The sequence below is a fragment of the Neofelis nebulosa genome, chromosome 7 (assembly GCF_028018385.1).
Source record: "Neofelis nebulosa isolate mNeoNeb1 chromosome 7, mNeoNeb1.pri, whole genome shotgun sequence".
In the NCBI taxonomy this organism is placed as follows: domain Eukaryota; kingdom Metazoa; phylum Chordata; class Mammalia; order Carnivora; family Felidae; genus Neofelis; species Neofelis nebulosa.
The window spans coordinates 149,673,321-149,817,499 of record NC_080788.1 but is presented as its reverse complement, the minus strand read 5'-3'; the positions used below and the strand labels follow the sequence as shown (position 1 = coordinate 149,817,499).

The window sequence follows — 144,179 nt, the reverse complement described above, 5'->3', positions numbered from 1 at the left end:
GTATGGAAAGAGCCCAAATGTTAATCAATGGATGAATAGATAAAGAAGATGTGGTATATATATACAATAGAGTGTTACTCGACAATCAAAAAGAATGAAATCCTGCCATTTGCAACTACGTGGATGGAACTGGAGGGTATTATGCTAAGTGAAATTAGTCAGCCAGAGAAAGACAAATATCAGATGACTTCACTCATATGAGGACTTTAAGAGAAAAAAACAGATGAACATAAGGGAAGGGAAACAAAAATAATATAAAAACAGGGAGGGGGACAAAACAGAAGAGACTCATAAACATGGAGAGCAAACTGAGGGTTACTAGAGGGGTTGTAGGAGGGGGGGATGGGCTAAATGAGTAAGGGGAATTAAGGAATCTACTCCTTAAACCATTGTTACACTATAGGCTAACCAATTTTGATGTAAATTTTAAAAAAGAAAAAAGAAAATTAAAAAACAAAAAGAAAAAAAATTCCTCTTGGAGGGTAGCCTGCCATTTGTTCAAAGAAAACTTAGACATGGTCCCACTACATTTATATGTGGCAAATTTAACTGGTCCTATACTTATGAGATCAAAAGCCCTCTTATATGTTCTACAAGACTATATATTCTTTCTTACAACTGCAACTCCAGATTTTAATTACAAATACACTATTTTCATAGGAAACAAAAATGGTTGACCCCTGTTTCCCTGCTAGAAACGTATCACATTTACATGTAGCCTTTATTTATGTTGCCAAACAAAAGGCACAACCCTGGTTAATGGTCCAATTAAATTGACTTTTGCAAGGCGGGGGGGGGGGGCACATTGTAACAACCTGTCTCTGCATTAAAAGAGAGAAAAAGCACCAAGGGATGTCTGGGCATTTTATTGACTGCTATTTTGGCCATTACATTGATGGCAGCAACAGGTGCCATGACAGATGCCTCTCTAACCATCCCTTTACAGAAGAAACACCAAGTAAATGAATATATACAAAACACAAAATGAGATTTAGAAGAGCAAGTGAGGATTGATCAACTAATCCTTCCCCAACTTCAGACATTAGAAGCCAATGTTGCCTGGCTAGGAAAATGTCACCAGACTTTGTGGACCCAATCACAACTCATATGTGACTCAGGATTCACTACTAATTGTGTCAACCCCAGTCTTTATGAGTCTCGGGAACAATATACTGTTACCTCAATCAAGCATCTAATTCATCCCGTAAGTATCTCTATGGATAACTTTAAAATGAAGTTACAAAAACAATTCCGACAGTTTCAACAAGAAAAGCAAAAAGCAACGATTGACACTCTCAATGACATTTCTGAATGGACCAGCGGGGGGGCGGGGGGGGAACTAGTACTCTGGGTTCAATCTTCTTTCTTGGCTTAGTATTATTACAATGTTATTGATGATCTTGTTTTTCATTTCAGTCTTCAAAATGATAATTTCCCTCTGTTCCTCTACAAAATCACCTAAGGTGTTCTTTACCAAAACGCAGATACTCTCCATTTCCACCATGACCTTTGTTTCTACAACTTGAAAAACAAAAGTGGGGAGAGGTGCACTTATTTCTAGAGAGTGTATTGTAAGTCATGGAGGGTGAATGGGGCAATAGCAGAAATGTCAGCAATGTTATGGTCTCAAGGCCTTAGAATGCAATAGCGTTATGAGATACAGAGACCTGTGATGCCCCAAAGGACAGTAAAGATATAGCGCCTGATGGAGTTCCCTGACATTCCTTGAAACCACACACACACTTCCTTCATGCCTTCACGTAGCCACTAGACATATGTCTGTCTGAAGTACTAAGATCCTTTGTGTTCTCTTACTGCTTTGATATTCTTTGATTCTTCTACCTAATGAAATATGAAATAAAGGCTATGTGCAGTCTGCTGCTGCTGCTTTCTCACAGAGACAGCCCTGCACGTCTGTCCAATCTTGTGTCTGAGAACTTTTTCTTCACTACACAGCCACAAGTGGGAATAGATCCAGGGCCCAGCCCAGGTCTTCAGTAAGACACACACCATTCATCTCAGTGGGTGCGCTGTCAGGCACAATGGTGCAAGGTCCTGTGTACTGGATGGAGGAGGCGACACTCCTGCAATCGCCCAAATCCTCTCAGGCCCTGCAGTACTTCTCAACATTGAGGGCACCCAGGAGGCCTCTCCATGCACAGCATCAAGCTCTAGTGAGGACTTATTTCAACCAAACGAGAAATGGATGCATCTCCTCTCCTGTGGCTTTTTACATGCAGCATTTTTGTTCTGGAAACATGAACAAATGAGACACGTCAGGTACATGTAGTTCATCTGCACAGTGAAACAGGGACTGACCTCCAGAAGGGACACCCCATCACAGAGATGCTTCACTAACACTCAAGGACAGGGATCTGAACCAACAAGTGTGTATTCCAGGTCCCCTGGAAAAACTAAAGGAACGTTGTGGCACTAACCAAAAGGGCAAATATGGGATCCACACTGCTAATATCAACTACCGTGTGTAGGTTGTATTGGAGAGTAGATATGCAGCAGGCTGTGAGGTACTTGTGACTGTATGAGCAGATATATTCAGACCTGACTTTCAACCACAGGAACCTACAGGAGATAAGAGGCTACCCCCAAAGTCCCCAGAGTCTCTGGATTCACCATGAGTGTGGACTGCATCAGTGCATTTGAGACTCCCTGGAAAGGACCCCCTAGTGGGTTCATAAACCTGTGATTTGGGTCTCTCTTCAGAGTGCAGGTTTCACAAATCCAGATCACTATTTGACAGACACTAGCACAGCCTATGGTGTCACTGGAAGAGCCTCTGAAGGCATACCACAGACAATGTGGTGTCAGGAAAATTTCTATTTTTCCCTTCTGGATTATTTATCTGGTTTAATAATTAGGTTGCCATAAGACAAACTATCAGAGAAACACAACTTTAATTGTGTATGTATAAGAGACCCCTACAAATATGAACAAAAAGAAGTCAGCAAAGCGAAGAGCTCCTTAAGTTTTACAAAATAAACAAAATATTTATGAAGATGGTCAATACAATGATGGGTGGTTAGTGTTACTACAATAGTGAAGAACTAAAGTTTGTCTGCACAGCATTCTGGGGCCTAAATTCCTTTTTCTAGTGCTAAGGACAGTTCTCTCCTCCTAGTACAAAAAGGGTGTATTTCACATGGGAGATTTATATTCTGTTTAGGGAACAAAGGATGGTCAGTGTGTCTCTGCACTGGCTGTTTCCCAAGCATCTTTTATTCCAGTGGAATATTTGGGGTGGCATATTCTGCTCCCCTCCACCATGTAATGCTGGAGTAGAGACACTGGAATAAATGTCCCGTGAGTCTTGACAGGAAACTCCCTGCAGGGCCTTTCAGTACTACCCAGCACCAGGCTGATACCCCAGGTGAGTAGGTGCACAAGGGGTGGGGAAGGCTCTCCTGTCAGAAGCCAGTGTTTCCTTTTCCAGACACCAATCTAAAATATGAGTAGATGAGGGATGCTAAAGGGTGTTTAAATATCCTGTTCCATCAGAGCACTTAATGAACTCAGGCAATAAGAAGACACTTGAAGACGCTGCTAGTCCAGGGCTTTTAGATATCTTCATCTAAGAGATGGAAGCCAGGATGCATTTATTACCCCATTTTGTGCAGCAGTTTGGAGACACGCTTCTCCAGGAATAAGACGTTCAGATATCAGAGCCAACAACAGGTTCAGGTGCTCTCTGCCTCATTCAATACTGGTCCAGAATGGGGAGAATTTTCTGTAAGGTCTTATCATTCAGTGGCAGGAGCTCAGTCTGCACACAGTTCAGGAACCTGGCCAAGGACCCATGTCCTCAAACAAGGATTAGACTGGTGCTCTCTGAGTCCCAATGTACACGGTCTCTGGGACTGTCTCCAGATGGTTCTGGTCCTGTGTATGAAATACTCTGTCTCATGACTATGCAAATAGTCCTCAGAGCACTAGGTTAAGTATGGGTGTGTCTGTGCCCTGAGAGCATCACTGTAAAATGCCATCCTCTACCGGAGACCCTGAGACACATCCCCTCACAATGGACTGGAGCTGGAGAATCCTCTACCTGGTGGCAGTGGCTACAGTTAAGGGTCAGCCAAGTCCCTGGACACAGGAGAGGACCAGGACCAGTCAACATTGATTTCATCCACTCTTGTCCCCTCTCTACAGGTGTGCACTCCCAGGTTTTGCTGGTGCAGTCTGGGGCTGAAGTGAGAAAGCCTGGGGCATCAGTGAAGATCTTCTGCAAAGCATCTGGACACAGCTTCACTGATTACTATATGCACTGGGTGCGACAGGCTCCTGCACAAGGGCTTGAGTGGATGGGAAGCATTGACCCTGAAGATGGTTCTACAAGCTATGCACAGAAGTTCCAGGGCACACTCACCCTGACAGCAGACACATCCACAAACACAGCCTACATGGAGCTGAGCAGTCTGAGGTCTGCAGACACGGCCATGTATTACTGTGCAAGGACACAGTGAGGGGTTGTCAGTGTGAGCCCAGACACAAACCGCCCTGTAGAAGAAGATCAGGACCACCAGGGTGTGCACACTATGCACCATTCTGTTTGTGGTCCCAGGAGAAGGTGTAGATAGAGGTTGCTGGAAGGTTTTTTGTCATGGCCTGGGGCTTCCTCTCCATATATCATTTTCCCCCAGCAAGCCTCTCTGGACACATGATTCTGTGATTACATAGTTTTGTCTGGTTTACAAGTTTGTTTGACTAAGAAAACTATACTTACATGAACAAGAGATAGAGTCTCTTACAATTGCTTACCCTTGTACCAAATATCAATGGTTTACACATATCCTGAAGCACATCAACTGAACATTTACAGGAGTCCCAGGTGTGCTCACGTTGCAGCTGGGACCACAGGATCCCATAGCTCCACGTTATCCTCACCATGCTCTTGTCCCAGTCAAACACCATGACACTTCATTCATGTCACTTTGCTTCTCAGGACTTTATATGTGTTACAACTTTCTTCAAATACTTGAAACTACAAGAGAAAAAGCATCTACATGTATCAGTCAGGATAATCCTGAGGAACAGAACACACAGCACATTGGCTTACATGACTAAATAGGCTGAGATGTCCCATGATATACTATCACATTCTGGATACCCAGTAAAGTCAGTGGTGTAGTTCTCATCTGACTCCAAACTAGTGTCAAGTCTGAGAACATGGGGACCTGATGGTTTAACTTTCATTCCAAGGGCAAGAGGAAGCCAATGTTACAGCTCAAGCAGGCACACAAGAAGTAAAAATGAGAGAATTTGCTTCACTTTTATTTTTATTCTATTCATAACCTTAATGGATTGGGTGATGCCCACTTACGAAGACACCATGGATGCAAATATCAGTCTCTTCTTCAAACAACATCACAGACAACCACAGAAACAATGTTTAATCTAGACACCCATGAACCGGTAAAGATGACACATAAAGTTAATCAGGACAAGTCAACCTCCTGTAAACATGGGAATCCACATGCATCTCTTAAATAACACTGATTCTGCATATAAAGAAAATACCAGAGTCATAATTTCACCTTAGATGATACAAGTGTCTTGCATACAACCATAAATACACTATCCCCTTCTCCAGAAGAGGACGTGAAGCTCATGTGTGGTGTTTGTTCTTCTCCCAAGTAACCCATAACTAAAATAAAATGATGCAAAATTAAGAATTCTTGCATACAATCATATAAAGTAAGTATATCTTAGGTTACTTGGCAAAGAAAACATAGAGGGGAAAAAAAGACAACACAAACATAGTCACAGCTACCGTCCTCATTTCTGTAACCATACAAGAATGAAAACTTGTATTTATAACTACCTTCTTCCTCTACCAAGTATGTATTCTCTTTGCTGTCATCAAGGACCTCAAGTTGATACAGTCCATTACCTGGATGGATGACCAACACCTTCATTCCTGAAGGATCATAACTTGGCCTCATCTTTACAAGCTATTGTCACTTAGTGAGGTAATCATGTTTTCAGAAGGAAATTTCTGTACTCTATAAAGCCAACTGGCTCAGGGTGGTGTAGAACATGGTAATACTGGTGATTTCCACCTAAAGTGGTGCCTGAAAAATCACACAGAACGATGTGGGAACCATGCTCAAGTTTTTTATTACCCTGTCAACTAATTGCAGGACGCTCCCTATGAAGCCATATGGGCAGATTTAGAGAGAGAAGACAGTGTAGAAGGACTGGGGACCACGGGCACTTGAGGAACTACTTCATGTAACTTTCTTGTGTTTTCAGGATCTCTTCAGACTCTGTCACTTCTTCCAGTTGATGATGGAGTGTGACTATGAATACTTCAGATTATGGCTCAGTTAATCTAATAACATCCCCCCTTAAATATAGACAGTTCAGGATGCCTGGTAACCTAGTGACTGAAGCTTAAACCTATAGTTTCCAGGATCAGGCCAACTATTTCTTAAAAGTCATGATCTGCAGTGAATGATAAGGACTTACTGAAAAATGTTTAGGTCCAACACTGATAATTACCTCTATGGGCCTACCAGAGCTCTTAAAAAAGCATGTGAATCACAAATAAGAGAGGTGAATAGGAATGTGCTGAGCATCACCTCCCCTACACCCTCCAAGTCCATAATGGTGGCTGTAATCTATGCAGTTCCTCCAGGAATATGGTTAAATAGTGAACGTACTAGTCTCATTAAAGAGGCAAATGTTCTATGTAAATATATTTATCCTGATGAAAATAGCATGGCACGTCTTTCTATAATGTGTAATTTAAAAATACTGACAATACCAAATGTCCAGCAAGATGTAGGACATCTATAATTCTCATTCATTTCCAGCTGAAATTTCACCTGGGGAAAAATATACATACTTAGACGATATGATAGTAGAGCCTGAAAAGTCCCAGGGTCTGTCCTCTACAAGCTGGAGCCACAGGAAACATGGTGGAGCAAATTTTTAGGAGTCTGACAGGCTGAGGACCAAAAGAACACATGATGTATTACTCAGTCCAAGAAAAAGAGAAAATAAGATGAGATGACCAGCTCAAGCAATGAGGCGTAAAAAAAGGAGAGGGGGTTAATTCCTCCTTCCTCTGCCTTTTCAGGCTCTCAGTGACTTGGATGCTGCTCACCTTCATTGGGGATGGAAGTCTGCTTCACTAAGTCCTTGGATCCCAATGGCAATCTCAACTATGAAATCTCTACTCCTATGGAGAGCCATGGCTTTGGTGCAAAGCAAGTAGACCTCAGCTGTGTCTGTGAGTGCACGTGCCTCTGTACCTGGGAGAAATTGGGTTTCTCTGTCAACTCAGGTTTCTGATGAGTACAAAAAAATGTGTCTCATTTTTTAATAACCTCCATATTTTCTGCTTACAAAGATAGTTTGATAAAATCCTTATGCTTTATATGTTCAAGCTCAGACTTGAAGTCTGGTATTTTATTTCAGAATGTTCTCAATTATTTCCCCCCTTATTCTGATCCAATGGACCTATGTACTCAATTGTTATTTTAGTGTGCAACATCCATTGATATTATATAATTATCATATTATTTTGCAGCAAGTGAGGGTTGGCATTTGAAATCCTACCCACAATCTCGTTTGCAAGTGGCTTAGAGAGGAAAGTACAGGCAATGGGACACGGAATTCAAACTGGGAGTCTGGGATACTCCCGAGACAAGAGCTGCATGAACATTTTTAACACCGCTCTATGTCTCAGTGCAGTGGACATGGGTGCATTTTCAATAGTGTTGATGCACATGATCTCTTCAAGGATGGAAACTGCTGAATCTGGAGACAGAAGTCCTGTGCTCATTTTGCAGGGTCATATGGACTGATCTGAGTAAAGCAAATATCGAAGTTGATCAGAAGTGCAACTTAAAATTGAATTCCTCCATCTGGGCATTTTCTCTAAGTCTGTGCCTTCACCTGTGTGTTAGAAAATTCTGCTTTGTTTCCTGCTCCTGAAAGTAATGGCTTTTTGAGGAAGAGTTAATAAAGTGTCCAGGGCTGGTGCTTCAGGGGGTGTCTCAGGGTGTTAAATTTTCGCTGTTCTTTCCTTCAGACCAGTTATCATCAGAGGCTCTCCTTGCCTACAGAAAGCAGTGTTTTGTTCTTAGCCAGAATGTGGTGTGACTTCACTAGGTGTTCTCTGCTCTTTCTTGTTAAATTAGACTGACACCACCTCTACCAGATCTGAAGCCCTGCACACTCTCTTGTCAGGAGATGTGCTGTGGGCAGGTGTACAGCCACTCTGGAAAATAGTACGGAAATACCTCAAAAGCTCAAATTAAAACTGCACTGGATTTAGCTGTCACATTGCTGAACATTTAAAAAAGAATGGAAAAATGATAATTCAAAGGTATTAATGGATTCCGATGAGTATAGCAACATGATATACAATAGCAAAAATAACCCATATATATGATGGAAGGGAATATTACTTAGGCTTAAAAAAGAATGAAATCTTTCCATTTACAATGGTGTGGGTGGAACTGAAGAGCTTTATACTAAGTGAAACAAGTTGTTCAGGAAAAGACAAACACCATATGATTTCACTCATTGTGGAATTCCAGAAAGAAAACAAATGAGCAGAGCGAGTACAAAAAGACAGAGAGACCATGAAACAGACTCATAACTATAGAGGACAAGCTTATGGTTACCAGAGGGAAGGTGGATGAGGAATTAAAGAAATAGGTGATGGGGATTAAGGAGTCCACTTGTGATGAACACCAGGTGTTGTATGGGAGCGTTGAATCACTGTTTCATACAACTAAAACTAATATTACATTTTATCTTAAATAACTGGAATGTAAATTTAAAAATTTTAAAAAGGACTGCAAAGGGGCGCCTGGGTGGCTTGGTCGGTTAAGCGTCCGACTTCGGTTCAGGTCATGATCTCACGGTCCGTGAGTTCGAGCCCCGCGTCGGGATCTGGGCTGACAGCTCAGAGCCTGGAGCCTGTTTCAGATTCTGTGTCTCCCTCTCTCTCTGCCCCTCCCCTGTTCATGCTCTGTCTCTGTCTCAAAAATAAATAAACGTTTTAAAAAATTTAAAAAAAAAAGGACTGCAAGCTTAAACCACTTTCATTGTCTTAAACTACACAGCGTCACAGTGAAAGATTTTTCTAGTTTAAAATTCTTTTTTACTGTTTATCTATTTTTTGACAGGGAGAGAGAGAGAGTTCAAATAGGGGAGGGGCCGAGAGAGAGAGGGACACAGAGCATCGGAAGCATGCTCCAGACTCCAAGCTGCCAGCACAGAGCACAATGTGGGGCTTGAACCCACGAATCGTGTGGTCATGTCCTGAGCTGAAGTCAGACATTTAACTGACTGAGCCACTCAGGCACCCCAGAAGATTTTTCTATTAAATAAAGCTGATATCATTCAGGGATTTACTAATTACCACTTCCATGAAACCGGATAGTTACTAAACTATCAATAATGGAAATTATTTGCCTTGTAGTCTATAAGGTGACTGAGAATGTGAAATATAACAAATCCTTAGATTTTTAAGGTTTTTACAGCTTGTTTTGTATGGTTTGGGAGTAGATTGCCCATTTTTAAATTCTCCTTTTCCACTATTTATTTGCTTTATCTTAAGTTTTGCTGAACTGGCCTTTTCTTTATTTTCTATGTGAGGGGAAAAAGAATATAAAATTGTAATCATTAAAATATTATCTTTATCACAACTCAAATTAATTAAATCAGTAACACCAAGAAACTCATGAAAAGTTCAGATGGTATCCTATGAGGAGCAGAGCTAAGGTACGTTCCTGAGGCACTGAGCCAGTGTGCCTCAGAGCACACTGTGCTTTCTCTTCAAAACATTTATATGCTATATGTCATGTGGTGTGCTTTTATGTAAAATAAAATAATAAAAATGGGCATTTTCAAAAACTGATTGAGAAAATCTACCATTATATATTTGTAAACATTTTTAATATGTTGCTATAATTTAAGTAGAAATGGAGAAATTGGCAGAAGAGATAACATAGCAGAGTAATAGGAGGACTCTGTGCTTGCCTCATTTCTCAACACAGCCAGATAAATATCAACACTTTGTAAACACTGAGAAAATATATCTGAGGACTGGAAAAACAAACTGCACCACTAGAGGGAGTACAGAGGCCACACCACAGAAGGGAGGAATTTCAGGAGAAAAGAATAGCAGGTGCTTGGAGGGGAGGGAGCTCTGATCATGGAAAGAGAGAGAGAGAGTGAGAGAGAGAGAGAGAAGCACCCAGGGGATGGCTCAAGATAAACACTTATCCAATACTTCTGACTAGGAAAACGAGAGGGCCTGATTATTGTGATTTTTACAAACAGCTGATCGCAAAGACTGAAGACCTAGAAGTCCATGCCATTGCTGGGTGGAGCCTGGTGGGCATAGCAGTGCTCCTGTGGAGAAGGAGGGCAGAGGCCCATAGCGGACACTGTTGTCTGAGGATCCCCTGTGTTGCATGGGGAGAGAGAGTTCCCTTCTTGAAGTACATTTGGGAGAGGGGGCATTGCCTCTCATGGAACAAAAGAGCTGGCACCATTACACTTCCCTGTTCGTGAGTATAGAAGCCCCCGCTGATGGCAGCTAATCTGGATGCTGGCCTTTGCTGCCATGCAAGAGTTCATGCAACTGCCCTTCTGGGACAAACCAGCACCAGCCACAGCACAGCAAGGCCCTGCCCCACAGGATCAGCTTGGTGCCACCTCACTGAGTCCCTACAGTTTAAAGTTATGAAGCCCAGCTGGTGAACCCGAGATAAAACACAGGAGCACTGTCACACAAGTCGGGCACATGGCCAGGACTCAAAAAGTGTGAAGACAGGATTCTGAAAAAAGACTGGGACACACCAGGGAAGATTGTTCGGTGCTCAGGGTCAGCTTCCCGCAGAGGTGGTAGGAACTCCCACTTCAGGGATGAGAGTGTGGGGAGATGCAATTATTTGCCCCCAAAATCAGCATAGACAGACTTCAGTGAGAAGCAAAACAACCCCCGGTGAAGGCTTGAGGTGCTTATACCAAGTTCTAACGCCCTTGCACTTTCCAAGTGCTTCATTACTAAGGAAAGAGTGCAGCATCAGGCTCCTCCCCCACAGTACAACCCCTGCAGGCACCAATTTCACTGCCTATATGAGGCAACACAGCCTCATCTCTAGGGGAAATAGGATCCAGCCTCTTTCACCCAGCAGTCCAAAATGGAACTAGTAAAACCTCACCACACACTGCACAAGGTCCTAACACTCCCCACTTCAGGGAAGTAGAAACTCTGCAGAGGACTGACATAAGGGACAGAGCAGCAAAAACGCAAGAACACAGTGCACACAGCACTCACCACAAACCCTTCCTGAAGTGCCAGCCTCCATACAGCATATGAACTCTTCTTAATATAGCCATTACTCTCAGAAGCAGAAAACATAACAGGTTTTCTTTTTTTTTTTTTTTTTTTAACATTTTTTTTATTTATTTTTGGGACAGAGAGAGACAGAGCATGAACGGGGGAGGGGCAGAGAGAGAGGGAGACACAGAATCGGAAACAGGCTCCAGGCTCCGAGCCATCGGCCCAGAGCCTGACGCGGGGCTCGAACTCACGGACCGCGAGATCGTGACCTGGCTGAAGTCGGACGCTTAACCAACTGCGCCACCCAGGCGCCCCAATTTTTTTTTTTTTTTTAACATTTTTTATTTATTTTTGGGACAGAGAGAGACAGAGCATGAACGGGGGAGGGGCAGAGAGAGAGGGAGACACAGAATCGGAACATAACAGGTTTTCTAAAACACAGAAGAAGACAGAGACCTAGACAATATGACAATACGGAGGAATTCATCCCCAAAGAGAGAACAAGAAAGGATCATATCCAGGGATCTAATCAAAACAGATATAAGGAATAGGCCTGAAACCAAACTTAAAACAACAATAATAAGGATAATGGATGGGCTTGAGAACAGCATTAAGGATATGCATACCACAGAAATAAAAGACATAAAAACTGGTCAACGGTGAAATTTAAAAATTCTATGAAAGAGACATGATGCTTACTGCACATAATAATGGGTGGAAGCAGCAGAGGAATGACTAAGTGATATAGAAGATAAAATTATGGAAAATAAGGAATCAGAAAAGAGAGGGTAAACTAACTTCTTGGGTTATGGATGTAGACTTAGAGAACTCAGCCACTCTGTACAGTGTAGTAAAACTCCTTTCATAGGAGTCCCAAAAGAAGAGAGGGAAAAAGGGACAGAAGGTTTATTTGTGCAAATTGTAGCTGAAAGTTGCCCTAACCCAAGGAAGGAAATGAGCATCCAAATCCAGAAGGCACAGAGAACTCCTAACAAAATCAACAAAAGCAAGCCATTACCAAGATAAATCATAGAAAAATGACATAATATAAAGATAAAGGAAAAATCCTAAAAGCAGCAAGAGAAAAGAAATCCCTAAGAAGGGAAGGCAAATAAGGTTAGTTCCCTTCACAGAAACTTACCAAGAGAGAAGGGAGTGTCATCATACATTCAATGTGCTGAATGGGAAAAAATAGGCAAGCAAGAATACTTTATCCAGGACGTTTGTCATTGAGAAGAAGGAGAGATAAAGAGCTTCCCAGACAAACAAAATCTAAAGGAGTCTGTGACCCCTAATCCAACCCTGCAAGAAATACTAAAGGAAACTCTTTGAGTGGGAAAGAAAGACCAAAAGCAAAAAACACTAGAAAGGAACAGAGAAAATCTCCAGAAAAAAAAAATTACTTTACAGAAACATTGTGATAACACAATTACACTAATATCACATCTTTCAGTAATCACTGTGAATGTAAATGAACTAAAAAGTCCAGTCAAAAGACACAGGGTATCAGAATGGATTAAAAAAACAAGATCCAGGTATATTCTGCCTGTAAAAGACTCCTTTGAGACATAAAGATACCTGTTGATTGAAAGTGAGGGGTTGCAGAACAATTTTTCATGCTACTGGACATAAAAAGAAAGCTGTAGTACCATATTCATATCAGGCAGCCTAGATTTAAAATACAAAGACTGCAAAAAGAGATGAAGAAGGGCATTATATCCTAAAGTGGTCTATCCAACAAGAAGCACTAACAAGTGTAAATATTTATGACCACACATTGGGGCACTGAGATATGTAAAGCAATTAATGACATAAAAAAACTCATTGATAATAATACACTAGTAGTAGGGGACTTTCACACCCCACTTACAACAATGAACAGATCGTGTAAGAAGAAAATCAAGAAGGAAACAATGGCTTTGAATGACACAGGTGCAGATGGACTTAACAGATATATTCAAAACATTCCATCTTAAAGCAGCAGGATACATTCTTGTCGAGTGCGCATGGAACATTCTCCAGAATAGATCACAACTGGGTCATAAATCAGCCCCTACAAGTACAAAAAGATTGAGACTATGGCATGCATATTTTCAGCTCAGAACACTATGAAACTTGGAGTCGACCACAAGGAAAAATTTGGAAACACCACTAATAGTTGGAGTAAAAGACCATAGTACTGGAGAATAAAGCGGTTAACCAGGAAACTAAAGAAGAAATAAAAATACATGGAAGCAAATGAAAATGTTAGCGTTGACGGTCCAAATCCTGTGGGATGCAGCAAAAGCAGATTTAAGATGGAAGTATATAGCAGTACAGGCCTAACACGATAAAAATAAAATTTTAAACACACAACCACTTTACACCTAAAGAAGCTAGAAAAGGAAGAGCAAATGAAGCCTAAAGTCAGACAAGGAGAGTAAACAATCATAGAGTACCTATAAATGGCATAGAGAGAAACAAAAACAGTAGAACAGATCAATGAAACTTTTCGGTTGCTTTCTGAAAGAATGAATAAAATTGAAGTTCCTGGGCCAGATAATTCAAACAGAAAAGAAAAAGGACCCAAAGAGACAAAATCATGAATTTCATGGGACAGATCACAACCAACACCAGAAATACAATCAATTATAAGAGAATATTATGAAAAACCATATAGCAACCAATTAGGCCGTCTGGAAGAAATGAATAAATTCCTAGAAACATGTAAACTACCAAAATTTCAACAGGAAGAATTAGAAAAGGAGAATTACACACCAATTGCCCAGGTGAACATGGATGCAAAAAATATCAACAACATACTTACAACTTGACTCCAACAGTACATTAAAAGAATCATTTACCAGGATGAAGTCGGATTTATTCCTGGGGTGCAAAGATGGATCAATATTAACAATCAATCAAAGTTATACACCATATCAATAATAGGATAAGACCCAAATGATCCTTTCAATAAATGCAGAGAAGTATTTGATAAACTACACTATCTTTTCTTGATAACAACCATCAAGCAAGTAAAGATAGATGGAAAATTCTTCAACAACATAAAGGCCATATACAAAACACGCACTGTTAACATCATCCTCAATGGGGAAACACTGAATGCTCTCCACATATGGTCAGGAACATGACAGGGATATCCACTGTCACTAATTTTGTTCAACGTAGTACTAGAAGGCTTAGCCTCTGCAATCAAACAATGAAAAGAAATAAAAGGCATAGACATTTGAAATGAATAAGTCAAACTTTCACTCTTTGTAGATTACATGATGCTCTATGGGGAAAATCCAAAAGATTCCACTAAAAGACTTCTAGGGCTGATAAAAAATTCAGAAAAGTTGTAGGATACAAAGACACATCAAGTAACTGGCACTATTTCCATACACCAAAAATGAAGCAGAAAAGAGAGTCATTAAGGAATCAGTCCCATTTACAATTGCACCAAAAATCATAACATACCTAGGCATAAACCTAACCAAAGATGTTAAAGATCTGTATGCTAAAACTATAGAAAGCATATGAAGCAAATTACACAAGACACAAAGGAAGAGCATTCCATGGTCATGGATTGGGAAACAAATATTGTTCAAATATCAGTACTACCCAAAGCAATCTACACATTCAATGTGATCCTTACCAAAATAACACCTGCATTCTTCACAGAGAAAGAACAAAGAATTTTAAAATTTGTATAAAATCAGAAAACTCCAAATAGGCAGAGCAATGTTGAAAAAGAAATCCAAAGCTGGAGGCATCACAATTCTAGACTTCAAGCTGTATTACGACGCTGTAATCATCAAGAAAGTATGGTACTGGCACAAAAATAGACATATACATGAATGGAACAGAATAGAGAACCAGATTTTCTGAACAGTCTGTTCAGCAAATGGTGCTGGGAAAACTGGATAGTAACATGAGGAAGGTTGAATCTGGAACACTTGCCTACAACAAACACAAAAATATATTCAAAATGGATGAAAAACCTAAATGTAAGACCAAAAAGCATCAACATCTATAAGAGAAAACAGGCAGAAACCTCTTTGACCTCTACCTCGGCAACTTCTTAATAGACATGCCTCTAGAGGCAAGGAAAACAAAAGCAAAAAATGAACTATTGGGACCTCATCAAGATAAAAAGCTTCTGCACAGCGAAGGAAACAATCAACAACACTAAGTGGCAACTGACAGAGGAGTGAATATATTTTAAAATGACATATGCGGTAAAATTTAGTATCCAAAATCTATAAGAACTTGACAAACCCAGAAGAACAAATATCCAGTGAATGGTCAAAAGACATGAGTAGACACTTTTCCAAAGAAAACATCTGGATGGCTAAGAGACACATGAAAAGATGCTCAACATCACTCATCATTGGGGAAATACAATTCAAAACCATGATAAGATACCACCTCACACCTGTCAGAATGACTAAAATTAACAATTCAGGAAACAACAGATATTGGCAAGGATGTGGAGAAAGAGGAATCCTCCTATACTCTTGGTGGGAATGCAAAGTGGTTTGAACACACTGGAGAAGAGTTTAAAAATTTAAAATAGAATTACCTTATGTCCCACAAATCTCTCTACAAGGTATATACACAACGGATACAAAAATTCGGATTCAAATGGCTAAACGGGTGATGGCGATTATGTAAGTCACTTGTTGTGATGCGCACTGGGTGTTTTTTTTTTTCAATATATGAAATTTATTGTCAAATTCGTTTCCATACAACACCCAGTGCTCATCCCAAAAGGTGCCCTCCTCAATACCCATCACCCACCCTAACCTCCCTCCCACACCCCATCAACCCTCAGTTTGTTCTCAGTTTTTAAGAGTCTCTTATGCATTGGCTCTCTCCCACTCTAACTTCTATTTTTTCCTTCCACTCCCCCATGGGTTTCTGTTAAGTTTCTCAGGATCCACATAAGAGTGAAAACATATGTATCTGTCTTTCTCTGTATGGCTTATTTCACTTAGCATAAAGCTCTCCAGTCCCATCCATGTTGCTACAAAGGGCCATATTTCATTCTTTCTCATTGCCACGTAGTACTCCATTGTGTATATAAACCACAATTTCTTTATCCATTCATCAGTTGATGGACATTTAGGCTCTTTCCCTAATTTGGCTATTGTTGAAAGTGCTGCTATAAACATTGGGGTACAAGTGCCCCTATGCATCAGTACTCCTGTACCCCTTGGGTAAATTCCTAGCAGTGCTACTGCTGGGTCATAGGGTAGGTCTATTTTTATTTTTTGAGGAACCTCCACACTGTTTTCCAGAGCGGCTGCACCAATTTGCATTCCCACCAACAGTGCAAGAGGGTTCCCGTTTCTCCACATCCTCTTCAGCATCTATAGTCTCCTGATTTGTTCATTTTGGCCACTCTGACTGGCGTGAGGTGATATCTGAGTGTGGTTTTGATTTGTATTTCCCTGATGAGGAGCGATGTTGAGGATCTTTTCATGCGCCTGTTGGCCATCCGGATGTCTTCTTAGAGAAGTGTCTATTCATGTTTTCTGCCCATTTCTTCACTGGGTTATCTGTTTTTCAGGTGTGGAGTTTGGTGAGCTCTTTATAGATTTTGGTTACTAGCCCTTTGTCCGATATGTCATTTGCAAATATCTTTTCCCATTCCGTTGGTTGCCTTTTAGTTTTGTTGGTTGTTTCCTTTGCTGTGCAGAAGCTTTTTATCTTCATAAGGTCCCAGTAGTTCATTTTTGCTTTTAATTCCCTTGCCTTTGGGGATGTGTCGAGTAAGAAACTGCTACGGCTGAGGTAAGAGAGGTCTTTTCCTGTTTTCTCCTCTAGGGTTTTAATGGTTTCCTGTCTCACATTCAGGTCCTTTATCCATTTTGAGTTTACTTTTGTGAATGGTGTGAGAAAGTGGTCTAGTTTCAATCTTCTGTATGTTGCTGTCCAGGTCTCCCAGCACCATTTGTTAAAGAGACTGTCTTTTTTCCATTGGATGTTCTTTCCTGCTTTGTCAAAGATTAGTTGGGCATATGTTTCTGGGTCTAGTACTGGGGTTTCTCTTCTATTCCATTGGTCTATGTGTCTGTTTTTGTGCCAATACCATGCTGTCTTGATGATTACAGCTTTGTAGTAGAGGCTAAAGTCTGGGATTGTGATGCCTCCCGCTTTGGTCTTCTTCTTCAAAATTACTTTGGCTATTCGGGGCCTTTTGTGGTTCCATACAAATTTTAGGATTGCTTGTTCTAGTTTCGAGAAGAATGCTGATGCAATTTTGATTGGGATTGCATTGAATGTGTAGATTGCTTTGGGTAGTATTGACATTTTGACAATATTTATTCCTCCAATCCATGAGCACAGAATGCTTTTCCATTTCTTTATATCTTCTTCAATTTCCTTCATAAGCTTTCTATAGTTTTCAGCATACATATCTTTTACATCTTTGGTTAGTTTTATCCATAGGTATTTTATGTTTCTTGGCGCAATTGTGAATGGGATCAGTTTCTTTATTTGTCTTTCTGTTGCTTCATTATTAGTGTATAAGAATGCAACAGACTTCTGTACATTGATTTTCTATCCTGCAACTTTGCTAAATTCAAGTATCAGTTCTAGCAGACTTCTGGTGGAGTCTATCGGATTTTCCATGTATAATATCATGTGTTCTGCAAAAGTGAAAGCTTAACTTCATCTTTGCCAATTTTGATGCCTTTGATTTCCTTTTGTCGTCTGATTGCTGATCCTAGAACTTCCAACACTATGTTAAACAACAGCAGTGAGCGTGTGCATACCTGTCGTGTTCCTGGTCTCAGGGGAAAAGCTCTCCATTGAGGATAATGTTAGCTGTGGGCATTTCATAAATGGCTTTTATGATCTTTAAGTATGTTCCTTCTATCCCGACTTTCTCGAGGGTTTTTATTAAGAAAGGGTGCTTCATTTTGTCAAAGGCCTTTTCTGCATCGATTGACAGGATCATATGGTTCTTATCTTTACTTTTATTAATGTGATGTATCACATTGATTGATTTGCGAATGTTGACCCAGCCCTGCAGCCCAGGAATGAATCCCACTTGATCATGGTGAATAATTCTTTTTATATGCTGTTGAATTTGATTTGCTAGTATCTTATTGAGAATTTTTGCATCCATGTTCATCAGGGATATTGGCCTGTAGTTCTCTTGTTTTACTGGGTCTCTGGTTTAGGAATCAAAGTAATACTGGCTTCATAGAATGAGTCTGGAAGTTTTCCTTCCCTTTCTATTTTTTGGAATAACTTGAGAAGGATAGGTATTATCTCTGCTTTAAACGTCTGGTAGAACTCCCCTGGGAAGCCATCGGGTCCTGGACTCTTCTTTGTTGGGAGATTTTTGATGACTGATTCCATTTCTTCGCTGGTTATGGGTCTGTTCAAGCTTTCTATTTCCTCCTGATTGAGTTTTGGAAGCGTTTGTGGCTGTTTAGGGATTTGTCCATTTCTTTCAGGTTGTCCAGTTTGTTGGCATATAATTTTTCATAGAATTCCCTGATAGTTGCTTGTATCTCTGAGGGATTGGTTGTAATAATTCCATTTTCATTCATGATGTTATCTATTTGGGTCCTCTCCTTTTTCTTTTTGAGAAGCCTGGCTAGAGGTTTATCAATTTTTTTTATTTTTTCAAAAAACCAACTCTTGGTTTCGTTGATCGGCTCTACAGTTTTTTTAGATTCTATATTGTTTATTTCTGCTCTGATCTTTATTATTTCTCTTCTGCTGGGTCTAGGCTGTATTTTCTGTTCTGCTTCTATTTCCTTTATGTGTGCTGTTAGATTTTGTATTGGGGAGTTTTCTTGTTTCTTGAGATAGGCCTGGATTGCAATGTATTTTCCTCTCAGGACTGCCTTCGCTGCATCCCTAAGCGTTTGGATTGTTGTATTTTCATTTTCATTTGTTTCTATATATATATATATATATATATATATATATATATATATATATATATATATATATATATATATATATATCTTCTCTAATTGCCTGGATGACCCATTCATTCTTTAGTAGGGTTTTCTTTAACCTCCATGCTTTTGGAGGTTTTTCAGACTTTTTCCTGTGGTTGATTTCAAGCTTCATAGCATTGTGGTCTGAAAGTATGCATGGTATGATTTCAATTCTTGTATACTTATGAAGGGCTGTTTTGTGACCCAGTATGTGATCTATCTTGGAGAAGGTTCCATGTTCACTCAAGAAGAAAGAATATTCTGTTGATTTGGGATGCAGAGTTCTAAATATATCTGTCAAGTCTATAGTATCCAATGTATCATTCAGGGCCCTTATTTCTTTATTGACCATGTGTCTAGATGATCTATCCATTTCTGCAAGTGGAGTGTTAAAGTTCCCTGCATTTACCACATTCTTATCAATAAGGTTGCTTATGTTTGTGAGTAATTGTTTTATATATTTGGGGGCTCCTGTATTTGGTGCATAGACATTTATAATTGTTAGCTCTTCCTGATGGATAGACCCTCTGCTTATTATATAATGCCCTTCTTCATCTCTTGTTACAGCCTTTAATTTAAAGTCTAGATTGTCTGATATAAGTATGGCTGCTCCAGCTTTCTTTTGACTTCCATTGGCATGATAAATTGTTCTCCATCCCCTCACTCTCAATCTGAAGGTATCTTCAGGTCTAAAATGAATCTCTTGTAGACAGAAAATAGATGGGTGTTGTTTTTTTTTTATCTATTCTGATACCCTATGTCTTCTGGTTGGCACATTTAGTCCATTTACTTTCAGTGTTATTATAGAAAGATATGGGTTTAGAGTCATTGTGATGTCCATAGGTTTCATGCTTGTAGTGATGTCTCTGGTACTTTGTCTCACAGGATCCCCCTCAGGATCTCTTGTAGGGCTGGTTTAGTGGTGACGAATTCCTTCAGTTTTTGTTTGTTTGGGAAGACTTTTATCTCTCCTTCTATTCTAAATGACAGACTTGCTGGATAAAGGATTCTCGGCTGCATATTTTTTCTGTTCATCACATGGAAAATCTTCTGCCATTCCTTTCTGGCCTGCCAAGTTTTAGTGGAGAGATCGGTCATGAGTCTTATAGGTCTCCCTTTATATGTTAGAGCACGTTTATCCCTAGCTGCTTTCAGAATTTTCTCTTTATCTTTGTATGTTGCCAGTTTCACTATGACATGTCATGCAGAAGATCGATTCAAGTTACGTCTGAAGGGAGTTCTCTGTGCCTCTTGGATGTCAATGCCTTTTTCCTTCCCCAGATCAGGGAAGTTCTCAGCTATTATTTCTTCAAGTACACCTTCAGCACCTTTACCTCTCTTTTCCTCCTCTGGAATACCAATTATGTGTATATTATTTCTCATTAGTGCATCACTTAGTTCTCTAATTTTCCCCTCATACTCCTGGATTTTTTTATCACTCTTTTTCTCAGCTTCTTCTTTTTCCATAATTTTATCTTCTAGTTCACCTATTCTCTCCTCTGCCTCTTCAATTTGAGCTGTAGTTGACTCCATTTTATTTTGCATCTCGTTGATAGCAATTTTTAGCTCCTCCTGGGTGTTCCTTAGTCCCTTGATCTCGGTAGCAAGAGATTCTCTGCTGTCCTTTATACTGTTTCCAAGCCCAGTGATTAATTTTATGACTACTATTCTAAATTCACTTTCTTTTATATTGTTTAAATCATTTTTGATCAGTTTGGTAGCTGTTGTTATTTCCTGGACATTTTTCTGAGGGGAATTCACGTTTCGTCATTTTGGATAGTCCCTGGAGTGGTGCAGGGATGCTGGGCACTTCCCGTGTGCTGTCTTGAATAACTCGCATTGGTGGGCGGGGCTGCAGTCAGACCTGATGTCTGCCTACAGCCCACCGCTGGGGCCACAGTCAGACTGGTGTGTGCCTTCTCTTCCCCTCTCCTAGGGGCGGGATTCACTGTGGGGTGGCGTGGCCCGTCTGGGCTACTTGCACACTGCCAGGCTTGTGGTGCCTGGGATCTGGTATATTAGCTGGGGTGGATCAGCAAGGTACACAGGGGTGGGAGGGGCAGGATCAGCTCACTTTTCCTTCAGAGATCCACTTTGGGAGGGGCCCTGAGGCACCAGGAGGGAGTCAGACTCACTGGAGGGACAGATGCTCAGAAGCACAGCATTGGGCTTTTGCGCGGTACAAGCAAGTTCCCTGGCAGGAACTAGTTCCCTTTGGGATTTTGGCTGGGGGATGGGCGAGGGAGATGGCGCTGGCGAGCGCCTTTGTTCCCCGCCAAGCTGAGCTCTGTGGTCTGGGGCTCAACAACTCTCCCTCCCGTTGTCCTCCAGCCCTCCTGTTCTCCGAGCATAGCTGTTAGCTTATAACCTGCCAGATGTCAAGTCCTGCTTGCTGTCGGAACACACTCCCTCTGGCCCCTCTGCTTTTGCAAGCCAAACTCGGGGGCTCTGCTTGGCTGGCAGGTGGCTTGTCCACCCCGGCTCCCTCCCGCCAGTCCGTGGAGCGCGCACCACCTCTCTGCCCTTCCTACCCTCTTCCGTGGGACTCTCTTTTGCGCTTGGCTCTGGAGACTCCGTTCTGCTAGTCTTCTGGAGGTTTTCTTGGTTATTTAGGCAGGTGTAGGTGGAATCTAAGTGATCAGAAGGATGCGCAGTGAGCCCAGCGTCCTCCTATGCAGCCATCTTCCCAGGATCCCGCACTGGGTGTTAATGTATGTGATGAATCACTAAAATTTATTCCTGAAACTAAAACTACACTACATGTTAACTAACAAAGATGTAAATAAATACAATCTTCAGACATTAAAACACAGGGGGAGAAAAAGGAAAGGGACAAATTTTGTTACACATGGTCATAAATAATGGGATCTAGGGCAGTGAGTCTAACTACTTGCATTTACCCATTTTATCCCTAACTGGTAGTGGACATTAATTAACAAACATACTCAGGATTCCCAATGTTGGTGCCACGTGAGTTGGAATTCAAACCCCAGCTGCCCTTCCCAGCTCCTCTGTGACCACATCTCATGGGCAGTCTGTCTAGACAGCTGGCATCTATGTATTGCCTGTGTGTAGACATCCTTGCTTCTGGAGCAGGCCTGTACACCCAGGTCTGTTGGGTACTTAAGAAGCACAGACTAGTGTCAGCTGGCATTCCTTGTACTTCCCATTCCTCACTAGGGAACAAGCTCAGCCTTGAGGATGCATAGTTACCATGTGCTGTTCCACTGGTCTACACCACCTGACACCACCCATGTATTCAAGTACTTGCTTCTGAAGGGAATTTTCAAACATATGACAATTTCACTAGTGATTTACACCAAAAAATAATTGGAACCAAGTGTGGGCACAATATCGGATTTTAGCAGCATGATAAGGGGAACTTTGCTTTCATTCTTAGAAGACAGAGAAGAGGTTTATACCAGAGACAAGGTCACAAGGATGGATCCTCCGAGAACCAGCAGAGGACCATTGCCTTACTGAGAGAGGGTACATTTCACATACAATAGAAGCTGTGAATGTATAACATCTGGAAGGAGTGACCTCAGAGGGTGGAGGGGCCATAGGGGTGGACGGAACTTCTCTTTACCCTCAGGTGAGGGACATCCCGAGTCATGTCACTTGTCCACAATACTGTCAGCTTAGGGTGGCTATGGTTCTGGTCTTACATCCCAGAGCCCAGTTTGTAGGGCTGCCTCCGACCTCCACTGGCTAGTGTCCAACATCGTCCAATCAAGGCTGCAGAAAACAGGATGCATGTCAGCCCCAGAAGACCTCTCTTAATGGCATTGACTCCTTTATGTGTCTATCCTTGCTGTTATCTGTCTTTCTTCATGTTTCATTCCTTACTGTTTCTCTTCACATCACAGCATTTTGGGGACATCCATGCATATCCACCTGGGTTCAGTTAGACACTCAGATCCAGAGGGAGACTTGAACTTCATGCAAGAAAGTGTCTGTGCCTGGTGATGAGGGGTTTCATCCTACAATTCTCAAGGTATTCCCTCCCACAGATGTGCTGTCTTCAGGACGCACTCACTCATCTTCAGTTCTGAGATGGACATTTTGTGACTGCCCATCTGTGTCCTGAACTGCATCCCCAGACTCATACACATGGCAGTAATAGCAATGTCTCAAAATTAATCTCATGTGACAAGTCCCTTTGGCCACATAAGTTATTCTACACAGGTTCAAGAATGACATAGACGAACACAGTCCACACTGATATGAGGGAAAGTTCACCTCCATCCCACGTGACACTCACATTACCACACCCCCAAATCCTCCAATATGTCAAATCATCAAATATTAAGTCAAATCCAAAACGTGCCTAAATTTCACTACATCAAAAAACCCAAATCTAACCATGTAGCTTGGGTAGGGTGAGACCGTGGTACCTTCCATCCTGGGGTGAAACCCTCTCCATCAGCCGACCTGCATTTGTAGAAAACCATTTTTGTTCTTCTGAATGCTTCTGCATGGTAACCATAACATAACAGGTACTGACATTCCTATGCCAGAAGACATACAGTGTAATTTAGAAGCGCATCACCAACAAGAAACAATTTGATTATCAATCTGGGGAAACCTGTTAGGTTCAAAGACAGAATGCTCTGAATCTCAGACTCCAACTTGTCTCTGGGATTGACACTTCCTTTTTTCTTAAAGGTGGTGCATGTCTAAAGCTGAGCACATTTATCCCAGTTTCATGAAAGTAGAATTTCTGAGCCCAAAAATCTTTCTTTTGTTCTCTCGATTATCAAATGAAAAGTTCTTCTGACTCTTGCCAGCTGATAAGGATGACTATTCAAGATTGTTGCTCACCAATGATTAAAGGAAATATAACTGTATATTTATAGGCAAGGAGCAGAGTGAGGGGTTCAAAGATGGGAAATATGTAGGAGGAGACATCCTGTGAACAGAAGGGTCTGCAGTGCTCATGATGGAAGGGTCTCACCCTTGCATGTTGCATAAATGGGGAGGGAAAGAAAGGAGTCACTGTATCTCTCCAGGGGTCTCTGAAACAACAGGAGCACGGGGACCACTAGGGGGCAATCACAACCACCAGGGGGAACTCAGAAACCAGGGAGCTCATGATCCAGGACAAGAGATTGGTTGAAGGCTGGTCTCCTCTCGAGGGTTTTCATCCAGGCTCTGCACACTGCTTCTGAAATGAACACAGCAAAGAGTTTGTAAAAGCTGTGGAAACACACAAGTGTCCTCCCTGTTTGGAATAAACCATGATAACGGGAATACACAAACTTTCCCAGGGTCAGGCACTGGGATAAATATATCCTTGATCATTCTCACATTAACAAGAGTTTAGAAGAATAATAATCTCCATTTCATAGATTAAGAAATATTTTTAATTAACATCACCCTTCCTGATCTCAGATGTTTTGCCTTCAACATATTTTAATACAATTCAACCACTTTACCTTTATTGAGGCTTTCTTTTTTTAATGTTCATTAATTTTTAAGAGGGAGAGAGAGTATGAGTGGGGGAGGGGAAGAGAGAGAGGAGACACAGAATCAGAATATGAAGTAGTCTCCAGGCTCTGAGCTGTCAGCACAGAGCCTGACACAAGGCTCAAACTCATAAATGATGAGATTATGACCTGAGTCAAAATCGGACACTTAACCAACTGAGCCACCCAGAGGCCCATTATTGAGGGTTTCCATTGATGTCCACATAGAGTTCATGTGTAAATGACCCCTTGTGTTTGTAGAAAACCCCTGGCATCTCCATAAGCTCTGTGAGTCTCTGTCGAGGCTTCTCACTCTCTCTAATTTCTGTGACAGAATAGAAATGGCTTCCACCCATCACTCTCCTGGGACTTCTAGAAGGTCAGGAACCTGCAAACATCACTGGAAAGTCCAGCCTTGTCCTGCACGTGGTTAAGGAGGCAGGTGGGTCCCCCTATGGGGAGCCCAGGTCCAGATACTGGGACTACTCTCACCTCATACATGCTCTTGGACACTCACATACTCCGTCTCTGCTGCAGTGTATCTGTTAACCTGCACAATGGTGGTATACTGATTCTTACCTCAAGTGTTTGGGTGCATATGTGAAAGTAAGGATTATCATGGGTACTTATAATCACTGCATCAAAATCACAAATTAATAAATCACAATGTCCTGAAAGATTGTGGCATCAAACACTGCCCCATCCCTTACACCTGCCAAGGGTCACTGGCTTCTTGAGGATTCTATTGCAAAATTTACTATATTGTCAAAGGACATCTGTATGCTGATTAAACCCTCCCATCCCTGAAACTGTAGCTGGGAGAAGAGTCCCAGCCCCTAAGTGTTCACATTCAGTGATCAGAAAAGAACACAGGCATCTCACCATGGAGTTTGGGTTCACTTTGGTTTTCCTTGGTTCTATTTTAAACAGTAATTCATTATGAACAAGAAACACTGACTATGTTAGTGCATATGAGAGAAACAGTGGATGTGTGACATTTTCCTGACTTGTATCTGTAGATGTCTTGTGTGACGTGCAGATGGTGGAGTCTGGGGGAGACCTGATGAAGCCTTGCAGGGGAGGGGGTCCCTGAGACTCTCCTGTGAAGTCTCTAGATTCACCTTCAGTAGCTAATTGATGAGGTGGGTTTGCCAGACTCCAGGGAAGGGGCTGAATGGGGGTCTACATATATGTATGGTATAACATAAGGACCAAATGTCATTATTTTACTCACTGGAATTCAAAACCATTTGTGAAAGAGGCCATTTTTTCCCTAATTTTAATTCTATGAAATCTCATGGAGGATTTGCTGACTGCATCCAGACACATTTCACTCTGGTCTCTGTAATCTGCTCCACTGGTCTGTGTGTCTGACTCTGTGCCAGCAGAACAGTGTTATAGACAATGCACCTCTGCAATATACTTAGAAAGAAGGATGTGTGCTGTCTCCAGGTTTGTTCTTCTTTCTCAGGATTGTTTTCTCACTTCTGTGTGCTTTGTGGTACCATATAAATAAGAATTTCCCAGATACATACATTGGCATTTTTATTAACTCAACTAATATTAGAAATTATTAGAACAGATAAAAGGAATAAAGAGTGTAATAATACAAAAAATTAACAAATTGAAATGGATATCTGGAAAGCTAAATGCAATTGAAAGAGCATCTCTACTAGTAAAATGGTAAAACTCAAACAAATACAATCAGAATTAAGGAGGGGACATAACTGATACCAAAGAAGTGAAAATAATAACAGAAAATGCCTAGATAATTATAGACCCATTATTAGAAAACTAAGGGCAACTACGCAATTTCTAGAGTTATACAATCCACAAGACTGTACATGAAGAAATAGAAAATTAACAGAATGAAAACAAATAAAATTCAATCTATAATCTAATCATACCCCATCCCAAAAGAAAAAAGTCAGCTTACTAACAGAGGGCTTTATCTATGAATTGTATCAAAATATAAAGGAGATTTAATGCTAATACCTCCCAGACTCTTACCAAACACTGAAAAGAAAGGAATATGCCTCAATTCATCTACAAGACCACCTTACTATGCTGCAAAATCGAAAGACACCGTAAGAAGAGAAACTAAAGGCCAATATCTCAGATGGACATACATGCAAAACTCCTAGCATAGTGAATGCAACAGCACAATGAAAGGGTCATATGTGACAATGCAGTCACATCTGTTGATCATCTATATCATCATCTATTGATACATATAAAACTAGACAAAATTCAACAAATTGTCATTATTAAAAAATCTCAGCAACTGAGGGAAAGAAAGAAATAACCTCCATAAAATCGTGGCCATAGAGGAAAAGCCCACACCTGACAGCATATTTAACAGTGAAAAACTGAAGCTTTTCCTGTCACATTAGGAGCCGGGCAAGGATGCTCATTCCCAACATAGGTATTCCGCATGGTAACATGAAGACCAGTAAAATATGGCACCCAATGTGTGTCATCTTGTCACATTGCTTATTTGGAAGAAAGTCACTTGAATAACAACTAGTCTAAGGAAACTGTGACCCTCCTTTGTCCCCTTGAGAGCAGGAAATAAATCTCCCCTGGGAAACTTCCTTCCCCTCTACCAGAATGGGAGAACGATCCTTAGCTCCAGAAATGGGAACTTAGCACCAAGAATGCTGTGCAAACAAGCCTTGTTAATTCCTCACTAATTGACTTGCCCAAACCCAAATCTCTGTCTTGTTAACTCTTTGCAAATCCATTGCTTTTTATTCTAAAAGGCCCAAGTGCCAACTACTTTCTTCATTCTCTGGGTGTCATATTATTAGGAAGCTTGTGCACATGCAAAATGAAATTTATTCTCTTCTGTAGATCTGTCTCATGTCAAATGAATCCTTAGACCAGACAAAGAACACAGAAGCAAAGAAGGAAAAACTTTCTGGTCCTACAAGTTGAAGATGTACCCATAAAAATTAGGTAAGAAAATGAAATGAAGACATGTAAATCAGTAAGAAGAAAATTATTTGTTTGAGAATCACACGAACTTACATATAGTGAAACCTTAGAAACTCCACAAAAAAAGTATTAGAACTAATAAACTCAGGAAAAGTTCAGGACACAAATCAACATACAAAAATATGCTATATTTCCACACACCAAAAACATAGTACATGAAAAAAAATAACAAAATCACACAATTGAAAATGGCACAAAATGGAGCACCTGTGTGGCTCAATCCATTAAGTGCTACTGTTGATTTTGGCTTAGTTCATGATATCATGGTTCCTGAGTTTAATTCTGAGGCAGGGTCTGCAATGATTGTGCAGAGCCTGCTTGGGATTCTCTGTCCCCTTCTCTCTCTCTCAGATCTCTCTCTCCTTCTCGCTGTCACACAAAAATAAACACACATTAAAATTCTATGGCACAAAATAAAGTGTTTAGGATTAAATTTCACTAAAAAGTAAAATAGCATATCAAACATGACGTGCTGGGTGAAAGACATGTAAAATGGCAAACACAGATGAAAAGATAACTGTGTTCACAGACTAGAATTATTTATACTATCACAGCACCTTCTGCAAGAAATCATCTAGAAGTGCCTCTCAAACACTGGTTTTAAATTTGAAGCAAATCTAAGTCTGGAGCTTGATATATAGTCAGAGGATATGCAAATAGGGCGCTCCCTGTGCTGATTAAACCAGTCCAGCTCCATCCCTGCAGCTGGGAGAGGAGCCCCAGCCCCGGGAGTCCCAGGTGTTCCCATTCTGTGACCTGGACAGAACACAGACACCTCACCATGGAGTTTCTGCTTGCCTGGGTTTTCCTGGTTGCCCTTTTAAAAGGTAATTCATGGTGAACAAGAGACACTGAGTATATGAGTGGATATGAGGGAGACCAGTGGATGTATGACAGTTTCCTGATGAAGATGTCTTGTGTCTGCAGGTGTCCAGTGTGACGTGCAGCTGGTGGAGTCTGGAGGGGACCTGGTTTAAGCCTGGAGGGTCTCTGAGACTCACATGTGTGGCCTCTGGATTCACCTTCAGTAGCAACAGCATGAACTGGGTCCGCCAGGCTCCAGGAAAGGAGCTGCAATGGGTCGCATATATTAATACTGATGGAAGTAGCACAAGCTACGCAGACTCCGTGAAGGGCCGATTCACCATCTCTAGAGACAACTCCAAGAACACGCTTTATCTGCAGATGAACAACCTGAAGACTGAGGACACGGCCACATATTACTGTGCAAGACACACGGTGAGGGGACCTCACTGGGAGCCCAGACACAAACCTCCCTGCAGGAGGGGATCAGCACCACCAGGGGGCGCACAATATGCACAATTCTGGGATCAGCACCACCAGGGGGCGCACAATATGCACAATTCTGGTTTATGTTCCCAGGAGCAGGTGCAGATGGAGGTTACAGGCAGATTTCCTGTCAGGGTCTGGGGCTTCCTCTCCACACAGCAGTTTCCCCAGGGAGCCTCCCTGGACACAGGATTCTGTGCTTACCTACTAACTCTCTGAATTAGCAACTGTTTTGTCATAGGAAAACTACCCTAACATGCACAAAAACACAGTTGTTTGCATTGCTTACTCCTGTCTCTCAATATGAGTGAATTGCAGATATCCTGAGGCACAACAGCTGAACGTTTACAGGAGTCCCAGATGCACTCCTTGTGCAGCCAGGACCACAAGCTCCCCATACCTTCACCGAGCCCTTGTCCCAATCAAACAACCTGATACTTCCCTCCTGACACTTGCTACTCAGGACTTTAAATGAGCTACAGCTTTATTCAATTCCTCTCAACAAGAGTTAAATCATCTCCATGTATTAGTCAGGATTTTCCTGAGTAACAGAACCAAAGCACATTGGTTTCCATGACTAAAAAAGTCGTGAAGTCCCATGATCCAGGATTTCCTGGAGACCCAGGAAAACCAGTGGTGTAATTCTCATCTGATTCTGAACTAGTGTCTAGTCTCAGAACATGGAGACCTGATGATATAACTCTGAGAACAAGGGCCGGAGGGGACCACTCTTCCAGTTAAAACAAGCACATGGGAAGTAAAAATGAGGGAATTCTTCCTCCCTCTGCATCGTATTCTACTAAGAACTATAATGGAATGGGTGATGCCCAGGCAGAAAGAAACCATGGATGGAAATGTGAATCTCTTCTGGAAACACATCACAGACATACACGGAAACAGTGGTTAATCTGGGCACCCATGACGCAGTCAAGATGACACATAAAGGTAATCAGACAATTCAACCTCCTGTAAATGTGGAGTTCAAAGACTAAATATTTAGAAGTCCATGCCATCACTGAGGTGGAGACTGGTGGGCAGGGCAGTGCTCCTGTGAAGAAGGAGGGCAGAGGCCCATGGGTGCACTGCGGTCAAAGGATCTCCTGGATCGCATGGGGAGAGACAGTCCCCTTCTGTGAGTGCATTTGGGAAAGGGGGCATTGCTTCTCATGGGACACGAGAGCTGACAGGTACCATTGCACTGCCCTGGTCATTAGCATTGGAGCCTCTGCTGAGAGCAGCTAACTGGACGCTGCCTTCTTGTTATTCCTCACCATGAACTCCAAGACCCTAGTGTTCATGTAACTGCCCTTCTGGGATAACCAGCTCCAGGCACAGCACAGTGAAACCCTCTCCTAGAGGATCAGTTGGGTCCCTGTCATATTGAGTTCATACAATTTGGAGTTTTTAAACCCAGCTAGAGCTCCTGAGATAAAACATAAGAGCCCTGTGCCACCAGGTGGGCCAATGGTTTGGACAAGGACAGGGTGAAGGCTGTGTTCTGATGGAAGCCTGGGACCCACGAGTACAGATCGTTCTCTCTGTGTGAGGGCTTCCTGAACAGGGGCGGCTGGGAACTCCAACTCAGGGACTAGAGTGGAAGCTGATGCCAATATTTCCTCCCACCAATCATCATGGACAGAGTTCAGTGAACAGCACAGCACCCCTAGCAGAAGCTGAGCCACTGACACCAAGATCCACCCCCCTTGCCTTCCTCAGGTGCTTCCTTACTAGGGAAAGAGTGCCCGGAACCCAGAACAGCACCGCGCCCCTCCCCTCAAAGACCACTATATACCCCCACAGGCACCAAGTCTACTGACTATATAGTGAGGCAAACCTTCACCTCTAGGGGAGATAGGAATTAGCCTCTTTTAACAGGCAGAACAAACTCACCTAGTTAAAACTCACAACACTATGGACAAAGTTGAAAAACTCACCACTAGAGGCAAGGAGAAACTCTGGAGAGGTCTGACCTGAGGGACAGAGCAGCCAATACATGACAGCACAGAGCCCACAGCACATGTAAGAAATGCTTCCAGAAAAGACAGGTCCTCAACAGTATGTAAACATTTCTCAATAAAGACACTACTCTAGAAGCAGAAAACATAACAGGATTTTCTGAAAACTTAAGAAAGCAGAGACATAGAAATACAGAGTGATGGAAGAATTCATTCCAAAAGAAAAACGATAAAACATCATTGCCAGGTATATAATTAAAACACATATAACGAATATGCCTCAAACACAATTTTTTAAAACTATCATAAGTAAACAAAAATTTAAAAACTATCATAAGTAAACAGAATTTTTTTTAAAATCATCATAAGGATACTAGTTGCGTTTGAAGAAAGCATACAAGACAGGAGGATACCCTGTCTGCATATAGAAAAGACTTAAAAACTTCTCAGGCTGAAACTTTACAGATGCTAGAAACGAGATGTGAAACTGATTGTATATAATGACCTCAGGTGGAAAGAAGCAGATGAATGAGTAAGTGACATAGAAGATAAAATTATGGGGGAAATGAAGCAGGAAAGAAGAGGAAATTTAAATATTGCATCACAAACTTATACTGACAACTGAGCAGTATGGAGAACTGAGCAACTCCATAAAGTGTAATAAAATTCTTTTCAAAGGAGTCCCAGAGGAAGCCAAGAGGGAGAAAAAAGGGGAGAAGTTTTATCTGAGTGCATTATAGTGGAAAACGTCAACAAACTGGGAAGGAAATAGTCATCCACATTTATGAGTCACAGAGAACTCCCATTAAAATAAAAACAAAGTAGCCAACACGGAGACATATCACAGTAAACTTAGCAACATATACATATAAAGCAAAACACTAAAAGCAGCAAGTCAAAAGAAGTCTCTAACTAAAACGGGAAGACATAAAAGATTATGGCAGATGTCTCCACAGAAACCCGCAGGCAAGAAAGGAGTGGCATGATATCCTAAACATGCCCAATTCAAAAATGATGCAGCCAAGAATACTTACCCATCAAGGCTCTCATTCAGATACAAGGAGAGATAGAATTTCCCAAACAAAACCCAAATAGTTCGTGACCTCTAAACCAGCCCTTTGAGAAATATTAAATGGGACTCTTTGAGTGGGATAGGAAGACAAAAGTAACAAAGACTAGAAATAAGCAGAGAAAATCTCCAGAAACAGTGTCTTTAGAGGTAACACAATGGCACTAAGTTTATATCTATCAATAATCACTGTGAATGTAAAAGGGCAACATGTTCCAATCAAAAGACATAGGAAAACAGAATGGATAAAAAAATACAAGACCTTCTATGCACTGCATGCAATAGACTCATCTTCAACCCAAGCACCTGTAGATTGAATTTGAGGGGAGAGACAGCAATTTATCATGCTAACGGAAGTCAAAAGAAAGTTGTAGTACCATACACGTATGACACTAACTAGATTTTAACCAAAATCTGTTACAAGAGATGAGGAAGGCAGTATATCATCATAAACTGGTCTATCCAACGAAAAGATATAAAGATTTAAATCTTTATATGCTAAAATTTTAACCACTGATATATATAAATCAGTTAATAATAAACATAAACTAATTGATAATAATACAATAATAACAATAATAATAATAGAGAACTTTAACACTCCACTTACAACAATGGACACATCATCTAAGCTGAAAATCAATAAGGAAACAAAGGCTTAGGAAGACACACTGGACCAAATGGGCTTAACAGATATATTCAGAACATTCCATTCTAAACAGAAGAATATACATTCCTTTTGAGTGCACATAGAACATTCCCCAGAACAGATCACATTCTATGTCACAAATCAGTCCTGCACAAGACAAAAAGACTGACATAATACCAAGGATATTTTCATACCAGGACACTATGAAACTTGAAGTCAACCACAAGAAATCCTTCGGCAACACCACTAATACATGAAGTTAAATACATTGTAGTAAAGAATGTATGAGATTTTCAGGAAATTAAGGAAACAGTAAAAAAATACATGGAAGCAAATGAAAACGGAAACATGCCAGTGTCACACCATCTGGATGCAGCAAAAGTGGTTGGAAGAGGGAAATATATAGCAATACAAGCCAAACTCAAGAAAGAAGAAAAATCTCAAACACACAACCATGTTACACCTAAACGAGCTAGGAAATGAACAAAAAATGAACCCTGAAGCCAGCAGAAGGTAAATAAAGAAGACTAGACCAGAAATAAATGATAAAGAACAAACATACAAAAACAGTACAACAGATCAATAAAACTATAAGCTGGTTTTTGGAAGAATAAAAATGATAAACCGAGGCCATACTTAGCAAAAGCAAAAGAGAAAGGACTAAGTAAATATTTTTAATATGAAATGTATTGTCAAATTGGTTTCCATACAACACCCAGTGCTCATCCCAACAGGTGCCTTCCTCAATACCCATCACCCACCCACCCCTCTCTCCCAACCCCCCATAAACCCTCATTTGTTCTCAGTTTTTAGGAGCCTCTTATGTTTTGGATCCCTCCCTAACCATTTTTTTCCTTCCCCTCTCCCATGGTCTTCTGTTAACTTTCTCAGGATCCACATAAGAATGAAAACATATGGAATCTTTCCTTCTCTGTATGACTTATTTCACTTAGCATAACACTCCTGATTCCATCCACGTTGCTACAAAAGGCCATATTTCATTCGTTCTCATTGCCACGTAGTATTCCATTGTGTATATAAACCACAATTTCTTTATCCATTTGTCAGTTGATGGACATTTAGGCTCTTTCCATAATTTAACTATTGTTGAGAGTGCTGCTATAAACATTGGGGTACAAGTGTCCCTATACATCAGTACTCCTGTATCCCTTGGGTAAATTCCTAGCAGTGCTATTGCTGGGTCATAGGGTAGGTCTGTTTGAATTTTTTGAGGAAACTCCACACTGTTTTCCATAGTGGCTGCACCAGTTTGCATTCCCACCAACATTGCAAGAGGGTTCCCGTTTCTCCACATCCTCCCCAGCATCTATAGTCTCCTGTTTTGTTCATTTTAGCCACTTTGACTGGCGTGAGGTGATATCTGAGTGTGGTTTTGATTTGTATTTCCTGATGAGGAGCAACGTTGAGCATCTTTTCATGTGCCTGATGGTCATCTGGATGTCTTTAGAGAAGTATCTATTCATGTTTTCTGCCCATTTCTTCACTGGGTTATTTGTGTTTTGGGTGTGGAGTTTGGTGAGCTCTTTATAGATTTTGAATACTAGCCCTTTGTCCGATATGTCTCTTGCAAATATATTTTCCCATTCCGTTGGTTGCCTTTTAGTTTTGTTGGTTGTTTCCTTTGCTGTGCAGAAGCTTTTTATCTTCATGAAGTCCCAATAGTTCATTTTTGCCTTTAATTTCCTTGCCTTTGGGGATGTGTCAAGTAAGAAATTGCTGCGGCTGAGGTCAGAGAGGTTTTTCCCTGCTTTCTTCCATAGGGTTTTGATGATTTCCTGTCTCACACTCAGGTCCTTTATCCATTTTGAGTTTGCTTTTGTGAATGGTGTAAGAAAGTGGTCTCATTTCATCCTTCTGCAAGTTGCTGTCCAGTTCTCCCAGCACCATTTGTTAAAGAGACTGTCTTTTTTCCATTGGATATTCCTTCCTGATTTGCCAAAGATTAGTTGGCCATACGTTTTTGGGTCTAGTTCTGGGGTTTCTATTCTATTCCATTGGTCTATGTGTCTATTTTTGTGCCAATATCATGCTGTCTTGATGATTACAGCTTTGTATTAGAGGCTAAAGTCTGGGATTGTGATGTCTCCTGCTTTGGTCTTCTTCTTCAAAATTACTTTGGCTATTTGGGGCCTTTTGTGATTCCATACAAATTTTAGGATTGCTTGTTCTAGCTTCGAGAAGAATGCTTGTGCAATTTTGATTGGGATTGCATTGAATGATATCTTCTTCAATTTACTTCATAAGCTTTCGATTGTTTTCAGCATACAGATCTTGTACATCTTTGGTTAGGTTTATTCCTAGGTATTTTGTGTTTCTTGGTACAATTGTGAATGGGATCAGTTTCTTTATTTGTCTTCTGTTGCTTCATTATTAGTGCATTAAGAATGCAACTGATATCTGTACATTAATTTTGTATCCTGAGACTTTACTGAATTCATGTATCAGTTCTAGCAGACTTTTGGTGGAGTCCATCGGGTTTTCCATGTATAATATCACATCATCTGCAAAAAAGGAAAGCTTAACTTCATCTTTGCCAATTTTGATGCCTTTGATTTCATTTTGTTGTCTGATTGCTGATGCTAGGACTTCCAACACTCTGTTAAACAACAGCGGTGAGAGTGGACATCCCTGTCGTGTTGCTGATCTCAGGGAGAAAGCTCTCAGTTTTTCCCCATTGAGGATGATATCAGCTGTGGGCTTTTCATAAATGGCTTTTATGATCTTTAAGTATGTTCCTTCTATCCCGAATTTCTCGAGGGTTTTTATTAAGAAAAATTGCTGAATGTTGCCAAATGCTTTTTCTGCATTGATTGACAGGATCATATGGTTCTTATCTTTTCTTTTATTAATGTGATGTACACATTGATTGATTTGAGAATGTTGAACAAGCACTGCCGCCCAGGAATGAATCCCACTTAATCATGGTGAATAATTATTTTTATATGCTGTTGAATTCGATTTGCTAGTATCTTATTGAGAATTTTTGCATCCATATTCATCAGGGATATTGGGCTGTAGTTGTCTTTGTTGCTGGGTCTCTTTCTGGTTTAGGGATCAAAGTAATGCTGGCTACATCGAATGAGTCTGGAAGTTTTCCTTCCCTTTCTATTTTTTGGAAAACTTGAGAAGGATAGGTATTATCTCTGCTTTAAATGTCTGGTATAATTCCCCAGGGAAGGCATCTGATCCTAGACTCTTATTTGTTGGGAGATTTTTGATAACTTATTCAATTTCTTCGCTGGTTATGGGTCTGTTCAAGCTTTCTATTTCTTCCTGGTTGGGGTTTGGAAGTGTGTGGGTGCTTAGGAATTTGTCCATTTCTTCCAGGTTGTCCAGTTTGTTGGTATATAATTTTTCATAGTATTCCCTGGTAATTGCTTGTATTTCTGAGGGATTGGTTGTAATAATTCCATTTTCATTCATGATCTTATCTATTTGGGTCCTCTACTTTTCTTTTTGAGAAGCCTGGCTAGAGGTTTATCAATTTTGTTTATTTTTTCAAAAAACCAACTCTTGGTTTCGTTGATCTGCTCTACAGTTTTTTTTAGATTCTATATTGTTTATTTCTGCTCTGATCTTTATTATTTCTCTTCTTCTGCTGGGTTTAGGCTGCCTTTGCTGTTCTGCTTCTATTTACTTTATGTGTGCTGTTAGATTCTGTATTTGGGAGTTTTCTTGTTTCTTGAGATTGGCCTGGATTGCAATGTATTTTCCTCTCAGGACTGCCTTCGCTGCATCCCAAAGCGTTTGGATTGTTGTATTTTCATTTTCATTTGTTTCCATATATTTTTTTATTTCTTCTCTAATTGCCTGGTTGACCCATTCATTCTTTAGTAGAGTGTTCTTTAACCTCCATGCTTTTGGAGATTTTCCCGACTTTTTCTTGTGGTTGATTTCAAGCTTCATCACATTGCGGTCTGAAAGTATGCATGGTATGATTTCAATTCTTGTATACTTATGAAGGGCTGTTTTGTGACCCCAGTATGTGATCTATCTTGGAGAATGTTCCATGTGCACTCGATAAGAAAGTATATTCTGTTGCTTTGGGATGCAGAGTTCTAAATATATCTGTCAAGTCCATCTTATCCAATGTATCATTCAGGGCCCTTGTTTCTTTCTTGATCCTGTGTCTAGATGATCTATCTACTGTTGTAAGTGGAGTATTAAAGTTCCCTGAAATTACCACATTCTTATCAAGAAGGTTGCTTGTGTTCGTGATTAATTGTTTTATATATTTGGGGGCTCCCATATTCGGCGCATAGACATTTATAATTGTTAGCTCTTCCTGATGGATAGAGCCTGTAATTATTATATAATGCCCTTCTTCATCTCTTGTTACAGCCTTTAATGTAAAGTCTAGTTTGATATAAGTATGGCTACTCCAGCTTTCTTTTGACTTCCAGTGGCATGATAGATAGTTCTCCATCCCCTCACTTTCAATCTGAAGGAATCCTCAGGTCTAAAATGAGTCTCTTGTAGGCAGCAAATAGATAGGTCTTGTTTTTTTTTTTTTTTTATCCATTCTGATACCCTATGTCTTTTGGTTGGAGCATTTAGTCCATTTACATTCAGTGTTATTATAGAAAGATATGCGTTTAGAGTCATTTTGATATCTGTAGGTTTCATGCTTGTAATGATGTCTCTGGTACTTTGCCTCACAGGATCCCCCCTGCCCCAGGATCTCTTGTAGAGCTGGTTTAGTGGTGATGAATTCCTTCAGTTTTTGTTTGTTTGGGTAGAACTCTTTCTCTCCTTCTATTCTAAATGACAGACTTGCTGGATTAAGGATTCTCGGCTGCATTTTTTTTTTTTTGTTGTCTGTTCATCACATTGAAGATTTCCTGCCATTCCTTTCTGGCCTGCCAAGTTTCAGTAGACAGATCCGTCATGAGACTCATCAGTCTCCCTTTATATGTTAGAGCATGTTTATCCCTAGCTGCTTTCAGAATTCTCTCTTTATCCTTGTATTTTGCCAGTTTCACTATGATATGTCATGCAGAAGATCGATTCAAGTTATGTCTGAAGGGAGTTCTCTGTGCCTCTTGGATTTCAATGCCTTTTTGCTTCCCCAGTTCAGGGAAGTTCTCAGCTATGATCTTTAAGTACACCTTCAAAACCTTTCCCTCTCTCTTCCTCCTCTGGAATACCAATTATGCGTATATTATTTCATTTAATTATGTCATTTAGTTCTCTAAGTCTCCCCTCATACTCCTGGATTTTTTTATCTCTCTTATTCTTAGCTTCTTCTTTTCCATAATTTTATCTTCTAATTCACTTATTCTCTCCTCTGCCTCTTCAACACGAGCTGTGGTTGCCTCCATTTTATTTTGCATCTTATTTATAGCATTTTCTAGCTCCTCCTGACTGTTTTTTAGTTACTTGATCTCAGTAGTAATAGATTCTCTGCTGTCCTCTATTTTTTTTAAACCCAGCAATTAATTTTATGACTATTATATTAAATTCATTTTCTGCTATATTGCTTAAATTGTTTTTGATCAGTTCATTAGCTGTCGCTACTTCCTGGGGTTTTTATTCAGGATAATTCTTCTGTTTCGTCATTTTGGACAGTCCTTGGAGTGGCAGGGAACTGCAGGGCTCTTCCTCTGTGCTATCTGGAGTAACTTGCGTTGGTGGGTGAGGCTGCAGTCAGACGTGATGTCTGGCCCCAGCCCACTGCTGGGGCCACAGTCAGATTGGAGTGTACTTTATCTTCCCCTCTCCCAGTGGCAGTACTCACTGTGGAGTGGTGTGGTCTCTTTCTGGGCAACTTGCACACTGCCAGGCTTGTGGTGCTGCTTCGATGGGATCTGGCATATTAACTGGGTTGGATCCGCAAGGTGTACAGGGGCGGGAGGGGCAGGCTCAGCTTGCTTTGCCTTCCGTGGTCCACTTCAGGAGGGGCCCTGTGGCACCAGGAGGGAGGAAGACCCATTGGAGGGATGGATCCGCAGAAGCACAGCGTTCAGTGTTTGCAAGGTGCAAGCACCTCGTGCTGGCAACTGGTTCCTTTTGGGGTTTTGTTTGGGGGATGGGAAAGGGAGATGGCGCTTCCCTGCACCTTTGTTCTCTACCAAGCAGAGCTCTGTCCTCCGGGGCTCAATAACTCTCCCTCCCACTGTCCTTTAGTCCTCCAGTTCTCCGATCAGAGCTGTTGACTTATAACATTCCAGATGTTAAGCCCCACTGGCTGTCAGAACACACTCCGTCCAGCCCCTCCGCTTTTGCAAGCCAGATTCAGGGGCTCTGTCTTGCTGGGTGGGCTGGCTGCCCCTCCAGTGCCCTGGCACCCTCCAGCCAGTTGTGTAGTGTGCACCGCCTCTCCGCCCTTCTTACCCTCTTCCGTGGGCTTCTCATCTATTCTTGGCTCCAGAGAGTCAATTCTGCTAGTCTTCTTGTGGTTTTCTGGGTAAATTAGGCAGATGTGGGTGGAATCTAAGCGATCAGAAGGACACAGTGATCCCAGCATCCTCCTACGCTGCCATATTCCTCCAGGACTACGTAAATATAATCACAAATTTGAGAGGAGAGATCACAACTATCACCAGAGAAATACAATTATAAAAAAATATTTTGGAATTTATATTCCAAAAAATTGGTCAATCTGAAAGATATGGATAAATTCCTAGAAAGATGTAAACTAAACTGAAAAAGGGAGAAATAGAAAATCTGAACAGACTGAAAGGAGCAAAGAAATTGAATCAGTAATCAAAAACCTACTCACACACAAAAGTCAAGAGCCAGATGGCTTCACAGGTGAATTTTACCAGATATTTAAAGAGTGTAAGTATTCTATTCAAGTAGAATAGAATATTCTAGTCTTCTCAAACTGTTCCAAATAATAGAAACGGAAAGAAAACTGCCAAACTCATTCTATAAGGCTAGTATGATCATGGTTCCAAACCAGATTAAACCCAACTAAAAACGAGACTTACAGGCCATTAGCCCTAATGAGCATGGATGCAACAATTCTCAAGAAAATACTTTCCAATCAAATCCAACAAGACATTAAAAGTATCACTTATCATGATAGGGTGGGATTTACTCCTTGGCTGTAAGAGTGTTTCAATATTCACAAATAAATCATTGTAATACATCACAGTAATAAGAGAAAGGATAAAAACTATATGACCTTCTCAATAGATGCAAAAAATAATAATAACTTTTGACAAAGTAAAACACCCTTTCTTGATAAAAACCCTCAACAAGGGATAGAGGAAACATACCTCAACACCATAAAGTCCATATATGAAAACCCCACAGCTAATATCTTCACAGGGAAAACAAATTTGCTCTACTGTCAGGAACACAAGAGGAATCCCCACTCTCATAATTCTACTTAACGTATTCCTGGAAGCTTTACCCACACAAACAGACAACAAAAAGAAACAAGGACATTCAAATTGGAAAGGAAGAAGTCAAACTTTCACTTTTCACAGATAACATGACATTCTACATAGAAAACCCAAGACTCCACCAAAACATGGCAAGAACTGATACACCAATTCATCAAAGTCACAAGATACAAAATCAACATACAGAATTCTGTTGCATTTCTGTACAGCAATCATGAAGAAACAGAAAGCAAAAAAAAAAAATCCATCCCGTTTAATGTTGTATGAAAAATAATCGGGTACCTAAAGAGTTAAAAGATCTATACTCTGAAAACTATAAAACATGATGAAAGAAACTGAGGAATGCAGAAAGAAATGGAAACACAGTCAATGTTAAGGATTGAAGGAGCAAGTATTGTTGACATGTCTATGCTACACAAAGAAACAGGAGACTTCGTGATTCAAGACTTCATGCTATATTACAAAGCTGTAGTCATCAAGACAAAAGCTACAAGCACAAAAGAGACACACAGGTCAATAGAACAGAAAGGTTAACCCAGATATGGACTCACAAATGTATGGTCACCTCATCTTGGCTGAAACAGGAAAGAGTATGTAATGGAAAAAAGACAATTTTGTCAACAAATGGTGTTGGGCATACAGGACCAGAGGATATAGAAGAATGAAACCGAGTCACTTTCTTACCCCATACACAAAAATAAATTCAAAATGGGTGAAATACCTAAATGTGAGACAAGAGACCATCAAAATCCTAGAGGAGAACTCAGGCAGCAACTTCTTTGACATCAGACATCGCAACTTCTTACTTGACGCATCTCAGAAGGCAAAGGAAACAATAGCAAACATGAACAACTGGGGCCTCATCAAAAGAAAAAGCTTCTGTGCTAAAGAAACAATCAACTAAACTAAAAGGCAACCTACAGAATTGAAAAAGGTATTTGCAAATGACAAATCTCATAAAGGCTTACCATCCAAAATCTATAAAGAACGTATCAAACTCAACACCCAAAATACAACTAATCCAGTGAAGAAATGGGCAGAAGACATGAGGAGACACTTTTCCAAACAAAGCATCCAGATAGCTAACCGACACACAAAAAGATGCTCAACATCACACATCATCAGGAAAATACAAATCAAAACTACAATGAGAAACAACCTCAAACTGTCAAAAAGTCTAAAACTAACAACTTGGAAACAAGACATATTGATGAGGCTGAGGAGAAAAAAAAACACATTTTTATACTCTTGGTGGAAATGCAAAGTGTGGCCATTCCAGAAAACAGTTCAAAAACTTAAAAATGAAACTACCTTACACTCCAGCAATTGCTCTATGAGGTATTCACCCAAAGGATACAAAAATTATGATTTTAGGAGGTACATGCACCCCAATGTTTACAGCAGCATTACCAATGAGAGCCAAAGTAAGGAAAGAGACCAAAAGTCCACCGAGTGATGAATGTGCTATATGTATAGACTAGAATATTAGTCAGAAATAAGAATGAAATCTTGCCAGTTGCAAAGATGTTGATGCAACTAGAGGGTATCATGCTAAGTGAAGTAAGTCAGTCAAAGAAAGACAAACACCATATGATTTCCTCATATGGGGAATTTAAGAAACACAACAAATGAACATAGGGGGAGGGGAAAAAGAGCAAGAAAAACATAAAAGACTGTAAGGTTAGAGAACAAACTCAGGGTTGCTGGAGGTCAGGTGTGTGGGGGATGGGATAATGGGTGAGGAGGATTAAGTAGGCCATGCGTTGTGATGGGTACTGGGTGTTAATGTAAGTTTTTTTTTTAATATATGAAATTTAATGTCAAATTGATTTCCATACAACACCCAGTGCTCATCCCAAAAGGTGCCCTCCTCAATACCCATCACCCACCCTGCCCTCCCTCCCACCCCCCATCAACCCTCAGTTTGTTCTCAGTTTTTAACAGTCTCTTATGCTTTGGCTCTCTCCCACTCTAACCTCTTTTTTTTTCCTTCCCCTCCCCCATGGGTTTCTGTTACGTTTCTCAGGATCCACATAAGAGTGAAACCATATGGTATCTGTCTTTCTCTGTATGGCTTATTTCACTTAGCATCACACTCTCCAGTTCCATCCACGTTGCTACAAAAGGCCATATTTCATTTTTTCTCATTGCCACGCAGTATTCCATTGTGTATATAAACCACAATTTCTTTATCCATTCATCAGTGGATGGACATTTAGGCTCTTTCCATAATTTGGCTATTGTTGAGAGTGCTGCTATAAACATTGGGGTACAAGTGCCCCTATGCATCAGTACTCCTGTATCCCTTGGATAAATTCCTAGCAGTGCTATTGCTGGGTCATAGGGTAGGTCTATTTTTAATTTTCTGAGGAACCTCCACACTGCTTTCCAGAGCGGTTGCACCAATTTGCATTCCCACCAACAGTGCAAGAGGGTTCCTGTTCTCCACATCCTCTCCAGCATCTATAGTCTCCTGATTTCTTCATTTTGGCCACTCTGACTGGCATGAGGTGGTATGTGAGTGTGGTTTTGATTTGTATTTCCCTGATAAGGAGCGACGTTGAACATCTTTTCATGTGCCTGTTGGCCATCCGGATGTCTTCTTTAGAAGTGTCTATTCATGTTTTCTGCCAATTTCTTCACTGGGTTATTTGTTTTTCGGGTGTGGAGTTTGATGAGCTCTTTATAGATTTTGGATACTAGCCCTTTGTCTGATGTGTCATTTGCAAATATCTTTTCCCATTCCGTTGGTTGCCTTTTAGTTTTGTTGGTTGTTTCCTTTGCTGTGCAGAAGCTTTTTATCTTCATAAGGTCCCAGTAATTCACTTTTGCTTGTAATTCCCTTGCCTTTGGGGATGTGCCGATAAGAGATTGCTACGGCTGAGGTCAGAGAGGTCTTTTCCTGCTTTCTCCTCTAAGGTTTTGAGGAGGACCTGTCTCACATTCAGGTCCTTTATCCATTTTGAGTTTATTTTTGTGAATGGTGTGAGAAAGTGGTCTAGTTTCAAACTTCTGCATGTTGCTGTCCAGTTCTCCCAGCACCATTTGTTAAAGAGACTGTCTTTTTTCCATTGGATGTTCTTTCCTGCTTTGTCAAAGATTAGTTGGCCATACGTTTGTGGGTCTAGTTCTGGGGTTTCTATTCTATTCCATTGGTCTATGTGTCTGTTTTTATGCCAATACCATGCTGTCTTGATGATGACAGCTTTGTAGTAGAGGCTAAAGTCTGGGATTGTGATGCCTCCTGCTTTGGTCTTCTTCTTCAAAATTACTTTGGCTATTCGGGTCCTTTTGTGGTTCCATATGAATTTTAGGATTGCTTGTTCTAGTTTCGAGAAGAATGCTGGTGCAATTTTGATTGGGATTGCATTGAATGTGTAGATAGCTTTGGGTAGTATTGACATTTTGACAATATTTATTCTTCCAATCCATGAGCAGGGAATGTCTTTCCATTTCTTTATAACTTCTTCAATTACCTGCATAAGCTTTCTATAGTTTTCAGCATACAGATCTTTTACATCTTTGGTTAGATTTATCCCTAGGTATTTTATGCTTCTTGGTGCAATTGTGAATGGGATCAGTTTCTTTGTCTTTCTGTTGCTTCATTGTTAGTGTATAAGAATGCAACTGATTTCTGTACATTGATTTTGTATCCGGCAACTTTGCTGAATTCATGTATCAGTTCTAGCAGACTTTTGGTGGAGTCTATCGGATTTTCCATGTATAGTATCATGTCATCTGCAAAAAGCGAAAGCTTGACTTCATCTTTGCTAATTTTGATGCCTTTGATTTCCTTTTGTTGTCTCATTGCTGATGCTAGAACTTCCAGCACTATATTAAACAACAGCGGTGAGAGTGGGCATCCCTGTCGTGTTCCTGATCTCAGGGAAAAAGCTCTCAGTTTTTCCCCGTTGAGGATGATGTTAGCTGTGGGCTTTTCATAAATGGCTTTTATGATCTTTAAGTATATTCCTTCTATCCCGACTTTCTCAAGGGTTTTTATTAAGAAAGGGTGCTGGATTTTGTCAAAGGCCTTTTCTGCATCGATTGACAGGATCATATGGTTCTTCTCTTTTTTTTGTTAATGTGATGTATCACGTTGATCGATTTGCGAATGGTGAACCAGCCCTGCATCCCAGGAATGAATCCCACTTGATCATGGTGAATACTTCTTTTTATATGCTGTTGAATTCGATTTGCTAGTATCTTATTGAGAATTTTTGCATCCATATTCATCAGAGATATTGGCCTGTAGTTCTCTTTTTTTTACTGGGTCTCTGTCTGGTTTAGGAATCAAAGTAATACTGGCTTCATAGAATGAGTCTGGAAGTTTTCCTTCCCTTTCTATTTCTTGGAATAGCTTGAGAAGGATAGGGATTATCTCTGCTTTAAACGTCTGGTAGAACTCCCCTGGGAAGCCATCTGGTCCTGGACTCTTATTTGTTGGGAGATTTTTGATAACCGATTCAATTTCTTCGCTGGTTATGGGTCTGTTCAAGCTTTCTATTTCCTCCTGATTGAGTTTTGGAAGAGTGTGGGTGTTTAGGAATTTGTCCATTTCTTCCAGGTTGTCCAATTTGTTGGCATATAATTTTTCATAGTATTCCCTGATAATTGTTTGTATCTCTGAGGGATTGGTTGTAATAATTCCATTTTCATTCATGATTTTATCTATTTGGGTCATCTCCCTTTTCTTTTTGAGAAGCCTGGCTAGAGGTTTGTCAATTTTGTTTATTTTTTCAAAAAACCAACTCTTGGTTTCGTTGATCTGCTCTACAGTTTTTTTAGATTCTATATTGTTTATTTCTGCTCTGATCTTTATTATTTCTCTTCTTCTGCTGGGTTTAGGCTGCCTTTGCTGTTCTGCTTCTATTTCCTTAAGGTGTGCTGTTAGATTCTGTATTTGGGAGTTTTCTTGTTTCTTGAGATTGGCCTGGATTGCAATGTATTTTCCTCTCAGGTCTGCCTTCGCTGCATCCCAAAGCGTTTGGATTGTTGTATTTTCATTTTCGTTTGTTTCCATATATTTTTTAATTTCTTCACTAATTGCCTGGTTGACCCACTCATTCGTTAGTAGGGTGTTCTTTAACCTCCATGCTTTTGGAGGTTTTCCAGACTTTTTCCTGTGGTTGATTTCAAACTTCATAGCATTGTGGTCTGAAAGTATGCATGGTATAATTTCAATTCTTGTAAACTTATGAAGGGCTGTTTTGTGACCCAGTATATGATCTATCTTTGAGAATGTTCCATGTGCACTCGAGAAGAAAGTATATTCTGTTGCTTTGGGATGCAGAGTTCTAAATATATCTGTCAAGTCCATCTGATCCAATGTATCATTCAGGGCCCTTGTTTCTTTATTTACTGTGTGTCTAGATGATCTATCCATTTCTGTAAGTGGGGTGTTAAAGTCCCCTGCAATGACCACATTCTTATCAATAAGGTTGTTTATGTTTATGAGTAATTGTTTTATATATCTGGGGGCTCCGGTATTTGGTGTATAGACATTTATAATTGTTAGCTCTTCCTGATGGATAGACCCTGTAATTATTATATAATGCCCTTCTTCATCTCTTGTTACAGCCTTTAATTTAAAGTCTAGTCTGTCTGATATAAGTATGGCTACTCCAGCTTTCTTTTGGCTTCCAGTAGCATGATAAATAGTTCTGCATCCCCTCACTCTCAATCTAAAGGTGTCCTCAGATCTAAAATGAGTCTCTTATAGACAGCAAATAGATGGGTCTTGTTTTTTTATCCATTCTGATACCCTATGTCTTTTGGTTGGCGCATTTAATCCATTTACATTCAGTGTTATTATAGAAAGATACGGGTTTAGAGTCGTTGTGATGTCTGTATGTTTTATGCTTGTAGTGATGTCTCTGGTACTTTGTCTCACAGGATCCCCCTTAGGATCTCTTGTAGTGCTGGTTTCGTGGTGACAAATTCCTTCAGTTTTTGTTTGTTTGGGAAGACCTTTATCTCTCCTTCTATTCTAAATGACAGACTTGCTGGATAAAGGATTCTCGGCTGCATATTTTTTCTGTTTAGCACACTGAAGATATCACGCCAAGCCTTTCTGGCCTGCCAAGTTTCAAAGGAGAGATCAGTCACGAGTCTTAGAGGTCTCCCTTTATATGTGAGGGCACGTTTATCCCTTGCTGCTTTCAGAATTTTCTCTTTATCCTTGTATTTTGCCAGTTTCACTATGATATGTCGTGCAGAAGATCGATTCAAGTTATGTCTGAAGGGAGTTCTCTGTGCCTCTTGGATTTCAATGCCTTTTTCCTTCCCCAGTTCAGGGAAGTTCTCAGCTATAATTTCTTCAAGTACCCCTTCAGCACCTTTCCCTCTCTCTTCCTCCTCTGGGATACAAATTATGCGTATATTATTTCTTTTTAGTGTATCAATTAGTTCTCTAATTTTCCCCTCATACTCCTGGATTTTTTTATCTCTCTTTCTCTCAGCTTCCTCTTTCTCCATAACTTTATCTTCTAGTTCACCTATTCTCTCCTCTGCCTCTTCAATCCGAGCCATCGTGGTTTCCATTTTGTTTTGCATTTCGTTTAAAGCATTTTTCAGCTCCTCCTGACTGTTCCTTAGTCCCTTGATCTCTGTGGCAAGAGGTTCTCTGCTGTCTTGTATACTGTTTTCAAGCCCAGCGATTAATTTTATGACTATTATTCTAAATTCACTTTCTGTTATATTATTTAAATCCTTTTTGATCAGTTCATTAGCTGTTGTTATTTCCTGGAGATTCTTCTGAGGGGGATTCTTCTGTTTGGTCATTTTGGATAGTCCCTGGAGTGGTGAGGACCTGCAGGGCACTTCCCCAGTGCTGTGGTGTATAACTGGAGTTGGTGGGCGGGGCCGCAGTCCGACCTGATGTCTGCCCCCAGTCCACCGCTGGGCCACAGTCAGACTGGTGTGTGCCTTCTCTTCCCCTCTCCTAGGGGCGGGATTCACTGTGGGGTGGCGTGGCCCATCTGGGCTACTTGCACACTGTCAGGCTTGTGGTGCTGGGGATCTGGCGTATTAGCTGGGGTGGGTAGGCAAGTTGCACGGGGCAGGAGGGGCAGGCTTAGTTAGCTTCTCCTTAGGTGACCCACTTCAGGAGGGGCCCTGTGGCAGCGGGAGGGAGTCAGATCTGCTGCCGGAGGTTTGGCTCCACAGAAGCACAGAGTTGGGTGTTTGCGCTGAGCAGCAAGTTCCCTGGCAGGAACTGGTTCTCTTTGGGATTTTGGCTGGGGGATGTGCGGGGGAGATGGCACTGGTGAGCGCCTTTGTTCCCCGCCAAGCTGAGCTCTGCCATCCGGGGGCTCAGCAGCTCTCCCTCCCTTTGTCCTCCAGCCTTCCCGTTTTCTGAGCAGAGCTGTTAACTTATGACCTCCCAGACGCTAAGTTGCGCTTGCTGTCAGAACACAGTCCGTCCGGCCCCTCCGCTTTTGCCAGCCAGACTCGGGGGCTCTGCTTGGCCTGTGAGCCACCCCTCCGCCCCAGCTCCCTCCCGCCAGTCCGTGGAGTGCGCACCGCCTCGCCGCCCTTCCTACCCTCTTCCGTGGGCCTCTTGTCTGCGCTTGGCTCCGGAGACTCCGTTCTGCTAATCCTCTGGCGGTTTTCTGGGTTCTTTAGGCAGGTGTAGGTGGAATCTAAGTGATCAGCAGGATGCGCGGTGAGCCCAGAGTCCTCCTAAGCCGCCATCTTCCGGAACTCCCTCAAGATTTTTCCTAATGTAAGTTTTGAATCAGTAAATTCTACTAATGAAATTAATATCACCCAGTATGTTAACTAACCAAAATTTAAGCACAAATTTAAAAATTAAAAAAGTGAAAAAAAAGGAAGGGAGAAATGTTGTCACAAATTGTCATGAACATGGAATCTAAGGTAGTGAGTCTAACTTCCTGAATTTACCCATTTTCTCCCTAACTGGTAGTGGACATTAATTAACATATGCATGAATGTTCACAGCAGTGCCAGGTGGGCTGGAATTCAAACCACAGCTGCCCTTCCCAACTCCTCTGTGCCCATATCTCATGGGCTGCTTGTCCAGAAACCTGCACAAGAACCCAGACTGGGCCTCAGCAGGGACCCACATCTGCAGAACTGGAAAGTCTGGAGAGATGACCCTTCCTGCCAGCCTGTGGGTTTCTTTCCCTGACCTTGTGTCTCAGCTCCCTTGTCTTCCTTTCCCTTCTCTTTTATAAAGGACCATGCCCCCTGTTAGTGGTGCATGAAACTGAGGGGCTATCTTTTCTATAAACATTCAATATGACAGATCACTTACATGGGAACCAAAGAAAAAAACCCACCAATATGGTTCAGGCTGTCTTACAGGCTCCTATCACCCAATGTGGCAGAGTACAAATAAACCTAAATATGCATTTAGTGAAACACTGTATAGCATGTTGGAAAAGCATTAGGGGATGAGAAGGCTGGAAGAATTCCATAAATGCAGATATGAACTCCCCTTTGAAGGAGGAAGAAAAATCACACTCTCAAACATGCAAGAGTAAAATAATTTTAGGAAATAGTTTCAGGAAATGATAAAACAGTTTCAGTGTGTTCTATTCATGAAGTGTCTGACAGTGACAATGCACAACATGAATTTTCAGGGTTTTACATAGAATTGTGAAGGGAAAATCCTGTGTCAAGAACTAGGTTGTGTGCACAGAGCTCAATGACTCCTGAGACATAGAGAAAGCCCAACACCTGGAAAGGTAAACTCGTTTTTTGACCCCAGGAGCACATCTATCAAATATGATGAGCAATCTGGCCAAAGAGACACAGCACAGCATCTCTTATGAAATTTGAAGTTCAATTACAGCATGACAACAGAATTGTCCATATATTTATGAAAAAAACCATGCCATGAAAATGAGTTACTGGATGGGGCGCCTGGGTGGCGCAGTCGGTTAAGCGTCCGACTTCATCCAGGTCACGATCTCGCGGTCCGTGAGTTCGAGCCCCGCGTCAGGCTCTGGGCTGATGGCTCGGAGCCTGGAGCCTGTTTCCGATTCTGTTTCTCCGTCTCTCTCTGCCCCTCCCCCGTTCATGCTCTGTCTCTCTCTGTCCCAAAAATAAAAATAAAAAATGTTGAAAAAAAAATTTGAAAATGAGTTACTGGAGTCTATAAACTTAACAACAAAGAACAAAACACTAAGTCACCAGAGACCAATTAGGGAACAAGTCAACACTGAGAGGAACCAGAAAAAAACAAAAAACAAACAAAAAAACAAACAAAAAACAAGACTTTCATATACATTGCAAATCAAGAAATAAGTCGGGTGCCTGGGTGATTCAGTCACTATAAGCATCTACTTCAGCTCAGGTCGTGATGTCAGGGTTCATGGGTTTGAGCATCATGTCAGGATCTCTGCTGACAGCTCAGATCCTGGAGCCTGCTTCAGATTCAGTGTCTCCTTCTCTCTGCCTCTCACACTTCTGTCTCTCTCTCTCGAGAATAAATATTTCAAAACAGACATTAGGCACAAGCAATCAATCATCATTAAAACCAAAATTATAGCTCAGAACACAAGACCCATAAAAAAATGGTATAACTACACTTTTTGAAAATCAGATACGTTTTTCTGCCCACAGGACAATCAATGGCAGTAAGACAAGTTACAGAGGAAGAGACAATATTCACAAATTGCATAACCACCAAGGGACCTGCATCTGGAATATGCTAAGAACCCTCAACAGTCAATAGGAAGAAAGGAAACAACCCTCTATAAAACAATCACAGCCTTGTGTAGTAAACATCCATCCTAGAGGTTGTAGACACATTAGGTATAGACTGGAGAAGACTCTTCACACCATCGACTGTCAAGGAAATTCAAATCAAGAATGCAATAGATGCCCTATGCACTCATCCTGAGGGCTCAGGTATAAAAGGAACCCTGGCAACACCATCCAGGTGAGCATCCAGCACACGTGGGGCCTCAAACACTGCAGGTAGGAATGAAAAACAAACACCAGCTCTGGAAAACCTTTGGCTGTTGCTTATGAAATTATACATGGATGACTTAACATGTAACCTGGAAATACCACTCCCAAGTGTTTGCTCCAGAATGAACCCATGCTCAGAAAATAAATGTTTTCTAAATATTTATAGCAACCTTCTTAGTGTTATAAGCTAAGAATAAGTCAAAAGTCTTTCTAAGTATAAAGGAATAAACAAAGTATGAAACTTACATCGATGGGATGCTTTGCCACAGAAATGTGACGCTATTGATGCAGAATTGAAACTAGGAGAACCTCAAAGACATGATGTGAGGGAAGGGAAGTTGTCTCAAAGACCACGGAGGTGCTGTGGCCTGAGACATTCACACAGCCAGCCTAGGTGTGACAGCATAAGTGACAGTGTTTGGTTGGTCTTTATCTCTTTCTGCCCCACCCCCACATGATAAGTTCCTCTGCTGCATGTTGAATGCTGTGCTACGTTGAACAATACTCTGATGTATGGAGTCTCCACAGACTGAACCCCACAACCTCTGACTCCTCTGAATGGAGAGTTACTGAGACCAGGATCTGATATGTGTTCTGACAGCAGCTGTTCCCTCCATTGTCCCTGGCTCTTGTTGTCTCCTGCAGGTGAGGAGAAGTAGGTTAGGAATCCTCCACTGAAGCCATTTGTCTTCTGCACCTGACTCTCCCACAACATGAGGCCCAGACCTTCCTCACACTCAGCTGGAAATGAACTCAGTTTTACCGGAACAGATTTGCACCTTGGTTTAGCAGATTGCTCCAGCTCCCCCCTGCCCTGGGCAAACTCTGTAGCTACAGGTGGGGACAAACTGAGGGCTCAGTTTAGGGGTGGGCAGCAGCTGCACTTCTTTGAGGCTTGCTTGTCCTGGTGGCATGAGACTCCTGACATATAAGTCAGGACTTGCGTGACCAGGCTCCCAGCATCCCTAGTGGACTGTGCCCAGGGCAAAGCTCCATCCTGGGAGAGGGGCTGCATACAATGAGTGAGTCCCACATCTCAGTGGCACCTGTAGGGGCTTGGCCTCAACAGCACACAGACTGGGGTCACTGACATCCTGTCCCTCTGGGAAAGAGTCCTCTGAAAGAGCTGGGCACTGGGAACACTGTGTATTGGCTACAACGGTCTGGAGGGGAGGTTGCAGCCAGGCTCAGTGGCACACGCCTATAGTCCCAGCTCCTTTCACTGGAGTTTCCATTTGCCGAGCTGGGGTGGGGAAGGAAAATAACATACCTTAGCTCAAAACTCTAGCTGTTCCTTGTGGCAGTATATTTTTTGGAATAAATGCTTCCTCGTGGGCTGTATGCCAACAAGGCCATTTGTAGACACTTTAAATACATTGATTTTTTTATTCAAATTCAAGTTAGTTAACATGCAATGCAATATTAGATTCATGTGTAAAATATCGTGATTCAAAATTCCCATACAAAACCCAGTGCTCATTATGAGTGCACCCCTTCATCCCCATCACCTACTTCCCCCAAACCTCCATCCACCTTCCCTCTGGTAACCATAAGTTTGTTTTGTATAGGTAAGAGTCTGATTGGTGTGCTTACATGTTCCATGGGTTAAGGCCACGACTCTTGATTTGGGCTCACATCTTGCTTTCATGGTTCCTGAGATCAAGCCCCACATTGGTTCCTGCACTGACACCACAGAAACTGCTTGGGATTCTCCTTCCCTCTTCTTCTGCCCCTCCTCCCATTCTCTCAAAATAAACAAATAAACATTGAAAAAATAGTCTATTTCTTGGTTTGACTCTTCTCTCTTATTTTTCCCTTTGCTCATTTGTTGTTTCCTAAATTCTACATATGAATGAAATCATATATTTTTCTTTCTCTGGCATATTTCATTTTTTTCCAATCAAAGATTGTGCTGGCTTTATCTTATTTAATTCAACAAGCGAGGGACTCAGTAACGTACAATGCGGCCCAGAGGAATGTGGACGAGTAAGAAATTAAATCTAGTGAGCAATGGCACTTAGGAAAAACTCCTTAGAAGAGGTGAATTAAGCTAAGCTTTCCCTCCTCCTGTTTTATTGAGATTTACTCAACACACAGCACTGTATAAGTTTCAGGTGCTGAATTCCCACACAGCAGTGTTCAGTAGTCACCATGTTGTCCATTACATTCCTAGTATTTACTTATTTTCTAACTTGGAGTTTGTTCCTTTGACCACCTTCATCTGATACCCTCCCCTACCTCTGGTAACCACCTATGTGATCTTTTTTCTTTGTTTAAGATGAAATTTATCGTCAAATTGGTTTCCATACAACACCCAGTGCTCATCCCAACAGGTGCCCTTCTCAATGCCCAGCCCCCAATTTCCCTTCCTTCCCTCCCCCCCAATCAACCCTCAGTTTATTCTCAGTTTTTAAGCATCTCTCGTGGTTTGCCTCCTTCCCTCTCTGCAACTCTCTCCCCTTCCCTTCCCCCATACTCTTCTGTTAAGTTTCTCAGGAATCACATAAGAGTAACTACATATTGTATTTGTCTTTCTCTGTACGACCATGTCACTTAGCATAACACTCTCCAGTTCCATCCACGTTGCCACAAAAGGCCATATTTCATTTTTTCTCATTGCCAAGTGCTATTCCATTGTGTATATAAACCACAACTTCTTTATCCGTTCATCAGTTGATGGACACTTAGGCTCTTTCCATGATTTGGCTATTGTTGAAAGTGCTGCTATAAACATTGGGGTGCAAGTGCCCCTATGTCTCAGCTCTCCTGCATCCCTTGGGTAAATTCCTAGCAGTGTTATTGCAGGTTCATAGGGTAGATCTATTTTTAAGTTTTTGAGGAACCTCCACACTGTTTTCCAGAGTGGCTGCACCAGTTTGCATTGCCACCATCAGTGCAAGAGGGTTCCCATTTCTTCACATCCTCACCAGCATCTAAAGTCTACTTATTTGTTCATTTTAGCCTGTCTGACCTGCATGAGGTGCTATCTCAGTGTGGTTTTGATTTGTATTTCCCTGATGAGGAGTGACATTGAGCATCTTTTCATGTGCCTGTTAGCCATCTGGATGTCTTCTTTAGAGAAGTTCTCTGATTATTTCAGGTAGCATAAATTTCTCTAGCTCCAACTGTGTTATTACAAATGACAAAATGTCATTCCTTATGGGCCTGAGAAATATTCCTGTGTGTGTGTGTGTGTGTGTAGATATACCACATATTTTTTACCCATTCATAAATCAAACAGCACACTTGGGCTGTCTCCATAGCTGGGCTGTTTTTGATAGACCTGCTATAAACATAGAGGCACAAATCCCTTAAATTAGTATTTTTGTATCCCTTGGGTAAATACCTAGTAGTGCAATTCCTCAATCATAAAGTAGTTATACTTTTAGCTTTTGGAGGAACCTCCGTACTGTTTTCCAGATTGGCTGCACCAGTTTGCATCCCACCAGTAGTGCAAAAGGGATCTTCTTTCTCTATATTCTCACCAACACCAACAATTCTTGTGCTGTTGAGTTTAGCCTTTCTGACCAGTGTGAGTTGATATTTCATTGTAGTTTGGATTTACATTTCCCTGTGGAGGAGTGATGTGGACCATCTTTTCATGTGTTTATTGACAATCTGTAGGTCGCATCTGGAAAAAATGTTTATTCATGTCTTCTGCCCATTTTTTAACAGGATTATTCACTTCTGGAGTTGAATTTTATACTATATATAGAAATCCTGAAAAACTCCACCAAAAAAAACCCACTAGAACTGATACAATAAACCAGTAAATTTGCAGCACAGAAAATCAACATACAGAAATTTGTTACATTTTGATACAACAATAATGAAGCAGGAGAAAGAGAAATCAGGGAATTGATTCCATATACAATTACACCAAAAACCACAAGATACCTAGAAATAAACCTAACTAAATAGTTAAAAGATCTTCACTCTGAAAAATCTGGAACATTTATGGAAGAAATTGAAGAAGACAAAAAGAAATGGAAAAATATTCAAAGTACATGGATTAAAAGAAAAACATTGTTAAAATGTTGATACTACCCAAAGCAATCTAGACATTCAATGCAAGTAATTCAATGCAAATACCCGTGTCTAATAATGCCAGCATTCTTCACAGAGCTAGAACCAATAATTCTAAAATTATCATGGTAGGGACACCTGGGTGGCTCAGTTGGCTAAGCGTCTGACTTCAGCTCAGGTCATTATCTCACAGTCTGTGAGTTCGAGCCCCGCATTGGACTCTGTGCTGACAGCTCAGAGCCTGGAGCCTGCTTCAGATTCTGTGTCTCTCTCTCTCTCTGCCCCTCCCCTGCTCATGCTCTCTCTCTCTGTGTCAGTAATAAATAAAAACATCTAAAAAATAAAATTATCATGGAACCACAAAAGACCCTGAATCCACAAAGCAATCCTGAAAAAGAAAAAAAATGGAGGCATCACAATTCTGGATTTAAAGCTATATTACAATGCTATAGTCATCAAGACAGTATAGTACCTGCATAAAAATAGACACACGGATTCATATAACAGATTGGAAAACCCAGAAATAGACCCATAACTATATGGTCAACTAATCTTCGACAAAGCAGGAAACAGTATGAAATGGAAAAATGACAGTCCCTTCAACAAATAGTGTTGAGAAAACTGGACAGCAACATGACACTGTAATTAAACTGGACCACTTTTTACAATATACACAAAAATAAACTGAAAATGGATGAAAGACCTGAATGTGAGAAGGGAAACCATCAAAATCCTAGAGGAGAACACAGGAACCAACTTCTTTGACCTTGGCCAGAGCAACTTCTTACTAGACATGTCCCCAGAGGCATGGGAAACAATAGCAAAAATGAACTATTGGGACCTCATCAAGATAAACAGGTTCTAGACAGCAATGAAACAATCAACAAAACTAAAAGGCAACTGACAAATGGGGCAAGATATTTGAAAATGACATATCACATAAAGGGTTAGTATTCAAAATCTATAAAGAACTTATCAAACTCAACACTGAAAAAAACAAATAATCCATCATGTAAATCCATCATATAAATAATATGGACTATGACTTGGCAATGAAAAAGAATGAAATCTTACCATTTGCAACTATGTGGGTGGAACAAGAGGGTATTATGCTAAGTGAAATGAGTCAGTCTAAGACAAAAACCATATGACTTTACTCATATAAGGTGTTTAAGAGACAAAACAGATGAACATAATGGAAGGAAAACAAAAATAATATAAAAACAGGGAGGGGGACAAAACAGAAGACACTCATAAATATGAAGAACAAATTGAGGGTTACTGGAGGGGTTGTGGGAGGAGGAATGGGCTAAATGGGTAAGGGGCACTAAGGAATCTACTCCTGAAATCATTGTTGCATTATATGCTAACTAATTTGGATATAAATTTTAAAAAATAAAAAACAAACATGTTAATGAAAAAAAAAAGAGAAGAAAATTACCTCCACATGATCATGGCCACTATGAAAGCACACATCTGACAGAATATTGAACAGTAAAATATTAAAACCATTCCTGCCACATCAGGAGCCAGGCAATGATGATCACCCCCAACATGAGTATTCTACATGATAACGTGAAGAATAAACATGTTGCCTCAAACCATATCATCATGTCACATTGCTGATTTGGATGAAAGTCACATGAGAAACAGCCAGTCCAAGGACATCAGACCCTCCTTTGTCCCTTCACATCAGGAAATAAATCTCCCTTGGGAAAACTTCCTTCCCTGTACCAGGAGGGGAGAACCATCCTTAGCACCACAATAAGAAACACAGGGACAAGAAGGCTGTGAAAACAAACCTAGTTACTTGTTGACAAATTAAATACCCCAAACCCACACCTTTGCCTTAACTCTTGCCAAATCCAATGTTTTGTTGTCTGAAAGTCACAAGTGCCACCTGCTTTGTTCATTCTCTGGGTGTCATATCATTAGGAAGGCCATGCACTTGCAAAATGAAATTTATCCTCCCCTTTAGATCAGTCTCATGTCAATTGAATCCTTATACCAAGTGAAAACCCAGAAGAAGGGAAAAGCATTCTTCTCCTACATCTGGAAGAAGTACCTACAAACTACGGCAATAAAAAGAAATAAAAGACATTTAAATCAGTAAGGAGGAAGGAAAATTACTTGTTTGCAGATGACATTGATCTTAAACATAACAAAACCCTAGAGATACCACAAAAAATATTACAACCAGTTTTTTTTAAATGAGGAAAAGTGCAGGATGTACAATGAACAAAGAAAGTAAGTAAAAATAAACCACCTGTGATTCTACACACCAGCATGGAAATACATGCAAAATAAATAACAAAATTATACAAGCGAAAATGGCACAGAATAAAGTATTTTGGGTTAAACTTCAAAACGTATGTAAAATACTTGTAGAGTGAAAATGATCTATGTTGATGAAAGACCTGTAAAAATGCACACAGGACTGCAAATACACCTGTACTCACTGAATACAATTATTCAAATTGTCACAGAACCATCTACACAAACTAAACTACAAGTGCGTCCCTAACCCTGTTGTTCACTTTTAAAGAAGCAAATCTAAGACTGGAGCTTGATATATATGTCAGAGCACATTCAAATGGGGTCCTCTCTGTGCTGATAAAACCAGCCCATCCCAGACTCTGCAGCTAGGAGAGGAGCCCCAGCCCCGGGAGTCCCAGGTGTTCCCATTCTCTGATCAGGACAGAACAGACACCTCACCATGGAGTTTGTGCTTGGCTGGGTGTTCCTGGTTGCTCTTTTAAAAGGTAATTCATGGTGAATGGGAAACACTGAGTATGTGAGTGGGTATGAGTGAGAACCAGTGGATGTGTGACAGTTTCCTGACCAACATGTCTTGTGTCTGCAGGTGTCCAGTGTGACGTGCAGCTGGTGGAGTCTGGGGGAGACCTGGTGAAGCCTAGGGGGTCCCTGAGACTCACCTGTGTGGCCTCTGGATTCACCTTCAGTAGTTCCAGCATGAGCTGGGTCCGCCAGGCTCCAGGGAAGGGGCTGCAGTGAGTCGCATATATTAATACTGATGGAAGTAGTACAAGCTATGCAGACTCCGTGAAGGGCCGATTCACCATCTCCAGAGACAATGCCAAGAACACGTTGTATCTGCAGATGAACAGCCTGAAGACCGAGGACACGGCCACATATTACTGTGCAAGAGACACGGTGAGGGGACCTCACTGGGAGCCCAAACAGAAACCTCCCTGCAGGAGGGGATCAGCACTACCAGGGGGCGCACACTATGCAAAATTCTGCTTTGTGTTCCCAGGAGCAGGTGCAGATGGAGGTTACAGGCAGGTTTCCTGTCAGGGTCTGGGGCTTCCTCTCCACACAGCAGTTTCCCCAGGGAGCCTCTCTGGACACAGGATTCTGTGCTTACCTATTAACTCACTGAATTAGCAACTGTGTTGTCATAGGAAAACTACCCTAACATGCACATATACACAGTTGTTTGCACTTTCTTCCTCCAGTGCTGAACATGAGTGAATTACAGATTTCTTGAGGCACAACAGCTGAACTTTTACAGGAGTCTCAGATGCTCTCCCTGTGCAGCCAGGACCACAAGATCCCACAGTTCCCCTTTATCTTCACCCAGCAGTTGTCCCAATCAAACAACCTGAAACTTCCCTCCTGGCACTTGCTACTCAGGACTGTAAATGAGCTACAGCTTTATTCAATTCCTCTAAAGAAGTGATAATTCATCTCCATGTATTAGTCAGGATTCTCCCGAGCAACAGAGACCAAAGAAACTGGTTTACATGACTAAATACATTGATAAGCCCCACATTCCACTCTCACATGCTGGAGACCCAGGAAAACCAGTGGTGTAATTCTCATCTGATTCTGAACTAGTGTCTAGTCTCAGAACGTGGAGAGCTGATGACGTAACTCTCAGACAAAGGGACAGAGGAAACCAATGTTCCAATTCAAACAGGCACATGGGAAGTAAAACTGAGGGAATTCCTCCTCCCTCTGCATCAGATTTTATTCAGAACCGTAATGGAATGGGTGATGCCCAGGCAGACAGAAACCATGGATATAACTGCCAGTCTCTTCTGGAACACATCACAGACATCCACAGCAACAGTGGGGAGTCTGGGCACCCATGATGCAGTCAAAGTGACACATAAATGTAATCATGACATTTCAACCTCCTGTAAATGTGCAGTTCAAAGACTGAAGATTTAGAAGTCCATGCCATGACTGGCATGAAGCCTGGTGGGCATAGCTGTGCTTCTGTGGAGAAGGAGGGCAGAGTTGCATAGGGAGAATTGTGGTCTGAGTATCCCCTGGGAGACTTGGGGAGAGATAGTTCCCTTCTCAGGGTGCATTTTGTAAAGGGTGCATTGCCTCTCTTGGAGCAGGAGAGCTGACAGGCACATTGCACTGCTCTGGTCATTATTATAGGAGCCTCTGCTGAGAGCAGCTAACTGAACACTGCCTTCTTGTTGTTCCCCACCACGAACTCCAAGCCCCTAGTGTTCATGCAACTGCCCTTCTGGGATAACCAGCTCTAGCCACAGCACAGTGAAACCCTCTTGCAGAGGATCAGTGGGGTCCCTGTCATATTCAGTTCATACGATTTGGAGTTTTCAAACCCAGCTAGAGCTCCTGAGATAAAACCTAAGAGCCATGTACCGCCAGGTGGGCCAATGGTTTGGACACAGACAGGGTGAAGGCAGGGTTCTGATGGAAGCCTGGGACCCACGAGTATAGATTTTTCTCTCTATGTGAGGGCTTCCTGAACAGTGGTGGCTGGGAACTCCAACACAGGGACTAGAGGGGGAAATGATGTCAATATTTCCTCCCACCAATCAGCATGGACAGAGTTCAGTGAGCAGCACAGCAGCCCCCAGTAGAAGATGAGCCACTGCCACCAAGATCCACCCCCCTTGCCTTCCTCAGGTGCTTCCTTTCTAGGGAAAGAGGGCCTGAAAACCAGACCTGCATTGTGCCCCTTCCTCCAAAGACCACATATACCCCCACAGGCACCAAGTCTACTGACCATATAGTGAGGCATAGCTTCACCTCTAGGGGAAATAGGAATTAACCTCTTTTAACAGGCAGAACAAACTCACCTAGTTAAAACTCACAACACTGTGGACAATGTCTAAACACTCATCACTGGAGACAAGGAGAAACTGCAGAGGACTTAGCTGAGGGACAGAGCAGCCAATACACGACTGCACAGTGCACACAGAATGTGCAACAAATGCTTCCTAAAGTGGCAAGCCATCAACAGTAATTGAACACTTCTCAATAAAGACACTCCTCTAGGGGTGCCTGGGTGACTCAGTCGGTTAAGCATCCGACTTCGGCTCAGGTCATGATCTCGCAGTTCCTGAGTTCAGGCCCCGCGTCGGGCTCTGTGCTGACAGCTCAGAGTCTGGAGCCTGTTTCAGATTCTGTGTCTCCCTCTCTCCTCTGACCACCGCCCCCCCCTTTCATGCTCTGTCTCTCTCTGTCTCAAAAAGAAATAAACGTTAAAAAAAAAGACACTCCTCTAGAAACATAAAACATAACAGGATTTTCTAAAACACTTAACCAAGCGGAGACATAGATATACACCATGATGGAGGAATTCATCCCAAAAGAAAAAACAATAAAAGGTCATTGCCAGGGATATTATTAAAACACATATAACTCATATGCCTCAAACAGAATTTCTAAAAACTCTTACAAGGAAATAGAATTTTTAAAAACTATCATAAGGATAATAGGTGTGCTTGAGAAAAGCATAGGAGACATGAGGGAAACCCTTACTGCAGAGAGAAAAGACCTAAAACCTAGTCATGCTGAAATTTTAAAAATACTGTAACTGAGATGTGAAACTGATTGGATATAATGAACTCAAGGCAGAAAGAAGCAGATGAATGAGTAAGTGACATAGAAGATAAAATTATGGGGGAAATGAAGCAGAAAATAAGAGGAAAATTAAAATATTTCATCACAAACATATACTGAGGGAACTCAGCAACTCCATAATGTGTAATAAAATGCTTTTCAAAGGAGTCCGGGAGAAGAGAGGGAGAAAAGAAGAGTTGTTATCTGAGTGAATTTCCATGGGAAATTCCCAATACTGGGGAAGGAAACAGACATACACATCTAGGAGGCATGGAGAACTCCCATTAAAATAAAAAATGGCAGGCCAACACTGAGACATATCATAGCAAAATTGGCAAAATACACAGAAAAACACAAACCCTATGAGCACCAAGACAAATGACGTCGCTAACTAAAGAGGGAAGATAAAAGAAATGATTATGGAAGATGTATCCACAGAAACCTTCAGGCAAGAAAGGAATGACATGATATCCACAACATGCTCAAATGAAAATTATGCATCTAAGAATACTTTATCCAGTAAGACTGTCATTCGGATACTAGAACAGATATAAGTTCCCAGAAAGGTAAAAACCAAAGGAGTTCATGGCGTCTAAACAAGCCCTGCAAGAAATATTAAAGGGGACTCTTTGAGTGGTAAAGGAAGACTAAAAGAAACAAAGATTAGAAATAAGCAGAGAAAGTCTCTAGAAACAGTGACTTCAGAGGTAACACAATGGCACTAAGTTTATATCTATCAATAATCACTGTGAATGTAAAAGGGAAAAATGGTCCAATCAAAAGACATAGGATATCAGAATGGATTAAAAAAATGCAAGACCTTCTGTACACTACCTACGATAGACTCATTTTCAACCTAAAGCAACTGTAGATGGAAAGTGAGGGGAGGGAGAAAATTTATCAGGATAATGGACGTCAAAAGAAAGGTGTAGTACCAGACTCATATCACACTAACTAGATTTTAAACCAAAGTCTGTTACAAGAGATGAGGAAGTCAGTACATCATCATGAAGGGGTCTATCCAACAAGAAGATGTAAAGCTTTAAATATTTATACACCAATATATAAATCAATTGATAAGAAATATTAAAAAACTTATTGATAATAATACAAGAATAATAATAGAGAACTTTAACACTCCATCTACCGAAATGGACACATTACCTAAGCCAAAATTAATAAGGAAACAATGGCTTAGAAAGACACACGTGACCAAATGGACTTAACAGATATTCAGAACATTCCACCCTAAAGCAACAGAATACTCATTCTTTTTGACTGCACATGCAACATTCTCCACAACAGATCACATACTATGTCATAAATCAGCTCACTACAAGTTCAAAAAGACTGAGATCATACATGCACATTTTCATACCGAACAACACTATGAAACGTGAAGTCAATCACAAGAAAAACTTTGGCAACACCACAAATACCTAAGGTTAAAGAACATTGTGGTAAAAAATGAATGAGATTTTCAGGAAATTAAAGAAGCAATAAAAAATACATAGATGCAAATTAAAATGAAAACAGGCCAGTGCCCCATCTGGATGCAGCAAAAGTGGTTGGAAGAGGGAAATATATAGCAATACAGGGCAAACTCAAGAAAGAAGAAAAATCTCAAACACACAACCACTTCACAACTAAAGCTAGAAAATTAACAGCAAATGAACCCTAAAGCCAGCAGAAGGTAAATAAAAAACATTAGAGCACACAAATGATAAAGAACAAACAAAACATTAGACAGATCAATGAAAGTATAAGTTGGTTTTTGGAATCATAAATAAAAATGATAAACCCAAGGCCAGATTTGCCAAAAACAAAAGAGAAAGGACTAAGTAAATATAACTACAAATTTAAGACGAGAGATCACAACTAATAACACAGAAATACAATTAGAAGAAAATATTTTGGAAATTTATATGCCAACAAACTGGTCAATCTGGAAGAACTGGATAAATTCCTACAGTAATGTAAACTACAGTAACTGAAATAGGAAGAAACAGAAAACCTGAACTGACTGATAATGAACAAAGCAATTGATCCGTAATCAAAACTCTACTGAAACACAAAAGACCAGGCTTCACAAGTGAATTCTACCTGATATTTAAAGAAGAGTGTAAATAATCTATTTAAGTAGCATAGAATATTCTAGCCTTCTCAAACTGTTCCAAATAATAGAAATGGAAAGAAAAAGTCCAAACTCATTCTATAAGAACAGTATGACCACGGTTCCAAATCAAATAAAACCACACAAAAAAGGAGACTTAAAAGCCACTAGCCCTAATGAGCATGGATGTAACAATTATCAAGAAAATAATTGCAACTTGAATCCAAAAATACGTTAAAATTATCATTTACCACGATCGGGTGGGATTCATTCCTTGGTTGTAAGGGTGGTTCAATATTCTCAAATGACTCAATGTCATACAACACATCAATAAGATAAAGGATAAAAACTACATGATCCTCTCAATAGATGTAAAAAAAAAAGCATTTGACAAAGTACAGCAACCTTTCTTTTTTTTTTTTAAATTTTTTTTTTCAACATTTTTTTTTTATTTATTTTTGGGACAGAGAGAGACAGAGCATGAACGGGGGAGGGGCAGAGAGAGAGGGAGACACAGAATCGGAAACAGGCTCCAGGCTCCGAGCCATCGGCCCAGAGCCCGACGCGGGGCTCGAACTCACGGACCGCGAGATCGTGACCTGGCTGAAGCCGGACGCTTAACCGACTGCGCCACCCAGGCGCCCCAACCTTTCTTAATAAAAACCCTCAACAAGGCATAGAGGAAACATACCTAACATCATAAAGACCATATATGAAAACCCCACAGGTAGTATCCACAGGAGGGAAAAAAAACCTTTTCCTCTACTGTCAGGAACACAAGAGGGATGCCCACTCCCATCACTCTACTTAACATAGCACTGGAAGTCTTATCCTCACAAACAGACAACAAAAAGAAATAAAGGCATTCAAATTGGAAAGAAAGAAGTCAAACGTTCACTCTTCACAATGACATGACACTCTATATAGAAAACCCAAGAATCCACCAAAATATTGGAAGCACTGATACACAAATTCAGCAAAGTAACAATATGCAAAATCAACATGCAAAAATCTGTTGCATTTGTATATAGTAATAATGTAGAAACAGAAAGACAAATCCAAAAAAATTCCATCCCCTTTACAATTGCACCAAAAATAATAGGATAACTAAAGGGTTAAAAGATCTATACTCTGAAAAATACAAACACGATGAAAGAACTGAGGATGACACAAAGAAATGGAAACACAGTCAATGTTCAGGATTGAAGGAGCAAGTATTGTTGACATGTCTATGCTACACAAAGAAACAGGAGACTTTATGATTGCAGACTTCATGCTATATTACAAAGCAGTAGTCATCAAGACAGTATGCTACAAGCACAAAAGAGACACACAGATCAATAGAACAGACTAGTAAGCCCAGATATGGACTCACACATGTATGGTCACCTCATCTTGAATGAAGTAAGAAAGACTATGTAATGAAAAAAAAAAAAAGTCTCCTCACTGAAGGGTGTTGGGAAAACTGGACCAGAACATGCAGAAGAATGAAAACGAGTCAATTACCCCATACGCAAAAATAAATTCAAAATGGGTGAAAGACCTAAATGTGAGACAGGAGACCATCAAAATCCTAGAGGAGAACTCAGGCAGCAACTTCTTTGACATCGGATATCACAACTTCTTACTAGACGCATCTCAGAAGGCAAAGGAAACAATAGCAAACATTAACAACTGGGGCCTCATCAAAATAAAAACCTTCTGCACAACTAAAGAAACAATCAACTACTCTAAAAGTCAACCTACAGGGGCGCCTGGGTGGCGCAGTCGGTTAAGCGTCCGACTTCAGCCAGGTCACGATCTCGCGGTCCGTGAGTTCGAGCCCCGCGTCAGGCTCTGGGCTGACGGCTCGGAGCCTGGAGCCTGTTTCCGATTCTGTGTCTCCCTCTCTCTCTGCCCCTCCCCCGTTCATGCTCTGTCTCTCTCTGTCCCAAAAATAAATTAAAAAAAAAAACATTAAAAAAAAAAAAAAAGTCAACCTACAGAATTGAAAAAGGTATTTGCAAATGATATATCTCATAAAGCCTTACTATCCAAAATCTATAGAGAACATATCAAACTCAGCACCCAAAATACAAACAATCCAGTGAAGAATTGGGCAGCAGACATGACTAGACACTTTTCCAAACAAAGCATCCAGATGGCTAATGAAAAATACTCATCATCACTCAACATCAGGGAAATACAAATCAAAACTATAATGAGATAGGACCTCACAACTCTCAGAATGGCTAAAATTAACAACTCAGGAAACAACAGGTATTGATGAGGATGAGGAGAAAAGGGAACCCTTTTATACTCTTGGTGGGAATGCAAAGGGGTGTGGCCATTCGAGAAAACACTTTAAATACTTAAAACTGAAACTAACTTGTACTCCAGTAATTGCTCTACTAGGTATTCACCCAAAGGATACAAAAATTCTGATTTGGGGCGCCTGGGTGGCTTGGTCGTTTAAGCGTCAGACTTCGGCTCAGGTCATGATCTCACAGTCCGTGAGTTCGAGCCCCGTGTCGGGCTCTGTGCTGACAGCTCAGAGCCTGGAGCCTGTTTCAGATTCTGTGTTTCCCTCTCTCTCTGCCCCTCCCCTGTTCATGCTCTGTCTCTCTCTGTCTCAAAGATAAATAAACGTTAAAAAAATTTAAAAAAATTCTGATTTGAGGAGGCACACACACCCCAATGTTTATAGCATCATTAACAATGAGAGCCAAAGTGAGGAGAGAGACCAGAAGTCCACCGAGTGATGAATGTGCTATATGTATAGATTAGAATATTATTCAGTCATAAAAAAGAATGAAATCTTGCCATTTGCAAAGATGTTGATGCAGTTAGAGGATATCATGCTAAGTGACATAAGGCAGTCCAAGAAAGACAAGCATGATATTATTTCCTTATATGGGGAATTTAAGAAACACAGCAGATGAACATAGGGGAAAGGGAAAAAAGAGCAAAAAAAATATAAAAGACTCTAAGGTTAGAGAACGAATTGAGGGTTGCTGAAGGACAAGGGTGTAGGGGATCCTTTAATGGATGATGGGGATTAAGTAGGCCACGTGTTCTGATGCGTACTGGATGTGAATGTGGGTGATGAATCAGTGAATTCTACTACTGAAATTAATATCACACAGTATGTAATCTAATAAAAATTTAACACAAACTTAAAAAGTTAGAAAAGTGGAAAAAAAGGAAGGCAGAAACATTGTCACAAATTGTCATCAACATGGAATCTAAGGTAGTGAGTCTAACTTCTTGCATTTATTCATTTTATCCCTAACTGTTAGTGGACATTGATTAACATACTCATGACTTTTACAGTGGTTCCAGGTGGGCTGGAATTCAAACTACAGCTGCCCTTCCAAACTCCACTGTGCCGACACCCCATGGGCAGCTTGTCCAGACACCTGCACAAGAACCCAGGTTGGACCACAGCAGGGACCCTCATATGCAGAACTGGAAAGTGTGGAGAGATGACCATTCCTGCCAGGCTCCGGGTTTCCTCCCGCCACTTTGCTGGCTCCGCTCCCTTATATTCCTTTCCCTTCTCTTTGAAAAGAAGCATATCCCCTGATTGTGGTGCATAAAAGTGAGGGGCTATGTGTTCTATAAATGTTCAATATGACCGATCACTTACATGGGGACAAATAAAAACCCATATGGTGCAGCCTGTCTCATGGGATCCTATCACCCAAAGTGGCAGAGTACAAATAAACCTAAATATGCATTTAGTAAAACACTGTACAGCACGTTGCAAAAGCATTAGGAGATGAGAAGCCTGGAATAATTCCACAAATGCAGTATGAGCTCCCCTTGGAAGGAAGAAGAAATCTTATACTCCCAAACATGCAAAACAAAAAATAATTTCAGGAAATGATAAAATAGTTTCATGTGTTCTATTCATGAAGTGTCTGACAGTGACAATGCACAGAATGAATTGTCAGCGTTTCTCATAGAATTGTGAAGGAAACATCTTGAGTCACGAACTTACTTGTGTGCACAGAGCTCAATGGCTCCTGACACATATAGAAACCCCAAAACCTGGAAAGGTTAACATGTTTTTTGACCGTGGAGCACATCGATCAAACATGATGAACAATCTGGCCAAAAAGACACACACAGAATCTCTTGTGAAACTTGAATTCAATTTCAGGATGAGAACAGAATTTCCATATATTATGAAAAAACCATGCCATGAAAATGAGTTACTACACACTATAAACTTAAAAAGAAACAACAGAGACCAGAGACCAGTTAGCGATCAAGTCAGCATTGAGAGAAACAAGAAAAAAAAATTTTAGTTATATTGTAAATCAAGAAATTAGTGGGGTGCCTGCATGGCTCAGTCAGTTAAGCATCTGACTTCAGCTCAGTTCACGATCTCACGGTTCATGGGTTTGAGCCCCGTGTCAGTTTCTATGCTTACAGCTTGGAGCCTGGAGCCTGCTTCTGATTGTGTCTCCCTCTCTCTGCCTCTCGCCCACTTGCACTCTCTCTCTCTCTCTCTGTCTCAAGAATAAACATTAAAAAAAAATATCAGTCACAAGCAATCAATCATTATGAAAACCAAAATTATACCTAAGAACCAAAGGCCCATAAAAAGAAATAGGATAAATGGGCTTTGTGAAAAACAAATAATTTTTTTCTGAACACGTGACAATCAATAGTAGTAAGACAAGTTACAGAGGAAAAGACAATATTCACAAATTGCATAACCACCAAGGGACTTGCATCCTGAATACGCTAAGAACCCTCAACAGTCAATAGGAAGAAAGGAAACAACCCTCTATAAAACAAGCAGAATCTTCCGTAGTAAAAATCCCATCCTAGAGGTTATAGACACATTAGGTAAGGACAGGAAAAGACTCTTCACTCCATCGACTGTCAAGGAAATTCAAATCAAGAATGCAATAGATGCCCTATGCACTCATCCTGAGGGCTCAAGTATGAAGGGAACACTGGCAACACCATCCAGGTGAACATCCAGCACACGTGGGGCCTGAAACACTGCAGGTAGGAATGAAAAAGGAACACCAGCTCTGGAAAACCATTGGCTGTTGCTTATGAAATTATACATGGATGAGTTAACATGTAACCTGGAAATACCACTCCCGAGTGTCTGCTCCAGAGTGAAATCCCATGCTCACAAAATAAATGGTGTGTAAATATTTATAGCATCTTAGTGTTAGAAGCTAGGAATAAGGAAAAGTCTTTCTAAATAAAAAGGAATAAACCAGGTATGAAACTTCCATCAATGGGATGTTTTGCCACAGAAATGTGACGCTATTGATGCAGAATTGAAACTAGGAGAACCTCAGAGACATGATATGAGGGAAGGGAAGTCGTCTCAAAGACTACAGAGGTGGTGTGGCCTGGGCCATTCGCACAGCCAGCCCAGGGTGACAGTGTTTGGTTGGGTTTCTTTATCTCTTTCTGCCCAACACTCACATGATAAGTTCCTCTGCCTCATGTTGAATGCTGTCCTGCGCTCAACAATGCTCTCATGTTTCAACTCTCCACAGACTAAACCCTACAACCTCGGACTCCTCTGAATGGAGAGTTGTTGAGGCCATAATCTCACATGTGTTCTGACAGGAGCTGTTCCCTCCACTGTCCCTGGCTCTGGCTCTCTCCTGCAGGTGAGGAGGAGTAGGTTAGGAATACTCCACTGAAACCATCTGTCTCCTGCACCTGACTCTCCCACAACATGAGGCCCAGACCTTTCTCACCCTCATCTGTAAATGAAGTCAGTTGTACCGGAACAGATCTGCACCTTGGTTTAGTGGATTGCTCCAGCACCCCCCTGCCCTGGACAAAACTCTGCAGCTGCAGGTGGGGACAAAATGAGGGATCAGTTTAGGGGTGAGTGGCAGCTGCACTTCTTTGAGGCTTGCTTGTCCTGCTGGCATGAGACCCCTGCCGTACAAGTCAGGTCTGGGGCGACCAGGCTCCCAGCATCCCTAGTGGACTGTGCCCAGGGCAGAGTTTCCATCCTGGGAGTGGGTCTGAAAACAATGAGTGAGTCCCACATCTCAGTGGCACCTGCTGGGGCTTGGCCTCAACAACAAACAGCTTAGGGTCACTGACATCCTGTCCCTCTGGGAAAGAGTCCTCTGAACAGGAGCTGGTCACCAGGAACCCTGTGTATTGGTTGCAACAGTCTGGAGGGGAGGTTGCAGCCAGGCTCAGTGGCACATGCCTATAGTCCCAGCTACTTGCACTGGAGTTTCCATGCTGAGCTGGGGTGGGAAAGGAAAGGCACATACCTTAGCTCAAAATTCTAGCTTTTCTGTCTGTCAGTATACTTTCTGGAATAAATGTTTCTTCATGGGCTGTATGCCAACAAGGCCATTTGCAGACACTGTAAATACATCATTTGAGATTTTATTCATATTCCACATAGTAAACATTCAATGTAGTATTACTTTCAGGTGTAAAATATAGTGATTCAACATTTCCATACAACACCCATTGCTCATTATGAGTGCGGCCCTCCAACCCCATCACCTACTTCCCCAAACCTCTTCCCGCCTTACCTCTGGTATCCATAAGTTTGTTTTGTATAGGTAAGAATCTGTTTTGTTGGGTGTATATGTTCCATGGGTTAAGCCTAAGACTCTTGATTTGGGTTCATGTCTTGATTTCATGGATCCTGAGATCAAGCTCCATTTTGGTTTCTGCACTGACAGAAAAGAGACTGCTTGGGATTCTTCTTGCTTCCTCTGCTCCTCCCCCCATTCTACCTCAACATAAATTTAAAAACATTGAAAAAAGTTTATTTCTTGGTGTAGCTCTTCTCTCTTATTTGTCCCATTTCCCATTTAAAGTTTCTTAAATTCTACATATGAATGAAATCATATAGTTGTCTTTCTCTCACTTGTTTCAGTTAGCATAATACTCTCTAACTCCATCCATATCATTACAAATAGCAAATGTCATTGCTTTCAGGGCTGAGAAACATTCCAGTGTATGAGTATGAGTGTGTGTGTGTGTGTGTGTGTGTGTGTGTGTGTGTATGTGTGTGTGTGTGCGTGTGTGTGTAGATATACCACATATACTTTATCCATTTATGAGTCAATGCTTACTTGGACTGTTTCCATAGCTGGGCTGTTTTTGATAGGGCTGCTATAAACATAGAGTTGTAATCCCCTTTAAATTAGTATTTTTGTATCCTTTGGGTAAATACCTAGTAGTTCAATTGATCAATCATAAGGTAGTTATATTTTTAGCATTTTGAGGAATGTCCATGCTGTTTTCCAGACAAGCTGCACCAGTTTCCATTCCCACAAGCAGTGAAAAAGTGTTCCTCTTTCTCTGTATCCTCACAAACACCTGTTGTTCCTTGTGTAGTTGAGTTTAGTCATTCTGACAGGAGTGAGTTGATATTTCGTTGTAGTTTTGATTTATATTTCCCTGATGATGAGTGATGTTGAGCATCATTTCATGTGTTTATTGGCCATCTGTATGTTGCATTTTGGAAAGTCTATTCATGTCTTCTGCTCATTTTTTAATAGGATTATTCAGTTTTGGAGTTGAATTTTATACTATATATAGAAAACCTGAAAAACTCCACCAAAAAAAAACCCACTAGAACTGATACAATAAACCAGTAAAGCTGCATCATACAAAATCAACATACAGAAATTTGTGCATTTCGATACAACAATAATGAAGCAGGAGAAAGAGAAATCAAGGAGTTTATCCCATTTACAATTACACCAAAAACCATAAGATACCTAGAAATAACCCTCACTAAAGAGTTACAAGAGCTTTACTCTGAAAAACCTGTGATATTTATGGTACAAATTGAAGAAGACACAAAGAAATGGAAAAATATTCCATGCACATGGATTAAAACAAAAAACATTGTTAAAAGGTTGATACTACCCAAAGCAATCTAGACATTCAATGCAAATAATTCAATGTAAATATCCCTGTCAACTAATACAAGCATTCCTCACAGAGCTAAAACAAGTAATTCTAAAATGATCATGGAGCCACAAAAGACCTTGAACACCCAAAGCGATCCTAAAAAAGAAAACAATGGAGGCATCACAATTCTGGATTTCAAGCTATATTACAATGCTGTAGTCATCAAGACAGTACGGTACTGGCACAAAAAGAGACACATAGACTAATGGAACAGAGTAGAAACCCATGAATGGACACATAACAATATGGTCAACTAATCTTCGACAAAACAGGAAACAGTATCAAATGGAAAAATGACAGTCCCTTCAACAAACGGTGTTGGGAAAACTGGACAGCAACAGGAAACTCTAATGGAACTGGACCACTTTCTTACAATATACACAAAAACAAATTCAAAATGGATGAAAGACCTAAATGTGAGACAGGAAACCATCAAAATCCTAGAAGAAAACACAGGTACCAAACTCTTTGAGCACAGTCAGAACAACTTCTTACTGGACATATCCAAGATGCAAGGGAAACAAAAGCAAAAATGAACTATTGGGACCTCAAGATAAAAAGCTTCTGTACAGCAAAGAAACAATCAACAAAACTAAAAGGCAACTGACAAAATAGGAGAAGATATTTGCAAATGGCATATCAGATAAAGGCTTAGTATCCAAAAACTATAAAGAATGCAGACTCCTGTCCAAAAGCCAACTCTGAGGTTTCTCCATGACACAGGGGGTTTTAAAGGAGTAGAACATATTTAATCAAACAAGGGAGTTCCATGGTTGATAACGTCTTTTGATCATGTGCAGACTCCACGGTGCAAGCTGCCAAAGTTACCTCCACTCCCTGGCATCTCCAACTGAGGAGGGAACCACACATGCATGGGAGGAGACTGCCAGAGGCCAGGAAAGAACCCCAATAAGGGATTAGAGCGGAAAAACCATGGGGCTCACACATGGTCAGCAGTACTTTCTATTCTCCCAAGCTGGCATAAAAAAAATACTAAAATACAACCTTGTACTTCACCAATCATGACAGAATACTGGGAAATGTTTCCTCAGTAAACTCAGAGGAAGCTTCAGACCAAAAACCAAAAGGATCAAATGGCTTGAAAACTAATGTCTAACAAGAATGAGACATGAAAAACGACAAAGCTATTTTTTAGTCACCTATAAAGGTAAAATTGACAACGTCCACCTCCACATCCCAAGGAAGTAGGAAGCATTGGTCTCCATAATGAGGAAAAGCAGTCGTCCATAGAAAGTGACCCAGCAGTACCACAGGACATGGAATTGGTAGAGAAGTTCAGGGTGTTAAAATTTCATATCCCATATTCACTAGCTAGATTAAAGGTGGAATGTGTTGAATAGAGCCATGTCTCTGGGTCCAAGTCGTTACTATGTCCATGTGAGCACACTTGAACTGGCTCACCTGCTTCTCCCACATCCACCCCAGCTGAACTGTTGTGCAAGGTCACACAATGCCACGCCCTGGGACTGTTACTTACCCCACAAGTGGATCCCAGGTGCAGGGTGTTGGCCACCCGGTGCAGCCCTCTGTTCTGTCAGATGGCCTAGACCTCACTTTGCTGTGGATCCTCCATTAATACACTCTCACTGGCAGATGTCCCTGAGCAGGGGCAGGAGGGTGGCAGAGGGCCAGGTCATCTTGAGGGTGTCCCTCTTTCAGTTTGCATTCTGGGAAGTGCTGGTTCCTGTCCAGGGTTCTCAAGGTTGCCCCTCATGGCTCTACATCTCCTTGAGGTGGTAATTACAAAGAAGGAGCTGCACAATGGCAAGGGCATTCAGATGACTGGTTGGCTGTCCTGTAGCCTGTGTTTTGGGGACAAAAGACACGTTATCCACATGTGGCCAAGGAAACCCTTTATGTCCAGACATCTGCTGATGATCACTCAGGATGATCAGGGAGACTTGCAGATGGACTACCCCTCCATGCCTCCAGACTGTTACTACCTCGGCTACCTGGAGGAGATTCCTCTTTCCATGGTCACCATGGACATGTGATATCAGGGACTTGAAGGTATCATGAAGTTGGATGACCTTGCCTATGAAATCAGACGCATCAGAGATTCCCAACATTTGAACACTTTGTTTCTCAGATAGTGGCAGACACCAATGCAATGGGACCTACTTATAACCTGGGATATAAGGAGGATAGGGACCCCTGTTCCTCAAGCAAATGCCACTGCAGTGCTCAGGATCTCTAGTAAGTTGTAGTCATCCCATCACGGAATTTTGCTCTCAGTTCCAAAACAATATATAGTGTGTTCAACCACGGGTCAAAATGTGCCCAATTCCTAATAAGGCTAGTTAGCTTAATTGACTCATTGTTTCATGGGATTCATGTAAGTTACTATATTGGTTTCATGATAATTTATAATGAGAGAGATCCAGCTAACATGGGCAAATATGTGTTGCATCAGAATCTTTTTTTTTCGATACTATGAGTCCAAGGGTTTTCGAATTCTTAAACCACATTCATCCTTAGTTGCAATTCGAAATGGATCCCATGAAGTTAATTTCAGTAGAGTTGTATCTAGTATATGCCATCCACAAAGCCTCATCATGATGGGTTATTTAGGCAGATATTAGTTACTCTTGTCTGTCATAGCAACACATCAGATTGCAAAAAATATAGGTTTGTGGGTTGACACTGATGAATATGCTTTGCAGAAAAGGTCGAACTGCATTAGGACCCAATTCTCTTGTATACCTGAAGCTTTCAGGAAGTGTTCCCTCATTCATATGCAGCACAAAATGAGTGGCAGAGTAGGCAAGTGCCTCTTCAACATCTAAATGGTGCATTGAAATAAAAGCCTGACCCAGAATCATTTTGGAAAGTACTTAGCTGACCCAGGCAAGCATTGTGACTGCAGCTCCTTAGAGCAGTGCTATAGCAATCTATGCTGTATGAGTGATTGAATCCCTGGGGACAAATGTAATACAGGCAGAAGCTACACAAACTGCACCTATTTCGATGCTGGGACACTTGGCAGGCCAATCCAAAATATATGTGATCTTCCAGAGTCCTGACGTGGGGTGTCCTTGGCGTACCCTGATGACTTCCATATGCAAGATGGAACCCCGTGCACTGAAGAGGGCTGCTGCTATCATGGGAACTGCACTGACCACACTGTGGACTGCCAAGAAATCTTTGCAAAAATTCTGGAAAGGTGAAGATGTCTGCTATGACATAAATCAAAAAAGCAGTCGATATGGACACAGCAGAAGACGGTGGGGAATTCAACGCTGAACCCTGTTCCCACACAGACGTGCCTTGTGGAAGGCTGCAGCGTAGGATTGTCACACATCTCCTTCAGTTGCAAGTGCATGTTGGATTCCATCCGAGATATCAGGGTTCTAGGGTTTGCGGCTGATTTCACATAGTAGCACAGGAACAACCGAGATTGGTCATGTGAGAACTGGTACCCCCTATGCTTCTGGAAAGCTCTGTCAGGACACCTACTGCACTGGCAGTGTGGCTCAGCTGAATTATGACTGTATCCCGGAGAAATGCAGTCACAGAGGGTCGTGCGACAATAACAGGAACTGCCATTGCCACATAAGCTGGGACCCTCCATGGTGCACTGGACGAGGCACTGGTGGGAGCACAGACAGTGGACCCCTCCAAGAAGAATGCGGCCAGTGAGGCAAAGTGATGAATCCCTGTTATATCTCAGAGCGGTTTTTGGTCCCATTTAAGCCATAATAGCTGCATTCCTTGTGGTGTCCCACAAATGTCAAATTATCAACCCCGAGAAAATTAAGGGACTGATTGTCGCTGACGACAATCCATAATTAGCCTCCTGACTGCTGAACAACTATAGACAATCCAACTGGCACATGTGTGAAAATACAGTAATGAGGCTGCAGAGCTGACATCCACATTTCGGGGGTCTCCAGGAGACACAGGGGTCCACAGGCACATCATGGCTCTGACACACATCTCTCATGGCTCACTGACCATAACGCTGAATTAAAACTTAAAAACTGCATGCTTGTGGCCTCTACGTATATATCTAAGCTTCCAAGAGCACAAACCGAGCCCGGTATTATGTGCAGAGGACCTGAGTCAGCATCTGGGCCTTGAACTGAGGTATATGCTTCCAGAATTAGGAGACGTTCACACAATCTCTTTCAGGGACAAATTCATGAGTTGTCTCCAAAACTGTGTGGTTGCACACTGAACATTTTCTCATTCTCCAGGTAATCTGTCTTCCCCCAGTCCCAATGTGGGTTCAGGATAATGGAGGGCTACCACCCACCCACACTGCCTGTTCCACACTGGGGTGTCTGTGGGCTGTGAGGGAAGGGGACTGGCATTAGGTTCCACCTAGCATGAGCTGTGCCTCCCTGGAGAGCAAATTTCCAAATGTGGGAGACTGAGACCATGAGGTTTAAAGGAGCACCAAATGAAATGAATCAGAAAGGTAGGCACAAGTGCCTATGGATGACTCTGGCATCCAGTTGGAGCCCGATGAATGTGAATCCCTGCTCTCTTTCTCTTGCCTACTTTGCAGTGAGTTTAACGTTAGATAAGGATCTGCATAGGATTCCCACTTTGGTTTTCTGAGAGCCTTCTCGAATAACCACACAGAGGTGAGCCTGTGAAAACTTAGGGACTTCATCCCCATCCATTCTCAAGTAATCAGGTACTTGCTACCCTGTTTTCTATGTCCTGATCACTGGGACTGTGGAAAGGAGGCCTGCCCTTCCCAAGGTCCTTGTGTACCCTAGCTTCTGGGCCCTGTGAGTCATAAATCCTGTGCCTCCATTTCCTTTGTTGGGGGTGCACGGAAACCGCACCTTGAGTCAGGAGAGCCCCATGCATCTCACGTATCCAAAGCCAGAGCTCAGATGCCTAGGGAGCCACCTGTCCACCACCTGAGCAATGGCTCTTGCCTATTCCTTCAGCCGGATACAGTCTACATGTTCTTAATTTTGTACAGCAGCTGGGGTCCCCAATACATTTGTCCCCAGGGATGGGATTGGGGGCCAATGTGGTGCCCTCCAACAATGTGTTAGCACTGAGAATGGCTCACTCGTTCCTCACCCCCACATCTCAGCTGCTCTGGGAAGGAGCTGGAGCTTGCTGGTGGTCTGTAGCTTTGCTTTGGGCTGATGCCAGGTGTTGCCAGAAACCCCCACCCTAAGTTACCAATGCCATAAAAGGTCAGACTCCCTGCAGAGACCAACAATCAGGCACCATCCTGGGATTCCAGAGGTGTGTATTTCCTACTCATCTCCAAGTGAGATATTGCTGGACACCGAATACCATATGCCTAGATTAGTGTCGAAGAAGACGCCAGCTGCTGGGTCCACTGTGTTGCAGCCAGTACCCTGGTGTTGTGTTTGCTTAGCCATGCCTACCTAGTGACAGAGGCAACTCTACCAGGAGCATCATGTCTCCCTGGGCGGAGGACATGACCAAGGCAACCTCCCCCTACTGGCTGCATTCCTCACTGCTGCTGACAATGGCTCTCTATTTAACAGGTGTTGTGGGGGACGCCTCAGTGTGGGAGGCCTCAGCACATGTGTCTGGGAAGAGCTAACTTCTATCCCAGGTCCTCCCTGTCAAGACCACTACACCAACATATCCACGGACCAGTGTGAAAGTGAAAAATGGTGACAGGCACTACACCATCATGAAAATGCAAGGTTTCCTGGAATAACTTGTCCAAAGGGAGGGAGACAAGGACATTGATTGGCTCTAGTGGGTCTTCACAAATGGCACCAAGCTGATGCTAAAAGTGCTTGACATACTACAGCTGTCTGGATTGGTCCAAGTCCCCCAGATTCATAAATCACTGAAAAGCTCAAGGTATCAACGGCCTGTTTACTTAGAGACAACCTACGGAGCCTCCAGTCTTTTAACTATATCAAAAGGCTATGACAATCACCCCAAGGCACATGGCAAGAGACACACACCAAGGAAAAAGGGTAAGGCTCTGAGGAAGAGGCTCCCTAGGGCCCCAGAGTCCACAGAGGTAGGAAGAAAGAAAAAAGAGTGTGGGGGTGTGCACAGAGCTAATATTAAAACTTTAAAGTAGGTTAATGACTCTGAAAGCCACGAAAAGAAATCTCTGGCAGCATCAGGTAGGGGTGAGGGGCTCACAGAGACAGAGCAAAAGCAGTGAAGTTAGGGGTCCTTGGGAAGCAGTAGCCAGGTTTCCTTAAAAGGATATGCAACTGCATTTTTGTACTGTGAGAGAGATGTGAAAAACCGACAAGACACATTGTGGGGATTTTCGAAGCACTGTGACATAGTCCTTGTTGGCAGTAGCTGTTTGCAACCGTGGACATTAAGAAGACAGGAGGTGTATGGCCCTGTCCGGCTGGTGCTTTAGGAGGGTGGGGGAGTCTGCAAGGGCTCTCTGACTCCTTTGGTAATAGAGTGACAAATCACAGACATACTAAACAAGAGTGCAGCCTTGGGTGAAGGCACAGAATGTAAGTTGGCCTCAAGAACTTGGAGTACTATTGAGCCCAACTTAGTTGCCTTCCCCAAGCATACATGAAAAGAGAACTTGTGAATCAGAGTGCAATGGCATTGACAAGAAAGTTGAGCAGATGTTCATTCCAGGAATGCATCTTCATCACCAGGAATTGAGGCATGAGCGGCAGCCCGGTTAGGGACAAAAGATCGGGGGTGGGGGGGTAATAGATGACAAAAGACTTTATGGTTCCTACATTGTACAAATCAGTAGCTTTGCTTTCTGAATCAAATTCTATTCTTTCTTTACTCACAAGATCGGGGTGTTACACGGTGAGGAGGTAAAGCAAGAACATCCTGTGGTAACAGATTCTATCACATGGTCAGGTCCTCCCTCTGCAGCAAGACAGGGCATCTGGGCACTGATGGGTGGGGGCAGTTCCTTTCTCAGGCCCCATGAGCACAGGCTCTGCACTGGGGGTAATCCATCCTCTTGTGCATGTGAGGCCCAGACACTAGTGGGCACATCTTTAAGACTCATCCTCTGAGGAGCACTTTGAATGGAGGGGGTCTCCATTAGGGAAATGGGGAAGCTTGAGGTGTGGTCTGATGGCAGGGAAATGAGAACACCTTATTGTCCCTCCTGCATTTTGGATATTAACACCTTTTCAATATTTTTTATTGTAATGTCTACCCTCCCATAGACTGCCTTCTAGCTCTGCAAATATTTGCTTGCCCCTTTTCTAGGATGATGTAGTCCCCCTTGCCTGCTTTGTTCTCTGTGACTTTGCTATTATATCAAATCAATCATTCTCAAGTGAACGTCATCATATTTATCTTCCATGTTTTCTTTGAAGGCATTTAGTTTCAAGTGTTCTTCTTAATCCTTCATCCATTTTGAGATTTTTTTGTGTCGACGTATATGTATGAAGCAAGATTATGGCCAAATATTATTATTTTGCATGTATATATCAATACTATTTTTTAATTGTTACTTTGTTTTTGAGGGAGAGAGACAGATCATGAGTAGGGAGGCACAGAGATAGAGGCAGAAACAGAATCCAGGCCCTGAGCTGTCAGCAGGAGCCTGATGTGAGGCTCGAACCCACAAAACGTGAGATCATGACCTGAGTGGAAGTGGGAGGCTTAACTTACCGAGCCACACAGGTGTCCCTAGTCAACACCATATTTAGGAGACACTATCCTCCACCCACTGTGTATTGTTGGAAATCTCGTGGAGGATTTGCTGAGTGCATCTGCAAACTTGTACTTCTGGGCTCCGTAATGAGCTCCACTGGTCTAAATGTCTCATTTGATGCCAGCAGCACACTGTTGTGGTTAATGTACCTCTGCAATATCTTTAGAAAGAGAGAAGTGTGATGTCTCCAGGTTCTCTCGACATCATGATTGTTTTGTTGCTTCCATGTGTTGTGTGCTTGCATGTGAATTGTATATTTTTCAGATTCCTTAAAAAACTCATTGGCATGTTTATTTACATAAAAAGATAAACATGAAAATACCATAAAAACATAAAGCAGACAGAAAATAGAGACTATCACAAATACAGAAAACAAATAAATTACATAAAAATTTGTATTTGGAAAAGTATGTAAAATTTGAAACAAATAGGTAGCCTGAGGAATAAGGAAGACTCAAACAAATGCAATCAGAATTGAAAGAGGAGAAATAACTGAACTAAAGACCTGAAAAGATAATTAACGAAAAACTTGGGTATTTATAGGCCAACAATTAGATCACCAGGAACAAATTACACATTTTATGCCATAATGTAGGCCACCAAGACTGTTTCATGGAAAAATACAAAAGGAACAAAAGAAAAATTAATCAAATTTCTCTATCTAAAACCTCACCCTCCAAAAAATCTGCCTAGGAGTCCATGGCTTTATTAAAATATCTACTAAGTGTTTAAAGAGGAATTAATGCCAATATTTCTCAAACTATTACAAACCACTGATAAAAAAACAGCACTCCCAAATGAAATTTGTGAGGACAGCATTGTTTTCACACCAAAACCAAAGAAAGACACCACAAGAAGGGAAACTACAGGTCACTATCTCAAATGAACATACATGCAAAATTCCTTCACAAAATCTGAGCATACTGAATTCAACAGAACATTGAGAGGATCATACAATATAATCCAGTGTGATTCACTCCACGGATGCAAGGATCCTTCAACACACACAGATGCATAAATGTGATGTCCTCCATTAACAGAGGGAATGACTGAATCAAAGCCATCATTAATTGATTCAAAAAAACATTAGACAAAATTCAACACATGTTCATCATTTAAAAAGAACCCAATTAAAAAGGAACTGAAGGAAATCACCTCCACATGATCATGGCCACTATGAAAATCCCACACCTGACAGCATATTGAACGGTAAAATGCTGAAGGCTTTCCTGTCAAATCAGGAGCCAGGCAATGATCGTCACCCCTAACATAAGTATTCCCCATGATAACGTGAAGAATACATATGCCACCTCAAACTATGTCATCTTGTCACACTGGTTATTTCGGTGAAAGTCACATGAGAAAGAGCCTAAGTACACTCAGACTCTCCATCGTCCCTTGACAGCAGGATATAAATCTCCCTCCCGTGTACCAAGAGGGAAGAACCATCGTTAGCACCAGAATAAGGAACACAGGGACAAGAAGGCTATTCAAACAAACCTACTTACTTGGTGACTAACATAATACCCCAAACTTAACTCTTGCCAAATCCAATGTTTTGTTGTCTGAAAGACACAAGTGCCACCTGCTTTGTCCTTTCTCTGGGTGTCATGTCATTAGGAAGGCCATGCACTTACAAAATGAAATTTATTCTCTCCTGTAGATATGTCTTATGTCAACTGAATCCTTACACTGGCTAAATCCCAGAAGAAAAGAAGGGAAAAGCTTTCTTCTCCTACCACTGGAAGACATAACCAGAAACAAATAGGTAATAAAAGAAATAAAAGACATTTAAATCAGTAAGGAGGAAGGAAAATTACTTGTTTGCAGGTGACATTGATCTGAAACATAACAAAACCCTAGAGATACCACAAAAAATATTAGAACCAGTTTTTTTAAATGAGAAAAAGAGCAGGATGCAAAATGAACAAAGAAAATAAATAAAAATAAACCACCTGTGATTCTACACACCAGCATGAAAATACATGCAAAATAAATAACAAAATTATACAAGTGAAAATGGCACAGAATAAAGTATTTTGGGTTAAACTTCAAAACGTATGTAAAATACTTGTAGAGTGAAAATGATCTATGTTGATGAAAGACCTGTAAAAATGCACACAGGACTGCAAATACACCTGTACTCACTGAATACAATTATTCAAATTGTCACAGCACTATCTACACAAACTAAACTACAAGTGCGTCCCTAACCCTGTTGTTCACTGTTAAAGAAGCAAATCTAAGACTGGAGCTTGATATATATGTCAGAGCACATGCAAATGGGGTCCTCTCTGTGCTGATAAAACCAGCCCATCCAGACTCTGCATCTGGGAGAGGAGCCCCAGCCCCGGGAGTCCCAGGTGTTCCCATTCTCTGATCAGGATGGAACAGACACCTCACCATGGAGTTTGTGCTTGGCTGGGTGTTCCTGCTTGCTCTTTTAAAAGGTAATTCATGGTGAACGAGAGACACTGAGTATGTGAGTGGATATGAGTGAGACCAGTAGATGTGTGACAGGTTCCTGACCAAGATGTCTTGTGTCTGCAGGTGTCCAGTGTGACGTGCATCTGGTGGAGTCTGAAGGAGACATGGTGCAGTCTGGGGGGGTCCCTGAGACTCACCTGTGTAGCCTCTGGATTCATCTTCAGTAGATATGGAATGAGCTGGGTTTGCCAGGCTCCAGGGAAGGGGCTGCAGTGGCTCGCATACGTTTATGATGATGGAAGTAGATCATACTACACAGACTCCATGAAGGGCCGATTCCCCATCTCCAGAGACAACTCCAAGAACACGCTGTATCTGAAGATAAACAACCTGCGGGCCGAGGACAAGGCCACATATTACTGTGCAAGAGACAGGGTGAGGGGACCTCGCTGGGAGCCCGGACACAAACCTCCCTGAAGGAGGGGATCAGCACCACAGGGGGGCACACACTATGCACCATTCTACATTGTCTTGCCAGGAGCAGGTGAAGATGGAGGTTACAGGCAGGTTTCCTCTCAGGGTCTGGGGCTTCCTGCCCACACAGCAGTTTCTCCAGGGAGCCTCTCTGGACACAGGATTCTGTGTTTACCTATTAACTGTGTGAATTAGATCATTGTTTTCATAGGAAAACTACCCTAACATGCCAAAGACACAGTTGTTTGCATTGCTTACTCCTGTCCCTCAACATGAGTGAATTACAGATTGCCTGAGGCACAATAGCTGAACATTTACATGAGTCCCAGATGCACTCCCTGTGCAGCCAGGACCACAAGCTCCCACAGCTCCTCATTATCTTCACCCAGCCCTTGTCCCAATCAAACAACGTGACACTTCTTCATGGCACTTTGCTACTCAGGACTTTAAATGAGCGACAGCTTTACTCAATTCCTCTAAACAAGAGATAAATCATCTCCATGTATTAGTCAGGATTCCCTCGAGCAACAGAACCGAAAGCGCATTGGTCCATGACAAAATATTTTGAGAAGTCCCATGATCTACTGTCACAAGTTGGGGAGCCAGGAAAACCAGTGGTATAATTCTCATCTGATTCTGAACCAGTAGTATCTAGTGTCAGAACCTGCAGAGCCTAATATGTAACACTAAGAACAAGGGCAGGAGGAGACCAATGTTCCATTTCAAACAAGCACATGGGAAGTAAAAATGAGGGAATTCTTCCTCCCTCTGCATCGGATTCTACTCAGAACTGTGATGGAATGGGTGATGCCCAGGCAGAAAGAAACCATGGATGAAAATGCCAATCTCTTCTGGAAACTCATCACAGACATACACAGAAACAGTCATGAATCTGGACACCCATGACGCAGTCAAGATGACACATAAATGTATTCATGACAAGTCAACCGGCTGTAAGTGTCGAGTTCAAAAACTGAAGATTTAGAACTCCATGCCATCACTGGGGTGGACCCTGGTGGGCATAGCAGTGCTCCTGTGGAGAAGGAGCCCCGAGGCCCATAGGGACTACTGCGGTTTGAGGATCCCCTGGGTCATATCGGGTGGGACAGTTTTCTTCTTGGATTGCATTTGGGAGACAGGGTATTGCTCCTCTTGGGGCAGGAGAGCTGACAGGCAACATTGCACTGCCCTGGTCATTAGCATAGGAGCCTCTGCTGAGAGCAGCTAACTGAATGCTGCCTTCTTGTTCTTCCTCACCATTAACTCCAAGCTCCTAGTGTTCATGCAACTGCCCTTCTGGGATAACCAGCTCCAACCACATCACAGCAAGACACTGTCCCAGAGGATCACTGGGGTCCCTGTCGCATTGAGTTCATACAATTTGGTGTACTCACAACCAGCTAGAGCTCCTGAGATAAAACATAAGAGCCCTGAGCTGCCAGGTGTGCCAATGGATTGGACAAAGGCAGGGTGAAGGCCGGGTTCTGAAGGAAGCCTGGGACCCATGAGTACAGATAGTTCTCTCTATGTGAGGGCTTCCTGAACAGGGGTGGCTGGAAACTCCCAACTGCAGGGACTAGAGAAGGAGCTGATGCCAATATTTCCTCCCACCAATTATCATGGACAGAATTCAGTGAGCAGCAAAACACCCCCCAGTAGATACTGAGCCAATGACACCAAGCTATACCCCCCTTGCCTTCCTCAGGTGTTTCCTTACTAGGGAAAGAGCGCCTAGAACCCAGACCACAATTGCACCCCTCACTCCAAAGACTACCATGTACCCCCACAGGCACCAAGTTTACTGACCATATAGTGAGGCACAGCTTCACCTGTAGGGGAAGTAGGAATTAGCCTCTTTTAATAAGGAGACCAAACTCACCTAGTGAAAACTCACAACACTATGGACAAAGTTGAAAAACTCTCTTTTTCTCCTTGCCTGTAGGCAAGGAGAACTCTGCAGAGGACTGACCTGAGGGACAGAGCAGCCAATACATGACAGCACAGTGCACACAGCACACGCAACAAATGCTTCCAGAATGTCAGGTTGTCTACGTATGTAAACATTTCTCAAAAAAGACACTACTCTAGAAGCAGAAAACATAACAGGATTCTCCTAAAACACATAAGAAAGCAGAGACATGGATATACAGAGTGATGGAGGAATTTATGCGAAAAGAAAAAACCGTAAAAAGACAATGCCAAGGATATAATTAAAACACATAAAAAATAGCCAGTATTTAAATTTAAAATGCTATAACTGAGCTGCAATCACAGATGGATGCAGCGGTTGCACGGATGGATGAGGCAGAACAGAGAATCAGCGTTATAGAGGACAACCTTATAGAGAATAATGAAGCAGAAAAAAAAGAGGGAGATAAGGCAAAAGAGCAAGATTTAAGAATTACAGAAATCAGTGACTCATTAAAAAGGAAAAACATGAGAATCATAGGGGTCCCAGAAGTGGAAAAGAGAAATAGGGGTGGAAGGGTTATGTGAACAAATCATAGCGGAAATCTTTCCTAACCTGGGCAAAGACACAGACATCAAAATCCAGGAAGCATGGAGGACTCCCATTAGATACAACCAAAACCGACCATCAACAAGGCACATCATAGTCAAATTGACAAAGTACTCAGGCAAGGAATCATAAAACCAACAGGGAAACAAAGTCCGTAACTTACAAGGGAAGACAGATCAGGTTTAGCAGACCTATCCACAGAAACTTGGCAGGCCACAAAGGAGTGGCGGGATGTATTCAGTGTGCTAAATCAGAAAAATATGCAGCCAAAAATTCTGTATCCAGCAAGGCTGTCATTCAAAATAGAAGGCGAGATAAAAAGATTCCCATACAAACAAAAATTAAATGAGTTTGTGACCACTAAACCAGCCCTGCAAGAAATTTCAAGGGGGAATCTCTGAGGGGAGAAAAGATGAAAATATATCTGTATAAAAAATAAATACCAAAATCAACAAAGATTAGAAAGACCAAAGAACACCACCACAAACTCCACGTCTACAAGCATCATAATAGCAATAAACTCATATCTTTCAGTACTCACTCTAAACGTCAATGGACTCAATGCCCCAATCAAAAGACATAGGGTAACAGAATGGAGAAGAAAATAAGATCCATCTATACGTTTTTTACAAGAGACCCACTTTAGGCCTAAAGACGCCTCCAGATTGAAAATAAGGGGATGGAGAACCATCTATCATGCTAATGTTCAACAAAAGAAAGCCGGAGTAGCCATAATGATATCAGACAATCTAGACTTTAAAATAGAGACTGCATCAAGAGATGCAGAATGGCATTATATCATTCATAATCAAAGGGTCTATCCACCAAGAAGACCTAACAATTGTAAACATTTATGCGCCAATTGTGAGAGCACCCAAATATAGAAATCAATTAATCACAAACATAAAGAAACTCATCGATATGAATCCCATAATAGTAGGAGAATTCAACACCCCATTCACAACAATGAACGGATCACCTGATCAAAAAATCAACAAGAAAACAATGGCTTTGAATGACACACTAGACCAGAAAGACTTAACAAATATATTCAGAACATTTCATCCTAAACCAACAAAATATGCACTCTTCTCCAGTGCACATGGAACTTTCTCCAGAATAGATCATATACAGGGACACAAATCAGCCCTAAGTAAGTACAAAAAGATCGAGATCATACCATGCATATTTTCAGACCACAATGCCATGAACTCAAAATCTACCACAAGAAAAAATTTGGAAAGGTAACAAATAATTAGAGACTGAAGAAACTACTAAAGAATGAATGGGCTAACCAAGCAGTTAAAGAAGAAATTAAAAAGTATATGGAAGTCAATGAAAATGATAACACCACAACGCAAACCTCTAGGATGCAGCAAAGGCGGTCATAAGAGGAAAGTATATAGCAATCCAGGCCTTCCTAAAGAAGGAAGAAAGATCTCAGATACACAACCTGACCTTATGACTAAAGAGCTGGAAAAGGAACAGCAAATAAAACCCAAAACCAGCAGAAGGCAGGAAATACTAAAGATTAGAGCAGAAATTTGTGCTATCGAAACCAAAACACAGTAGAACACATCAATGAAACTAAAAGCTGGTGCTTTGAAAGAATTAACAAAATTGATAAACCACTATCCAGATTGATCAAAAAGAAAAAGGAAAGGACCCAAATAAATAAAATCAAGAATGACAGAGGTGAATTCACAACCAACACAACAGAAATAAAAACAGTAATAAGGGAATGTTATGAGCAATTATATGCCAATAAAATGGGCAATCTGGAAGAAATGGACAAATTCCTAGAAACATATACACTACCAAAACTGAAACAGGAAGAAATAGAAAATTTGAACCGACCCTTAACAGGTAAGGAAATAGAATTAGTAATCAAAAATCTGCCAAAAGACAACAGTCCAGAACCAGATGGGTTTCCAGGGGAATTCTACCAAGCATTTAAGGGAGAGTTAACACCTAGTCTCTGGAAACTGTTCCAAAAAAATAGAAATGGAAGGAAAACTTCCAAACTCTTTCTATGAAGCCAGCATTACCTCGATTCCAAAAACAGACACAGACAACACTTAAAAAGAGAACTCTACACCAATTTCCCTGATGAACATGGATGCAAAAATCCTCAACAAGATATTATCCAAACAGAAACAATAATACATTAAAAAATTATTCACCACGACCAAGTGGGATTTATACCTGGGATGCAGGGATGGCTCAATATCTGTAACAATTAACGTGATTCGTCACATCGATAAAAGAAAGGACAGGAACCATATGATCCTCTCCATAGATGCAGAGAAAGCATTTGACAAAATACAACATCCTTTCTTGATAAAAACGCTCAAGAAAGTAGGGATAGAAGGACCATACCTTCGAGATCATAAAAGCCATCTATGAACGACCCAATGGTAATATCATCCTCAATGGGGAAAAACTGAGAGCTCTCTCCCTAAGGTCAGGAACAAGACAGGGATATCCACTCTCGCCACTGTTATTCAACATAGTATTGGAAGTGTTAGCCTCTGCACTCAGACAACACAAAGAAATAAAAGGCATCCAAACTGGCCAGGAGACGGTCAAACTTTCACTCTTCACAGATGACATGATACTCTATATGGTAAACCCAAAAGACCCCACCAGAAAACTGCTAGAATTGATTCATGAATTCAGCAAAGTGGCAGGATATAAAATCAATGCAGAGAAATCGGTTGCATTCCTATACACCAACAATGAAGCAACAGAAGGAGAAATCAAGGGAACTATCCCATTTAGAGTAGCACCAAAAACCATAAAATACCCAGGAATAAATCTAACCAAAGAGGTGAAAAATCTTTACACTGAAAACTATAGAAAGCTTATGAAAGAAATGGAAGAAGACAAAATATGGAAAAAGATTCCATACTTCTGAATAGGAAGAACAAATATTGTTAAAATGCTGACAGTACCCAAAGCAATCTACATATTCAATGCAATCCCGGTCAAAGTGACACCAGCATTCTTCACAGAGCTAGAAACAATAATCCTAAAATTTGTATGGAACCAGAAATGCCGCTGAATAGCCAAAGAAATCTTGAAAAAGAAAACCAAAGCAGGAGGCATCACAATCCCAGACTTCAAGCTATACTTCAAAGCTGTAATCATCAAGACAGTATGGTACTGGCACAAGAACAGACACTCAGGGGCATCTGAGTGGATCAGTCAGTTAAGCATCCGACTTTGACTCAGGTCATGATCTGGCAGTTCGTGAGTTAGAGTCCCACATCAGGCTGTGTGCTGACAGCTCAGAGCCTGAAGCCTGCTTGGAATTCTGTGTCTTTCTCTCTCTCTGATACTCCACCGCTCATACTTTGTCTCTGTCTCTGTCTCTGAAAAGTAATACATAAATGCCAAAAAATATTAAAAAAAAAAACAAGAACAGACACTCAGATCAATGGAACAGAAAACAAAATCCAGAAATGGACTCACAAATGTATGACCAACTAATCTTTGACAAAGCAGGAAAGACTATCCAATGGAATAAAGACAGTGTCTTCAGCAAGTGGTGCTGGGAAAACTGGACAGCGACATGCAGAAGAATGAACCAGGACCACTTTCTTACACCATGCACAAAAATAAACTCAACATGGATGAAAGACCTCAATGTAAGTCAGGAAGCCATCATATTCCTCGAGCAGAAAGCAGGCAAAAACATCTTTGATCTTGGCCACACCAACTTCCTACTCAACACGTCCCCGGAGGCAAGGGGAAAAAAAGCAAAAATGAACTACTGGGACCTCATCAAAATCAAAACTTTCTGCATAGTGAAGGCAACAATCAGCAAAACTAAAATTCAACTGACAGAATGGGAGAAGATATTTGCAAATGACATCTCAGATAAAGAGTTAGTATCCAAAATCTATAAAGAATTTATCAAACTTACCCAAAACACAATCCAGTGAAGAAACGGGAAAAAGACATGAATAGACACTTCTCCAAAGAAGACATCCTGATGGCCAACCGACACATGAAAAAATGCTCCACACCACTCATCATCACGGAAATGCAAATCAAAACCCTAATGAGATACCTCTTGACACCTGTCAGAATGGCTAACATTAACAACTCAGGCAACAACAGACATTGGCAAGGATGCAGAGAGAGGATCTCTTTTGCATTTGGGGGGGGCAATACAAGTTGGTGCAGCCACTCTGGAAAACTGTATGGAGATTCCTCATAAAACTAAAAATAGAACTCCCCTATGACCCAGCAATTGCACTACTAGGCATTTATCCATGGGACACAGGTGTTCTGTTTCAAAGGGACACATGCACACCCATGTTTATAGCAGCACTATCAACAATAGCCAAAGTATGGAAAGAGCCAAATGTCCATTGATGGATGAATGGATAAAGAAGAAGTGGTAAATATATACAATGGAGTATTACTCGGCAATCAAAAAGAGTGAAATCTTGGGGCGCCTGGGTGGCTCAGTTGGTTAAGCGTCCGACTTCGGCTCAGGTCACGATCTCGCGATATGTGAGTTCGAGCCCCGCATCGGGCTCTGTGCTGACTGCTCAGAGCCTGGAGCCCATTTCAGATTCTGTGTCTCCCTCTCTCTCTGACCCTCCCCCGTTCATACTCTGTCTCTCTCTGTCTCAAAAATAAATAAATGTTAAAAAAAAATTTAAAAAAAGAGTGAAATCTTTCCATTTGCAACTATGTGGATGGAACTAGAGGGTATTATGCTAAGCGAAATGAGTCAGTCAGAGAAAGACAAAACTCATATGACTTCACCATATGAGGACTTTAAGAGACAAAACAGATGAACATAAGGGAAGGGAAACAAAAATAATATGAAAACATGGAGGGGACAGAGCATAAGAGACTCATAAATATGGAGAACAGAGGGCTACTGGAGGGGTTGTGGGAGGGGGGATGGGCTAAACTGGTAAGGGGCACTAAGGAATCTACTCCTGAAATCATTGTTGCACTATATGCTAACTAATTTTGATGTTAATTTTTAAAACTAAAAATAAATACTAATTAATAATAAAAAATTAAAATATTTTAAGAGAAAACAATGCGTGATCATGCTGTTGAGGTAAATGTTTCTTAAAGATTATGCCGAAGCCTCCATTAATAAAGGTAAAAATCCAAAACTGAAAAAAAAATTCTTCATATTGTCACACCGCCATCCACGCAAACTAATGTAGAAGTGCATCCCTAACCCTGTCATTCACTTTTACACAATCAAACCTAAGTCTGGAGCTTGATATATATGTCAGAAGACATGCAAATGGGGCCCTTTCTGTGCTGATAAAACCAACCCAGCCCGACCGTGCAGCTGGGAGACGAGCCCCAGCCCCAGGAGTCCCATGTGTTCCCATTCTGTGATCAGCACAGAACACACACACCTCACCATGGAGTTTGTGCTGGTCTGGGTGTTCCTGGTTTCTCTTTTAAAAGGTAATTCATGGTGAACGAGGGACACTGAGTCTGTGAATGGATATGAGTGAAACAGTGGATGTGTGACAGTTTCCTGACCAAAATGTCTTGTGTCTGCAGGTGTCCAGTGTGATGTGCAGCTGGTGGAGTCTGGGGGAGACCTGGTGAAGCCTGGGGGGTCCCTGAGACTCACCTGTGCAGCCTCTGGATTCACCTTCAGTAGTTCCAGCATGAGCTGGGTCCGCCAGGCTCCAGGGAAGGGGCTGCAGTGGGTCGCATATATGATGCTGATGGAAGTAGCACAGGCTACGCAGACTCCGTGAAGGGCCGATTCACCATCTCCAGAGACAACGCCAAGAACACGCTGTATCTGCAGATGAACAACCTCAAGACCGAGGACACGGCCACATATTACTGTGCAAGAGACACAGTGAGGGGACCTCAATGGGAGCCCACACAGAAACCTCCCTGCTGGAGGGGATCAGAACCACCAGGGGGCACACACTATGCACAATTCTCCTTTGGGTTCCCAGGCGCAAGTGCAGATGGAGGTTACAGGCAGGTTTCCTGTCAGGGTCTGGGGCTTCCTCTCCACACAGCACTTTCCCCAGGGAGCCTCCCTGGTTATATGATTCTGTGTTTACCTATTAACTCTCGGAAACTAGACTAACATGCACAAGACACAGTTGTTTGCACTTGCTTACTCTGGTCCCTCAACATGAGTGAATTACAGATTTCCTGAGGCACAACAGCTGCACCTTTACAGGATTCCCAGATGCACTCCCTGTGCAGCCAGGACCACAGGATCCCACAGCTCCTCCTTATCCTCACCCAGCCCTTGTCCCAGTCAAACAACGTGACACTTTCTTCATAGCCCTTTGCTACTCAGGACTTTAAATGAGCTACAGCTTTATTCAATTACTCTAAAGGAGAGACAAACAATCTCCATGTATTAGTCAAGATTCCCCTGAGGAACACAACCCAAAGGTCATTGGTTTCCATAACTAAATATGTTGAGAAGTCCCATGATCTACTGTCACAAGCTGAAGACCCAGGAAAACCAGTGATGTAATTCTTGTCTGATTCTGACTAGTGTCTAGACTCAGAACGTGGAGAGCTGATGATGTAACTCTCAGAAAACGGGCCGGAGGAGACCAATATTCCAGTTCAAACAAGCATATGGGAAGTAAAAATGAGGGATATGGGGAAATGAAGCTGGAAAGAAGAGGAAAATTAAAATATTGCATCACAAACATACACTTAGGGAAATCAGCAACTCCATAAACTGTAATAACATTCCCTTGAAAGGAGTCCCAAAAGAATAAGAGGGTGAAAAAGGGGGATACATTTTAGCTGAGTGAATATAGTGAAAATTTCCACAAGCTGGGGAAGGAAACAGACATCCACATCTAGGAGGCAGAGAGAACACCCATTAAAATAAAAAGAAAAAAGCAGGCCAACACTGAGACATATCACAGGAAAATGGCAAAATATCCAGATAAAGAAAAAACATAAAAGCATCAACATGAAAGAAGTTGCTAACTAACAAGGGAAGATTAAAAAAAAAAAAAACTATGGCATGTGTCTCTACAGAAACCTTCATGCAAGTAGGGAGTGGCATCAGATCCTCAACAAGTGCAATTGAAAATTATGCAGCTAAGAATACTTTCTCCAGTAAGGCAGCCATTCAGATACAAGGATTGATAGAATTTCCCAAACAAAAACCAAAGGAGTTCATGGTCTCTAAATCAGCCCTGCGAGAAATTAAAGGGGACACTTTGAGTGGGAAAGGAAGACTAAAAGTAACAAAGACTAGAAATAAACAGAGAAAATCTCCAGAAACAATGACTTTGGAGGTAACACTATGGCACTAAGTTTATATCTATCAATACTTACTGTGAATGTATATGGCCAAATATCCAATCAAAAGATAGGTGTTTCAACCTAAAACACCTGTAGTTTGAAAGTGAGGGGAGGGTGAACAATTTATCTTGCTAACGGACGTCAAAAGAAAGTTGTAGTACCACACTCATATCACACTATTTTTCAAACCAAAGTTTGTTACAAGAGATCGGGAAGGCAGTATATCATCATAAAGGGGTCTATCCAACAAGAAGATCTGAAGCTTTAAATATTTATACCCCAAAAATGTAAGCACTGAAATATATCTCAATAAGAAACATAAAGAAACTCATTGATAATAGACAATAGTAATAATAGAGATCGTTAACACTCCACTTACAACAATGGAAAGACAATCTAAGCTGAAAATCAATAAGGAAACAATGGCTTTGAAAGACACATGGACTGAATGGACTTAACAGATATATTCACAATATTCCATTCTAAAGCACCAGAATACACATTCTTTCTGAGTGTGCATGGAACATTCTCCAGAACAGATCACATACCATGTCACAAATCAGCCCTCTACAAGTACAAAAAGACTGAGATCATTCCATGCGTATTTTCAAACCACAACACTATGAAACTTGAAGTCGGCCACAAGAAAAATTTGAGCAACACCGCCAATACATTAGGTTAAAGCACATTTTAGTAAAAGCAGAATGAGATTTTCAGGAAATTACAGAAGCAATAAAAAATACATGGAAGCAAATGAAAATGAAAACATGCCAGTTCCAAACCATCTGGATGCAGCAAAGTTGACGGAAGAGTGAAATATATAGCAGTACAGGCGAAACTCAAGAAAGAAGAAAGGTCTCAAACACACAACCACTTTACAACTAAAGGAGCTAGAAAAAGAACAACAAATGAACCCTAAAGCCAGCAGGAACAGGTAAACCAAAAAGATTAGAGCAGAAATAAATGATATAGAAACAAAGAAAAACAGTAGACCAGATGAATGAAACTATAAGCTGGTTTCTGTAAGAATAAATAAAAATGAAAACCCATGGGCAGACTTGGCAAAAACAAAAGAGAAAGGACGAAAGTCAATATAATCAGAATTTGAGAGGAGACATCGCGACTGACACCACAGAAATACAACTATGAGAAAATAGTTTGGAGATTTATATGCCAACAAATTGGGCAATCTGGAAGAAATGGATAAATTCCCAGAATAATGTAAACTACCTAAACTGAAAAAGGAAGAAATAGAAAACGGGAACAGACTGATAATGAGCAAAGAAATTGAATCATTAATCAAAAATCTACTAAGACACAAAAATCCAGGGCGAGATAGGTTCACAGGTGAGTTCTACCAGATATTTAAGAAGAGTGTGAAATATTCTATTTAAGTAGAATAGAATATTCCTGTCTTCAAAACTGTTCCAAATAATAGAAATGGAAAGAAAACTTCCAAATTCATTCTATAAGATGAGTATGATCACGGTTCCAAACCAGATGAAACCCCACTAAAAATGAGACTTACATGCCACTAGCCCTAATGAGCAAGAATACAACAATTGTCAAGAAAATACTTGCAGGGGTTGCTGGGTGGCTCAGTCGGTTAAGCGTCCGACTTTGGCTCAGGTCATAATCTTGCAGTCCGTGAGTTCGAGCCCCGTTTCGGGCTCTGGGATGACAGCTCAGAGCCTGGAGCCTGTTTCAGATTCTGTGTCTCCCTCTCTCTGAGCCTCCCCCATTCATGCTCTGTCTCTCTCTGTCTCAAAAATAAATAAACATTAAAAAAAAAAGAAAGAGAATACTTGCAAATTGAATCCAACAAGACATTAAAAGGATCCTTTAATGTGACCAGGTGGGATTTATTCCTTGGCTGTAAGGGTGGTTCAATAGTCACAAATAAATCAATGTAATACATAACATCAAACAGAGAAAGGATACGAATGATATGACCCTCTCAATACATGCAAAAAAAAATTGACATAGTACAGCATCCTTTCTTTATAAAACCCTCAACAAGGGGTAGAGGAAACACACCTCAACATCATAAAGTCCGTACATGAAAACCCCACAGCTAATATCCTCAGTGGGGAAAAAAAAAACCTTTTCCTCTACTGTCAGGAACACAAGAGGGATGTCCACTCCCATCATTCTACTTAACACAGCAGTGGAAGTCTTATCCTCAAAAACAGACAACAACAAAAAATAAACGCATTCAAGTTGGAAAAGAAGAAGTCAAACATTCCCTCTTCACAGATGACATGACACTCTATATCAAAAACTCAAGACTCCACCAAAATATTGCAAGAACTGATACACAAATTCAGCAAATTCACAAGATACAGTATCAACATACTGAAATTGGCTGCATTTCTACACAGCAATAATGAAGAAACAGAAAGAAAAAAAAAACTATCTATCCCATTTACAATTGCACCAAATATAATAGGATACCTAAAGAGTTAAAATGTCTATACTCTGAAGACTCTAAAAACGGTGAAAGAAACTGAGGATGACACAAAGAAATGGAAACAACTTCAATGTTCATGGATTTAAGGAGCAAGTAGTGTTGAAACGTCTATGCTACACAAAGAAACGGAAGAATTCATGATTATGGATTTCATGCTATATTACACAGCTGTATTTATCAAGACATTAAGCTACAAGCACAAAAGAGACACAAAGATCAAGAGAACAGAAGAGTAAACCCAGATATGGACTCACAAATGTATGGCCACCTCATCTTGGATGAAGTAGGAAAGACTATGTAATGGGAAAAAAGACAGCCTTGTCAACAAAGGGTGTTGGGAAAACTGGACCAGAAGAATGCAGAAGAATGCAACTGAACCACTTTCTTACTCCATACACAAAAATAAATCCAAATGGGTGAAAGACCTAAATGTGAGACAGGAGACCATCAAATCCTAGAGGAGAACAGGCAGCAACCTCCTGGACTTCGGACATAGCAACTTCTTACTAGACGTGTCTTGAGAGGCAAGGGAAACAACAGCAAACTTGAACTACTGGGTCCTGATCAAAATAAAAACCTTCTGCACAGCTAAAGAAACAATCAACTAATCTAAAAGGCATTCTACAGAAATTAAAAAGGTATTTGCAAACCATATATCTGATAAAGGCTTACTATCCAAAATCTGTAAAAAAAACTTCTCAAACTCAACAACCCAAACACAAAGAATCCAGTGGAGAAATGTGCAGAAGACATGAGGAGATACTTTTCTAAACAAAGCATTGAGATGGCTAACCGACAAACGAACATATGCTCAACATCACTCATCATCAGGGAATTACAAATCAAAACAACAATGAGAGAGGACCGCACACCTGTCAGAATGGTGACAATTAACAACTCAGGAAACAACAGATATTGATGAGGATGAGGAGAGAAGGGAACCCTTTTATATTCTTGGTGGGAATGCAAAGTGCCTGGACCATTCCAGAAAACAGTTTAAAAACTAAAAATTAAACAACCTAACACTCCAGCAATTGCTCTACTAGGAATTCATCCAAAGCATACAAAACTTCTGATTTGAGGAAGTACGTGCACCCCAATGTTACAGCAGCATTAAATATGACAGCCAAACTGAGGAAAGAGACCAAAAGTCCACCATGTGATAAATTTGCTATCTGTATAGAATGGTATATTACTCAGTCATAAAAAAGAATGAAATCTTGCCATTTGCTAAGATGTTGATGCAGCTAGAGGGTACCATGCTAAGCAAAGTAAGTCAGTCAAAGATGGCAAACACCATATGATTTCCTCATATGGGGAATTTAGAAGGGGAAAAGAGCAAGAAATCATTAAAAAACTCTAAGGTTAGAGAACAAACTGAGGGTTGCTGGACGGCATGTGTGTGAGGGATGGGATAATGGGTGTTGGGGATTAAGGAGGCCACGTGTTGTGATGAGTACTGGGTGTTAATGTAAGTGATGAACCAATAAATTCTACTACTGAAATTAATATTACACAATATGTTAACTAACAAATATTTAAACACAAACTTTAAAAAATTTAAAAAGTGGAAAAAAGGAAGGAAGAATTGTTGTCACAAATTGTCATGAACATGGAATCTGAGGTAGTGAGTCTAAGGTCTTGCATTTACTCATTTTATCCCTAACTGATGGTGGACATAAATTAACACACTCATGAATTTTGACAGCAGTGCCAGGTGGGCTGGAATTCAAACCACAGCTGCCCTTCCCAACTCCACTGTGCCCACACATCATGGGCAGCTTGTCCAGACACCTGCACAAGAACCCAGGTTGGGCCTCAGCAGGGACCCACATCTGCAGAACTAGAAAGTGCGGACAGTTGATGCTTCCTGAGAAGCTCTGGGTTTCCTTCCCCGACTTGCTTTCTCAGCTCCCTTGTCTTCCTTTCCTGTCTCTTGAAGATAACCATGTCCCCTGTTAGTGGTTCATGAAAGTGAGGGGCTATATGTTCTATAAACATTCAATATGAAAGATAACATACAACGGGTCAAAAAAAAAAAAAAAGCCCATATGATGCATCCTGTCTCGCGGCTCCTATCACCCAATGTGATAGAGTACAAACAAACCTAAGTATTCCTTTGGTCAAAAACTGCACAGCACATTGGAAAAGTATTAAGAGATGAGAAGCCTGGAAGAATTCCGCAAATGCAGATATGAGCTCCCCTTGGAAGGAAGAAGAAAAATTACAGTCCCAAACACGGAGGAGGAAAATAATTTTAGGAAATGATACAAGAGCTTCAATGCGATCTATTCATGAAGTGTCTAAAATTGGCAATGCAAAAAATGGATTTTGAGGGTTTCACATAGAATGGCAAAGGAAAAATTGTGTCAAGAACTCGGTTGTGTGCACAGAGCTCAACGGCTCCTGAGACATATAGAAAGCCCACCACCTGAAAAGGTAAACATGTTTTTTGACCCCAGGAGCATATCTATCAAATCTGATGAGCAGTCTGGCCAAAGAGACACAGAATGGCAACTCTTGTGAAATTTGAACTTCAATTTCCTATATTTCCACATAATTTCCATATATTAGGGAAAACCATGCCACAAAATGATTTGCTAGAGTCTATAAATTTAAAAACAAACAACAAAACTCTAAGTCACCAGACACCAAATAGGGAACAAGTCAACGTTGAGAAAAACCAGAAAAAAACCAAGACACTTAGTTACGTTGTAAGTCAAGAAATCAGTGGGGTGCCTGGGTGGTTCAGTCGGTTAGGTGTCTCACTCCAGCTCAGGTCTCGATGTCACGATTTGAGGGTTTGAGCCCCGTTGTCAGGCCCTATGCTGACAGCTCAGAACCTGGAGCCTGCTTCAGATTCTGTGTCTCCCTCTCTCTCTGCTTTTCCCCGCTCACGTTCTGTCTCTCTCTCTCTATCAAGAATAAACAGTTTAAAAAAATATTAGTCACAAGCAATCAATCATCAAGAAAATGAAAACTATAGCTAAGAACACAACACCCATAAAAAGAAATGGTATCAATAGACTTTGTGAAAATCAAATACGCTTATCTGCCCACGTGAATACCAATAGTAAGATAAGTTACATTGTAAGAGACAACATTCACAAATTGCATAACCACCAAGGGACCTGCATCTTCAATATGCTAAGAACCCTCAACAGTCAATAGGAAGAAAGGAAACAAACCTCCATAAAACAAGCACAGCCTTGTGTAGTAGACATCCTATCCTTGAGGTTATAGACACATTAGTTACTGACTGGAGAAGACTCTTCACACCATCGACTGTCAGGGAAATTCAAATCAAGAATGCAATAGATGCCCTATACACACATCCCGATGGATCAGGAATGAAAAGAACACTGACAACAACATCCAGGTGAGCATACAGCATACGTGGGGCCTCAAACAATGCAGGAAGGATTGACAAACAAACACCAGCTCTGGAAAACCGTTGGCTGTCGCTTATGAAATTATACATGGATGACATAAAAAGGAACCTGGAAATACCACTCCCGAGTATTTGTCCCTGAAGAATGAAATCCCATGCTCAGAAAATAAATGGTGTGTAAATATTTATAGCATCTTTCTTAGTGTTAGAAGCTCAGAATAAGGCAAAAGTCTTTCTAAATATAAAGGAATAAACCAACTACGAACCTTCCATCAATGGGATGCTTTGCCAGAGAACTGTGACACTACTGATGCACACCTGAAACCAGGTGAAACTCAAAGACATGATGTGGAGGGAAGGGCGGTAGTCCCATAATTACAGAGGTGGTGTGACCTGGGACATTCACACAGCCAGACCATGATGACAGTGGTTTGGTTGGGTATTCCTTATCTCTTTCTTTCCCAAACCACATGATGAGATACTCTGCTTCATTTGAGAGCACTCCTATGTTCAACCACCCTCTGATGTATGGAGTCTCCACAGACTGAACCCTACAACCTCGGACTCCTCTGAATGGAGAGTTGTTGAGATCATAGTCTGATATGTGTTCTGACAGGAGTTGTTCCCTCCACTGTCCCTGCCTCTGGCTCTCTCCTGCAGGTGAGGGGGAATAGGTTAGGAATCCTCCACTGAAACCATCTGTCTCCTGCACCTGACTCTCCCACAACATGAGGCCCAGACCTTCTTCCTCACACTTAGCTGGAAATGAAGTCAGTTCTATAGGAACAGATTTGCTCCTTGATTTAGTGGATTGCTGCAGCTTCCCCTTTCCCTGGGCAATAACTCTGGGCAAAGGTCTGCAGCTGCAGAGGGTGTCAGGGACAAACGGGATTCCAAAAAGTTTGGAAACTGAGGGCTCTGTTTAGGGGTGGCTGGCAGCTTAAATGCCTTGTGGCTTGCTTGTCCTGGTGGCATGAGACTCCTGCCATACAAGTCAGGTCTGGGGTGATCAGGTTCCCAGCATCCCTAGTGGACTGTACCCAGGGCAGAGCTCCATCCTATGAGTGGGGCTGCACATAATGAGTGTGTCACACATCTCAGTGGCACCTGCTGGGGCTTGGCCTCAACAGCAAACAGCTTAGGGTCACTGACATCCTGTCCCTCTGGGAAAGAGTCCTCTGAATGGGAGCTGGTCACCGGGAACCCTGTGTATTGGCTACAACAGTCTGGAAGGGAGGTTGCAGTCAGGCTCAGTGGCACATGCCTATAGTCCCAGTTACTTGCACTGGAGTTTCTTCTTGCTGATCTGGGGTGGGAAAGGAAAAGAACATACCTTAGTTCAAATATTCTAGGTATTCTTTCTGGTAGTATATTTTCTGCAATAAATGCTTCTTCATGGGCTGTATGCCAACATGGCCATTTGCAGGCACTATAAATACATTATTTGAGTTTTTCTTCAAATTCCAGTTAGTTAACATGCAATGTAATATTACTTTCTGGTGTAAAATATAGTGATTCAACATTGCAATACAGCACCCAGTGTTCGTTATGAGCACTCCCCTTAATCCCCATCAACTATCTCCCCATCCCTCCACACACCCTCCCCAGTGTAACCATCACTTTTTCCCCTATAGTTATGTATCTGTTTCGTGGTGCTTTTGTGGTTCCATGGGTTAGGCCCACGACTCTTTTTCTGGGCCTTGTCTTGATCTCATTATTCCTGAGATTGAGCCCCACTTTGGTTTCTGCACTGACAGCACGACGTTTCCTTGGGATTCTCTTCCCATCTGCCTCTGCCCCACCTCCCATTCTCTCTAAATAAATAAGTGAACATTGAAAAAATCGCCTATTTCTTGGTTTGCCTCTTCTCTCTTATTTGTCCCTTTGCCCATTTGTTGTTTCTTAAATTCTACATATGGATGAAATCATATATTTGTCTTTTTCTGATTTATTTCAGTAAATATAATACTGTCTAGGCCCATCCCTGTTCTTACAAATGGCAAATGTCATTCATTTTGCGGCTGAGAAATATTCCAGTGTGCGGGGCGGGGGGGAGGCAGGGTGTAGATATACCACATATTCTATACCCATTCATCAATCAATGCATACTTGGGCTGGGCTGTTTCCACAGCTGGGCTCTTTGTGACATAGCTGCTATAAACATAGAGGTACAATTCCCTTAAATTAGTATTTTTGTATCCTTTGGGAATACCTAGTAGTGCATTTATTCTATTGTAATGTAGTTATATTTTTAGCTTTCTAAGTAACCTCCATGCTGTTTTCCATAGTGGCTGTGCCAGTGTGCATTCCCACCAGCACCTTGAAAAGGATCCTCTTTCTCTGCATCCTAACCAAGACCTGTTGTTTCTTGTCACATTTGGAAAAATGCTTATTCATGTCTTCTGGCCATTTTTTAATGGGATTATTCAATTCTGGAGTTGAATTTTATACCATATATAGAAAACCTGAAAGACTCCACCAAAAAAAAACCCCGCTAGAACTGGTACAATAAACCAGTAAATTTGCCGCATACAAAATCAACATATAGAAATTTGTTACATTTCTATACACCAATAATGAAGCAGGAGAAAGAGAAATCAAGGAATCAATCCCATTTAAAATTACACCAAAAACCATAATACATTAGGAATAAACCTAAGTAAAGAGGTAAAAGATCTGTACTCTGAAAAATCTGGGACATTTATGGAAGATATTGAAGAAAACACAAAAAAATGGAAAAATATTCCATGCACATGGATCAAAAGAAAAATCATTGTTAAAATAACAATACTATCCAAAACAATCTAGACATTCAATGCAAATAATTCAATTTCCTGTCAAATAATACCAGCATTTTTCACAGAGCTAGAACAAATAACTCTAAAATTATCATGGAACCACAAAAGACCCCAAATAACCAAAGATCTTGAAAAAGAAAAAAACCTGGAGGCATCACAATTCTGGATATCAAGCTATATTACAATGCTGTAGTCGTCAAGACAGGATGATACTGGCAAAAAAATACACATAGATTAATGGAAAAGATTAGAAAACCCTGAAATGGACACATCACTATATGATCAACTAATCTTTGACAAAGCAGGAAAGACTATCAAATGGAAAAAGTCCCTTCAACATCTGGTGTTGGGAAAACTGGACAGCATCGTGAACCTGTAATGAACCTGGACCACTTCCTTACAGTACACACAAAAATAAATTCAAAATGGATGAAAGACCTAAATGTGAGACAGGAAACCATCAAAATCCTAGAGGAGGACACAGGCACCAACCTCTTTGTCCTTGGCCAAAACAACTTCTTACTAGACGTGTCCCCAGAGGCAAGGGAAACAATAGCAAAAATGAACTATTGGGATCTCCTGAAGATAAAAAGCTCTGCACAGCAAAGAACAAATCAACAAAACTAAAAGGCCACTGAAAAAATGGGGGAAGATATTTGCAAATGACATCTGAGACAAAAGGTTAGTATCCAAAATCTATAAAGAACTTACCAAACTCAACACTCAAAAAGCAAATGATCCAGTGAAGAAATGGGCAGAAGACATGAATACATATTTTTCCAAAGAAGACATCCAGATGGCAAAAAAACACGAATATAGATGCTCAACAACACTCTTCATCAGTGAAATATAAATCAAAGCCACAATGAGATACCAACTCACACCTGTCACAATGACTAAAATTAATTTCAGAAAACACAAAATGTCAGCAAGGATGCAGAGAAAGTGAAACCCTTTGGCACTGTTGATGGTAATGCAAACTGGCGCAGCCACTCTGGAAAACAGTGCCGAGATTCCTCAAAAAATTAAAAACGGAACTATCCTGTGATCAAGCAATTGCATTTGTCCAAGGATACCAAAGTTATCCAAAGAATACCAAAATGCTGATTTGAAGGGGCACATGCATCCCAATCTTTATGGCAGCCTTATCAACAAAAACAAATTGTGGAACAGCCCAAATATTCATCAACACATGAATGCATAAAGAAGAGGTGGTAAATATATACAATGCAATATTACTTAGCCATCAAAAAGAATGACATCTTGCCAATTACAATAATATGGATGGAACTACAGTGTATTATGCTAAGTGGAACATGTCAATGAGAAAAAGTCAAATATCCTATGATTTCACACATTAGTGGAATATAAGAAACACAACATATGGAAAGGAAAAATAAAATAAATCAAAACAGAGAGGGAGGAAACCAGAAGACACTCTTAAATACAGAAAACAAACTGAGGGGAAGTCGGGGAGGTGGGCTAAATGGCATGTGGCCATTAAGGAGGGCACTGGTTGAAATAAGCACTGGGTTTTATAAGTATGCGATGGTTCTCTAAATTCTACCCCTAAAATCAGTACTACACTGTATGTTAACAGACTTGAATTTAAATGAATATAATACAAGAAAATTATATATAGAGAGACTACCTCAAAATAGCAAGCTTCTGCACAGTGAAGGAAACAATCAACAAAACAAAAAAGCAACCTATGGAATGGAAGAAGATATCTGTAAATGACATATCCTCAGGGTTAGTTTTCAAAACATATTAGTTTTTTTTAATTGTTTTCAAATTATCAGTAGAGAGTGTGTCCATGCAGTTCAGCACACTGTTGTGTGAGAAGCAAAACTCATGTCTTCCACTTTTATATTGTGGTAAGATCTCACTGAACATGAGACCCACACTCTTCACAAAATTTTAACCATACATTACAGTATTATTAATGACAGGGGTAATGATGTGGAGACCCCTCTAGAACTTAATCATCTTGCATAACACAAAATCATAGCCCTTGAGATTTATCCTCATAGACCCTCCCTTCCAGGCCCTGGAAACTGCCATTTCACTCTCCATTTCATTGTTATCAAAACCCAAATTCAGCTGCCTGTTACTGGAAAGGTCAATGTTCAAACTTGTAGTTTTGGTGGGAAAGGAATTTGAGCTATATTCAGAAGGCCAGACACTGGGGAAAAGGCAAACTCTTGTCCAAACGCCAACTCTGAGGTTTCTCCCTGACCCAGGGCGTTTTAAAGCAGTAGAGGGTACTTAATCAAGCAAGGGAGTGCCATGGTCAAAACCAACTTTTGATCATGGGCAGACTCCATGGTGCAAGCTGCCAAAGCAACCTCAACTCCCCTCCATCTCCAGCTGAAGAGGGAACCAAACTACATGGGAGGAGACTGCCAGAGGCCAGGAGAGAACCCCCATAAGGGATTAGAGGAGAAAACCCCTGGGGCTCACACATGGTCAGCAGTATTTTCTGTTCTCCCCAGCTGGCATAAGAAAATACTAAAATACAACACTGTAGTTCACCAATCATCATTCAGTATACTGAGAAATGTTTTCCTCAGTGAACTCAGAGGAACCTTCAAAGCAAAAACCAAAAGGACCAAATGGCTTGCAAACTAATAGCCAAGGAAAATAAGACACAGAAAACTACAAAGCGATTTTTTGCATCACCCATAAAGGTAAAATTGACAATGTTTACCTCCGCATCACAAGGAAGCAAAAGCAGTGGTCTCTGTAATGAGGAAAAGTAGTAATCCAAAGAAAGTGACCCAGCAGTACCACAGGACATGGATTTGGTAGAGAAGTTCAGGGTGATATAACTGCATAGCCCATATGCAAGTAGCTGGAGGAAAGATTGAAGGTGTTGACTAGAGCCATGCCTCTGGGTCCAAATCCCTACCCATGTCCATGTGACGACTCTTGACCATGGCCCACCTGACCCACCCACATCCACTCCAGGTTAACTTATGTGCAGGGTCACACAATGCCACACCCTGGGACTGTTGCTGAACCCCAGAGGTGGCCCCCAGGAGCAGGGTGCTGGCCACCAGGCACAGCCCTCTATTCTGTCTGATGGACTAGACCTGGCTTTGCTGAGGATCCTCCATTTATCCATTCTCACTGGCAGATGTCTCTGAGCAGGGGCATGAGGCTGGCAGAGGGCCAGGTCATCCTGAGGACACCGCTCTTGCTGTTTGCACTCTGGGCAGTGCTGGCTCCTGTGCAGGGTTCTCAAGGGCATCCCTCATGGTGCTACATCTCCTCTGAGGTGGTAATTCCCAACAAGGAGTCGCACCACAGCAAAGGCATTCAGATGCCTGGCTCTTTGTCCTATAGCCTGCGTTTTGGGGCAAGAGACATGTTATGCACATGCGGCACAAGAAACTCTTTTGGTCCAGACTCTGCTGATGATGACTCAGGATGCTCAGGGAGCCTTGCAGGTGGACTACCCCTTCATGCCTCCAACTGTTACTACCTCGGCTACCTGGAGGAGATTCCTTTTTCCATGGTCACAATTGACACAGGTTATGGCAGCCTTGAAGATATCATGAAGTTGGATTAACTTGCCTATGAAATGAGACCCCTCGGTGATTTCCAATGGGTTGAACACTTTGTTTCTCAGAGAGTCGCAGACATCTGTGCAATGGGACCTACTTATAACCTGGGATATAAGGAGGACAGGGGACCCCCTGTTCCTCAAGGAAATGCAAGTGCAGCCCCAAGGATCTCTAGTAAGTTCTGTTCATCCCATCACAGAATTTTCAAAGGACTTGCTTTCAGTTTCAAAACAATGTATAGTGTGTTAACCACGTCAAAAAAAGTGCCCAATTCCTAGTAAGGCTAGTTAGCTTAATTGAGTCAATATTTCATGCTATTGATGTAAGTTATTGGTTTCATGGTCATTGATAGTGAGAGACATCAAGCTCACACAGGCAATTATTTGTTCATCAGAGCCCCTTTTTTTCTCTTCAATAGTATGAGTCAAAGTATTTTCGATTTCTTAAAGCACATTCACCCTTAATGTGATTTGAGATGGGCCCCATGAGGTTCATGGCAGTCCAGTTGTATATTCTATATGCCATCCACCAATGGTTTATATGCCATCATTCTGGGTTATTTAGGCAGACATTATTTACTCTTGTCTGTCATAGCAACACATCAGATTGCAAGAAATTGTGGCTTGTGCATTGACACTGATGAATGTGCTTGCCAAAAAAGGTCCAGCTGCCATAGGACCCAACTAACTGGTATAATGGAAGCTTTAAGTAGCTGTTCCTTCATTCATATGCAGCACATAATGAATTGTGGAACAGGCAAGTGCAGGTTCAACACTGAAATGGTGCATTTAAATAAAAGCCTGACCCACTATCATTATGGAAACTACATAGTGGATCCAGGAAAGCAGTGTGACTGCGGCTCATTCAACCAGTGCTACAGCAATCTAGGCTGTATGCGTGATTGTATCTGAATCCCTGGGGGCAAATGTAATACAGGCAGATGCTATACAGACTGCACCAACTCCGCTGCTTGGGCACTCTGCCGGCAATCCAAAATATACGTGATCTTCCAGAGTCCTGGCATGGGGTGTCCTTGGCATACCCTGATGACTTCCATATGCAAGATGGAACCGCGTGCACTGAAGAGGGCTGCTGCTATCATGGAAACTGCACTGACCGCACTATTCACTGCCAAGAAATCTTTGGCAGAAATTCTGGGAAAGGTGAAGATGTCTGCTATACCATAAATCACAAAGGCAGCCGACATGGACACTGCAGAAGACCCCGGGGAATTCAATGCTGAACCTGTTCCCATACAGGCGTGCCGTGTGGAAGGCTACAGTGTAGGAATGTCACACATCTCCCTCAGCTGCAAGAACATGTTGGATTCAATCTGTCTGAGATCCAGGGTTCTGATGTTTGGGGCTGGATTCACATGGTAGCACAGGAACAACCCAGATTGGTCATGTGAGAACTGGTACTTCCTGTGCTTCTGGAAAGTTCTGTCAGGATACCTACTGCACTGGCAGTGTGGCTCAGCTGAATTATGACTGTATCCCAGAGAAATGCAGTCACAGAGGGATGTGCAACCATAACAGGAACTGCCACTGCCACACAGCCTGGGATCCTCCATGGTGCACGGACAAGGCACTAGTGGGAACACAGACTGTGGACCCCTCCAAGAAGAATTCAGTCAGTCAGGCAAAGGCATGAATCCATGGTATATCTCAGAGTGGTTTTTGGTCACATTTATGCCATAATAGCTGCATTCCTCTTTGTTGTTTCTGGAAATGTCAGAACTATAAACACAGAGAAACTTAAGGAAGAGACTTTTGGACAAGACAATCCATAATTTAGCCTCCAGACCCCTGAACAACTATAGACAATGCATCTTGTGCATCTGTAAAAATACAGAAATACAGCTGGTGCACAGCTGACATCCACGTTTTCAAGGGTCTGTGGGAGACACAGGGGTCCTCAGGCACATCATAGCTCTGACAGCAGGTCTCTCATGGGTCACCGAAAAGAACTCTAAAATAAAACTTGAAAACTGCATGCTTGTGGCTTTTATGTAGTTTTTAGGCCTGTAAGAGCCCAAACTGAGCGTTAGTTTCTGGGAAGAGGACCTGAGTCAGAGCTTTGTCTTGAGCGGAAGTGTCTGGTTTCATAATTAAGAGAAGTTGACACAAGCTCCTTTATTGGCTACTTCATGAGGTTTCTCCAAAACTACGCTGTTGTGGACTGAAAAGTTTATCATTTTCCAGGTAATCTGTCTTCCCCCAGTCCCATGTGGGCTCAGGATAATGGAGGGCTACCACCCACCCATACTGCCTGTCCCACACGGGGGTGTCTGTGGGCTGTGAGGGAAGGGGACTGGCATTAGGTTCCACTAGCGCAAGCTGTGCCTCTCTGGAGAGCAAATTCCCAAATGTGGGAGACTGAGACCATGAGGCTGAAAGGAGCACCCCATAAATCAATCAGAAAGGTAGGCACAAGTGTCTATGGATGACTCTGGCATCCAGAGGGAGACCGGGAAAAGTGAATCCCTGCTCTCTTTCTCTTGCCTACTTTTCAGTGAGTTTAACCTTAGATTAGAATCTGCCTAGGGTTCCCACTTTGGTTTCCCAAGCACCTTCTAGAATAACACAGAGGTGAGCCTGTGAAAGTTAGCGAATTCAGCCCCATCTGCTCCCAAGAAATCCTGTACTTGCTACCCTGTTTTCTATGTCCTGATCATGGCGAATGTGGGATGGAGGCCTGCCCTTCCCTGGGTCCTTGTGCCCTCTTGTTCTGGGCTCTGTAAGTCATAAATCCTGTGCTTCCATTTCCTTTGTTGAGGGTGTACTGAAACCCCACCTTCAGTCACAAGGGGCCCACACATCTCATGTACCCCTAGCGAGAGCTCAGATGCCTAGGGAGCTGCCTGTCACCCACTGTGACTTGCTGTTGCCACTTCCTTCAGCAGGTCACAGTCTACATGTTCTTAATTCAGTATAGAAGCTGAGTCCCACAATACATTTATCCCCAAGGATGGGATTGGGAGCCTAGCTGATGCCCCCCTACAATGCCTTAGACCTAAGAATGGCTCACTCATTCCTCACCCTCACGTCTCAGCTGCTGTGGGAAGGAGCTGGTGCTTGCTGCTGGTCTGTAGCTTTGATTTGGGCTTATGCCAGGTGTTGCCAGAAACCCTCACCCTAAATTATCAGTGCCATAAAAGGTCCGACTCCCTGCAGAGACCAACAAGCAGGCACCAGTCTGGGTGCAGGGGTGTGTATTTCCTATTCACCTCCAAAGGAGGTGGACACCGAGGACAGTGTTCCTAGATTAGTGTTGAAGAAGACACCAGCTGCTTGGTCCACTGTGTTGCGGCCAGCACCGTGGTGTTGTGCTTGATTAGCCAGCCCTAGCTAGTGATGGAGGCAAATCTACAAGGAGCATCATGGCACCGAGGGTGGAGGACTTGGCCAAGGCAAGCTCCCCCTAGTGGCTGCAATCCTCGCTGCTGTCACCAATGGCTCCCGACCTGTCAGGTGTTGAGTGGGACACCTCAGTGTGGGAGGCCACAGAACACGACTCTGGGAAGAAATAACTTCTATCCCAGATTTTCCCTGACATGATCCACTACACCTACATGTCCAAGGACCAGCGTGAGAGACAGAAATGATGACAGGCACTATACCATCATGGAAATGCAAGGCTTCCTAGAATCATTTGTCCAAAGGGAGGGAGACAAGGACATTGATTGGCTTTTGTGGGTCTTCGTCATTGGCTCCGAGCTGTTGGTTACAACGCTTGACATGCTGCAGCTGGCTGGATTGGTCCAAGACCGCCAAAGTCATCATTCACTGAAAAACTCAAAGTATCCACAGCCTGTTTACAGACACACCCTAGAGGAGCCTCCAGTCTTTTCACTCTATCAAAAGACCATGACAAGCACACCAAGGCACAGGGCAGGAGACACAGACAAAAAAAAAGGGGGAAGGCTCTGAGGAAGATGCTCCCCAAGCCCCCAGAGCCCACAGAGGTAGGAAGAAAGAAGCTCTGATTCCTGGGACTTGGATTTTTATGGCATGGCAGCACAGGCCCACTGGGAGAGGTCAAGCCCAGGTGACGCCATCCAACTCTAAGATAGAATGGGGACAATTCAAAGAGTGTGGGGTTTTTGTTTTTTGTTTTTGCCTTGTGTCATGCGCCCAAGATCCTTGACCATTTCCAACCTGGAGGCGAGGCCCTTGACAACACCATCTAAGGAGCTCTTCATGAAGGACCACTCTGACCTTAAGTCTGTGCCATTACATGCACAGTGGGGGAACAGGACGACATAGGTTCCTGTCCACGTGACAAGAACCTGATCTCAGGACCCACTGTTAGACTTCCGGCGGAGGAGGGCATGCATCCATGCTGATAAGAACCGGTTTCATCAGGACCCACTGTGGAGGATTCCAGAGGACGAGGGCCCAGGTCCACACCGAAAAGAACCCGGTTTCGTCAGGACCCGCTGTGGAGGATTCGGGAGGACCCGGGCCGGCGTCCACACAGACAAGGACCCAGTCTCCTCAGGACCCACTGTAGAGGATTCAGAGGGACGTGGCCCTGCGTCCACATTGACAAGAACTCAGTCTCCACAGGACCCGCTGAGGAGGATTCGGGAAGACGAGGGCCCACGTCCAAACCGACAAGAACCCGGTTTCCTCAGGTCCTGCTGTGGAGACTTCGGGGAGACGAGGGCCCGTGTCCACACCGACAAGAACCCGGTTTCGTCAGGACCCGCTGTGGAGGGTTCGGGAGGACCTGGGCCGGCGTCCACACAGACAAGAACCCAGTCTCCTCAGGACCCACTGTGGAGGATTCAGGGGGACGTGGCCCTGCGTCCACACTGACAAGAACTCGGTCTCCTCAGGACCCACTTTGGATACTTCGGGGAGACGTGGGCCCATGCCCACCCCGATAAGAACCTGGTGTCGTCAGGACCCACTGTGGAGGATTCAGGGGGACGTGGCCCTGCGTCCACACAGACAAGAACATGGTGTCCTCACAACCCGCTGTGGAGACCTCGGGTGGACGAGCGCCCACGTCCACACTGACAAGCACACGGTTTCGTCAGGACGCGCTTAGGAGACTTCGGGGAGACGGGGGCCCGTGTCCACACCGACAAGACCCGGTTTCGTCAGGACCGGCTGTGGAGGATTCAGGGGGACGTGGCCCTGCGTCCACACTGGGGGACGTGGCCCTGAGTCCACACTGACAAGAACCCGGTCTCCTCAGGACCCGCTGTGGATACGTCGGGGAGACGAGGGCCCGTGCCCACCCCGACAAGAACCCGGTGTCGTCAGGACCTGCTGTGGAGGATTCGGGAGGACCTGGGCCTGCGTCCACACAGACAAGAACCTGGTGTCCTCACGACCCGCTGTGGAGACTTCGGGTGGATGAGTGCCCACGTCCACACTGAGAAGAACCCGGTCTCCTCAGGACCCGCAGTGGCGGATTCAGAGGTACATGGCCCCGTGTCCACACCGACAAGAACCCGGTTTCGTCAGGACCCGCTGTGGAGGATTCAGGGGCTCGTGGCCCCGCGTCCATACTGGGGGACGTGGCCCCGCGTCCACACTGACAACAACCTGGTCCTCAGGACCCACTGTGGAGTGTTCAGGGGGACGTGGCCCCGCATCCACACTGACAACAACCCGGTCCCCTCAGGTCCCGCCAAGGGAGGAGCAGGCGAGGAGAAAGCCAGGCCCCAGGAAGAGGAGCTTCCGGAACGTGGAGGCTGAGGGGGGCGGTGTTCGCCAGACCCTGGGGGGAAAGGACCCTGCGCGGCTTCGTGCGCGGTGACACTGTGTCCCCCGCGGGGCTTACCTCACCGGCGCCGGGCGGCAGGGCCGCGCGGCCGTCTTCCTGCTCCGCGCCCACTCGGTTCCCGCCGCTGCCTCATGTGGTTCATGGTCCAGGAGCGGGCTCCCCTGGCGGAGCTCGCACTCCCGCCGCTCTGGCCTCGCGGGTCCCTTCGGCCTCCGCGCGGGGCGGGGTGTCCCTCCCGAGTCTGCCACGGTGCCGTGGGGACTTCTGTGCGACACCCCGGAGCTGCAGATGGCTCCGGGCAGGACAGACGTGCTCACAGGGTCGGTTCCTCCGCGGCCAGGAGCACAGAGCAGCTCTCCGCCCCCGTGCCTCTTCCTCCGTTTCTGTCCCCAGTGCCCTGTCCTGGGACAGCAGGCCTGCCACCTCCTTGCTGAGATTTCCTCTGGGGCACGTCGTTCCTTCCGCTGCGGTGGCAAATGGCACCGTCTCTTCCTTTCTCTTTCCGACGGGTCGTCAGGAGCATGCAGACGTGCACGTGGTGTGTGTGTGTGCTGCTCTCCTATCCTGCGAGTGTCCTCGTTTCTCCTTCCGTTGCCCTTGGAAATAACGCCGCCAGTTATGTTACCAGCCAAAGTGGGTTTCTTCAGGAGTAGTGGAGAATTGCCATCCGGGCCCAGCAAGCTGTGGCAAAACCGCGGCCGAGTGGGGAGCACACGGAGAGGAACGCTGTTTCGCGGAGAAGAGGAAGTTGGGAGCGTGGTTTTGAAGCGAAGTCCGCAGGAGGAAAGCAGGGCTGCAGGGCGAGCAGGCGCCTTCCGGGCCCAGCTGCAGGGGCGGTGGGTTTCCTGTAGGGGCCGCAGGGCACAGCTTCCCCTGGTGGGGCCTGAGCCTGGGGCTTCTCTCTGCGGAGGGTTCTAATCTTGGGTCTGTAGCCATGGGTTGTTCTGAGCCAGACCCTGGGTGGTGGGCTCCGCCTTCCAGCCTCCCCTCCCCGCCTCCCGAGTCCACTTCCGTGGGATGTCCCTTCATTGGTTTTCGCAGTTCTAACAGCTTCTTAGTGGCGTCTTGTGGACAACCGGAATTCCAAATCCCACTGCTTCCGCTGCACCCAAGACACGTGGCCACCAATAGAACCCTCCCACGTGCCTCTGGCTCACGTGCTGCCTCCTGCAGGGCCCGTGGCCTCTCCGCCTGGGTGAGCTGGGTCTGGGCGTGGGCCTACGTCACAGCGTTTGACCCCTCTCTTGCTTCTGACTTGTGGGGCTGACACGGTTGTTGGAGCAGTACCTTACTCTGTGATTTCAAACGTGCAGTGAACGTGTCAAGGCAGCGCAAATACGCTTTACCTGGAGGCTCATTTCTTTACCACGTTTGCCACTTCACACGAGATACTTTGGTGCGTTTTAACCCAAACGGGGACGCCCTCCGGAGAAACCACCACAGAACCCCAAATGAGGAAATCCCTGCGTTTCCACATTAGAACCCAGACCACAGGCCCACTTCAAGTGTCCCCACCTGCCCCACTGTGAAATGTCTTTTCCCATTCTGATCCGGTTTCTTTTGGGGAAGTGCTCCTGAGACTTTCCCCTATCTGTGTACCCTGGGGGGATTTAAAGAGCAAGGTGGTTCCTGGGGCTCCTGGGGTCTCAGTCTGCTAAAGGCTGAGTTCACTTCAGGTCATGATCTCCAAGTTGATTGGTTCGAGCACCTTCTTCTGGCTGTGTGCTAACAGCTCAGAGCCTACAGATTGCTTGAGATTCTGTGTCTCCCTCTTGCTAGCCCCTCCCCCTATCATGACCTGTCTCTGTCTCTCTTTTTCAACAATAAATAATAAATGTTAAGAAAAAAAAAGAGCAAGGGGCGCCTGGGTGGCTCAGTCGGTTGGGCGGCCGACTTCGGCTCAGGTCATGATCTCGCCGTCCGTGAGTTCAAGCCCCGCATCAGGCTATGTGTTTACAGCTCACAGCCTGGAGCCTGTTTCGGATTCTGTGTCTCCCTCTCTCTGACCCTCCCCTGTTCGTGCTCTGTCTCTCTCTGTCTCAAAAATAAATAAACGTTAAAAAATTTAAAAGAAATGAAAAAAAAAGAGCAAGATGGTTCCTGAGTGGCCTTTTCTGGATGGCTTCTGTCACTGAGGATGTTTTCTGCATTCACCCATGTTGTCACATGTATCAGTCCTTCCTTTTTAAATTCTGATTAAACGTACGTAACATAACATTTACCACGTAAGTCACTTTAAGCATACAGTTGTCTGGCATTAACTGCATTCACACTGTTGTACATCCATCTCCAGAACGTTGTCATGTTCCCCTAGGGAAACTCTGTATCTATTAAACCCTAAATCCCAATTCCCCTTTCCCCTTGGCCCCTACAGCCACATTCTACTTGGTGTCTCTGAGTATGACTCTTCTGGACACCTCACTTAATTGGAACCATAGTGTATTTTCCTTCTGTCACTGGCTCATTTCACTCAGCATAATGACTGCCAAGTTCAGTCGGTGTGCAGGTGTGTGTCAGAACTCTCTTCCTTTTTAAGGCTGAATCATATTCCATTGTGTATATACTACATTTTGTTTATTTACTCACCTGTGAATAGTTACTTGGGTTGTTTCCATCTTTTGGCTGTTGTGAGGAAGCTGCTATGAATACCAGGACATGAATACCTGCTGAAGGCTTTGCTTTAAATTTCCAGATGTAAGTGCAGATGTGGAGTCCTGTGATAGCTTTCTGAGAAACCAGTATTCTCTACAGCCACAACATTTTACTTTATTTCTTTGTATGACAGAATAATATTCCTGTTTAAGGGTCTGCCCCAGGTTGTTTATTCATTCACACACCGATAGGCATTTGCATAGTTTCTACAATTTGGCTATTGTGAACAGTGCTGCTATGTATGTGCACCTGCACTTTGTTTAAACAACTCTTTTCAGTTCTTCGAGATATACATCTAGAGTAGTATTGTTGGGCCATATGGCAATTCTATGTTTTTATCTTTTTTTGGGGGGGGGATGGCCAAACTCTTTTACACATAGTCTCCACCATTTTACATTTCCACAAGCAAGGTTGTAGGGTTCCAATTTCTCCACATCTTTACCAACATTTGTTATTTTATAGTTGTATTGATTAGAGCATTTTCAGTGTGTGTAAAAGGGTATCTCACTGTGGTTTAAATCTCAATTTCCATAAGGACTATTGATGTTTAATATCTTTTCAAGTGGTATTCACCATTTGTATGATTGCACTGGGGAAAGATATATCCAAATCCTTTGTCCATATTAAAAACTGGGTTGTCTTTTTGTTGATGAGTTGTAAAAACTCTTTATACATTCTGCATAACAGGCTCTTACCAGACAAATACTGTGCAAATATTGTCTTCCATTAGGCTTTGTCTTTTCACTTTGGGGATAGCATCTTCTGGTGTACAAATGTTTCTAATGTTGAGAAAAGTAAATTTATCTACTTTTTCGTTCCTTGCTTGTGCTTTGGTGTCATCTCTAACAGCATTGCTAAACCCAATGGTCATGATGATTTATCTCGATATATTGCTTCCAGAGGTCATAATTTTACATTTATACTGTTGATCCATTTTGATTTGATGTTTCTATATGGTGTGAGGTCTGGACGCAATTTCATTCCCCTGCACATGGATAGCCAGCTGTCTAGCACCCTTTATGGTCTTTTTAAGACAATAAATGGTCTTTTAAGACCATAATGGTCTTTTTAAGACCATTGTTTCCCCAATGTCATGTTGTCTGCTCTTGTCAAAATTCAGTTGACCAAAGATGAAGGGGATTATTTCTGGGTTCTCCATTAAATATCACTGACCTGTATGTATCTTTATTTTTGTAATGTTTATTTATTTTTGAGACAGAGAACACGCGAGGCCCAGAGAGAAAGGGAGAGATAGGAAACTGATTGGTGTGCAAAGGAAAGGGTTTGGATAGACCTGAGAATGATACATTTCTTTGACCTGTGGTTACTCGGTTGTCCTGTAACTTGATTATGTTCATCTAAACTCATAGAATCTTATAATAAACATGGTCATTTAGCATATTTAAGTTACTTCTGTAAATATATCATTACTTTCATTATTAGATAAAATTTTATAAAATTATTTCTATAAATACTTATGTCTTCACACTCTGTATTGTGTTCCTTCTTAGCTTGGTGGTTGTCTGATGACCATATAGAGTAGATAGATAGGATGGACCAGTTGTGTAGGGGGGGCAGATTTAATTCCGTTCATGAAAGTGACAGTTTTTAATGCAAGACTGTGGGGTCAAGGGGCTGAGATGGGGTACAAAATAATAACATCATGGGAATGAACTCAAAGCTATTGTGGAGAGAGTCTGTCATGTTTTACCTATACAGTTCTTTCCTCAATGCGAATTTTTATTAGGAGACCTGCCAACCTAACAAACTGTTGTTAAATCCACAGGAAATGAATGGAAGAGTCCAGAAGGAGGCTGTCAGGTGGTGGAGGCAGGGAGGGAGCCTGGTGGGCAGAAACCTGGTGGTTGAGCAAGGGCCTGGAAGGAGCTGTAAATGTTAGGCCAGAGGGACGATGGTCCAGATCCAGGACAGAGCCCTTGTCCCTGCACCTCCCAGATCTCAGGACATCCTGGGAAGGGAGACCCTGGGAACAAATGGGAATGGAAGCCAAAGCCCCAGAGGGAGGAGGAATCTACAAGCAGGCATGTGCTACCCCATGTGGAAGCTGTATTCAGAAAATATTGAAGTCATAATTATTTCTTTTGTATATCTCAAGTTGGTGTCAAATATTCTTTTCCGTATGAAATTATGGTCTTTTAAAAAATATTGCCAATAGTGGATAATTTCATTCAAATACATTCATAATGATGTGAATCCTCTATAATGACTTTAATATAGCTTAAAAGTATCTATTATTTATCTATCATCTATCTACCCTCTATCATCCATCACCTATCCACTTATCATCTATCTACTATCTAGCATTCTGATCTCTATTTGAAGTCTATTCAGTTAACTCACCATTTATCCTCTTGGCACATGCCTTCAGGACTATGAACACATTTTCTACCGTTTCTTTAGGCTCCGGATTTTTAGATTCCAATGATGTCCAGGTCAGCCAATCCATTTTCATTAATGTGGTTGTTTTAGTGCCATTAACTTCGTACCTCACATACTGATGGTCTCTGTGCCATATCAGTGAAGAGTCCCCCACTTTTCTGTGACATCTGTGCCTCATCCCTGAGTTAACAGCCCCTTGTGTTGGATGGGGATTTCTCAGGAGATGGAGACACCATCCATGCATGGGAATCATATCTGCAGGTGACAGAAAGGTGTCCATGTCTTGGTGTCTGTGCACTTAAAGATGTCGGCACTGCTTCCAAGCTTTGCAGATAACTGAGGAAGCAAACCCCATCAGCAGAGAACCACCAAGATCAGAAGTCTCCAGGTGTGCCCATGCTTTGCAGGTAGTTGTCAGGTGAGGTTAACACATCAGTGTGGAAACTAAAAGAAATATGATCCTGGGAACAAGTGTCCTTTGCTTGTTATATTTACACCAGACTGGACATCAATATAGATTTTTCCTATGCAGTTATGTGTGGAATGACTTAAAATTGAATGTATTTAAAGACTTGATTTGGAAAGTTTTCTGGAGAAAATATGGATCCCTTCAAATATCTTTCGGACAGATAGAGTATAGTGAATTGTGATCCACTCATTTGTTCACTATCTGATCAGAAAGGTGAGGCGATCACTTGACCTGCCTCCAACACAATTCATAGACCAAGTGTTGCCTTGACCGAGGACCAACAAACCTGCAGATCCACAAAGAGATGCCCACAGGTGGACCTGGAAGGACAAGGGGAGCCTGACTCAAGTTTTGTCCACTTATCAGGACATGCTCCCTCCCACACAGGCAAACTTCTCAAGATCTAGGGTAAACTCCACTTTCAGGGAGTGGGAGCCCACAGCTCTCTCCTCAGACAGGGCTGAAGTCCCTGAGGAAGGCAGAACTGTATTCAAGAAACAGAAGAGACTGTAGGGCCTTCCTTGTGCCTGGTGAGAGGTCCCAAAGGTGAGGGTTTCAGATTTCAGATGTGGGATGATGGGAATGGTTGTGACTGCTGGTGACTGGCCCAGGCTGAGTCTCCTTGTCCCCAGGGGTCCTGCCCCAGGTGCAGCTGCAGGGGTTGTGCCCAACTGGTGAGTGCCTTGCACACTCTGCACCTCACTAGCAGCATCTTGGGGTTCTCCATCTCAGCCAGTAATTTCTGGTGGAATTGGATCCACCGACCCCAGCAGAGTGGATGCAGTGGATGGTTCACATACTATCATATGTATCACATACTAGAGTCCAGACCACAAGAGCCACATGTCCATCAGTTAGGCAGCTTGTTAGGCAAGAGGAAGAGGGATAAAGCAGGTGCTGGCCACACCCTTGGAGGTTCCCCCAGGATTAAAAGCCACACAATCAGAACCACCTCTAAAGGTGAACAGGACATGATAGGCCTAGCCACAGAGCTGGCTCAAACATCACAAAGGACTTCTGAGAGCTGAGCATGGGCCCAAACATTGCAATTTGCCCTTAGGTTACCTAAAAATCACAAGGGGGCATTCAGGACACCAGGGGTAACTGAGATCTGCTGGGGTGCTCAGGTTACCAGGGGGAGCTGAGGACACCAGGGTCGCTCAGTTCTGCATGGAGCACTCAGACCTCCAGGGGGATGCTCAGGTCTCCATGGGGCATTGAGGTCACTAGTTGCCAGAGTTCACCTGGGGATACTGAGGTAACCTGGGGGCACTCAGGTTCAGGAACACACAGGACACCAGGAGCCACGTAGGGAACCTGGGGGTTCACAGGTCTCCAGGGGGCACCCAAGATCTCAGAATTCATATCCAGAACCAGTGTTACAGGGTCAGGTTTCCTGTGAAGCATCTTTCTCATGAGGCCCTGCAAGCTTCATCCTGACCAGTAAACAGTACACACTGTTTCCTAAAACATTTACCAACACAGATGTCTTCAAACATTTAGAGTGAACAGTCATATAGTAGTGCCGACCTTGACAGAGACCAAGCTCGGGGATAAATTAACTCTCATATGATCAGACCTGTGCCTCACAAGTACACGGGCCACCATTTAAAATAAATGTAAGTGATTTCAAACAGAGGAGACTGACTCATTCAAGTGATCTAAATTTAATATATTTGAGCAGCTCCTCTCTCCTTTTATTTTCCTTAAGGTTTTCCTTTGATGCCCATGAAGAGAGACCATGAGTAAAGACCCTTGTGGTTGTCAAAACCCCACAGCGTCTTCATCAACTCCACGATTTTCTCTCAAGGATTCTCAGTATATACACGTTCCTGTGAGAGAAAAGAGTAGTTTCTACCCTTCACTCCTTTTTTTCTCCATCCAGTTCAGTAAACCAGAGACAACCAATGGGGAGGCACATTGAGTCAAGTCTTACAAAACGGTCAGCCAGGGGTCCGTTCTACTTAAGTAGTTAAGGAATCATCCACTGGATCCACCTGTCTCTGTACCTCCTCTCCACAGAACATGAGGCCCACCTTCCTCACACTCAGCTGGACATGAAGTCAACTGTATGGGAGCAGATTAGGAACTCAGTTTAGTGGGTTATTTCACCACAGTTTTCCATAGTAGCTACACAATGTTGCACTCCCATCAAGTGAATTCTAGGATTGCCTGTTCTCCACATCCTCAGCAACACTTGAGATGTTCTCGTTGTGTTTGCCTTATTTTATAATAGCCTTGCTAACAGGTGTGAGGTGATATCTCAGTGAATCGGGGGTGGAATTCTCTGATGATTAGTGATGATGAACATCAAGTCATATGCTGGATGGACATGTTTTCAACCTTAATAGCAAAATGGATATTTACATGCTTGACCCAAATTTTAATCAGGTGATGTGTTTATTGTTATGATTATAATTGTGATTTTTGCTATTGATGTTAAGGAGTCCCTCCTGTATTTTGGATATTAACTCCTTTTCAATATTTTTAATGTAATGTCTCCCATTTCATAGACTGCCTTCTCGTTCTGCTACTATTTTCTTTGCCCCCTTTCTGGTTTGATGTAGTCCCCCTTGTCTGCCTTGGTTCTCTGTGATTTTGCTTTTGTATAAAATAAATCATTGTCAAGCGAATAACATGATCTTTATCCTGTGTGTTTTTTTGAAGGCATTTTGGGTCAGGTGTTCTGCTTAATCTTTAATCCATTTTGAGATTTTTTTGCGTTGACATATATGTATGATGCAAGATTATGGCCAAATGTCATTATTTTGCATGTATTTTGCATTATTTGCATTATTTTGTGTATATCAACACCATTTTTTAATGTTTCTTTTATTTTTGAGGGAGAGGGACAAATCATGAGCAGGGAAGGCACAGAGATAGAGGCAGAAACAGAATCCAGGCTCTGGGCTGTCAGCACAGAGCCTGATGTGGGGCTCAAACCCACAAACCATGACATCAGTACATGACTGGAAGTTGGATGCTTAACCGACTGAGCCACCCAGGTGCCCCTAGTCAACACCATGTTTAAGAGACACGATCCTTTCCCCACTGCGCATTGTTGGAAATCTCATGGAGGATTTGCTGACTGCATCTGCACAATTCTACTTCTGGGCTCCGTAATGAGCTCCACTGGTCTATATGTCTCATTTCATGCCAGCAGTACACTGTGGGAGTTAATGTACCTCTGCAATATATTTAGAAGGAAGAAGTGTTTTCCTTCTTCCAGGTTCTCTCCTCTTCATGATTGTTTTATTACGTCCATGTGTTGTGTGGTTCCCTATGAATTAGTATATTTTTTCAGATTCCTTTAAAAAAAGTCATTGGTATTTTCATTGAGATAAAAAGATAAATATAAAATTAACATAAAGAGATACAGGACAGAAAAGGTATAGACTATCACAAATACAGAAAACAAATCAACTTCATTAAAATTTGAATTTGGAAAGATAAGTGAAATTTAAAAAACATAGGTAGCCTAGGAAAATTGGTAAGACTCAAAGAAATGCAATCAGAATTGAAAGAGGAGACATAACTGAACTAAAGACATGAAAAGGATCATAAATGAAAAACTTAGATATTTATAGGTCAACAATAAGATCACCAAGAACAAATTACACATTTTCTGGCAATATATAATCCACCAATACTCTTTCATGCAACATACAAGAGGAACAAAACAAAAATTAGTAAGAAGATATCCTTAATATAAACCTTCACCCTCCAAAAAAAAAACCAAGGCTTTATTAAAATTCCACAATATTTAAAGAATAATTAATGCCAATACTTCTCAAACTATTACAAATCACTGATGAAAAAGACCACTCCCAGATGCACTTTATGAGGACACGTTTACTCTCACAACAAAGCCAGAGAAACACACCACAAGAAGGGAAAATACAGGCCAGTGTCTCAGATACACATACATGTGAAATTCCTTGGTTAAGTCTGAGCCTACTGAATTCAACAGCACACTGAAAGGATCATACATGATAATCCAGTGTGATGCATCCCTGAGACGCAAGTTTCCTTCAACATACACAAATGCAAAAGTGTGATGTCCTCCAAACTGAGGGAATGATTGAATCAAACCCATCCTTAATTTATTCATAAAATCATTAGACACAGTTTTTTCATGAACAAAAAACACATGTTCATCATTTAAAAATAACTCAATTAAAAAGGAGAAGGAAATTACCTCCACATGATCATGGCCATTATGAAAGCCCACACCTGACAGCATATTGAACATAAAATACTAAAACCATTCCTGCCACCTCAGGAGCCAGGCAATGATGGTCATCCGCAACATAAGTATTCCACATGATAACGTGAAGAATATCAATGTTGCCTCAAACCATATCATCGTGTCACAGTCCTTATTTGGATGAAAGTCACGGAAGAAACAGCCAGTCCAAGGACACTCAGACCCTCCTTTGTCCCTTGACAGCAGGATATAAATCTCCCTTGGGAAACTCCCCTTCCCTGTACCAGGAGGGGAAAACCATCCTTAGCACCAGAATAAGGAACACAGGGACAAGAAGGATGTGCAAAGAAACCTAGTTATTTGTTGACTAATTAAATTCCCGAAAACCACACCTTTGCCTTGACTCTTGCCCAATCCAATGTTTTGTTGTCTGAAAGTCACAAGTGCCACCTGCTTTGTTCATTCTCTGGGTGTCATATTATTAGGAAGCCCAGGCACTTGCAAAATGAAATTTATTCTCCCCTTTAGATCAGTCCTATGTCACTTGAATCCTTAGACAGGATGAAATCCCAGAAGAAAAGAAGGAAAAAGCATTCTTCTCCTACAACTGGAAGAAGTACCCACAAACTTTGGCAATAAAAAGAAATAAAAGACATTTAAATCAGTAAGGAGGAAGGAAAATTATTTGCTTGCAGATGACATGATCCTAAACATAACAAAACCCTAGAGATACCACAAAAAATATTAGAACCACTTTTTCAAAACGATGAAAAGTGCAGGATGCAAAATGAACAAAGGAAGTGAATAAAAATAAACCACCTGTGATTCTACACACCAGCATGGAAATAAATACAAAACAAATAACAAAATTATACAACTGAAAATGGCACAGAATAAAGTACTCGGGATTAAACTTTATAAATTATGTAAAATAATTGTAGAGTGAAAATGACCTTTGTTGATGAAAGATAAAAATGCACAAGTCCCTGCAAATATAACTGTGCTCACCGTTAGAATTCTTCATATTGTCACAGCACCATCTACACAAACTAATCTACAAGTGCATCCTTAAACTTGTACACTTTTAAAGAATCAAATCTAGTCTTGAGTGTAATATATATGTCAGAGCGCATGCAAATGGGGCCCTCTCTGTGCTGATAAAACCAGCCCAGCCCCGACCCTGCAGCTGGGAGACAAGCCCCAGCCCCAGGAGTCCCAGGTGTTCCCATTCTGTGATCAGCACAGAACATACACATCTCACAATGGAGTTTGTGCTGGGCTGGGTGTTCCTGGTTGCTCTTTTAAAAGGTAATTCATGGTGAACGAGGGACACTGAGTCTGCGAATGGATATGAGTGAAACAGTGGATGTGTGACAGTTTCCTGACCAACATGTCTTGCATCTTCAGGTGTCCAGTGTGACGTGCAGCTGGTGGAGTCTGGGGGAGACCTGGTGAAGCCTGGGGGGTCCCTGAGACTCACCTGTGTGGCCTCTGGATTCACCTTCAGTAGCTCTTGGATGAGCTGGGTCCACCAGGCTCCAGGGAAGGGGCTGCAGTGGGTCTCAGCAATTAGTAGTGGAGGTAGCACATACTACGCAGACTCCGTGAAGGGCCGATTTACCACCTCCAGAGACAACGCCAAGAACACGCTGTATCTGCAGATGAACAACCTGAAGACTGAGGACACGGCCACATGTTACTGTGTAGGAGACACGGTGAGGGGACCTCACTGGGAGCCCACACGCAAACCTCCCTGCAGGAGGGGATCAGCACCACCAGGGGGCGCACACTATGCAAAATTCTGCTTTGTGTTCCCAGGAGCAGTTGCAGATGGAGGTTACAGGCAGGTTTCCTGTCAGGGTCTGGGGCTTCCTCTCCACACAGCAGTTTCCCCAGGGAGCCTCCCTGGTTATATGATTCTGTGTTTACCTATTAACTCTCTGAATTAGCAACTGGGTTGTCATAGGGAAACTAGACTAACATGCACAAAGACACAGTTGTTTGCACTTGCTTACTCTGGTCCCTCAACATGAGTGAATTACAGAATTCCTGAGGCACAAAAGCTGAACCTTTACAGGAGTCCCAGATGCGCTCCCTGTGCAGCCAGGAACACAGGATCCCACAGCTCCCCATTATCTTCACCCAGCCCTTGTCCCAATCAAACAACGTGACACTTCCCTCCTGGCACTTGCTACTCAGGACTTTAAATGAGCTACAGCTTTATTCAATTCCTGTAAACAAGACATAAATTGTCTCCATGTATTAATCAGGATTCCCTTAAGCAACAGAACCCAAAGCACATTGGTTTCCATGACAAAATATGTTGAGAAGTCCCAAGATCTACTGTCACAAGCTGGAGACCCAGGAAAACCAGTGATTTAACTTTTGTCTGATTCTGAATTAGTGTCTAGTCTCAGAACGTGGGGAGCTGATGAAGTAACTCCAAGAACAAGGATAGGAGGAGACAAATGTTCCAGTTCAAACACGCACATGGAAAGTAAAAATGAAGGATTCTTCCTCCCTCTGCATGGGATTCTACTCAGAACTATAATGGAATGGGTGATGCCCTGGCAGAAAGAAACCATGGATGGAAATGCCAATCTCTTCTGGAAACTCATCACAGACATCCACAGAAACAGTAGTGAATATGGGCACCCATGACTCAGTCAAGATAACCCATAAAGTTAATCATGACAACTCAACTTCCTGTAAACGTGGGACTCAAAGACTGAACACTTGAATTTAAATTAAAAATAAAACAAGAAAATTAAATACATACATATATGAACTATTGGGACTACCTCAAAATAGCATGCTTCTGTACAGTGAAGGAAACAATCAACAAAACTAAAAGGCAACCTATGGAATGGAAGAAGATATTTGTAAATGACATATCCTCAGGGTTAGTATTCAAAGTATGTAAATGTTTTTAAATTATTTTCACATTATCAGTAGAGAGTGTGTCCATGCAGTTCATCATACTGTCGTATGAGAAGCAAAATTAGTGTTTCCACTTTCGTACTGTGTTAGGATCTCACTGAACATGAGACCCACACTCTTCACAAACTTTTAACCGTACAGTACAGTATTGGTAATTACAGGTGTAATGTTGTGGAGATCCCACTAGAACTTAATCATCTTGCATAACACAAAATCATAGCCCTTGAGATCTACTCCTCATTGCCCCACCCTGCCCACCCCAGACAACTGCCATTCCACTCTCCATTTTATTATTATCAAATCCCAAATTCAGCTGAGTGTTTCTGGAAAGGTCAATGTTCAAGTTTTAGTTTTGGTGGGAAAAGAAGTTGAGCTTTATTTAGGAGGACAGCCACCCAGAGAAAAGGCAGACTCTTCTCCAAAAGCCAACTCTGAGGGTTTCTGCCCAACCCAGGGGATTTAAAAGGGCTAGACGGTACTTAAACAAGGGAGTTCCATGGTCGATACCATTTTTGATCATGTGCAGCCTCCATGGTGCAAGCTGCCAAAGTAACTTCAACTCCCCTGCATCTATCTCCGCCTGAGGAGAGAAACTCACAGGCATGGGAGAAGACTGCCAGAGGCCAGGAAAGAACAACAATAAGGGATTAGAGGGGAAATCCCCTGGGGCTCACACATGTTCAGCAGTACTTTCTGTTCTCACCAGATGGCATAAGAAAAAATGAAAATACAACCTTGTACTTCACCAATCATGACACAGAATACTGGGAAATGTTCCCTCAGTAAACTCAGAGGAAGCTTCAAAGCAACAATCAAAAGGATCAAACGCCTTGCAAAAGGATCAAACGGTTGCAAAATAGCCAACCAGAATAAGACATGTAAAATTACAAAGCGATGTTTTTCAGTACATACAAAGGTAAAATTGACAGTCTACCTCCATATCCCATGGAAGTAGGAAGCATTGGTTTCCATAATGAGGAAAAGCAGTCATCCAGAGAAAGTGACCCAGCAGTACCACAGGACATGGAATTGGTAGAGAAGTTCAGTGTGTTATAATTGCATATCCCGTATCCAAGTAGAAGGAGAAAAGATGGAATGTGTTGAATAGAGCCGTGTTTCTGGGTCCAAGTCCCTACCCATGTCCATGTGAGCACTGTTGACCATGGCCCACCTGACTCTCCCACATCCACCCCAGGTGAACTAATGAGCAGGGTCACCCAATGCCACACCCTGTGACTGTTACCTAACCCCACAGGTGGCCCCGAGGTGTAGGGTGCTGGTCACCCGGTACAGCCCTCTGTTCTGTCTGATGGTCTAGACCTGGCTTTGCTGACGATCCTCCATTTATCCATTCTCACTGGCAGATGTCCCTGAGCAGGCGCATGAGGCTGGCAGAGGACCAGGTCACCCTGAGGGTGTCCCTCTTGCTTATTGCGCTCTGGGCAGTGCTGGCTCCTGTCCAAGGTTCTCAAGGTTGTCCCTCATGGCGCTACATCTCTTCTGAGGTGGTAATTCCCAAGGAGTTGCACCACGGCAAGGGCGTTCAGAAGCCTGGCTGGCTGTCCTATAGCCTGCATTTTGGGGGCAAGAGCCATGTTATCCACATGAGGCACAGGAAACTCTTTTGGTCCAGACATTTGCTGATGATGACTCAGGATGATCAGGGAGCCTTGCAGACGGACTACCCCTTCATCCCTCCAGACTGTTACTACCTCGGCTACCTGGAGGAGATTCCTCTTTCCATGGTCACCATGGACACGTGCTATGGGGGCCTTGAAGGTATCATGAAGTTGGATGACCTTGCCTATGAAATCAGACCCCTCAGCGATTCCCAACGGTTTGAACACGTTGTTTCTCAGATAGTGGCAGACACCAATGCAACGGGACCTACTTATAACCTGGGATATAAGGAGGATAGGAACCCCCTGTTCTCTCAAGCAAATATCAGTGCAGCCCCCAGGATCTCTAGTAAGTTGTATTCATCCCATCATGGGATTTTGAAAGGACTTGTTCTCGGTTCCAAAACAATGTATAGTGTGTTCAACAACGTGTCAAAATGTGCCCGATTCCTCATAAGGCTTGTTAGTTTGACTGACTCAATGCTTCAAGGGATTGATGTAAGGCATTATATTTCGTCCATGGTCATTTATAATCTGGAAGATCCAGTTGTCTTGAACAATTTTCAGGTGCCAGGGATTCCGATTCAAATCTACTTTGAAAGACACTTGTTTGTTGCTTTTAAACCACATACAGCTTTACTTATGAACAAAGATGCACCACATGAACTTCAGTTTCAGCCAGCCACATATGCGGTATGCGGATCAAAATCCATCATCTCGCTTTCTTCTCTAGGCAGACATTTTTTATTGTTGTCTGTGTTAGTAGCACAAAAAATTTGCATTATCTATTGGTATTTTTTATGACAATCAGTTTTGTGCATGCCAGAGGAGGTCTACCTGCATTATGAATCAATACCCTATTATGACAGATTCTTTCAGTAACTGTTCCTTCATTCATATGCAGCATGTAGTGGTGAATAATTTTTGTGAGTGCATATTTGACTCAGGACTTTCCTATTTCAATAAAAGCCTGACTCACGATCGTTGTGGAAACTATGTAGTGGAGCCAGGTGAGCAGTGTGACTGTGGCTCCTTCAAGCAGTGCTACAACAATCCCTGCTGTACGACTGATTGTATTCTAAACCCTGGCAGCAAATGTAATACAGGCAGATGCTGTACAAACTGCACCTATTCCGATGCTGGGACACTCTACAGGCCAATCCAAAATATATGTGATCTTCCAGAATACTGCCGTGGGGTGTCCGTGGAGTGCCCTGATGACTTCTATATGCAAGATGGAACCCCGTGCACTGAAGAGGGCTACTGCTATCATGGAAACTGCACTGACCGCACTATGCACTGCCAAGAAATCTTTGGCAGAAATGCTGTGAAGGGTGAAAATGTCTGCTATACCATAAATCAAAAAGGCAGCCGATATGGACACTGCAGAAGAGACCCAGGGGTATTCAAATCTAAACCCTGTTCCCCTACAGACATGCAGTGTGGAAGGCTGCAGTGTAGTAATGTCACACATCTCCCTCAGCTGCAAGAGCATGTTGGATTTCATCAGTCTGAGATCTCAGGGTTCTGGTGTTTTGGGCTGGATTCGCATCGTAGCACAGGAACAACAGATATTGGTCATGTGAGAACTGGTACCCCCTGTGCTCCTGGAAAGTTCTGTCAGGATACCTACTGCAATGGCAGTGTGGCTCAGCTGAACTATGACTGTATCCTGGAGAAATGCAGTCACAGAGGGATATGCAACAATAACAGGAACTGCCATTGCCACGTAGGCTGGGATCCTCCACGGTGCACTGAACGAGGCACTGGTGGGAGCACAGACAGTGGACCCCCTCCAAGAAGAATGCGGTCAGTCAGACAAAGTCGTGAATCCGTGGTATATCTCAGAGTGATCTTTGGTAGAATCTATGTCTTAATTGCTGCATTCCTCTTTGCTGTTGCCGGAAATGTCAGAACTATCAACAGACAGAAAGTTACGGAAGAGACTGTTGATCAAGACAATGCATAATTCAGCCTCCAGACCCCTAAACAACTATAGACAATCCACGTGGATCATCTGTGAAAATACAGTAATGAGGCGGCACAGCAAACATCCATGTTTCCAGGGGTCTGCGGGAGACACAGGGGTCCACAGGCACATCATGGACCTGACACCAGGTCTCTGATGCGTCACTGAGCAGAACTCCGAAATAAAACTTGAAAACTGCATGCTTGTGGCCTCTATGTATTTGTGTAAGCCTGTAAGAGCCCAAACGGTGCCTAAGACTCTGTGCAGAAGACCTGAGTCAGCAGCTGTGTCTTGGGCTGAGGTTTCTGGTTCCAGAAATAAGAGAAGTTGCCACAAGCTCCTTTAGGGACAAATTCATGAATTTTCCCCAAAACTGTGCTCGTGCACTCTGAGCTTTTTCTCATTCTTCAGGTAATCTCTCATTTCCTGGTCCCAATATGGGTTCAGGGTGATGGAGGGCTCCCACCCACCCATACTGCCTGTCCCACACTGGGGTGTCTGTGGGCTGTCAGGGAAAGGGACATGGATTGGATCCCAGCCAGTGCAAGCTGTGCCTCCCTGGAGAGCAAATTTCCAAATGTGGGAGACTGAGACTATGAGGCTGAAAGTAGCCCCCAGTGAAATCAATCAGAAAGGTAGGCACAAGTGCCTATGGATGTCTCTGGCATTCCGAGGGAGCCCAATGAATATGAACCCCTTTTCTCCTTCTTTTCTCTATTTTTCAGTGAGTTCATCCTTAGATGAGGGTCTGCCTAGGATTTCCACTTTGGTTCTCCCAAGAAACTTCTAGAAATCCTGCAGAGTTGAGCCTGTGGAAAGTTAGGGACCCTTTTTCTAAACATTTTTTACTATTTTTACAGTTGTCTAGAATGTATTTTAAATCATAATAGTGATATTAAAGTCTGTTTATTTTCTTCTGAATTGAAAATATACAACTACATAAGCAAAGTGAGTGTGTCCCCTAGATTGACATTAACTAGATATGGGAAGTGGAGCTTGCCCCCGAGATTTGCATTTACTAGATAAGCAAAGTGAGTGCCCCCTAAACATACATTAACCGGATAATTAAAGTGAGTTCCCCCTATGCTGACATTAACTAGATAAGCAAAGTGAATGCACCCTAGATATACATTCATTAGATAAGCAAAGTGTGCTTACCTAATGTGTCCCATAGATTTTCATTAACAAGACAAGGAAATGAGTGCCCCCTAGATTTACATTAACTAGATAAGTGAAACGAGTGCCCCATAAATTCACATTAACTAGGTAGTTAAATGAGTGTCCACCAGATAAAAATATACTGGATAAGTGAATGATCCCTAGATTTACATTAACTACATAAGGGAACTAAGTGCCCCCTAGATTTACATTAACTAGATAATCACAGTGAGTTCCCCTAAATTTATTTCAACTAAATCAGTGCAGTGCCCCCTAGATTTATATTAACTAGTTGCACTAAATCAATATTAACTAAATAAGTGAACTTTAGTGTTCCCACTAGACTTACGTTAACTACATAAGGGAACTGAGTATCCCCTAGATTTACATTAAATCGATAAGCAAAGCAAGTGCCCCCTAGGTCTATATTAACTAGATAAGGGTGATGAGTGCTCCCTAGATATACGTTAAGGAGATAAGGGAAGTTAGTGACTCCTAGATACACATTAACCACACAAGCAAAGCACTGCCTGCCGTTCTCAGCAAAGCCAGAAAGCAGTGTTCTGCTTTGCAATGTGTTCCCTGTAATGTCCTACACCAGGACATACGTATTTGATTTCTCACATGTCTGACTTACTTCACTTATCCTGATGCCCTCAGGATCCACCCATGTTGTCGCAAAGGGCAAATTTTCATTCTTTCTTATGGACGAATCATAGAATTCCACTGTACATACAGGCCACACTTCTTTTTACTCATTCTTCTGTCTGCGGACACATAGGGTGTTTTGGTTCTTGTAAATAATGCTACAATGCACAAGGATGGGGGGAATGAAGATATCATTTAAAGTTAGAGTTTTCACTTTCTTTGGAAAGTTGGACTTCCACAAAGACTCCAGTCCATGTGTGATCAACTAAGACTGTTTCCCAGAACCTCGGAGACCACAGACAAGAAAGGTGGAGCAGGTTCAGGGGTCACTGTAGAGTCCATAGCCACACACAGGTATGTTCACCTATGCATGTGTAGGGAAGACTATTCAGGGGTCCATTGGCATATGGAGCTGGATCCCACAGGGCCCAAAAATGCACATTTGTTTGTGGATGGATGCCAAGTTTTGGAGGGGTGTGAGAGACAACACAGGGACATCTTAGGCTGCTATGAGGCTGACATTACCCCTCTACTACACTTCCAATTCTTTTGTGAGATTCAAAAGACAAAAGCATCAAGTGTGACTATAAATCAATGCTCATGGGTACACAATACATACAGATGTGGCCTGTGACATCAGTAGAGTGGGGAGTGGTGTGGAGCCGTTAAAGTGTACTTGTCCATGGGATTGAATTTAAGTAGTTATCAGTTGACAATAGACTGTTACGGCTTTAGAGTGTTTTGTATGAGGGCATGGTAAACCCAAAGGATCTATCTAAAGAATGTGCACAAAGGAACAAAGAAGCAAATGAAAATGTGTCACTGCAAAATATCAACTAAGCACAAAGGAAGCCATTCATATGGGAAATGGAGTACAAAAGCTGTGAGATGTGGAAAGAAAACACAGACCTTATGTTATGTTCCAATCACAATAAGGAAAAGTGTTCACCCTTCTTTTTTTGTTTTGTTTTGTTTTGTTTTGTTTTGTTTTGTTTTGGTTTGTTTTGTTTTACATCCCAAATTGCTCATGATCTATCCCCTGACCATAATGTCTTTAATTTTCTTCAAAAACGCCACGATCTCTACTTAGCACCAGTGTCCTAACACCTGTTGTTATGGCTGTTGTTTCTATGAGTGTACAGAATCACATGAAATTATTCCCACCAACACAGACACATGCACACTTGTATGAAATCTTCTCTGTGCATAAAACATCTTTAGGGTTAATATCACATATTGTATGATTTGCAGTCATGTCCATGCATAGTTAAATTATTACTAGCCAAATGTGTATAGGAATGTCTTCTAGGAATACCTTTTTTTTTTAGCCCCAGATTTATTGAGATACAATCGACATATCACATTATGTAAGTTTAAGGTGTACAATGTGATGCCTTGATACATGTATATAATTCAAAATGTTTACCAAGTTGAAGTTAGTCGATACATTCTTCAGCTAATTATGGTAAGAACATAAAGCAACTTTCAATATACAATATGTATATTAATTATTGTCATCTTACTATATATTAGACCCATGGAAGCTTTTTGTCTATCTTCTAACTGGAAGTTTGGACACACTGAGCAATGCCCCCCGCCCCCATTTTCCCTGCCCCTCAGTCCCTGGAACCCACCATTGCACACTCTGTTTCTGTGAATTTGATGTTTCTAGACTCCACATGTAAGTGTGATCATACAGAATGTGTCTTTCTCTGTCTGACTAATTTAACTTAGCATAATGTCTTCAAGCTTCATCCATGTAGTCACAAATGGCACGATTAACTTTTATATGGATGAAATCTATCTATCTATCTATCTATCTATCTATCTATCTATCTATCTCTGTATCCATCCAACTATCTATCTAATCTCACATCTTCTTTATCTATTAATCCCTTGATGAGCAGTTAGGTCTCTTCAGTGTCTCAGCTATGGAGAATAAGACTGCAATGAACATGGGGTGCACATATCTCTGATGTAGTGACTTCATCCCCTGTATATATCACTCAGAAATGGGATCGCTGGGCACAACCATACTTTTGTTTCTAATTTTTTGAGAATTCTCCATACTGCTTTCAGTAGTAACCTCACCAGTTTACATTCCTAGGGACAGTGTACCAGGTTTCCTTATTTCCACATGCTCACAAGCATTTGTTATCTCTTGTCTGATGGTAACAGCCATAATAACAGGTGTGAAGTGTTATGGGATTGTGGCTTTGATTTGCATGTCTCTGGTAATGAGTGACGTTGAGCACCTTTCAATGCACTTGCTGGACGTTTGTACATGGACTTTGGAAACATGCCCTTTCAAGTCCTCTACTCCCCAATTTTTTTTAAATTGGGTTGCTTGTTATAATGTTCAGCAAAATAAGCTTTTTTAAATTTTGGATATGAACCTCATATCACACGTTTTACAATTTTTTTCCATCCCTGTAAAATGTCTTTTCCTTTGGTGAATGTGTCTTTTCCTAAGCAGAAGATTTTTAGTTTGATGTGTTCTCACTCACTGATTTCTGTCTTCATTGACTGTGCATTTGGAGTCATATCCGAAACATCATTTCCAAGACCAAGGTCAAGGAGATTTTTGCCCATGTAGTTTTTAGGTGTGTTATGGTATCCCTATCTGGTTTTTGTGTAAAAGGAAGGCGGGCATTTTAAAACTAGTGGGGACATTCACTCTTCCTCTCAAGTTGGGCACCAGCAGACGCCCCTTTGTGTCTCCAGCTGAGGAGGGAACCCCACATGCATAGGAGGAGACTGCCAGAAGCCGGGAAAGAATCACAATAAAGGATTAGAGGGAAAAAATCCTGGAGCTCACACATGGTCACCAGTACTTTCTGTTCTCACCAGCTGCCATAAGAAAATACTAAAATGCAACCTTGCACGTCACCAATCATGACACAGAATACTGGGAAATGTTTCCTCAGTAAACTCAGAGGAAGCTTCAAAGTAACAACCAAAAGGATCAAATGGCTTGCAAACTAATAGCCAACCAGAATAAGACATGTAAAATTACAAAGCAATGTTTTTCAACACGTACAAAGGCAAAATTGATGTCTACCTCCACATGCCAAGGAAGTAGGAAGCAGTGGTCTCCATAATGAGGAAAAGTAGTCATCCATAGAAAGTGAACCAGCAGTACCACAGAACATGGAAGTGGTAGAGAAGTTCAGCGTGTTAAAATAGTATATTCTGTATTCAAGTAGCTAAGGGAAAAATGGAATGTGTTGAATAGAGCCACGTCTCTGGGTCCAAGTCCCTACTATGTCCATGTGAGCATGCTTGGACAGGGCCAGCCTGCCTCTGCCACATATGCTCCAGCTAAACTGATGCACAGGGTCACCCAATGCCACACCCTGTGACTGTTACCTAACCCCACAGGTGGCCACCAAGTGTAGGGTGCTGACTGCCCAGCACAGCCCTCTGTTCTGTCAGATGGTCTAGATCTGGCTTTGCTGAGGATCCTCCATTTATCCATTCTCACTGGCAGATTTCCCTGAGCAGAGGCATGAGGCTGGCAGAGGGCCAGGTCACCCTAAGTGCGTCCCTCCTGCTGTTTGCATTCTGGGCAGTGCTGGCTCCTGTCCAAGGTTCTCAAGGTCGTCCCTCATGGTGCTACATCTCCTCTGAGGTTGTATTTCCCAAGAAGGATCTGAACCACAGCAAGGTCATTCAGATGCCTCGCTGGCTGTCCTATAGCCTGTGCTTGGGGGGCAAGAGACAAAACTTCATTTTTACTTTCAATTTCTATTAAAAATATTCCTATTGGGGGACAGAGGGGAAGATGGCGGCTTAAGAGAACACCTTATCATGCTGATCGCTTAGATTCCACCCACATCTGCCTAAATAACCCAGAAAACTTCCAGAAGACTAGCAGAACGGACTCTCCAGAGCCAAGCACACACAAGAAGCCTATGGAAGAAGGCAGGAAGGGCAGAGAGGCGGTGCATGCTATAGGGACAGTTGGGAGGGAGCCAGAGTGGTGGAGGGGGAGACCGCCCGGGAAGGCAAAAACCCCAAAGTCTGGCTTGCAAAAGCGGAGGGGCTGGACTCTGTGAGTTCTGACAGCCAGCGGGGCTTAACATCTGGGTGCTAAAACTCAACATCTCTGCTCTCAGAGAGAGGGGAGAGTAAGAGGACACCTGGAGGCAGAGTTGATGAGTCCCGGAAGACAGAGCTCAGCTCCGCAGGAACAAAGGCAGTGGCCAGCGCCATCTCCCTCTCCCATCCCCCAGCCGAAATCCCAAAGGGAACCAGTTCCTGTCACCAAACTTGCTTGCCTCACGCAAACACCCAACACTGTGCTTCTGTGGATCCATCCCTCCGATGGGTCTGCCTCCCTCCCGTTGCTTCAGGGCCCATACCACAGGGGACCTCTGATGGCAAAGCAAGCTAAGCCTACCCCTCCCACGACTGTGCACCTTGCGGATCCACCCTGTCTAATATGCCAGATCCTATCGAAGCAGCACCCCAAGCCTGGAAGTGTGCAAGCTGCACAGACAGGGGCCACACCACTCCACAATGAATCTTGCCCCTGGGAGAGGGTAAGATAAGGTACACACCAGTGTGACTGTGGCCCCAGCGGTGGGCTGGGGGCAGACATTGGGTCTGACTGCAGCCCCGCCCACCAACACAAGATACACCAGACAGCACAGGGGAAGTGCCCTGCAGTTTGGAGCCACCACAGGGACTACCAAAAATGATGAAATGGAAGACTTGGCCTCAAAAGAAACTCCAGGAAGTAGCGACACCTAACGAATTGATCAAAAACGATTTAAGCACTATAACACAACAAGAATTTAGAATTATAGTCATAAAACTAATTACTGGGCTTGAAAAAAGCACAGAATAAAGCAGAGAATCTATTACTACAGAGATCAAGGGACTAAGAAATAGTCATGAGGAGCTAAAAAATACTATAAATGAGGTGCAAAATAAAATGGAGGTGGCCGTAGCATGGACTGAAGAGGCAGGGGAGAGAATAGGTGAATTAGAGGATAAAATTATGAAAAAAGAGGAAGCTGAGAAAAAGAGATAAAGAAATCCAGGAGTATGAGGGGAGAATTAGAGAACTAAGTGATGCAATCATATGGAACAATATCTGTATCATAGGAATTCCAGAAGAGGAAGAGAGAGAGAAAGGGGCTGAAGGTGTACTTAAACAAATCATAGCTGAGAACTTCCCTGATCTGGGGAAGGAAAAGGGCATTGAAATCCAAGAGGCACAGAGAACTCCCTTCAGATGTAACTTGAATCGATCTTCTGCACGATATAACATAATGAGACTGGCAAAATACAAGGATAAAGAGAAAATTCTGAAAGCAGCTAGAGATAAACATGCTCTAACTTACAAAGTAAGATCCATAAGAGTAGTGTCAGACCTATCTACTGAAACTTCGCAGGCCAGAGAGGAATGGCAGGAAATCTTCAATGTGAAGACCAGAAATGCAGCCAAGAATCCTTTATCCAGCAAGTCCGTCATTCAGAATAGGCAAGATAAAGTTCTTCCCAAACAAACAAAAATGGAAGGAATTCATCACCACTAAACCAGCCCTACAAGAGATCCTAAGGGGGATTCTGTAAGTGAAATGTTGCAAGGACCACAAAGTACCAGAGACATCACTACAAGCATGAAACCTACAGATATCACAATGACTCTAAACCCATAACTTTCCATGATAAGACTGAATGTAAATGGACTAAATGCTCCAACCAAAAGACCTAGGGTATCAGAATGGATAAAAAAAACAAGACCCATCTATTTGCTGTCTACAAGAGACTCATTTTAGACCTGAGGACACCTTCAGATTGAAATTGAGGGGATGGATAGCTATCATGCTACTGGAAGTCAAAAGAAAGCTGGAGTAGCCATACGTATATCAGACAAACTAGACTTTAAATAAAAGGCTGTAACAAGAGGTGAACAAGGGCATTATATAATAATTACAGGGTCTATCCATCAGGAAGAGCTAACAATTATAAATGTCTATGCACCGAATATGGAAGCACCCAAATATATAAAATAATTACAAACATAAGCAACCTTATTGATAAGAATGTGATCACTTCAGGGGACTTTAACACCCACATACAACAATGGATAGATCATCTAGACACAGGATCAATACAGAAACAAGGGCCCTGAATGATACATTGGATCAGATGGACTTAACAGATATATTTAGAACTCTGCATCCCAAAGCAACAGAATATACTATCTTCTCGAGTGCACATGGAACATTCTCCAAGATAGATTACATACTGGGTCATAAAACAGCCCTTCATAAGTACAAAAGAACTCAGATCATACCATTCACAGTTTCAGACCAAAGTGCTATGAAACTTGAAATCAACAACAGGAAAAAGTCTGGAACACTTCCAAAAGCATGGAGGTTAAAGAACACCATACTAAAGAATGAACGGGTCACCCAGGCAATTAGAGAAGAAATTAAAAAATATATGGAAACAAATGAAAATGAAAATACAACACTCCAGGGGGGCCCAAGGTGGCTCAGTCGGTTGAGATTCCAACTTCGGCTCAGGTCACAATTTCACAGCTTGTGTCTCCGAGCCCCACGTCCAGGTCTGTGCTGACAGCTCAGAGTCTGGAGCCTGCTTTAGATTGTGTGCCTTCCTCTCTCTCTGCCCCTAACCCACTCGCATTCTGCCTCTGTCTCTATCAAAAATAAAAAAAAAATCATTAAAAAAAAAAAGAAAATACAACAATCCAAATGCTTTGAGATGCAGCAAAGGCAGTCCTGAGAGGAAAATACATTGTAATCCAAGCCTATCTCAAGAAACAAGAAAAATCCCAAATACAAAATCTAACAGCACACATAAAGGAAATAGAAGCAGAACAGCAAAGACACCCTAAACCCAGCAAAAGAAGAGACATAATAAAGATCAGAGCGGAAATAAACAATATAGAATCTAAAAAACTGAAGAGCAGATCAATGAAACCAAGAATTGGTTTTTTGAAAAAATAAACAAAATTGATAAACCTCTAGCCAGCCTTCTCAAAAAGAAAAGGGAGATGACACAAAATTTAAAATCATGAATGAAAATGGAATTATTACAACCAAACCCTTAGAAATACAAGCAATGATCAGGGGATACTATGAAAAATTATATGCCAACAAACTGGACAACTTGGAAGAAATGGAAAAATTCCTAAGCACCCATGCACTTCCAAAACTCAAACAGGAAGAAATAGAAAAATTTGAACAGACCCATAACCAGTGAAGAAATTGAATTAGTCATTAAAGATCTCCCAACAAACAAGAGTCCAGGATCAGATGGCTTCCCTGGGGAATTCTACCAGACATTTAAAGCAGAGATAATACCTCTAGTTCTCAAGCTGTTCCAAAAAAATAGAAAGGGAAGGAAAACTTCCAGACTCATTCTATGAAGCCAGCATTACTTCGATTCCTAAACCAGACAGAGACCCAACAACAAACACAACTACAGCCCAATATCCCTGATGAATATGGATGCAAATATTCTCAATAAGATACTAACAAATCGAATTCAACAGCATATAAAAAATTATTCACCATGATCAACGGGATTCATTCCTGGGCTGCAGGCCTGGTTCAACATTCGCAAATCAATCAGTGTGATACATCACATTAATAAAAGAAAAGATAAGAACCATATGATCTTGTCAATCGATGCATAGAAAGAATTTGACAAATTTCAGCATCGTTTCTTAATAAAAACCCTCAAGACACTTGGGATATAAGGAAAACACTTGAACATCATAAAAGCCATTTATGAAAAGCTCACAGCTAATATCATCCTCAATGGGGAAAAATTGAGATATTTCACTGCTGTTGTTTAACATAGAGTTGGAAGTGCTAGCATCAGCAATCAGACAACAAAAGGAAATCAAAGGTATCAAAATTGGCAAAGATGAAGTCAGGCTTTCACTTTTTGCAGATGACATGATACTACACATGAAAAACCCAATAGACTCCACCAAGAGTCTGCTAGAACTGATACATGAAATCAGAAAAGTCGCAAGATACAAAAGCAATGTACAGAAATCAGTTGCATTCTTATACACTAACAGTGAAGCAACAGAAATGCCAATAAAGAAACTGATCCCATTCACAATTGCACCAAGATTCATAAAATACCTAGGAATAAACCTAACCAAAGATGTAAAAGATCTGTATGCTGAAAACTATAGAAAGCTTATGAAGGAAACTGAAGAAGATGCAAAGAAATGGAGAAACATTCCATGCTCATGGATTGGAAGAATACATATTGTTAAAATGTCAATACTACCCAAATCAATCTACACAATCGAAATTGCAATCCCAATCGAAATTGCACCAGCATTCTTCTCGAAGCTAGAGCAAGGAATCCTAAAAGTTGTATGGAACCACAAAAGACCCAGAATAGCCAAATATTGAAGAAGAAGACCAAAGTGGGAGGCATCACAATCCCAGACTTTAGCCTCTACTACAAAGCTGCCATCATCAAGACACCATGGTATTGGCACAAAAACAGACACATAGACCAATGGAATAGAATAGAGACTCCAGACTTGGACCCACAAATGTATGGCCAACTAATCTTTGACAAAGCAGGAAAGAATATCCAATGGAAAAAAGACAGTCTCTTTAACAAATGGTGCTGGGAGAACTGGACAGCAACATGCAGAAGAATGAATCTAGACCACTTTCTTACACCATTCACAAAAATAAACTCAAAACGGATAAAGGACCTGAATGTGAGACAGGAAACCATCAAAACCCTAGAGGAGAGAGCAGGAAAAAACCTCTCTGACCTCAGCCACAGCAAATTCTTACTTGACACATCTCCAGAGGCAAGGGAATTAAGAACAAAAATGAACTATTGGGACTTCATGAAGATAAAAAGCTGCACTGCAAAGGAAACACTCAGCCAAATTAAAAGGCAGCCAACGGAATGGGAAAAGATATTTGCAAATGACATATCAGACAAAGGGCTAGTATCCAAAATCTATAAAGAACTCATGAAATTCCACACCTCATAACAAATAATCAAGTGAAGAAAGGGGCAGAAGACATGAATAGACACTTCTCTAAAGAAGACATCCAGATGGCCAACAGGCACATGGGAAGAACTCAACGTCACGCCTCATCAGGGAAATACAAATGAAAACCACACTGAAGATACCACCTCATGCCAGTCAGAGTGGCTAAAATGAACAAATCAGGAGACTATAGATGCTGCAGAGGATGTGGAGAAACGGGAGCCCTCTTGCACTGTTGGTGGGAATGCAAACTGGTGTAGCCATTCTGGAAAATAGTGTGGATGTTCCTAAAAAATTAAAAATAGGGGGGCGCCTGGGTAGCTTGGTTGGTTAAGCGTCTGACTTCGGCTCAGGTCATGATCTCATGGTCCGTGGGTTCGAGCCCCATGTCGGTCTCTGTGCCAACAGCTCAAAGCCTGGAGCCTGTTTCGGATTCTGTGTCTCCCTCTCTCTCTGCCCCTCCCCCGTTCATACTCTGTCTCTCTCTGTCCCAAAAATAAATAAACATTAAATTTTTTTTAATTAAAAAAAATTAAAAATAGGTCTACCCTATGACCCAGTAATAGCACTGCTAGGAATTTACCCAAAGGATACAGGAGTGCTGATGCATAGGGGCACTTATACCCCAATGTTTATAGCAGCACTTTGAACAATAGCGAATTATGGAAAGAGTCTAAATGTCCATCAACTAATGAATGGATAAAGAAATTGTGGTATCTATTCAAAATGGAATACTACCTGACATTGTGAAAGAATGAAATGTGGCCTTTTGTAGCAACATGGATGAATCTGGACAGTGTTGTGCTGAGTGAAATTAGTCATATGGAGAAAGACAGATACTGTATGTTTTCACCTTTATTTGGACCTTGAGAAACTTGACAGAAGACCATGGGGACGGGGAAGAAAAAAAAATTTAGAGAGGGAGGGAGTCAAACCATAACAGACTCTTAAAAACTGAATAAACTGAGGGTTGATGGGGGGTGGGAGGGAGGGGAGGGTGGGTGATGGGTATTGAGGAGGACCCCTGTTGGGATGAGCATTGGGTGTTGTATAGAAAACTATTTGACAACAAATTTAATATTTCCAAAATAATCTTATTTAATTGTCATTACTATGTTTTTTTTAGTTTTATGTAAATTTTTTCAAATTCCATTTTATTTCCATCATTTTAGTTTAGTCTACTACAGTATATTCACATTTTCAAATTATCAAATGATTTCTTTTTTTCTTTTCTTTATCTTTATTGTCTTTTTCATTTCTTTACTTTTTTCTTAAATACAGAACAAAAAATTCATAATTTTTATTAAAAATATTTTATTTAATTTTTTCTACTATATGCTTTACTTTTGTCTATATTATTTTCAAATTCTATTTTACTCCCATCTACCCATTTCACTCAACATCAGTGTATGCATTTTTTCAAATTCTCAAATGATTTACTTTGCCCCCTTTTTTTCCCTAACCTGTCAAACTACTTTCAACACCTAAAAAAAAACACACCTAGGACCGAGCATTAACTATTAGATTTGTGTGTGTGTGTGTGTGTGTGTGTGTGTGTGTGTTTAATTTTTAATTTTAATATTTTTGAAATTTTATTTATTTTATTTCAATATTTCTACTTCATTAATTCCTTTTCTCTCTTCAAATGACAAAACAAAGGAATTCACCCCTAAAGAAAGACCACGAAGAAACAACAGCCAGGGATTTAACCAACACAGGTACAAGCAAGATGTCTGAACCAGAATTTAGAATCACTATAATAAGAATACTAGCTGGAGTCAAAAATAGATTAGAATCCCTTTCTGAATAGATAAGAGAAGTAAAAAAAAAATAGCCAAAATGAAATTAAGAATGTTATACCTGAACTGCAATCACGGATGGATGCAGCTGTGGTAAGGATGGATGAGGCAGAACAGAGAATCAGCGATATAGAGGACAAATTTATAGAAAATAATGAAGCAGAAAAAAAGAGGGAGATTAAGGCAAAAGAGCATGATTTAAGAATTAGAGAAATCAGTGACTCATTAAAAAGGAACATCAGAATCATAGGGGTCCGAGAAGAGGAAGAAAGAGAAATAGGGGTAGAAGGGTTATATGAGCTGATCATAGTGGAATACTTCCTAACCTGGGGAAAGACACAGACATCAAAATCCAGGAAGCACAGAGGACCCCCATTAGATTCAACAAAAACTGGCCAGCAACAAGGCATACCATAGTCAAATTCACAAAATACTCAGGCAAGGAGAGAATCATGAAAGCCGCAAGGAAAAAAGTCCCTAACATACAAGGGAAGACAGATCAGGTTTGCAGCAGACCTATCCACAGAATTTTGGCAGGCCAGAAAGGAGTGGCGGAGTCTATTCAGTGTGCTGAATCAGAAATGTATGCAGACAAGAATTCTTTATCCAAGAAGGCTGTCATTCAAAATAGAAGGAGAGATCAAAGTTTCCCAGACAAACAAAAATTAAAAGAGTTTTTGACCACTAAACCAGCCCTGCAAAAAATTTTAAGGGGGACTCTCTGAGGGGACAAAAGATGAAAAATATATGTGTGTGTGTGTGTGTGTGTGTGTGTGTGTGTGTGTCAAAAGCAAGGAAGATTAGAAAGGACCAGAGAACACCATCAGAAATTCCAGCTCTACAAGCATCATCATGGCAATAAACTAATATCTTTCAGTACTCACTCTAAACCTCAGTGGACTCAATGCCCCAATCAAAAGACATAGGGTAACGTAATGGATAAGAAAACAAGATTCATCTATATGCTGTTCACAAGAGACCCACTTTAGACCTAAAGACACCTTCAGATTGAACATAAGGGGATGGAGAACCATCTATCATGCTAATGGTCAACAAAAGAAAGCCCAAGTAGCCATACTTATATCAGACAATCTAGACTTAAAATACTGTATCAAGAGATGCAGAAGGGCATTATATCATGATCAAGGGGTCTATAGATGAAGAAGACCTCATAATTGTAAACATTTATGCGCCAAATGGGAGAGCACACAAATATATAAATCAATTAATCACAAACATAAAGAAACTCACCGATAGTAATACCATAATATTAGGAGACTTCAACACCCCACTCACAGCAATGGACAGATCATCTCAACAAAAAATCGACAAGGAAAGAATGGCTTTGAATGACACACTGGACCAGATGGACTTAAGAGATATATTCAGAATATTTCATCCTAAAGCATCAGAATATGCATTCTTCTCCAGCGCACATGGAAAGTTCTCCAGAATAGACCATATACTGGGACACAAATCAGCCCTAAGTAAGTACAAAAAGATTGAGATCATACTGTGCATAGTTTCAGACCACAATGCTGTGAAACTCAAAATCAACCACAAGAAAAAATTTCAAAAGGTAAAAAATACTTGGAGACTAAAGAATATCCTACTAAAGAATGAATGGGCTAACCCAATTCATTAGGAAGTTAAAAAGTAGATGGAGGAAGTTAAAAAGGAAGGAAGTTAAAAAGTATATGGAAGTCCATTAAAATGATAACACCACAACCCAAAACCTCTGGGTCGCAGCAAAGGTGGTCATAAGATGAAAGTATATAGCATTCCAGGCCTTCCTAAAGAAGGAAGAAAAGATCTCAGATACACAACCTAAACTTACACCTTAAGGAGGTGGAAGAAGAACAGCAAATAGAACCCAAAACCAGCAGAAGACAGGAAATAATAAAGATTACAAAAGAAATTAATGCTATTGAAACCAAAAAACAACAAAAACAAAAACAAAAACAAAAACAAAAACAAAAACAGTAGACCAAATCAATGGAACCGGAAGCAGGTTCTTTGAAAAATGAACAAAATTGATAAACCACTAGCCAGTTTGATCAAAAAGAAAAAGGAAAGGACGCAAATAAGTAAAATCAAGAATGACAGAGGAAAGATCACAACCAACACAACAGAAATAAAAACAATAATAAGAGAATATTATGAGCAATTATATGCCAATAAAATGGGCAATCTGGAAGAAATGGACAAATTCCTAGAAACATATACACTACCAAACTGAAACAGGAAGAAATATAAAAATTTGAACAGACCGATAACCAGTAAGGAAATAGTGTTAGTAATCAAAAATCCGTCAAAAACAAGAGTCCAGGGCCAGATGGCTTTCCAGCGGATTCTACCAAACATATCCCTACTAAGAAAGTAGGGATAGAAGAAGCATACCTCGATATCATAAATGCCATATATGAATGACCCAACACTAATATCATCCTCAATGGGGAAAAACTGAGAGCTTCAATGTGCTTAGTGCTACTACAATAGTGAAGAACTAAGGTTTCTCTGCACAGCATTCTAGGGCCTAAATTCCTTTTTCTGGTGCTAAAGACAGTTCTCCCCTCCTAGTACAAAAAGGGTGTATTTCACATAGGAGATTTACATTCTGTTTAGGGAACAAAGGATGTTCAGTGCGTCTCTGCACTGGCTGTTTCTCAAGCATGTTTAATTCCAGTGGCATATTTGGGGTGGCATATTCTGCTCCCCTCCACCATATAATGCTGGAGTAGAGACACTGGAATAAACGTCCTGTGAGTCTTGACAGGAACCTCCCTGCAGGGCCGGGCCTAGACTGCAGGGAGCTTTCAGTACTACCCAACACCAGGCTGCTACCCCAGGTGAGTAGGTGAACAAGGGGTGAGGAAGGCTTTCCTGTCAGAAGCCAGTGTTTCCTTTTCCAGAAAGCAATCTAAAATATGAGCAGGATGATGGATGCTAAAGGGTGTTTAAATATCCTGTTCCATCAGAGCATTTAATGAACTCAGGCAGTGAGAAGACACTTGAAGACGCTGCTAGTCCAGGGCTTTTAGATATCTTCATCTAAGAGATGGAAACCAGGATGCATTTATTACCCCATTTTGTGCAGCAGTTTGGAGACACGCTTCTCCAGGAATAAGACGTTCAGATATCAGAGCCAACAACAGGTTAAGGTGGTCTCTGCCTCATTCAATACTGGTCCACAGTGGAGAGAATTTTCTGTAAGGTCTTATCACTCAGTGGCAGGAGCTCAGTCTTCACACAGTTCAGGAACCTGGCCAAGGACCCATGTCCTCAAACAAGGATTAGACTGGTGCTCTCTGATCCCAATGTACACGGTCTCTGGGACCGTCTCCAGATGGTTCTGGTCCTGTGTATGAAATACTCTGTCTCATGACTATGCAAATAGTCCTCAGAGCACTAGGTTAAGTATGGGGGTGTCTGTGCCCTGAGAGCATCACCGGGCAACGCTATCCTCTACAGGAGACCCTGAGACACATCCCCTCACAATGGACTGGAGCTGGAGAATCCTCTACCTGGTGGCAGTGGCGACAGGTAAGGGTCAGCCAAGTCCCTGGACACAGGAGAGGACCAGGACCAGTCAACATTGATTTCATCCACTCTTGTCCCCTCTCTACAGGTGTGCACTCCCAGGTTTTGCTGGTGCAGTCTGGGGCTGAAGTGAGGAAGCCTGGGGCATCAGTGAAGATCTTCTGCAAGGCATCTGGACACAGGTTCACTGATTACTATGTGTACTGGGTGCGACAGGCTCCTGCACAAGGGCTTGAGTGGATGGGAAGCATTGACCCTGAAGATGGTTCTACAAGCTATGCACAGAAGTTCCAGGGCAGACTCACTCCGACGACAGACACATCCACAAACACAGCCTACATGTAGCTGAGCAGTCAGAGGTCTGCAGACACGGCCATGTATTACTGTGCAAGGACACAGTGAGGGGTTGTCAGTGTGAGCCCAGACACAAACTGCCCTGTAGAAGAAGATCAGGACCGCCAGGGGGTGCACACTATGCACCATTCTGTGACTATGCACCATGTCCCAGGAGCAGGTGCAGGTAGGGGTTGTTAGAAGGTTTTGTGCCATGGCCTGGGGCTTCCTCTCCATACAGCAGTTTCCCCCAGGAAGCCTCTCTGGACACATGATTCTGTGCTTACCTACTCGGATCTGGTTTACAATGTATGTTTTACCAGGAACACTATACTTACATGAACAAGAGATATAGTCTCTTACAATTGCTTACCCTTGTACTAAATATCAATGGTTTACACGTATCCTGATGCACATCCACTGAACATTTACAGGAGTCCCAGGTGCGCTCACTTTGCATCTAGGACCACAGGATCCCAAAGCTCCTCGTTATCCTCACCCTGCTCTTGTCCTAGTCAAACACCATGACACTTCATTCATGTCACTTTGCTTCTCAGAACTTTATATGTGTTACAGTTTTCTTCAAATACTTGAAACTACAAGAGAAAAGCATCTACATGTATTAGTCAGGATAATCCTGAGGAACAGAACACATAGCACATTGGCTTACATGACTAAATAGGCTGAGAAGTCCTATGATATACTATCACATGCTGGATACCCAGTAAAGTCAATGGTGTAATTCACATCTGATTCCAATCTAGTGTCAAGTCTGAGAATGTGGGGACCTGATGGTTTAACTTTCACTCCAAGGGCAAGAGGAAGCCAATGTTACAGCTCAAGCAGGCACACAAGAAGTAAAAATGAGAGAATTTGCTTCACTTTTATTTTTATTCTCTTCATAACCTTAATGGATTGGGTGATGCCCACTTACCAAGACACCAAAACGCAAGAACACAGTGCACACAGCACTCACCACAAACCCTTCCTGAAGCACCAGTCTCCGTACATCATACGAACTCTTCTTAATGTAGCCATTACTCTCAGAAGCAGAAAACATAACAGGTTTTCTAAAACACAGAAGAAGACAGAGACCTAGACAATATGAGAATATGGAGGAATTCATCCCCAAAGAGAGAACAAGAAAGGACCATATCCAGGGATCTAATCAAAATAGATATAAGGAATAGGCCTAAAACAGAACTGAAAACAACAATAGTAAGTATAATGGATGGGCTTGAGAACAGCATAGAAGACATCAAGGATATGCATACCACAGAGATAAAAGACATAAAAACTCTTCAACGGTGAAATTTAAAAATGCTATGAAAGAGACATGATGCTTACTGCACATAATAATGGGTGTAAGCAGCAGAGGAATGACTAAGTGATATAGAAGATAAAATTATGGAAAATAAGGAATCAGAAAAGAGAGGGTAAACTAACTTCTTGGGTTATGGATGTAGACTTAGAGAACTCAGCCACTCTGTATAGTGTAGTAAAATTCCTTTCTGAGGAGTCCCAAAAGAAGAGAGGGAAAAAGGGACAGAAGGTTTATTTGTGCAAATTGTAGCTGAAAGTTGCCCTAACCCAAGGAAGGAAATGGACATCCAAATCCAGAAGGCACAGAGAACTCCTATCAAAATCAACAAAAGTAGGCCATTACCAAGAGAAATCATAGAAAATTGACATAATATAGAGATAAAGGAAAAATCCTAAAAGCAGCAAGAGAAAAGAAGTCCCTAAGAAGTGAAGGCAAATAAGGTTAGTTCCCCTCACAGAAACTTACCAAGAGAGAAGGGAGTGTCATCATACATTCAATGGACTGAATGGGAAAAAAAATGGGCAGGCAAGAATAATTTATCCAGGAAGTTTGTCATTGAGGAGAAGGAGAGATAAAGAGCTTCCCAGACAAACAAAATCCAAAGGAGTCTGTGACCCCTGCAAGAAATACTAAAGGGGACTCTTTGAATGCGAAAGAAAGACCAAGGGCAACAAACACTAGAAAGGAACAGAGACAATCTCCAGAAAAAATATTACTTTACAGAAACATTGCGATAACACAATTAAACTAATATCATATCTTTCAGTAATCACTGTGAATGTAAATGAACTAAAAAGTCCAGTCAAAAGACACAGGGTATCAGAGTGGATTAAAAAAACAAGATCCAGGTATATTCTGCCTGTAAAAGACTCCTTTGAGACCTAGAGATACCTGATAATTGAAAGTGAGGGGTTGCAGAACAATTTATCATGCTACTGGACATAAAAAGAAAGTTGTAGTACCATATTCATATCAGGCAGCCTAGATTTAAAATACAAAGACTGCAAAAAGAGATGAAGAAGGGCATTATATCCTAAAGTGTTCTATCCAACAAGAAGCACTAACAAGTGTAAATATTTATGACCACACATTGGGGCACTGAAATATGTAAAGCAATTAATGACATAAAAAAACCTCATTGATAATAATACGCTAGTAGTAGGGGACTTTCACTTGTAAGTAGGGGACACCCCACTTACAAAAATGAACAGGTCATGTAAGAAGAAAATCTAGAAGGAAACAATGGCTTTAATGACACAGGTGCAGAAGGACTTAACAGATATATTCAAAACATTCCATCTTAAAGCAGCAGAATACATTCTTGTCGAGTGCACATGGAACATTCTCCAGAATAGATCACACACTGGGTCATAAATCAGCCCCTACAAGTACAAAAAGATTGAGACTATGGCATGCATATTTTCAGATCAGAACACTATGAAATTTGGAGTCGACCACAAGGAAAAATTTGGAAACACCACTAATAGTTGGAGTAAAAGACCATTGCGCTGAAGAATAAAGCGGTTAACCAGGAGACTAAAGAAGAAATAAAAATACATGGAAGCAAATGAAAATGTTAGCGTTGACGGTCAAATCCTGTGGGATGCAGCAAAAGCAGATTTAAGATGGAAATATATAGCAGTACAGGCCTAACACGATAAAAATAAAATTTTAAACACACAACCACTTTACACCTAAAGAAGCTAGAAAAGGAAGAGCAAATGATGCCTAAAGTCAGACGAGGAGGGTAAACAATCATAGAGTACCTATAAATGGCATAAGATTATTCAAACAGAAAAGAAAAAGGACCCAAAGAGACAAAATCATGAATTTCATGGGACA

The 144,179-nt window shown here is 42.0% G+C and overlaps 1 protein-coding gene, 3 pseudogenes and 2 gene segments (V, D, J or C); all 6 read left to right on the top strand.

Annotated features, from left to right (window-relative positions):
- The first annotated feature begins 28,503 nt into the window (after positions 1-28,503).
- On the top strand, positions 28,504-49,682 carry LOC131518063 (immunoglobulin heavy variable 3-74-like; annotated as a pseudogene).
- Positions 49,683-56,697: 7,015 nt separating this feature from the next.
- Positions 56,698-89,094, top strand: LOC131518062 (immunoglobulin heavy variable 3-74-like; annotated as a pseudogene).
- A 12,991-nt stretch (positions 89,095-102,085) lies between these two features.
- On the top strand, positions 102,086-104,307 carry LOC131518061 (disintegrin and metalloproteinase domain-containing protein 21-like; annotated as a pseudogene).
- Positions 104,308-119,247: 14,940 nt separating this feature from the next.
- LOC131518060 (immunoglobulin heavy variable 3-23-like) lies at positions 119,248-122,243 on the top strand. The segment is given in 4 exon segments: positions 119,248-119,293; positions 119,393-119,436; positions 119,521-119,700; positions 122,181-122,243. Coding segments are annotated over 4 exon segments (333 nt in total).
- A 46-nt stretch (positions 122,244-122,289) lies between these two features.
- LOC131517883 (disintegrin and metalloproteinase domain-containing protein 21-like) lies at positions 122,290-124,711 on the top strand. The gene is given in 2 exon segments (XM_058740544.1): positions 122,290-123,321; positions 123,323-124,711. Coding segments are annotated over 2 exon segments (2,223 nt in total). The 3' UTR covers positions 124,514-124,711.
- Positions 124,712-140,601: 15,890 nt separating this feature from the next.
- LOC131517891 (immunoglobulin heavy variable 1-46-like) lies at positions 140,602-141,068 on the top strand. The segment is given in 2 exon segments: positions 140,602-140,683; positions 140,769-141,068. Coding segments are annotated over 2 exon segments (303 nt in total).
- Positions 141,069-144,179: the final 3,111 nt, after the last annotated feature.